General features: G+C 44.8%; 4 protein-coding genes and 1 pseudogene across 5 annotated transcripts in view; all 5 read right to left on the reverse strand.

Moving 5' to 3' along the window:
• Positions 1–231: 231 nt before the first annotated feature.
• arfrp1 (ADP-ribosylation factor related protein 1) lies at positions 232–52642 on the reverse strand. 2 transcript variants are annotated; one of them, XM_056273619.1, is made up of 11 exons: positions 52273–52642; positions 51914–52001; positions 49822–49904; positions 40220–40301; positions 40045–40115; positions 39538–39638; positions 25873–25922; positions 10666–10761; positions 9325–9506; positions 1271–1462; positions 232–559 (listed from the first exon to the last, which is right to left on the reverse strand). In XM_056273619.1, exons 1-11 carry the CDS (start codon positions 52363–52365, stop codon positions 500–502), a joined length of 1098 nt encoding a protein of 365 aa, XP_056129594.1. In that variant the 5' UTR covers positions 52366–52642; the 3' UTR covers positions 232–499. The 2 variants fall into 2 exon arrangements, with proteins under 2 accessions (XP_056129594.1, XP_056129595.1); XM_056273620.1 differs by lacking the exons at positions 232–559; positions 1271–1462; positions 9325–9506; positions 10666–10761; positions 25873–25922 and adding an exon at positions 35525–36551.
• Positions 52643–54402: 1760 nt separating this feature from the next.
• LOC130131649 (acidic mammalian chitinase-like) lies at positions 54403–62462 on the reverse strand (annotated as a pseudogene).
• A 26500-nt stretch (positions 62463–88962) lies between these two features.
• LOC130108461 (acidic mammalian chitinase-like) lies at positions 88963–98596 on the reverse strand. Its single transcript, XM_056275394.1, has 12 exons — positions 98540–98596; positions 98336–98390; positions 98147–98173; positions 97810–98014; positions 92470–92526; positions 92192–92357; positions 91956–92080; positions 91647–91770; positions 91151–91333; positions 90808–90924; positions 90582–90714; positions 88963–90434 (listed from the first exon to the last, which is right to left on the reverse strand). The coding sequence occupies exons 2-12, from the start codon at positions 98358–98360 to the stop codon at positions 90181–90183; spliced, it is 1416 nt and encodes a 471-aa protein (XP_056131369.1). The 5' UTR covers positions 98361–98390; positions 98540–98596; the 3' UTR covers positions 88963–90180.
• An 813-nt stretch (positions 98597–99409) lies between these two features.
• Positions 99410–103835, reverse strand: LOC130106682 (acidic mammalian chitinase-like). Its single transcript, XM_056272887.1, has 12 exons — positions 103811–103835; positions 103638–103664; positions 103287–103491; positions 102954–103010; positions 102525–102690; positions 102316–102440; positions 102090–102213; positions 101717–101899; positions 101509–101625; positions 100995–101127; positions 99653–99738; positions 99410–99589 (listed from the first exon to the last, which is right to left on the reverse strand). The coding sequence occupies exons 1-12, from the start codon at positions 103833–103835 to the stop codon at positions 99410–99412; spliced, it is 1428 nt and encodes a 475-aa protein (XP_056128862.1).
• Positions 103836–140152: 36317 nt separating this feature from the next.
• The window catches only part of LOC130106688 (acidic mammalian chitinase-like), a 6153-nt gene continuing 2126 nt past the window's right edge, over positions 140153–144179 (reverse strand). Inside the window, exons 6-12 of the mRNA XM_056272892.1 lie at positions 144045–144179; positions 143452–143576; positions 143008–143131; positions 142719–142901; positions 142422–142538; positions 142119–142245; positions 140153–140992 (exon numbers count right to left, since the gene is read on the reverse strand). The exon at positions 144045–144179 is cut by the window's right edge and continues 31 nt beyond it. Of these exons, the coding sequence (XP_056128867.1) occupies positions 140784–140992; positions 142119–142245; positions 142422–142538; positions 142719–142901; positions 143008–143131; positions 143452–143576; positions 144045–144179 (1020 nt within the window). The 3' untranslated portion in view covers positions 140153–140783. The remainder of the gene's footprint in view (positions 140993–142118; positions 142246–142421; positions 142539–142718; positions 142902–143007; positions 143132–143451; positions 143577–144044) is intronic.

Genomic DNA, 144179 nt, shown 5'->3' on the forward strand with positions numbered 1-144179 from the left:
GATACAATGCCAGGAAGTGGTTATGCATTCTTCAAAGGTTTGTAAAACAAGACCAACAATTTCATTCAGCCATGCAAAATGAGTTACAGTGTTCCGTTGATGAGCATTATTTGATATTGGCTCACTAATATTTTGGGCTATCACACCACATCATGATACCTTTACTACAAGCTAAGAGTTTTCACCCACAAGACTGAACAAATAAAAGAACAGAGGCTCTCATGTTTGGCTCAGAATTGAACTTTATTTCAATCAGGTGCATCTCTGATAGATGAATATGTCGGTGACTACATATTCAAATGTTGGTGGTTTTCACAAATTAAAACTGATTGTTGAGTACTGGTTTGTGCATTGGGTCGATTTGAAGACTATGTTGGTGTGTATGCTGATTCAACAGGACAACTTTGACATATGGAAGGTGTTCAGAACAAGCGCTGAAAAGAGCTCCCAGCCCAAGTCTATCAGGCAACAATGACTTATAAAAAGTATGAAAATGTCTTCAGCCAGAAAATTTGGCTTGAAGTTCCTTGCTCCTGCGCACCTCTGCTGCATGGTATTCCTGTTGCAAAGCAGACAAACTCTTTTAGACAAAAAGAAACCAAAACTGGGGAAGGAGACGCTTCTGAAGAAATGTGAAAATGAAACCCAAATAGGTTTATATTAGGCATTTTCGGAAATCCTATCATTCAAGCTGTGTTGATAATGGAATTGACAGCCCTGCCTACAGAGTAGCCTGTTTTTCACAGATACCATACTTTTTCCATAAACTCCATTTTCACCAACTGTACTCTATAATTTCAGTTTAAGGTTGTATGCAAATCAAGCTTTGGAGTTTTTTCACCTTAAAAGTGTCTTCAATTTTCAAAATAACTCAGTAATCCAAGATAATACATAGATTTCCACTCATAAATGGATGGCATAGATGGACTAGTGTCTTGTTCATAGTAAGGTTTACATTATTTATTTATTTATTCAGTCAAATTTACCTTTGTTTGTGTATTTCCCCGACAATCTGCAGTTTTCAGATCACTCATAAAATTAAATGTTGATTAAATTCTTTTTTATAGACATCTAAATTATCTATACCAGAGCCAAACAACTGTTCCTTCTCTTAGTTTACACTGCCGAGCAGAAGAAAAGCCAAATGTATCACCAGAAATAAGATGAACAAAACAACAACCACTATGCAACTCCATGCATTAGGATATTATTAAGGTAAACAATACCAGTTTTGTGAACACAGTGCACCATCAAAATGTTATAAACTTGCCTTCTCACGGAGCCGCTCCTTGAGGGAGTTGAAATGGGCCTCTCGGTTCTCCTTGTTGACCTCCATCTTTTGGCTGAGCTGCTCCATGGCCCTCTTGCTGAAATTGTTGTTTTCCTCTTGGACCTTGTGGATCACCTCCCGCTCATGCTCCCTCTTCTCCGCTAGTTGTTTCAGCACAACTGCCTCCTGAGACTACAGCACAAAGGGCAGAGATTTGGTGTGGTTAACAAAAGTGTGTGTGTGTGTGTGTGTGTGTGTGTGTGTGTGTGTCAGGTTTTTCTAAAAAAAAAAAAAAAAAACCTGAAACTACCTACCGTGTGGGGACATTTTATGGGTTCCCATGTGGAAAAGGGTCTATTTTAGGGTTAGGGCTTGGTTTTAGAGTAAGTTCATCATCATCATCATCATCATCATCATCATCATCATCATCATCAGTTCCGTAACCTATGGAGGTCATAGGAACACAGCTGATGCCTCAACCAGTCTCTTCCACCGTTCCTATCCATCACAGCTCGCCCCGCGTCCACTATGCTCATCTGTAGTCATTCTCCGGGTTTGTTTACTCAAGTTTTTCTCGGTCTACCTCTCTTCCTAGTCCCTTCTACCAGGCCTTGCAGGATGTCCTTTGCAGGTGTCCTTTCTGTTCAGCAAACATGCCCAAACCAGTTTAATTTCCTTTTTTTGTTCCTTTTTTTTTTTACCATTGTTCGTAAACTATCATGGTGACCAGTAACTTCCTTAACTCTGTTCAGCACTTCAGTGTTGGTGACGTGAGCTGTGTATGGGATTTGCAGTAATCTTCTATATGCTCTAAATTCAAAGGCTTGTATTTTTTTCTCCATGGCTTTTGTTAGGGTCCAGGATTCTGCACTGTATAGAAGAGTTACTATTATGATGGTGTGGAGCAGTTGCATTTTTGACTTCATTCCAAGGTTTTTATCTTTCCAGATCGTGTTGAGCTTGGTCATTGCACTTGTTGCGATGACGACTCTGCTCCTAATTTCTTTTTCCGATCTTCCGTCTTTGTTAGTCACAGATCCGAGATATTTGAAAGACGTGACTTCCTCAAGTTTTTCGCTGCCAACAATGATTTCCGTGTTCTGCTCTTCAATCTCACCAGTCTCCCTCCTCAGGTGATCTTTTGTTGTCATGATTTTGCTTTTTTTTTAGTACTGATCGATATACCCATGTCCTTAGTTGCCTTGTCCAGTCTTCTGGTTATTTCAACTAATTCGTCCCTGTTGCTGGTGATTAGATCTATGTCATCCGCAAAGCAAAGGTTGGTGATTTTTCTTCCGCCGATTGTGAGAGTTGGTTCAAAACCCTCCATAGCGTTGGTGACGATCTCTTCAAGGAATACATTGAAAAGGCACGGTGACAGTAAACAACCTTGTCTCACTCCTACTGTTGTAGCGAACCAGTCGCTGAGTGTGCTGTCCACTAGCACTGTTCTTTTCGAATCTTTATAAAGAGCTTCGATAACTTGGACAAGATGTTTGTTGACGTTGTGGGAGTGCAGGAATGAGGAGACGGAGAGATCGAGTCGAGTCAATTCCGTTTACTCGCAACACAAAACGACACCGATACAGCACAATCTCTCGTGGCAACCAGCTAACCGCTAGGCTGCTGCAAACATGGCTCCACCCCGGAAACTCCAAGCAGTGCCAACGTCAGCACTCCGAACATCTGCGTTAAAGGAGCAGCAGCCCCTGGTGAATCTACCCTCAATTGTGTGTCACCACAATGTTATGTTTTCTCATGATTTTCAATAGAGCTTGTTGCCACCCTCTGTCGAAGGCTTTCTTAAAATCAATAAAGTTGTGATGGGCTTCTCGTTGATGTTCTATAAATTTCTCACAAAGAACCCTCAGCTTGAACATTTGCTTGGTTGTGCTTCTTCTAGACCTGAAACCAACTTGTTCTTCAGCAAGAGTCTGCTCAACTTGTGGTGTGTTTCTCCTGAGAATGATCCTGAGCATTACCTTGCTCCCATGGGTGATTAAACTAATAGTTCTGTGGTTGCTGCATAATTTCAAGTTTCCTTTCTTTGGAAGTGGAATCAGTACTGAAGTAGCCCACTGCGTAGGCCATTTCTTCAGGCTATAAGTTTTGTTGCAGATGCTAAGTAAGTAAGATGTCTATAACTTCGTTGCTGCCATCTTTGATTAGTTCCGCTGGTATATTATCTGCTCCTGGTGCTTTGTCATTTTTCAGATGTTTGATGGCTTCTTCAACTTCGCATCTTAAGATGTGATCTTTGTCTTCTGTGCCTTTGTTCTCATCAACTATCAGTTGGTTGTATACTACCTGATTTTCATTGCGGTCACAATTGTAAGGATCACTGCAGTATTCTGCCCACCTCTTCGCAATCGCTTTTTTGTCTGAGATCAGTTCTCCATTTGCGTCATTAATAGCATATGTCTTGACGTTTTGTTCCGTAGTTAATTTTTCACTGTTTGAAAAGCCATTTAGTGTTGTTGTGCCTCAGGTTATCAATACTTCAGCATTCTTTTTCAATCCATTCCTCCTTATCTTTCTTCATCGCAGCTTTCACTTTGTTACATTTTCTGTATTCCTTCTTGCATTCTTCAGAGCTGTACTTCAGAGCTTTGGCTTCTTGTCTTCTGTTGCATCACTTCAATGTTCTATCTTGAATCCATTGATGTTTCTTTGACTTCTTTTTACCTAGTATTTCTATTGCAGCTTTGTTAATTTCTTTCGAGAACATTTCGGTCACTTCTTCAATATTGTCTAAGTTCCGGAGAGTAGCAAAATGTCCTCCAATTCTGGCTTGGAATTCATCTCTAACATTTTCATCTTTTACTTTTTCAAGGTCATATTTTATTCTACCATTCTTTTCTCTTTTCTGCTTTTTCAGCTTTATATTGATGGTCATCATCACCAAATCGTGGTTGCTTCCTATATCAGCTCCAGGAAATGATCTTGTTTTATTTTTTATAATGCTTGATTGAAACCTTTTCGACATTAGTATGTAGACTATTTGGCTGTGGTTTATGCTGTCCAGTGAGTGCCATGTTGGCACTAGTTGGTGAACCCTTTACGGTACAATGAATTATTTTTATTCATTTATGGTATTATTCATTTTATCCTTTATGGTATAATGAATAATTATTATCTTTTGGAGAAGTGATGACAAAGGTCACAGTCCAGTTTTAAAAACAAGCGTTGTGTGATCATTATTTTCTTACTTGGTGATTAGCGGGACAAGACATGCCAAGACTTTAGCCTCGCAAATTGGCAAGATAATGACGTATACAAATCGGGGACACTAAGAGTTGCAGAACAGTAGGCTACATGATGAAAGCACTAAACTTTACTGAGTTGGTGTATAGTTTAACCTGCCACCTGCTGAGAGAAATAGTTCCAACGTAATCTGATGCCTGACAGTGATCTCAGGGCCTCCCCATGTTACACTTAAGCCACCATCTTGTTGAAAACGCTGTGAGTTTTATTGAAGGATATTTGAGGAAAATTGTCAGAGGCAGCAACTTTAGAGCTCACAATGACTTATTCAATATGGATGGGAGATGGTTGGCATCTCAAACAACTGCTACCATAATTGAGAGCAAAGAGGGTATCTACAGGCAAAACTAGATGCTGGGGTGTCCGGGTGGTTTGGCAGTCTATTCCGTTGCCTACCAACATGGGGATCGCCGGTTCAAATCCCCGTGTTACTTCTGGCTTGGTCAGGCGTCCCTACAGAAACAATTGGCCATGTCTACGGGTGGGAAGCCGAATGTGGGTTTGTGTCCTGGTCACTGCAATAGTGCTTCCTCTGGTAAGTTGGGGCGCCTGTTCCGGGGGGGAGGGGGAACTGGGGAGAATAGTGTGATCCTCCCATGCACAGCGTCCCCCTGGCAAAACTCCTCACTGTAAGGTGAAAGGAAGCAGCTGGCGACTCCACATGTATCAGAGGAGGCATGTGGTAGCCTGCAGCTCTCCCCGGACCGGCAGAGGTGGTGGAGCAGCGACCAGGACAGCTCGGAAGAGTGGGCTAATTGGCCAGATACAATTGGGGAGAAAAAGGGAGAAAAAAAATCCCCCCCACACCAAAAAAAAAAGCTAGATGACATATGCTGATGTGTAGATGCAGATAATGGTTGACAGAATTGTCAGAATGCTTCTGATGCATAACTCCTGGCATTGGGAGGCCTGCAGCGCCGGCCCTCCAGGGACAGCTGGCAAAAGGCAGCATACACAGCCCTGGATAAATATTTTCCTCAACAGTTTTCATACCCAAATACCAACAATGTGAAACTTATTTTTCATTAACGGCTACTCTTCAATGGAACAATTTACAGATGACATCGTGTCTGCACATGCTGTACTCACAAAATGAGACCTTATGCCACTGTGATGTACTTAGTTGACATGGCAGCAGTTTTATGTCAGTTGTGACCTCGTTTGTAACCAAACCAGCTCAGTAACTATCGATTATTATATAATGCTGCATGAGAACTGGTTACAACACACAATAGTTTCTAGGTCATTCTGGTGTACTTGGTCCAACCTGTGGAAATTTGTTTGATATTGACATCCAAATTTATTCACCCACTGCAACTTTGCACCTTGACCTCTGATAGGTAAATATTTGACAAAAGTTAAGTTCTATTAAGATTGGTCTCCATCAAAAAACACTTGCAGTCAGCCTGTCATGTTGTTGCAGTTAACTTTGGGGTCTTTGAGTTTATAAGGCAATCATATCTGAATTATTCAGTAACGCTTATTTAAGGAGAGAGATTGACAGAGTAATTAAAATGGATTGGATGGGAGACACAGACCAGGAAGAGGTTGAACTCTGACTATAACCAGATTGGATGCGGTGAAATATTTCTATTGCAAATAAAACTATCAAAACGCATTTGTACTCTGCTCGTAAAAATTAGCATATTTCAAAAACTAATACATGTACACAGTTCAAATAACTTACGCAGCGTTAAGAACTATTTTGTTGAATTTTCTACGTTCAGAAATCGTTTTGGATCAATGTGATTTGTATGTTTATTTAGTAAAAATTGATTGAAAACATGCTCGATTTTTTTTAACTTTATGAAATAATTTCAATACTTTTAGCAGTTATTATGGTTTATTGTCTTACATAACCTTTTAGATTAGGTTGTACATATTTTTGGGATATGAAGCATTTGAAGATACTCCCCGAAATGACATCACAGTAAGCAGAAATACCAACGTAGGGCGTCCGGGTAGCGTAGCGGTCTATTCCGATGCCTACCAACTGGTTCGAATCCCCGTGTTGCCTCCGGCTTGGCGGGAAGCCGGGTATGTGTCCTGATCGCTGCACTAGCGACTCCTCTGGTCAGTCGGGGTGTCTGTTCGTGGGGGAGGGGGAACTGGGGGAATAGCGTGATCCTCCCATGCGCTCGTCCCCCTGGTGAAACTCCTCACTGCCAGGTGAAAAGAAGCGGCTGGCGACTCCACATGTATCGTAGGAGACATCTGGTAGTCTGCAGCCCTCCCTGGATCAGCAGAGGGGGTGGAGCAGAGCAGTGGCGTAACGAGGAATATTTTTGTAGGTGGGCCTGAGTGAAAATGGGTGGGCCAAAATTTTCCAGCAATAATCCTTCAAACAAGACGCAAATTCGAACACATTACAGCAGTAAACACATAACACAGGTTTTTAATACGTGACCAAGAAACATACTAAAACTTTAATAAAAACCCACTTAAACAAATACCACGCCAGTCATTGTCGCCAGGCTCTGCACAACCATTTAAACATCACTGAGGAAAACAGCCCGACTCGGTCTAAAAGATCATGATACAACATGTAAGCTATAGGCCTATAGTACACGTTTTACAGCACAATGTGTAGACGCCGAGGGCGAGCGTTGAAGATCGAGATTATTTCATTATAGTCCAAAGAGTCAGTAAGTTCCCTTTCAAAGGACAACAGGGATAGATTGTTGAGGCGTGCAGTTAGCATGGAAGATCTTAGACATGTTTCGATATGGCCTGTAGTGGAGAAGAGTCTTTCAACAGTACATGAAGTCAGGGGAATGGTGATCTTTGCCCTTAACAGTCTGTTAATGTTTGGGAAAACGTCAAGAGTTGCAGCTGTCCAGCACTTCAATGAGGGATGGGTAACACTGACCCCTCTCCACTTTACGACGCAGTGCCTGAATGAAAACGGTCCATTCCGAACCCTCAAATTTACCAAGTGCAATACAATGGGGTTTGCTAGCCTGATGTTTCGAGCATGCCTGGCGGAGGTGCTTCCAATCTACAAACCCGCTTCGAAAAAAACGTGTTTTCCATATGGGGCTCGGGCCTACACATTTTACAGAAAACAGCGTTCCTTGCTGAGCTGTATTCAAGCCACTTAAATTCTTCATACCACTTATGGGAAAAAGAACGTAATTTTCCTGAAATGTTGGTTGCGGGGAACACTAATTTAGGCTGCGAGGGTGGCTCATCCACAGCGGACAAATCTGGCGGTGGCATGGTCAAGGGAATCGTCTCACTGTCGTCAGAGGGGGGAGGAGAAGCTGCCTGCAACGGAGAAGCTGTAGCCTCCTCTGTCGTTCTCTCCGGCGGTATCTCACTCTCATTGGGCGGCTCAGTCGGTGCTGGAGCAGGTGTGCTTTCCTCCTCTCCATCCGTGGCTTTTTAAAAAAGCGGAAGATTGAACTTTGTTTCACCATTCCATAAGTTATGGCTAACTGTTGGCTATTGGATAGTTAGCAGCAGTGAAAAATACAGAGCGTGATGGTATGCGCGCTCAGATTTTGCAGTTCTATGTACGTAAAAGGGGCCGGCCTACGTGCTTGTAAGCCAGCGTGATTGGGTGGGCCTGGGCTTGAAATGGTTGGGCCTGTGACAGGCCAGGCCCACCCGTGGTTACGCCCCTGGAGCAGAGATCGGGACGGCTCGGAGGGCTGGTATTGGCTAAGTACAATTGGGGAGAAAAGGGGGGGGGGCAGAAAAAGAGAAAGAAAGAAATACCAGCGTAGGCACTGGCGCAAATGAGGCGCAAACGCCAACCCGGCAAAAGCTTTTTTTTTTCTTCTTTGTCATGTGAAAGAAGTTGATTGAGGAATAAAACAGCCCATTCAGCCATGACTGTTAATAAGGATCACCCGCTACCTTGGCTAAACAGTTTAAATGACAAGATGCACGTGATGGACAGAAGCATACGATGGAGACAGAATAGCAGGAGCCATAGGAGTGGCCCAGCCATGTCTTCACCTTGCAGGACAGTAGTACTGACTGCAACATGGTGGACAGTTTACATGCCAAAATCACCATTATATTTTCCTAAATAAGATCTGTGTTTCACACAGGGTTAGGTCTCCCACTGGTTTTGTTCACCTCTCACAAATCTTGTGAATTTTGAAGCTATGGAAAGAAAGCATTTCACACAGGAAAAAAAACCCCAAAAAGGTCAATGACTTTTCCCCGTGTCAATCACAGACCTTATTTGAAGTGACTTGGTTTTTTTTCCAATTGAAAAATAGATAAGGGTTTGGGACAGCGAATCATCTGCCACATTGTGACTCCCATATATGAGAAAGTGAGATCTGACCAGGCCACTCCATAATCACTCGATGACGTTTAGGCTAACATCCTGCTTATTCCCCGACCAGCCCACTGGTACATTAAAAGAAGGAAGAGAAAAAAAGCCACTTTAATTGACATTGTATTTTTTACAACAAATTTTATTCACACAGTGAAATTTGTTTTATGCATTTAACCCATCCTATTGTATAGGAGCAGTGGGCAGCTGCAGCGCCTGGGGACCAACTCCAGTTCTGCTTTCCATTGCCTTGCTCAGGAACATAGACAGGAGTATTAACCCTAGCATGCATGTCTTGATGGTGGGAGGAAACCGGAGCACCCGGAGAAAACCCACACAGACAAGGGGAGAACATGCAAACTCCACACAGAAAGGACCTGGGATGGCCTGGGGTTCGAACCCAGAACCTTCTTGCTGTGATGCAACAGTGCTAACCACTGGGCCACCGTGCAGCCCTATAGCTATATCACTTATCCGGAAAAAAAAGAAGAAAACCTACCTTCCTCCTCTCCTCAGCTGCCTCTAGCCTCTTCTGTACCTCCTCCAGGGACACCTGCCTCTTGGGGGGAGAAGCCAAATGCTGCGACTGGAGCTTATTTGGGAACTGGTCAGCCGGGGCCTTAAGAATCACCTCAAACGACTGGCCGGATGCACGCTTGTTCAAGCTCTTGACCTCCATGTCTGACCAGGGCAGGGTCAATGTTATGTGCAGGACAACAAACGAAATTACTAACTTGTCATAATTAGTTTTAAGTGTTGTTTCAATACGTGTTATTGACAACCTGAACAATTTGAAACCTGCTGGAAAAACTGTTGACTCAAGTGCGAAGGAAATCAGAAACATCAGGCATGCCGGCGAAGTCATTGAATATCAAGCAACATGGCAGATTTTATGCCAATGTTTTCATTGCAATAATACAAACATATGAATGTTCTATATGAAAGGATGCAAACCAGACACTATTGAACTTCAGGCACTTTACTCTGCATTAGCCATCATGAAATGACAAACGTGACATCAAAAGCTTTGTTATGAAAACAGCGAAAATGTCTGCGATGCTTTCATATTTTCTATGTCTATTTCTGCCCCCCCCCCCCCCCAATTGTATCCGGCCAATTCACCCACTCTTCCGAGCCGTCCCGGTCGCTGCTCCAGCCCCTCTGCCAATCTGGGGAGGGGCTGCAGACTACCACATGCCTCCTCCGATCATGTGGAGTTGCCAGCCGCTTCTTTTCACCTGACAGTGAGGAGTTTCATCACGGGGATGTAACGCGTGGGAGGATCATGCTATCCCCCCCAGCCCCCGAACAGGCGCCCCAACCGACCAGAAGAGGCGCCAGTGCAGCGACCAGGACATACCCACATCTGGCTTCCCACCTGCAGACACGGCCAATTGTGTCTGCAGGAATGCCCGACCAAACCGGAGGTAACAACGGGGATTTGAACCGCTGATCCTCATGTTGGTAGGCAACGGAATAGACTTCCACACTACCTGGATACCTGTTTTGATTTTTTTCTCGAGCAGGACTCCTGTATGTCTTAACCAGGGTACATAGAGTTCATTCAGCCTGAGTTGTGACTCCAGCCTTTTTGATGTGTGACGCCTATTTTCCAGTTTTTAACTTTTTTTGATTCATGGTGGCCCTAACATTGTCATGTGTACAACTCTTACATAGACGGATGGGCAGACTAAGGTGTTGGCAGGAGGTCTGATAGGCAGACAGCTGCTTTTTAGACTCCAGAGATATACGGTGGACTGACAGACAGACACACACACACACACACACACACACACACACACACACACACACACACACACACACACACACACACACATACCTCCATGCTGATCGAGTTTGATGAGGTGTGGCTGTTTGTTGAAACAGGAGCAGAGCAGAGAGATCATGGACATCTCCTTTATCTTGTCCATGTAGGCTGTGACAGGGAAGTGAAAAAGAGCAATCTCAATCCATGCAGCAAATTAGCGAGACATTGTTAAATTGTGAAACCCTATACGTCTCGCTTGGCCAGTGTCGCTTCCTCTATGGCTCAGTCATAAGCCACTGTTATGGTCTTATGTAGGAAGCAATCCAAAAGCAAATATTGTGGAAAAATGTTGTCGCTCCTTTTTCAGTACATAATTGAAATCAATCTTCAAGGGTGTCATGCCATGTGTTCCACGTGTGAGCGCGTATCACCTCTCAAAATGTATATGTTATCACATGGATGATTCATTTGTATTACCTGTGTTTGGATGGGCCGAGTTAAAACAGAAGCGATTGTGAATAAGGTCAAAGACAGGGCGAAATTTATTTAATAAAGAAGGGTATTGCCTTTATCAGGCAGTGATAAAAGTTTTATTGATGCTTTTATTGTATAATTGTTCATTTGGTTGAACACTTCTCAGGTAAAGTTGGACTTTAAAACGTATCTTCCATTAACCTTTTGAAGATTATAATTATATGTAGGTACTCTGGGAGGGATGTGTGGTGGTTTGGTGTGTGTGTGTGTGTGTGTGTATGTGTGTGTGGGTGTGTGCAAAGTGAAATGGTTTCATAAGGTGGGTAGAGTTTCCTCCTTTCCAAATGGATATTGATGCAGCTACCCAAAACCTCCAAAGTCAATGAAGCAATTAGGCTTTGAAGGAGGCTGCTTCTCCCTTGTAATGGCAACTGTATGAACATGAATTCATAGCTTATATTGCTTTGGATAATCACCCACTGGAAACTGTGGACCTCTGTAAAGCGATTTGTTCCTTTGCACAGATACAGATTCAGATGCAGAGAATGGTATGATCAGCTCCTCTAGCGGCATTTACAGCATTAGCATTAGCATTTACCACAGAATTCATAGGTTTAAATTTAAGTGGGCATGATATGCACATATCCCCACAAACTGTTACGCTATCATGTCCAAACCGATTCATTCATGAATTGCAACAAATTGTCTTTGTCAATATTACAGTATGTTTGCATAGGGCATACAAAAAAATATATATTTACATAATGTTGCCATTATTTGGATAGCATATTATTGGATATTCTTTCCACCAGTCCCTCCTGAAAAAAAAAATCGAATGGATTTGACTTGTTATCAACTGTTTGTTTTGTGTAGGCTAGACTGGAGTTTAAGAAGTAGTCAAGGCAACTGAGAGACAAATCAGCTGGTCTGTTCCTCAAGGCAGAAAGAACCAAACATGCAAAACGGTATGCAAATGTAAATTAGTTACAAAGAAAGAAACTGCACTGCACTGTGAATGTGAAAATCCATTGCTTGGTTACTACTATGACATTTTCTTTAAAAATTGTGGAAATATGCATTTACAAAAAAACAAACAAAAAAAACATGCACATGTGCTCTGTTCGCATGTGATATGATTACTTGATAAGAGAAATTAGGAAATGTCCACATCAACTTCCCAACCAAACCTATGACCATGACAGAATGGGCTATAGTTACATATTATAGTCATTCTATTATAACCTACTGAATCCACTGTTGCCTACATGCTGGTGGAGAGAGTAGCTCTGAAACTGCCAGATCATAAAGGAAAAGCAACTTCTTTTGTTGTGTCACTGAGATACCAATGACAATGAAGTTGCTCGGCTACTTTTAAACCGTCTGCAATTCCTGTGGACATGTGACCAACTGTGTTTTGAAACATTCATCATACGCAATTCAATTTCCTGTAAATGTTGCTAAGATTGAAGAGGTTAGGGCTATGGTTGACAAGAAGATTGGTTGCTAAGGAAAGATTGTTGAATAAATGCAAACGTAAAAGAAAGCATGTCTTGATGCATGCTCAATAATCCAGGTAAGGAAATCAAAGAAGGTTGATTCAGTTCATCTGGAGTTGAGCGATGAAACGTATCTGTCAATAAACATTGTATCCAGATGAACTGATTCAACCTTCTTTGATTAAAAGAAAGAACATCTTGAATATTAAAAGATGTATCAGTAAATGTGTAAGAATGTTTTCAAACCACATACAATGCATCTTGTGTTTAGTGAAGGATATTAGAGTAGAAGGGGGTATTAACAAATGTTACAGTGATCCAGGAAGTGAAAGTATACCTGATAGAAATCATGAATTCGTTGCTCTTTTGACTTCATATCTAAGAGTATGATCATTTTTAAAATCCGACTAAAAAGAAATCTTTCCAAGTGATTTCAGAATATGTTCTGTATGCAATATCCCTTGTTCAACTACACAAACAGGTATCACACCCAACAGTGTTTCACTTCCTTAAAAAGGATTCTTCCTTCATTAGATAATGATTTCACTGACATGGGTGGCAGGGCTCAGGTTAGATCTGGATTATCCACATTTCAAAGTGGGATAACACAGTCGAAAAATTTGACAGTAACCTGTTGTTTAAAAACTGATGAAACACATAAGAGAAGGGCAGCTTTTACATATTTCTCTCTGTTTACAGCTGTTACATACCAATCTGTTTTGTGTCCCTATTCATGTGCCAGGGGACGGTTAGCAAGGGAACAATCACCTTGGTTTCATACCTCAAATCTGCATAACCAGCTGAGAGCAGATTAAGTAAGGAATTCAGTAAGTAATACTCATAAACAATCATATGATTATAACATATACTTTATTATCAAATAAAAAATGCATGGCTAATAGATTAACATATGCTCACCCAATAATTTTATTCAATGCAATGCAAATCATGACTCAAGTGAGTTTTAGGTCCGCCTTTTAAAGATCTGTCCACTATATTTTTCATATCTTCTTCACCTTTGTTGCACTTCTCCCAAAATCAACAGCTTTCGGCTGGAGGACTGCATCCATGGGTGATTGACGGGGCAGTGTGTTGTAACAGTGCCAGTGCAACATATGTGCCTGATATTACGGTGTGCATTAAATAAGTAATCTTGTGCATAGGCAATAAAGCGGAGAGCATACAATCACAATCCTACAACACCTGAGTATTGAAGGGTTGTGATGCACTGTGAACCATCTCTTTTCTCTTTACATTGTTCCGGCTTTGGTGACATTGGCACTTGCTTCAACGTGTACAAAGGATTGTTATTGATGATGAAACCCGCCCTCTGCTGCTCAAAATGGCATCTAGTGCAGTCAGTGTGCTGCTTCACTGGCACTGTTGCAACACACTGGCTGTCAAACAGCAAGCAGTATGTTTTGTCCTGACTCAAAGGGCTTCAGCTATTACCAAGTAATGGAAGCAATGTTTTGAAAACATATCAAGTGCAAAAATTACTGAACTTTAATTTATTACAATCTAAATTGAGGTTGTAATAAAATGCACCAAACATATGCTATGATATTTGTTTAGCTGCTGCTTTCTTAAAAGAGGAAGTTAGCTTAATGGCCTTGGCCTTGCTGACCTCTCAGGGAAGCAGAGACATCATAACGCATCATAATGCGGTATGATGTCGGCCATTACGGGGATGTCCATTAGGACTCATTAAACACCAGACACACGGATTCGTGGATTCAAATACGTCATCAGCGGAGTCTTGTGATTGGTTTGCTTGCTCCACGTGAAAGCGTCTTTCGTTAGATGGATGTAACCCTTCACGCGCACTTCCCTGCAATGTTACTAGTTCTTTCATTCACATCACAGCCTTACCGGCATTTCCCCTGACATGAATCAGGTGCAGGGCTCTCAAGTTTTGAACTGAGTTCAGAGTGAGATTTTGGCGGCGGCGGTGGTGGGGGTTTGGTTGGGGTGGGGACGGGGGTCTGATCTGATAAATTACATAAATTCATACAAATAAAATGTTTATTTAATTCATCATTTTTCAGTGCAGGTAGAACTGGTGATCTGAACAAGAACAGGAGAATGTCACTTAATATGCGCAGTAAGCCCATATGTAGCCGGGTGGTAAATCTGTTAAATGATTTTCCACTTAAATTTTGTATAGTTTAACTGTTAATATATGTAATTGTTACACTGTCAAGCCATGTAAAATGTTATTTGATGTATCTAAATTGTGAAGCAGATTGTGAGTGTATTTTTATAGTTTTGGTTGTCATTGCATGTTTTGACCAGTAAGTGGCAGTGTTGCGGACTTTTATTGTAACTCCGTGCAAGTCATCCAAGTGCATCTTGGGTACTCTTTCTGCAAGTTATCCAAGTGCATCTTGGGTATTCTTTCTTTTTTTCTTGTGTGAAGCACCTGAAGATTGCGGTGTGACGGTGCTCTGACTCCGTAGTAAGTAGGGGTAAATATCTTGTGAAATATACCTGTAACATTATTCCAAACAATATTGTGTGTCGGTAATTTGACAAGATGGTTTGATTTAGACGCTACTGGAGTTGATGTTCGGTGATTTTGGGCGCGAGCCGTCGACCACTGTTCGCCATTGCAGGCATGACAAGGTAATGTTGGCGTGCATAAAGCCACACCATGCCATTGTATTTGGGTAGTAAGGGAAATGTAAAGGTTTTATATGCATTTTAATTCTGTTTAAAGGTAACTGACAGAGTGAGAAGTTGCGCGATCTTCAGGAAGTTCCACATGTCTTTGTTAAACCCTGTTTAACATACATAGTCCACTGCCGTATTTTGCACCGTATGTTGTATTTTGTATTTATTATTTTCCTTTTAAAATCTTTTCTCTTAAACTTGCCAAATCTGTTAACATTTATGAGCTGTTTGCTCGAAAGACACAGGAATTTATGCACTCAGTAAAACGATCTGCATTCGAAGGTTCAAACAATAAAATTAAAGCTACAAGAACCCCGGAAGTAATTGTGTCCTGTGTGGTATCTAATTCCATGGGCTACATAATTTTGGTACCAGGAGTGGGGTGTAGCTAAAAAATTTTTTTTTAAATTGGCAACAGAGTGGCTTATTTTTACTAAAAAAAATAAAATAAATACGGCAGTGGTGAAGATTGCTGGTGACGTCCGTTGGTGTTGAGTCCGAAGCCATCCTGCTGTGGAGGTGGTGACCAGCGAGAGACGACGTGAGGGGCTCTACGAGGTTCTGGTGCTTCCTGTTTCACACGACTCCGTACCAGCGCAGAGGACTCTAGCGCTAACTTCAGCTACAAAGACCAAGATCCAGCAAGGCTCCAAGTTAAAGACTGTCCTTGTAGTATCCTTGAACCAGGTTTTGAACTAAATATCCTCATTTATACTGGACTGAGTAAAGATTAATATATCATTATGTCTAGTGATTCTGGTGATGAAGGGAGTTCACGTAATGATAATGGCCACACCTCAGGTGGCATAACGGGTATAGGTGAAGGTGCTACAAAAGAAATGCAGACCACCATGCAAGAGCTCGCCAGACTGCGAGATGAGCTCACCAGGTTAAATGGTGAAGCAAGGGCTCAGAGAGCAAGTGATAACAGTGCACCCACACGTTCATACATCTACGTTCCAAGAGAACGCCAGATCCAAGCATTTAGTGGGGGGTGTGGTACAGACAGGAGATCTATCGAAGAGTTTATTGAAGAGGTTGAAAGGGTTTTAAGATACAGAGAGCAAACAACAGAAGAACAATGTGACTATATACTATCTCTATTGCGTGGCCCTGCATTAGAAGAGGTGAGACTATGCATGAGGGGGTCAATCAGTGGGGCCCAGTGATTTATACTCTTACCTGAGCAATGCATTTGGGGAAAAGCGCAGTTACACACAGCTTTTGCAGACCTTTTACAACCGTAACCAAACTGATGGAGAAGACCTCCGTGACTACTCCCATGCACTATCCCAGATTTTGAGCTCTGTAGTGAAACAGTCCACAGATGTAATACCTAATGAGAAAACTGTGCTCTGAGACCGGTTTATTGAGGGTTTAAGAGAAGCAGCACTCAGGCGTGAACTCAGGAAAATGGTTGGGGAAAAACCAGCGAGCAGTCTTCTAGATGTGAGGAACGAGGCCCTCCTGTGGGAGATGGAGGACAGCAGGTCTCATCGTCCCAGGGTCATAAAGAGCAACCAAGTTACATCAGAGGTTCCAGAAACCCAGTGCTCTACTATTAAAACAAACAATGACCAAGGTACTGCATTAAATGATGTTCGGAGAGCAGTAGCCCATCAGGAAAAACAGCTAGCAGAGTTAGGGAAAACACTCGCTGATCTAGCCTTTGCTGTAGGTGAACTGAGTAAGCGCAGCACTCAACAGACATTCCTAGAGCCCAAGCCACGACCTAGACCCCAGCCAAAGTTCACACCAGATGGTCAGCCTATCTGTTTCAAGTGTAGAGGCATAGGTCACATTGCAAGAAAATGCTCACAGGCCAGAGGGGGTCATGGGGACGCAACACCTAGTTCTTATGTAGTGCAGGAAAACTCGCACCCTCAGTTGTCATGAGCCACACAACTCGAGGGGAGGAAGCTGGCTCACCAAAAGAGACTCCAGACAGAAGCAGGATCTTAGAGCGTGCAGTCGGAGAATGTAAAACTGTTGAGGTGAAACGACGAGGTGTTACAGTGTCCTGCTTACTTGACACTGGTAGCCAGGTCAGTACAATTTCTGAGAGTTTTTTCAGGGAACACCTGTCAGTGAAAGGCGAAGACATTCACCCGGCATTTGAGTGGTTAAAGATCACTGCAGCTAATGGATTAGACATACCCTATATGGGCTATGTGGAGCTTGATGTAGAAGCCATGGGTCTGACTATCCCAGAGCGAGGTTTTCTGATAGTTAAAGATTCTGAACACTCTTCCTCTGTTCCAGGTCTAATAGGGATGAACATTGTCAAAAAATGCAGAGAGCTAGTACACACTGAGTTTGACACCACACTGCAGGAGAGGTTTGACTCAAACTGGAGAGAGGCTTTTAATCATCTTCATGCAGTACATGCAACAGACAGACTCTCTTTCGCTAGGGTAGCTGGTAAGGATGTAGTCCATATGCCTGCTTCATCTGCTGCTACAGTTATGGCTAGGGGACTCAGGACCGTGAGTGAGGATGGTTCTTTTTTGTTGCTGGAGTCTGTGGGTGTCCCCGTTCCTGGAGGTTTGGTTGTTGTGCCTACTTTGGTTTCATCGGGCAATCACATTTTTCCAGTCGGAGTCATGAACATGTCTGATGAAGATATCTGGCTAAGGCCACGGACTAGGCTAGGGGTTTTGACTCAGGTAGACTGTGTGAAAAGTGATGAGCTTTGTGAGGTACAGTTCCAGAGAATCTCAGCAGACACTGAACAAGTGAGTATCAGTGAACACCCCGAAACACCGACAGATGTGCAGGAAATTCTCGGCAAGCTCAATTTTTGTGGTAGCCCAGAACAGCAAGCACAGCTGACTTTGTTACTGGAGAAGTACTCTTTTGTGTTTGCAACAGAAGATGAAGATTTAGGCCACACTGACAAAGTACAACATGAGATCCATCTGACAGATGACATACCTGTAACACAGCCATACAGACGAATCCCACCCACACAGTACAGTGAAGTCAGGGAACATATTGGCAAGCTGCTTAAAAAAGGGGTCATTCAAGAAAGCTCCAGTGCTTATGCTTCGCCCATAGTGCTAGTGAGAAAGGCAGATGGTAGTCTGAGGCTATGTGTCGATTACAGGAAACTCAACTCAAAGACAAGACGTGATGCATTCCCGCTCCCGAGAATTGATGAGAGTTTTGATGCGCTGAGAGGGGCAAAGTTCTTTTCGACCATAGATCTGGCGAGCGGATACCACCAGGTAGCTATGCATGAGAGAGATCGGACTAAGACTGCATTTACTACACCGTTTGGTCTGTATGAGTACGTGAGAATGCCTTTTGGTGTTTGTAACGGTCCAGCTACATTTCAGAGACTTATGCAAGTTACTATGAATGATCTCATTTTTCAGATACTCCTGGTCTACCTAGATGACATCTTGGTTTTTTCAGAGACATTTGAGCAGCATTTGGAGAGACTTGAGACTGTGTTTAAGAGACTGGCAGAGACGGGCCTTAAGGTGAAGTTGCAGAAGTGTGCTTTTCTACAACAGTCAGTAAAGTTTTTGGGTCATCAGGTGTCAGCAAAAGGTATAGGAACTGACCCCTCCAAGGTCTCTGCTGTTAAGAACTGGAAGGTCCCAACCACTGCCAAAGAGCTGGAGTCGTTCTTGGGTTTCTGTAGTTACTACAGGAGATTCATTCGAGGCTTCTCACAGATTGCCGGGCCACTGCATGACCTAGTCAACAAATGTTCAGGTGTGAAAAAAACAGGGAAAGTAGGTCACCAGTTTTGTAATATGTGGACACCAGAGTGTGACTCTTCCTTTGAGCAGTTAAAGGAAAAACTTACCTCTGCTCCCATTTTGGGTTTTGCCGACTTCACACAACCATTTGTAGTTGAGACAGATGCTAGTCAGCATGGATTAGGCGCTGTATTGTGTCAGCAGCAAGGTGACACCAGACGTGTCCTAGCATATGCTAGCTACAGACTACGCCAGGCTGAGAAGAATGACCGAAATTATAGTAGCATGAAGTTGGAGTTGCTTGCCTTAAAATGGGCAGTTGCTGAAAAATTTAGGGGTTACTTGCTTGGTTCAAAGTTTGTTGTCCTGACTGATAACAATCCCCTCTGCCACCTCAAGACAGCCAAGTTAGGTGCTATAGAGCAGAGGTGGGTAGCGCAACTGTCTGTTTTTGATTTTGAGGTTAAGTACCGTCCTGGTTGCAGTAATGCCGCCGCAGATGCTCTCTCTAGGCAGGAGTTTGCAGGGGAGCCTGAAACAGACCCTGACTCGGATTTTGACGACTGTATCACTGTGTGTAACCTGATTGAGCGAGGAACAGTTCTGGATCCTGGTCTTGTCTCTAGAGGTCTGGAGTGTTACAAAGTGAGACAGATCCGTGCTGGGGAGTCGAGGTCTGGTGAGACAGGTACTAAACAGGGCAACACCCCCACACTGCCAGGTTATACCAGAGAGGAGCTGGTAGGTTTTCAGGCCGGTGACCCCACCCTAAAAGAGTTTAGGGCATTTTGGGATCGGGGGAGGAGGCCATGTCCCAGAGAGAGAGCAGCCCTGTCTAGTCAAGTGAAAAGATTGTTGAAACAATGGAGATGCATACAACAACGAGAAGGGTTGTTGTACAGGGTTATCACAGACCCACGTCATGGAGAAGTGTGGCAGTTACTCGTGCGTAGTTGTTTGAGGGGCCAAGTTCTAGAAAATGTACATAACAACATGGGACATCAGGGCATAGAGCGCACTGTAAACTTGCTAAGAGGGAGGTGTTTTTGGGTAGGGCTATGCGAGGATGTTGAAAGCTGGGTTAAAAACTGCGAGCGGTGCATTATGACCAAGATGCCTCAGCCAAAAATCCATGCTCCAGTTCAGGCATTCCTGGCCTCCCGACCTCTAGAAGTGGTGGCTGTTGATTTTACAGTGTTGGAGGCAGCTTCAGATGGCCGTGAAAATGTCCTTGTTGTGACCGATGTGTTTACAAAGTTCACACAAGCGTATTCTACCAAAGACCAGAAGGCTGACACGACAGCTAAAGTTTTGCTAAGGGAGTGGTTCATGAAATATGGGATCCCAGAGAGACTGCACTCAGACCAAGGTCGAAATTTCGAGAGTGAAATTATAGCAGAGCTGTGCAAACTCTATGGGGTTATAAAGACACGGACAACTCCCTACAGGCCACAGGGAAACGGTCAGTGTGAAAGATACAATCGCACACTCCATGACTTGTTAAGGATACTCCCACCAGAGAAAAAAAAGCGTTGGCCAGAGCATCTGTCTGAAGTAGTATATGCCTATAATGTCACTCCTCATTCCACCACAGGGTACTCGCCTTATTATTTGCTTTTCGGGGTACAGCCACATCTCCCAGTAGATGCTTTATTAGGGCATGAGTGTGTGTCAGACAGGAAACAGGATTGGTTGTCTGTTCATCAGGAGAGACTCAGACAGGCACACAAGAGAGCCAGAGAGTACTCAGAGCAGAAGGCAGCTGAGAGGATCTCACTGCAAAATGAGAAGGTGTATTGTCCTCCTGTGGACATTGGTCAGTTGGTTTCCCTACGTCACAGACCCCCCGGTAGACATAAGATTCAGGACACATGGACCTCAACAGTCTACAAGGTAGTTGACATCCAGGGTACCACACACACTGTTGAACCTTTTGAGGGAGGTCCAATTAAAAGAGTTCATAGGTCAGAGTTGCGACCTTGTGCAAAACCAGTTCCCAAACCAAGAACTAGAACTAGGTTACAGACCACTACACAGCCTGTAGCTGAGGATGAGCCTGAGTCACCTGAGGCTGATTTTGTTATTGTTGAGGAAGTCATCCCTTGCCGGCTTGTGCAAGTACCTAACCTGCCTCTTGCAGCAGAAAGTGTTAGTTTACATGTGACAGCACCCACAGATGAGAGTGACGGTGAAGGACCTGAGGAAGGTTATTCAGATATGAGAAATTGTGGCACAGAAACAGAATGTGTTAATGATGTGCATCCAGATGTTAGCGACAGTGACTTGCCCATTATTGAAAACAGGGATAGGCCCGCACTAACAGATGATGCTGGTGGAGCAGGACGTAGAACCTATGCACCTAAACCTGCCATTAGGAAAAGCAAGCAGGAAATGGCTGGATCTCATTCAAACCCATTTCATCTGCCAAAGTCAGCCAGTAATGCAGTCTCAGTCAGCACAGACATGGTCTCTAAGGTTTTGACAAGCCTGGGTGCTGCTCTCTTTGAAAAGGCCTTGCAGGGAGTATTTGAGTCAGTTCATGTTTCGTAGTCACCGAGGACGTTGACTATATTTGCAGGGGAGTATGTAGCCGGGTGGTAAATCTGTTAAACATGTTAAATGATTTTCCACTTAAATTTAGTATAGTTTAACTGTTAATATATGTAATTGTTACACTGTCAAGCCATGTAAAATGTCATTTGATGTATTTAAATTGTGAAGCAGATTGTGAGTGTATTTTTATAGTTTTGGTTGTCATTGCATGTTTTGACCAGTAAGTGGCAGTGTTGCGGACTTTTATTGTAACTCCGTGCAAGTCATCCAAGTGCATCTTGGGTACTCTTTCTGCAAGTTATCCAAGTGCATCTTGGGTATTCTTTCTTTTTTTCTTGTGTGAAGCACCTGAAGATTGCGGTGTGACGGTGCTCTGACTCCGCAGTAAGTAGGGGTAAATATCTTGTGAAATATACCTGTAACATTATTCCAAACAATATTGTATGTCGGTAATTTGACAAGATGGTTTGATTTAGACGCTACTGGAGTTGATATTCGGTGATTTTGGGCGCGAGCCGTCGACCACTGTTCGCCATTGCAGGCATGACAAGGTAATGTTGGCGTGCATAAAGCCACACCATGCCATTGTATTTGGGTAGTAAGGGAAATGTAAAGGTTTTATATGCATTTTAATTCTGTTTAAAGGTAACTGACAGAGTGAGAAGTTGCGCGATCTTCAGGAAGTTCCACATGTCTTTGTTAAACCCTGTTTAACATACATAGTCCACTGCCGTATTTTGCACCGTATGTTGTATTTTGTATTTATTATTTTCCGTTTAAAATCTTTTCTGTTAAACTTGCCACATCTGTGAACATTTATGAGCTGTTTGCTCGAAAGACACAGGAATTTATGCACTCAGTAAAACGATCTGCATTCGAAGGTTCAAACAATAAAATTAAAACTACAAGAACCCCGGAAGTAATTGTGTCCTGTGTGGTATCTAAATCCACGGGCTACACATATACATGTTCATTATGAATACAAACGACAGGGTTGATGTCAGGTTACAATCTGTCTTACAGTAAAACAGTAAGTACAGTAACTTACTGTACACATAGGATATGGTCTTCTCCCACGTCGTTGTCGTCCTACTTCGGATTTGTGACTAAGTTAGAAGATAGCTGTCCTCTTCTGTCAAGTTGTTGTAGCGGGAATATCTAAATCTTACCCGAATACAGCAATGCTATTATTTGATTGGCTGTTCGGCAGCTATATTCTTAAATTTGATTGGCTGGTGCGTGGCAGGCCCTTCTCAACGCTATGGGGAATCCACTTGATTCCTACCTGTTCCACTGTTATAAAAATAGCGGCGCAACTTGGTGGGCGTTACCCTGATTCTCTGCGTGAGAAATACAAGGTGTGGCGTGTGAGCGTGTTGAGATGCGTGTGTCTCACGCCCAATGCGTGAGACTTGAGAGCCCTGCAGGTGCATTCACGCGTTGCAGTCTTTCCCTGAAATGTTCAGCAACGCTTCCTGCATGGGGTCATGTGTGAATGGGAGCAGGGATCGATATTCAGGGAAATCTGTACCGCCAATTTCCCACCTCAAGACCGTGCAGCATTTCAGGGGAAATGCCGGTAAGGCTGTGTTGTGAATGAAAGCAATAATAATGCAGGGAAGCGTGCATAAAGGGTTACGTCCATCTGAGGAAAGGTGCTTTCGCGTGGAGCGAGCGAACCAATCACAATACTCCGCTGATGACGTATTTGAATCCACGAATCCGTGTGTCTGGTGTTTAATGAGTCCTAATGGACATCTCTGTAATGACCGACATCATACCGCATTATGATGCGTCATGATGTCTCTGCTTCCCTGAGAGGTCAGCAAGGCCAAGGACATTGTGATTTATTTGAAAACTCAGATGCGTGTTAGCTCACGAAAAAAATACAATTATTGTCTCGCGTTAAATATTAAATACGTTACGAGAACAATGGCGCCCGCCATGTTGCTGGAAATAAGACACACCTTCAGACGCGTTGATCACATGTACATCTGGCCTTGGCCCCTTCTTCTTCGTCTGTTGAGTTGAGCGGTTGGTATCCATAAGTGTTGCATTACCGCCATCTGCTGGACGGCCCCTTGCTCCATCTAGTCCGGCATGTGTGAAAAGGCGCAGGGTGGAACTGTTCCTGAATGTAGCTGCATGTGTGAATAATGTAAATCACTAGCGGTGCCTGAAAGGTTTTCCCAATAATTTACTGGGAACTATGCGTGAAAGGCACTTTACATGGTCTTGCGTTTAGAGATTGGCGGTACAGATTTTCCCGAATCCATCCCTAAACTCCTCCATTCACGCACGACCCCATGCACGAAGTGTTCCTGACCATTTCAGGGAAACTGCGTGTGTGATGCAGTATGGATAGATTGGACTCTCCTTCTAACTTTCAAACATTTCATTCATAGCCACTTACTCTCACTTTAAAATTGTTATTGACAGTCAAAAAAAGAAAAATGGAGGGAAGATGAGTAAGGGGCTAAACTGACTACAAACTATAATCTGTTTAAAAAAATCCATTGGAAAATGCATCTACCAAAATACAGGGCAGGATGTTAGCTTTTAAATACTGCAGAAATAATTACAAAACTAATTCGATGTATCCATATGTGTCCTTGGTATTATTCTCACAAAGGGTAGCTAAAATATTGAGTAGTAAACCGTTGTAATGGCAGCATATAATATGTGGCCAACCGTTTGCATCACAGTAGGCGGACAGAAAAAAAGGGGAGTCTATCAGAATACTCTGCTTCATTTTGTCAGTACCATCTTCAAGCAGGACAAGGCGACTGCTTGCCAAACATGACAGGAAATATAGCAACAACACTACCACTTCAGCTTACTTGTAGAAATCCCATCCCTGTTTCTTCGATTGAGATGCCTCAAAATGGCTGCCTGTGTCTGCCACGCCAATATTAAGAAGGAAATAAAAGTGTCTTATTTCAAATATGTTTGGAAGATGAAGCAAATGAGTAAATTATTCATGCTGAGACTCCAAACTGTGAGCTGCTGGCATAACATGGCATCGATTGTGAATTCCTGTTTCCTTCTCAAAGGAAATAATTTCATGAAGAAGCTTCCTGGGGAGGTTAAATAGCATTAGATGAACCGTGTATGCATATCTGAAAAGAACCGGGAGGATTCATTCAAATGCACTCATCATTAGCGCAAGAACAGGGAAATATTGGGGCATAGGCCATGCAATGCTTAATAAATTATTCAAAAGCTTTGTGCAAGGAAATATATTACTTTGATAAAATGATATTATATGGTTAAATAATCTTGTAAAGGTGATTTTCTAATAACAAATTTACAATGTTTCAGTTTATTTTTATGGAAAAGGCTGCTGCCCCTTTCCTCTGAGGTGTGGTATTATTGTCAACAAGCAACAGAATCCAGGAAGAGACAAAAAGAATCAAAGCCACCAAATACAAAACCGAATTGTATACAGCATCTGCCTGTGACCATACATATCTGCATGTACTCTTATCTTAGATCTGTATGCATCAGCGTTTCAAAAACTGACAGTCTCATCATGGCACCGCTGTGACACATATGATGCAGACTCATAACAGCCTGGTGACGCCATAGGCCTCATTCCCTCATAGCGTCCTTGGTCCTACTTAACTACTCTCATAATCACTACTTAGATACACATAGGCACATACACATCTAAACACACTCACACACACTCTCAAATGAACATTCTTGAGCTATTCGCACACATACACACACACAAACACTTAAAACACTCACAAGGGAAAAAACGCTATTCCATTACACTGATAGGTCTCTCAAGAATGTGATTACTCAGCATTATGATCTCAGCCAAGGTGAAAATACAAGTTACATCAAAATTTGTCCTCAGACACTGCTGCACCAGGGTGTCATCTGCATGCGGGACAAATGGAAAATTTTAGTTTGCCGCATTGCAAGACTCGTTGGGAGCCCTTTTTTTTCTTTTTCTTTTTTTTTTGGTTAGTGGTTAGCTTCATACTGTCATGACCAGTCTGGTGTTGAATCAGAGGTAGCTGCTTTGTTTGACTGGTGATTGGTACAGTGGGATGTCTGTAGACAATTCAATAAATTCAATGATTACTTCGTTGTACGATGTTATTTAGTATTCATGTCTCAGCATTGTCTGAGAGAAGAAAATTTCAGTTGCCATGACAATGTTGCACAATCTGCATATAGAAACCACCCATAGCATGAGGGTGGAGAAATGCTTGCTACTTCACTACCCAAATTTTGCAAATATTCCCCCTAAACCAATGCAACAAGACATCCGCATCCCCTTCAAACAGCTAGCTGCATTTGAACGGACCAGATGATGGGAGAGAGATGTCGCCTAGTGAGGGAGTTTTATGATGTCTTACCTGATACTGTGCTGGTCATGGCTGCTGTAGGTGGAGTGTGAAAGAGGATGCTGCTGGATGGAGAAGAGGAGAGCATGTGAGAAAGCAGGAGGGAGAGGAGGAGAGGACACAGTGCTGGGTGTGTATTTGTGCCCCTGAGTGGTACGGGGCAAAAGCCTGAGCGCATGTCTACGTCAAACAATCGGCAGCCAATGGTGTACATGTGATGGTGAGGGGGAGTACAACATACCCCTGGGAAGGAGAGGGGTGGGGCAAGGGGATGAGTGGGAGTAATGCACCCATATAAACGTAAATAACAACATACGCACGCACGCACGCACACACACACACACAGTCTATTCTCCCTGATATGGAAGCTTAAAAGCTGTCCCTTTTTTTAATTTGGTTTTCAGATAGAGAGATAATAATGGGGGGGGGGTGAAGAGGGCCTGCATCTCTCCTCTGTCTCCTTGGATCAGACTACTGCCTCACCCATCTGCACCTCAAATATAGATTTTTTTTTATAAAAGAAGCTGTGAAAATGGGCTGCAATGCTAGAAATTAATATCTAAATGCACCTGACATAGATGTATGACACATCTTTTGTTTTTCTGATCTAATTATGTAAAGAAATGGACTTAGTTCTATCTTAGGCGAGCTTTCATCTCCGCATCTCGACTCCGTATCCGCATTTCTGTCATGTAACAAAACTGAGAAACTCAAAATATGTCTGAGGTGGAGTCCTACCCAGGAGGAACAATGCTGGGAGAGGAGATAATGTCCTCGGTGAGGAGTTGTCTTTGGAGCTGGGTCTGGGAAGTCTCTCAGAGGCATGCTGACAGTAAGAGGGTCCATAGGGACAGGCAGAGACATTATAAGTCTCGGACTGAGGGGACACGAAATGACTTGAGGATATATCACTTCTTGTAAGTGAGTCAGTGCTATAGATTGGTGTGGTCATGCAGTGAGACTGAGAGCATGTGCCTTTTCTTGGGCATTTTTCCCAACATCCATCTTTAACACCTGGATTCAAAACAAAATACTGTGATGAGGCATATTTTTCTAATCAAATATCAGTTTACACTAGATATATAAAGGACAGCAGTAGTGCATTTCCCTATTGATGTGAAAACTGGGTGTAGTGCTGATTACATTACAAGTCACTCAGGGAATGGCATCGATGCAATGCATTCATGTGAAATGCATTGTGGGACAAATGGTCCAGTGACTCCTGGTGACTGTAATAATTACGTAGCCTGGAAATAAATAAACCAATAAAGGTTGGCCCTGAACAACAGCCATAATTCAGATGCTGCAAATCTGGTATTTTAGTTGTTATATTAAGATGTCATTTTTTGATTTCGAGCAAACCTGTAAAATATGTTTGTTCACCCAATCTTTTTTGATTGACTTAAATTCAACTGAAATATTCTTGCTAAGCAACCTACCTCTCTACACGTTCTGCAGGTTACACTCTGACCTTCATTAGTTCCACAGTCATTCTAATACATTCATCCATTCATTCATTCATTCATCTTCAGCCGCTTCTCCGGGGTCGGGTCATGGTGGCAGCAAACTAAGTAGGGCACTCCAGACGTCCCTCTCCCCAGCAATGCCCTCCAGCTCCTCCTGGGGGATCCCAAGGCGTTCCCAGGCCAGATTGGACATGTAGTCCCTCCAGCGAGTTCTGGGTCTACCCTGGGGTCTCCTCCCAGTTGGCCGTGCCCAGTAAACCTCCAAAGGAAGGCGCCCAGGAGGCATCCTAATCAGATGCCCGAACCACCTCAACTGGCTCCTTTCGACACGAAGGAGCAGCGGCTCTACTCTGAGCTCCTTCTGGATGTCCGAGCTCCTCACCCTATCTCTAAGGCTGAGCCCAGACACCCTATGGAGGAAACTCATTTCAGCCGCTTGTATCCGCAATCTCACCCTTTCGGTCATTACCCAAAGCTCATACATAATTCATTGATAAATAATGGTGGGAACTTTGCCTATTTGGCCATTAGCTAACCATGTATAATGTTTGCAATATAAAAAATTGATGTAGGAACATGATTTTTTTGTTACATAATTTCATGTGGTATTAGTGAGACCTAAGGAATTAATTTCAAACTGACTTTCAAATATATTTAAGTTTCCCATATCGAACATAACACATGTAAAAGAAAACTTCACAAAAAAATCAGTGTATTTTTGTGCATCTCTCCTTTTATATTCATATTTTATTTATATTATCAATATATATCTTTATATTCATATTCTATATCTGATGAATCTTTAAAAATTTGAGGCCCATCTAAAATTGAAATTTTTAATAAACAAGAAAGACTATAATTTTCACATTAAAACGTTTCATTTTTTGCAGACTATATGATGTTGGTATGTACACTGGAAAGTATGGGCTTGAGATTTAATGTGTCATGCATTAGAGTTGTCTGCGGTGATATCCTGTCCAATCAGCATTGAACAGGAAACTCATTAAGGACAGGAACTGCAGTAGCGACTTGTGAGAGAAAATATACTTAATTGCTGATACAACAGATGTGCCCAAATCCTTGCTCCAGCTCATAAATATGGATCGACAAACCCATTTCTTCATCTAACCAGACACAAATGGCTTCAAACCCAGTACCATTTTGAATACATAATTTTGAAATATATTTTTGAAACAAAACTGACCATACGTATGTCTATTCATCTTTCTCAAGAAGAGAGACTAGAATCAAAATCTCAATTATTTATTGACAAGTAAAGATTATGACCAACTTCAGCTGTGTTTATCACCGAGTTGAAGAAAAACCAGGACAAACAGTGTCAAAGATGCAAAGTACTACTGTGAAGATGTGTAGCATAACCTTTCAAATGCAGTACAAAAAATAACCCAGACTGGAATGTATTGGTCTTAATAATAACTGATAATGATAACTCTTTGCACCAGGAAACCTTTCTGGGATTTTTCTTTTTCCACATGAAACTGAAATCTTATCTCAGTGAAAAAATGCTGCTTGGTTCCTAATTGGGGGGGGGGGGGCACGGTGGCACAGTGATTAGCATGGTCATCTCACAGCAAGAAGGTCCTGGGTTCGAGCCCTGGGGTTGTCCAACCTTGAGGGGTCGTCCCAGGTCGTCCTCTGTGTGGAGTTTGCACGTTCTCCCCGTGTCTGCATGGGTTTCCTCCGGGTGTTCCGGTTTCCTCCCACAGTCCAAAGACATGTAGGTCAGCTGAATCGGCCATATTAAATTGTCCCTAGGTGTGAGTGTGTGTGTGTGTGTGTGTGTCGGCCCTGTGATGGCCTGGCGGCCTGTCCAGGGTGTCTCCCCGCCTGCCTCCCAATGACTGCTGGGATAGGCTCCAGCATCCCCGCGACCCTGAGAGCAGGATAAGCGGTTTGGATAATGGATGGATAGATGGATGGTTCCTAATGCAAAATAGTTATTTAATTTGTAATAATCATGAAAATCCCACCTTTGGCTAAGAGGCATAAACTAATAAATAATAATAATAAATTAAACTTAAATAGCACTTTTCTAACACTCAAAGTCACTTTACAATAAACAGGGTGAAACAAGACAACAGACAAATATAACAGACATACAGGGGTGGATGGGAAGGGGGGCTACGAGAGGGAGAAGCGGCAGCCACACACAACACCAGCAGTACTCTCTGACTTAAGACAGATACAAAAGGGGAAGAAAAACAAACATCATAAACCACATAAATCACAGATGAAAGCAAGTCTGAAAAGGTGAGTCCTGATTAATTACTAAAACTAAAACTAAAAACTAGAGAAAACACTTGTTAGTTCCAGACAAACATAAAATTCATCTATTGTGAAAGCCACTGTCCATGTGCACCGACACAGACACCTTGATAGTAGACCAGGGATGGTGGTTACAAGAGGGTGTAAGGACAGGATGCTGTGTTGCTGTAAAGCCCCTTGAGGCAAATTTGTAATTTGTGATATTTGACTATACAAATAAAATTGACTTGACTTGACTTTCACCAAGAAGGGATGACCTAAGAATCATGTGATTAATTTCATATATAACCACTTCCTTCCTGACCTTGCATGTGAAATTGCATAGCTGTGTGAAGAAGTATGGAGATTTTACAGCCAAAATATTGATTTTCAGGTAAATATTTTTTTGGACCAAGTCTATATTTTGATTAGTACTGATACTGTTTAAATTAGAATTATGTAACTTGTATTAGAGAGTAGTCTCTTCAGTAAAATGTGAGGCATCTCATCTATGCTAATTTCAAACCACCATGCTGCTACAGCTAGCTAAACAATGTCTGACAGGGGTGGGGATGGTTGTAGCACCTTTTGAAAATGTGTTACAACTAACCCCGCAATGACAACTAAACACATTTTCTCTATCTTACTCCTTTTTTCAGCATGCCAAGACAGTGGGTGAGAAAACCGATAGGGGTGTGCCTGCACATGTACTAAAATCTGCATCAGATGAGGTGAGGCAGGGAAAGACAGTATGGACCGTTGCCAAAGAATACTCTATCTGCCATGTGACATTGAGCAGATACTGCAAGAAATCACAAAACCTCAGAGAACAAGGATCAAGACAACTGCCCAGTGTGGGCTATCACAGCAGTCAAAAAGTCTTCAATGTGCAGCAAGAGGATATGCTAACTGGTTACTTAACTGAGGCAGCAGACTTGTATCTTGGACTCACTCCACATGAGAAAGGCCTTCTGAGCGCGTTATACCTAAGTAGGAATCGGTTACTAGTGTATGTATCAGTTCTTTATGTGTATGTATTTTTTACTTTCCTTTAGGTTAGGAAGTTTGCATATCAATTTACAGTGGAGTACAACATCAAACACCCCCAGTTATGGGATGAGAACATGGCAGGCCCTGATTGGTTATCAGGCTTCATGAAAAGGCATCCTAACTTGTCCATGAGAAGTGCGAAGGCAACTAGCTGTTAAGTTTCCCGGAGGAAACTGACAGCTGAAGACCCAAATGCATGACTCACTGACAGGGAGGTTCAATAACACTGTTTAATGAACAATAACAGTATTTTACTTGTCACAAGATTCGGAACACAGGTCAGACAGACAAGGCAAACAAAACCCAGCAAGGAGTAAGGTCAGGAAAAACAAAAATGTGATCAAAACTGAGCAAGACACTCGAAAAAACAGGCTGGATCGTTTGACACAGGTTACATAGCATTTACATATACTCCCTTTCCACTGACGTGAACCTAGTCTTAGCTCTGAACTGGTGCTGGGGAGAGGTGGCGTTTGCAAGTGGCTGCCATCTTTTCGTGCTCTGGTACTTTTAGTTGTTTCCATGTTTATTTGTTATGTGTCACGATGCGGATTGCCTACACAAGGGAAGAGCTGCTGAACATTACACTGACAGGACTGCTCTAGAGGCCGGCAACATGGGCGGGACCGCTCTGGAGGCCGGCGATGTAGGTAGGACCACTCTGGGGGCTGGCAATATGGGCAAGACTGCTCAGGAGATCACCCAGAAGGCAGGTAACCAGGAATGCGGCACTTGGGTGGCCAGCCAGAGGACATGAAACTAGGAAGGCAGCGCTTGAGTGGCTGGCCAGAGAGCAGGAAACCAGGAATGCAGAGTCGGGGTGGCTGGGCAGAGCGCAAGCGGATCTGGTCAGAGGGCGCAGGACCGAGGGAACAGGAATTGGGTAAACAGGAAGCTGAGGGTTGGACCTCTGGAGTCATAGGAACCCACAGGAGCTGGGCCACAGGAGACACGGGAAACTGGGCCGCAGGAGACACAGGAAACTGGGCCACTGGAGATACAGGAAGCTGGGCCACTGGAGACACAGAAAGCTGGGCCACTGGAGACACAGAAAGCTGGGCCACTGGAGAAATAGGAAGCTGGGCGACTAGAAATGCTGCAGACTCTGGAGGCGGGGCTGCAGGGGATACAGGAAGTGGGGAGCTGGCCTTCTTGGGAGGGCTGGAACCAGGCAACCTCAAAAGACGACCGTCTGTTCACCTTGGCGGTTTGGCTGTGGGTCAGCGCAGATGGCTGACTGCTGGAGATCTGGCAGGGTGTAAATAAAGACGGCTGACTGCTGGGGGTCAGGCAGGGCATCAGCAGGTGCTGCCTATGACTGGAGGTCTGGTTGGACGTTGGTAGGTACAGCCAATGGCTGGGGGTCTGGCAGGATGTTGGCGGGTGTGGCTGATGGCTTGGAATCAAGCTGGGTGTCGGCAGGGATGGCCGATGACTCGGGACCAGGCTGAGTGTCAGCAAGGGTGGTGTATGGCTTGGGATCAGGCTGGGCATCGGCAAGGGTGGTTGATGCCTCGGGATCAGGCTGTGCATCAGGAGAGATGGCCAATGACACAGGACCAAGCTTGGGCTTGGTGTTGCCAAAGGCGGCAGGCGGCTTGAGAACAGGCCAGGCATCAGCAAGGTCAGCAAATGGCTTGGGAACAGGCTGGGCATTGGCTGGGATGGCCAACGGCTTGGGAACAGGAACAGGCTGGGCGTCGGCAGGGACGGCAGACAGCTTGGGAACAGGTACAGGCTGGGAATTGACAGAGATGGCCAACGACTCAGGTCCAGGAACAGGCTGGGCATCGGCAGAGGCGACATGGCTCAGGAAAGGGCTGGACCTCAGTAGTGGTGCTGGGCAGCGGAGACCTTTTAGCACTCAGCAGCAGCGACTCTGTAGCGCTGAGCAGCAGAGATTTTCGTGGCGCAGGGCTGGGGGCTGGCAAGTGCAGACAGACCGGGCTGTGGAACGGACTGGTCTGGCTAATGCTACGGGGACCTCCCAGGGCCAGGCGGGTTCCCCAAAATGGGTTTGGGGTAGGAACCAGCTCTGGGCAGGCAGACTGCATCCTGCCATGAAGCATGCCTGTCTAGATGATGCTACAAGGGCTTACCAGGGCTAGGCAGATTCCCAGGAACAGGTTTGGGCTAGAAGCGGCTCGGGACAAGTAGACGGAAGTGCCTCCGTTATGGAAGCAAATGGATGGTAAAGGTGTGAAAGGGCTCTTGTATGCACCAGCAGCCTATTCAGACAGGAATCTGAGTCGGCTGTTCATGTTTGGCCAGTTCGTACTGTTACATTTCCTGGAGGAAACTGACAGGAGAGAACCCAAACACACGACTCACAGATGGGGAGGTTCAATAACCCTCAGTTTAATGAACAAAAACAGACTTTTACTTGCCACGAGGTTTTGAATACAGGTCAGATAGATGAGGCAAACAAAATCTGACAAGGAGTACAAAGGTGAGGTCAGGGAAAGCAAAACTAAGATCAAAACACTAGAAAGCAGAATGAGAAAATGACCGAGTGAACTAAACTAGGAGACATTGTAAAATGACTGACTGGACTGAAACGGGAAACATCATGACACTAGCTTGGGGAGAGCTACAAGCTTTAACCATACAAATGTGGAGGCATTTTTCAAGAAGCTTGGGGATGTTATTGAGAGGTATAGCTTTGATGGATGCGATATATGGACTATGGATCAGACTGGTGTTACCAATGTCCAGACAACTGACTGGGTAGTTGCATGCTGTGAATTGAAGTGGATTGGATCAATAACTTCTGCTGAGAGATATGCCTTGGTTTCAATAGAATATGCAGTGCAACTACTGGGAAATTTCATCCCACCCTTTTTGGTTTCCCACGTAACAAGGATTTCTTCTTTTACCTTGGACCACCTGGTAGTGCTGGGAGTGGTAATGGCTCAGGCTGGAGGCAAAATTATTTTTTCTTGTTCCTGGAGCACTTTGCCAAGCATACTAAGTTCAGCCCAGAGAAAAAGGTGTTACTCCTGCTTGACAACCACAGCTCACACATTTCAGTGAAAGCAGTTAACTACTGCAAGGCAAACAGGATCATGCTATTTTCTCTACCCCCACATTGCTCACACAAACTTGAACTGCTAGATCAAAGTGCCTATGGTCAATTGAAGATGTTGAACTCAGCTGGGGATGCCTGGATGAGGATGAATGCCGCCAAGATGATGACCATTTTAAATTTATGACCATTTATGTATCTGGCCTGTTTGTTGTATTATCTGTTGATGTACGTATACTGTACTTCTCATGTTCTTTTATATGTATTATAATCAGGGCGTTCTTGTAAAAGAACATCTGTGATGTATGTGATTTTTGATGTTTGTTTTTCTTTCCCTTTTGTATCTGTCCAAGTCGGAGAGTACTGCTGGCGTCATATGTGGCTGCTGCTTCTCCCTCTCATAGCCCCCCTTCCCATCCACCCCTGTATGTCTGTGTTATGTTTATCTGTCGTCTTGTTTCACCCCGTTTATTGTAAAGCGACTTTGAGTATTAGAAAAGCGCTATATAAGATTGATTTATTATTATTATTAAAAGACAGCTTGCTCTCAATGGCCCTCCCTGTTTAATATAAAGGTTATAGTAATAATAAAACAATAATAATAATAATAATAATGTGCCATGTCTTGTGAGGACAGCTCTGTCCACAGCTGCATCACCCAGCAACATCAGATCTGGTTCAGATCCAAAGACATTTGGTCAATTAACCCAGATGTATTTCAGAAGCATGACTTTGCATCTTCCCAAGTCACTAACCATCCAGAACCAGCTTCAGTGGCTTCTGCAGCTTCCCAGCAACTGCCACCACTGTCTCAGATGTTCTCTGCAGACACAGCAGTCTCCACCCTGCTTCAGACATCCTCTGTGGACACAGATGCCTCCACCCTACCTCAGATATCCTCTGCAATCACTGCAGCCTCAGACATCCTCTGCGGACAAAGCAGCCTCTACCCTGCCTCAGACGTCCTCTGCGGCCTCCTCCTCTTCTCCTGCTGAGTCCTCAACTAAAGTGTTCAGTCCCTCTACTGTAAGACCATTTCCCAAAGCAGGACCAAGAAAGACCACAGGTACCACAAGGAGGAGATAGTCAGACATCTATACAGATACACTGGTTAAGCAAGCCTTGGAGGGAAAAAAAAGAAAGAAAAAAAAGAGGAATAGTAAAAAAGAATGTTTTGACATTCTTTTTACTATTCCTCTTTTCTTCCCCAAAAAAATTGGCTTAAAAAAATCTTTCCAAAAATTGCCTTAAAAAAAGAAAAAGCCTTTTTGAAGGCAATTTTTGGAAAGAGGCAAAACAAACAAAATCATGCAGAGAAAAGGCCAGCCAAAAAAGACCCAAGAAGGACAAGGATTAACATTCGGACACCTCAGATGAAGAAGATTTCTGCTTTGTGTGCATGGTCCTTTGGAAATTCCAAACCCAAAGAAGAGTGGATCAGATGTGTAAATTGCAATTTCTGGATCCATGAAAATGCACCCTTGGCAGACTTGTCACCACTGCGACTGATTAAATGGATAACATGCCTGCAGGCACACGCACACACTTTTTTGTTCACTGCATAGCTGATGTTCTTTAAGAAAGCACTTCTAAAGTTAAAGATCAGCACCACTTCCAGGGCAAATACAAACACAATGACACTGTTCTTCATTTAGCCTAGTACATATGTTTTAGAAGAAAGTTCCTCTAAAGTTTTAAAAGCATCAGCAACAGCTCAATATTGTGGATCACAATCATTCTTAAAGTGATTTAAAAGTCAGTGGCAAATTCATTTTGTTCTTGGTGAATCCCAGGCAGATGCTGAAGTGTTGGCACGTGCACAATAAATACATTTAGATGCATATTTTGTGGTGTGGTCTCAATTTTTAATTCTTGTTTCTTATTTTTACAACTTACCATATGTCGTGTTACAACCCAGTACTGGGGGTTGTAGCAATGGAACTCCTTGTATTTGACATCAGTTAATTAATTCTGTGATATAGTTTTGTAAACATTCGTTTTTGTAGCACTCTTTGTGTCAAAATTTGAGAGCTCTAACACTGCGCGTTATAACAAACAGACAAAAAGTGTTACAACCATCCCCAGTCTCCCTATAAATGATTACTGACAGGTTGCTTTTCTAAAATTCCAGGTTTATTACAATGACGTATTATTTGTCTGTGACAGAGGACATTGCTGTTGAGATTTGACATCACTCCATATATAAAATTTAAGTGAAAATGTTAAATGGTCCACCATAAGTTAGGCCAATTTTTTCATTACGAGAAGTAGACTATGGGTTGTTGGGAGTTGAGGGCGGTCAGCTGTACAACTAGTTACAACGGATGGTTTCACCAGTTAGTCAATATTCATTTTATGCACAGAGAAAAAGAAACAGGTTTGAAAAAAACAAAAAACAAATCGTATTTGTGTAAATCAATGATAGAACTAAAAATAATGTCAGTTTTACACAAAACAGTGACAGGATGAGAAATCGACTTATCAGTAAACCTCAGAAACAGAGGTTTAGTGGCGGGTCAGATAATAAACCATCCCTACACCGAGCAGAAGAGACAACACTGCTTCAAAACTGTATAGTCAATACACATCTCATATGATGTATAATAATACAAATACTCTCACACACAATCTGTAATAAGTCTGTAAACTAAAAACCCAAACTGATGGCTCATATTCACAGCAGTCACTCAAACACAGGGAAAGAGGAGCGCTATTGGGTTTTATACTGCAGGTCTTCATGGAGAGCAAAATGAGTGTTAAGTCCAGGTGTTTCTGAGCAGTTTCTGTAGCTCGCTTCTTAAGTAATATCCTTCTGCCTTGGTGGCCGGTGGATGTTCCTGATCACACATTTCACCATCCACTCAATACCTTCATGAACCCCATCCCTGTGGGAAAATGACTTTTAATTGCACATATCTTTCTTGTGTGCAAGTTAAGACCATACAGTATGGCAAGCCATTTTATCATTTATTCATTGTAAGGCAGTTGTCACTAAAATTTAAACACTACTATTTATTTTTCATACATTAGTCCCTACTCTGTCACTAGCTGCTATTGTAAAGCTACTAGTTGCTAAAATTAGATACTCGTTCTATTAGAACAAGCATTAGTTACTCATTTCCTTGTGACTAGTTACTTTTATCTTTTACTAATAATTCAATAAACACTAGTTCTTCTATGTTAGTTACCAGTATGTAATTGTTTTAGTAAATAAAATAAATGAACACTAGTTCATTTACCAGTAACTAACTTAAAAAGCAATATTCAGTACTCTGATAGTATCTCTTTTAGCAACTAGAAACTTGACAGTGACCATCTTGATGCGTGCTCAGTAATCCAGGTAAGGAAATCCCAGATCTACATGACTTCTTAAATCTCAACTGACGGCAGGTATCCCCACCTTTATAAATATTACAGTTGCATAACGACCCCAACTAACGATCAGTCTCATATGCAAATTGCCGTGACTATTAACTAGAGTTACAATGGTCATGTGTACTATTCACAGAGGATTGGGGAATAGTTGCAATCACAGCATTGTAAGATGGCGACAGATATACTCTTAGACCGTGTCTGTGGGTGAGAAGCCGGATGTGGGTATGTGTCCTGGTCGCTGCACTAGCGCCTCCTCTGGTCGGTTGGGGCGCCTGTTCAGGGGGGAGGGGGAACTGGGGAGAATAGCGTGATCTCCCACATGCTACGTCCCCCTGGTGAAACTCCTCAATGTCAGGTGAAAAGAAGTGGCTGGCGACTCCACATGTATCGGAGGAAACATGACAGTCTGCAGCCCTCCCCGGATCGGCAGAGGGGGTAGAGCAGCGACTGGGACGGCTCAGAAGAGTGGGGTAACTGGCCAAGTACAATCGGGGAGAAAAAGGGGAAAAAAATAAAAAAGCTATTTGTTAATACTGAATAGCAACTAGTAACAATGTAATTGTGACAAGTGAAAATCAGAATAGCAACCAGTCATCGATGAACAGTTACTAGTGACTAAAATATAATGACTAGTAGAATTAGATTAACAACTAGTGCTATTTAAATAGTGACTGGCAGTTAATGAAAAATTGACATTTAATATAGTATGATGCCACATAAGGTTCAGTTCAAAGCAGCTTGGTATTTTCCTAGTAAGAATATGATAGCGATTACTGCCTTTATATTAGGTACTAGTAACTAAAATAGAAGAACTAGTGTTTATTGAATTGTTACTAGTAAAACGGGAGGTGTTGAGTATTGGGCCAGATGTCCTAATTGCCAAAAGGAATGTGAAGCGGTGTGGTGGCCTCTCGCTTCCTGGTGTAGTGATTGCCGCGGGTCCATCAGGACCTTAGCATATGGCCACTCCTACACAAATGTGTCCACAGCAGCACCTTCTCGTGGTACCTCCTGTTTTCACAAAGTCTGCTGCGGGGGCGACCGGGTTCCTTGTGGTATAGCTGAGTGGGTCAATTGGACTCGTTGGCCTTGGTTGGCAACCAATCTAGGAGAAGGACAACTCTAACTTCAAACCTGGGTAGATGAAGCTCGTTAGCCTATCGGGCAGTTCATCTAGAAGAAGGCAAACTCTGAGTTAAAACCTCCGCTGCCTTGCGGGTATACTCGTCTACGGGAAAGACTTCGGGTAGAAACCCTGAGGAAAAATCTGCATCCGTCTCCATTGCCAGTCGTCTCGCTAGCCTTGCCACTGGTAGTAGGTGGTCTCGGACGTGAGAGTGGGGTTGATGATGCACAACTCTTCCTCACTTTAATCATTGCGCAAGTCATCAGTCATCCATCACAGGATGACTAGATGGTTCTTGTCGCTGCGACGGACAAATAACATAAATAACAACTAGTAAAACAGAGAACTGACTAGTCATAATCAAATTAGTAACTAGTGCTTATTCTAATAGAACTAGTATCTAATTTTTAGGAACTAGTATCTAATTTCTAGCAACTAATGACTTTACAATAGCAACTAGTGACAGTCATAAGAGCAACTAGTGTTTAAGAAATAAGTGCTAGGGTCTAATGTTTAGTGACTAGTGCCTTAAAACAAATAAATGATAAACCGCCTGCCATACATAAAGCTTTCATTACAATATGTTACATCCTGCATTGCACCATTTTTCTTTTTTTTTCATTTTTCCCCTTTTCTCCCAATTATACCTGGCCAATTACCCCACTCTTCCGAGGAGTCCCGGTCGCTGCGCCACCCCCTCTGCTGATCCAGGGAGGGCTGCAGACTACCTCATGCCTCCTCCGATAATTGGAGTCGCCAGCCGCTTCTTTTCACCTGACAGTGAGGAGTTTTGCCAGGGGAACATAGTGCGTGAGAGGATCACGCTATTCCCCCCAATTCCCCCTCCCCCCTGAACAGGTGCCCCGACCGACCAGAGGAGGCGCTAGTGCAATGACTAGAACACATACCCACATCCAGCTTCCCACCCGCAGACATAGCCAATTGTGTCTGTAGAGATTACCGAACAAGCTGGAGGTAATACGGGGATTCGAACCGGCAATCCCCATGTCAGTAGGCAATGGAATAGACTGCTACGCTACCTGGATGCCCTCACCACACATCTTTGTTTTAATGGAGAAGTGATAAGTGATAACTAAATTGTTGCAGCTTACACAACAAAGAAAACAACAACAAATCTTTATGGTTAAGCTTAGGTGCTTGCGAAGAGGCCTTGATTACACCACACCTTTAATATTTTGTTTTTTTTAATTTGTGACAGTGGCAATGAGAAGCCACTATGAAGCACACTCATCTGAGTTATTCATTAATGTACCTGCTTTAGCCACAGTTTATCCAGTCAACTTGTAATTAATCTGAAGTACTATTTATGTTCATGCCGGGATCCATGACAGAAAATACAACAAACTTACCCTGTGAGGGCAGTACAAGGCTGCACCAGACAATCTCGCTTTCCGATCTTTGGAGCACAGTCACTAAAAGCTGTTTTGATGTCCGGCACAGACAAACAGTTCTGAGGAGGTAACAGACTTGATTAATGGGTGGAATGATAAGTTGAAGCAACCAATAAGATAAAGACGTGTGATGGGCTCAGTTTAATCAGGGTGAATTTGTAACCAAAAAGTAATTGCAGTATACTGTCGTTTATTCTCATCCAAAATAATAAGAAACCCGCAAAATAAAATTCTTAACAACATTTATTCTTGCACGTTTAACAGCAAGTATGGCATCGACATACTTTATTAATCCTGACACACCTTACCCTGACTGTTGGCCATTAACTGAGTGACAAGTTTCACACACCCTTTAGTAGTTACACTTTTTTCATAAACCAATCAAGTGTGTTTTTATCACAGTGACTGTAATTGCAACAACAAAATGTCAGTTACGCTAACTGTGTAACTATACACATTACATACCTCTACATCCTGCTTGTTTGCCAGTACAAGGAGTGGGACACCTTCTAAAGTCTCGCTGCTAATCATTTTCTCTGGACAGGATGATAAAGGACCTGTCAATCTAACAACTAACAAGTGCAGATGCAACAACACAGCACTCACATAATGTAGGGTAAATGCATAGGATGATACATACCAAATGCCTCCTTCGACTGTGATAGACGCTCCTCATCTGTGGAATCTATTACATAGATAACTCCATGGGACTCAGCATAGTACTTTAAGGATGAAAACAGGAAAACAGGATATTAGATTAAGTACTTAGGCTCAAAGAGAATCAGTGAACTTTGGAGATGATTAAAACATTGCATGAGAAGGGCTGGGTACTGATCTTTTATTAATATGTTGACTTTTGGTAAAAGTACTTATTTATAGTCATCAATAAGTTTAAACTGTCATTTTCTGACAGGAAATCATGAAATGCAACACAAAAAAATTATTGCTATTCAATGTGGAAAGGTTTGAGAATTGTGAGACATCAAAATATTTGAGCCATATAAGCAAGAAAAAAAAAAACTAAGGAGAGTAACCGAAAAATACTAACTGAACCTTTGTCAGTTTGCTATTAAGTCTGGAAAGTCTGTCAAGTAAAAAAAATTTAAGTTAGCTGGTATGGCCAGCAGCCGTACCAACATATACCCTGGCTCTGCCGAATGACAGAAGCTAAGCAGGTATGGGCTTGGCTAGAACTTGGATGGGAGACCTGCGGGGGAAATGACTTGCTACTGGAAGTGGTGTTGGTGGGCCAGTAGGGGGCAATCTTTTCTCTGGTCCTATATAAAAATCCCAATGCCCCACTGCAGTGACAGGGACACTGTGCTGTAGGAGATGCCATCCTTCAGATGAGACGTTAAGCCAAGATCCTGACTCACTGTGGTAATTAAAGATCCGATGGCACTTATCGCAAGGAGTAGGGGGTACCCCAGTGTTTGGCAAAATTCCCAACTGGCTCTCTCCATCTGGCCACCTAATCATCCCCCTGTTTAATTGGTTCAACGATTCCTCCCACTCCACGTCAAGCTGATGTGTGGTCTTGCATCACCCAGGTGGGTGCTGCACATTGGTGGTGGTTGAGGTGATTTCCCTCCTTCACTGTGAAGCCTTTTGGATGTCTAGATAAAGCACTATAAAAATGTAATCTATTATGTAATCCATTACTCATATAAATGTACACATAATTTATGGGGTGACAGTGGCTCAGAAGGTAGAGCAAGTTGTCTGGTAACAGGAGGGTTGCCAGTTGATCTTCGGTTCCTCCTTGCAAAAATGTCAAGGTGTCCTAGAGCAAGACACCTAACCCCTAACTGCTCCCGATGAGCTGGTTGGCGCCTTGCATGGCTGACAACACCATCAGTGTGTGTGTGTGTGTGTGTGTGTGTGTGTGTGTGTGTGTGTGTGTGTGTGTGTGTGTGGGCAACTCACAGGGTGTTGTGATGCGTCTAGTGCAGCAGCGTGTAGTTGGAGGGAAGGTGCATGTGTTCTTCCAACCCACTTGCATCCCTCCTGCCTTTAGCTTGATGCCGCTGGCTAGCCTTTGTGGTGAATAGGGAAGCATCCTAGCGTGAAAGCCTTCCCTTGCCAGTACATAGCCTCTTCTTCACCAAGACTCCTGCCAGGCCTCCCCGTGGCCACACATGGTAACTGGGGTCTTGCGGCCCCAGGCTAACTTGGCAGGGGATCTCGGAGCAGCAGTGGGCCCCACAGATATGGTGTGTAGGCCCACTCTGGTGGACATGCCCTGGTACCTATCAACCACTGCCCCGCTGCCTTGTGGGTGAGTCTGGGAAGACATAAGGCTAAGGGAGCTTACCCCAACAGAAAAGCAAGCTGTGGCGGCATGCTTCGAGGCAGTTTCCGAAAAACTGGATTTCCGGCAGCCTCCTGCAGTTGTGTGGTGGCGGTCGTCTAGGGATCCCCCTTGCCATCGGAACCATCTCCTCTACAGTCAAGTCATGTGGCGTTGGGAGAAGTGCACCCCCCATGCCACTCTAAAAACCATCTCTGCACAGGTATCTTCTTCTGCCCGATGAGATTCAGCACCACCTCAAACAAGCCTCAACATCTTTTGGTCGTCTAAGTAGAAAGGTTTTCCAGAACAGCAACCTCAGTCTCCACACCAAAGTGCTTGTTTACAGAGCAGTATGCATCTCTACACTACTCTATGGATGTGAGGCATGGACCATCTACAGCCACCATCTCAGAAGCCTGGAGGCCTTCCATGTGAAATGTCTCTGGAGGATCTCGGCTTTACTTGGGAGGACAGAGTGCCACACACACAGAGGTGTTGGAGCAGGCAGGCAGCTGCAGCGTGGAGTCTACCCTAAACCACCATCAACTCAGGTGGCTTGGGCATGTTATTTGCATGCCCAGCGAACGACTCCCACGTAAAGTCCTCTACGGCCAACTACGCCTTGGTCAATGCACTGCTGGTGGGCAGAAGAAGACCAAATGAAGACCACACTGAAAAGATGCCAGATCAACCCCTCTTCTTTGGAGGAACTTGCTTCCTGCCGCACCACCTGGTGCTCTCATGTCTCAGAGGGAGTGAAGTATATGGAAAACCAGCGCACACAATATCGTGTAGCAAAGCATGTGAAGAGGCATGCTCGCAAAGCTACCCCTGCCCCCTCCAGCACCACTTTTTTTATTTATTTATAATTTTCCCCTTTTTCTCACAATTTAGTGGCCAATCGCTCCCTATTCTAATTCAAATACCCACCCTCATACTGTATGCGTTCGCCAACTGCATCTCTCCAGCCGGCAGTCTCGAAGGAGATGCCTCGCCACTTTCGCGACAAGGCGAATCCAGGCCGAATCACTGCTTTTTCCGACACACCCAGAGATGCATTCATGTGACGAACACAAGCCGACTCCGCCCCCCTCCTGAAGACAGCATTGCCAATTATTGCTCCTTCATCGAATCCGGCCATAGTCGGATCTGACGAGACCGGGGCGCGAACCCCGGTCCCCAGTGGGCAACTGCATAAACACAAAGCCGATGCTTAGACCGCTACACCACCGCGGACTCCAACACCCCTTTTACATGCCCGGTCTGCAACCGCAACTGTGCATCCAGGATCGGACTATTCAGCCACCAAAGGACTCACAAATAGGAGAAGATGGTCATCATCGGACACGATGGACAACCAGCAAGCAAGCAAGCATGTCTGTGTGTGTGTGTGCATGGGTGAATGTGAGGCATTCATTGATTGTAAAGCACTTTCAGTGGCTGTTGTAGCTAGAAAAGCACTATATAAATGCAATCCATTTACCATTTATAATGATCAGGAATCAGGAACACTTGTTTGTCATTTCATTCCATGCACCTGCGCACATGAAATGAAATGAAATATTGTTACCCCAGCCCACAGCAGTGCAACACAAAAACAAAAACACATATCCAAACTACAAGAACACATATATTCAAACTACAAAAAACTACAAAACACATATATCCAACAGCACAAAAAAAAAAAAATCATTGTCCAAGAGAGTGAATGCCAGGATGACAGTCAGAACTGCCGGTCTGCGTGGGCTAGCAGTTAGCATAGCCTGCCCTGCTAAGAAAATAACCATACTGCGTGCAGAAATCTTATGCTGTTTCTTAGTTAGGAAAACTTCTTGCTTTGTAGGTTAACTGCACGAATATTTGCAAAAAAAACCTTTCAAAAGTATTTATAGTGGCTTTCAGGTGCAAAACAAATGAACAAATTAGAAAACGAATCACAGAGAAAAATGACAAGTCACAAAAAAGAATTAAAGAAAAATTATATTAACATTACATTAATAACATTAATTTAAGTCAAACTAGAAATGATAGGCATATATCAGTACGTGACAATTTTCTTTGACTGAATACTGAATCTGTCAATCAGTGTAAAACAGATGTAGGTCAAGATTACGCTTGTTTCCAACAGAGTGGGCAACTTTAAACAAGTATTTTAGTTTGAGGGGGGTGTCTGGGTAGCGTAGTGGTCTATTTCGTTGCTTACCAACACGGGGATCACCAGTTCAAATCCCCGTGTTACATCCGGCTTGATCGGGCATCCCTACAGACACAATTGGCTGTGTATGCGGTTGGGAAGCCGGATGTGGGTATATGTCATGGTCACTGCACTGGCGCCTCCTCTGGTCGGTTGGGGCGCCTGTTCAGAGGGGAGGGAGAACTGGGGGGAATAGTGTGACCCTCCCACGTGCTACATCCGCCTGGCGAAACTCCTCACTGTCAGGTGAAAAGAAGCGGCTGGCGACACCACATATATTGGAGGAGGCATGTGGTAGTCTGCAGCCCTCCCCAGATCGGCAGAGGGGGTGGAGCAGCGACCGGGATGGCTCAGAAGAGTGGGGTAATTGGCTGGATACAATTGGGGAGAAAAAGGAAGAGGCATGTGGTAGTCTGCAGCCCTCCCCGGATCGGCAGAGGGGGTGGAGCAGCGACTGGGATGGCTCAGAAGAGTGGGGTAATTGGCTGGATACAATTGGGGAGAAAAAGGGACAAAAAAAATCCAAAAAAGAAAAGTATTTTAGTTTGTGGAGACAAGCTGGCAGGTGTCGTCAGTCAACTTCTTCTATGGTAGACATATTTTTCCTCCATTCTGTGGAAACATTTTCAGTGCATTTCCACATCTGAACAGAATTCTTGGCCCTACAGTGTGTATGTGCCTCTGACAAATCTGAAATGTATTTTTAACTGTTTGTTGTGGATTACATCCTTGTAGTATTAACCTCACCATATCGCAACATTTTAGGCACAAATTGTGCTTTTGCTAGAGTACTTGCCACGTTGCGCAATATCCAAATGGTTTCCCATATGGCTGTCTCATAAAACTTTACGCTGGCAACCACAGATTTAGTTCTCAAAACGATGGTTATAAGCTCAATCTGTCAGCTCGAGTCTTTTCATCAAACTTTGAGTTCCGTTGACAGAAAAGGGTCTGTGTTCGGTTTGAACAAATTGCCATACAAATCATATGCAACATACATAGAGCTGGTGCCATGTATCTCACACAAGAGAAAATCACTATAATAAATACATGTGAGAAACAAAAAATAGCACTATAACAGCAAAAGGTAACGCTGATGGTCAAACAGGCTCGAGAGGGTTGAAGGGGGAAATTGTGGGTAGGATAAATGCCTATTAAAATACTTTAGTCAATATTCCATTACTAAAACACAGTGAACACATGGCTGCATGAGATGCATCAACAATAAAAGGCCCTACAAGCTTGCAAAGGCTGGTTGTAGCCTATGCATAGAATCTATATTGTATCTCTGAAAGCAAACCATCAAGAAACGCAAAGGGTTTTTTTCTGTGATCAGACCTCCATATTAACTGGGCACTCAAGTTTTTGTTTCCTGTTTATGAATTTATCTAGGTAAAAATGTTTTGGTTTTTTTCCGAAGATTTTACAGAGCTTTCTTAGTACTGAGTTGTTATTACTTTCTAAAGATGACCATGCACTGGAGGGGTGGTCTACATTTATATTTAATTCATACATATGTTTTTGATGGTGGGAGGAAACGGACGTAAACATGGGGAAAACATGGAAAACTCCACACAGAAGGGACCAGGAACGGCCTAGGGTTCAAACCCAGGACCTTCTTGCTGTGAGGCAACAGTGCTAACCACTGGGCCACCATGCCACCTTATTAATCCACCATCTCCAACCCCATCAGAGATGCTGTCCACAGAAAAATGTGAGCAATACGCTACATTCTTCAATAATAAAATTGCCATTAGATTGCCTCAAGATCCAGAAATGAACCTACTGTCCGGTTCTCCATAAATACCACTGGAGCCATGTCTCACTTTGACCCTCAAGACCTTAAAAAACTAGACAATATTGCTGGGCAGCTCATGTCCTCCACCTGCTGTTTGGATCTTCTCCCTACCATATTTTTCAAAACAGTTTTTAATTGCTTAGCACCTGAGGTATTAGAAATCATTAACTGCTCTCTTCAGTCAGGTATGTTTCCTGCAGCATTTAAACCAGCTGTCATTAAACCACTTCTGATAAAGAGCAACCTTGATGTGACAGTTACTGCCAACTATAGGCCCATCTCCAATTTACCATTCCTCGGCAAAATACTTGAAAAAACAATTTATTCTTAGCTTAACAACTATTTAACATCAAGCAACCTTCTAGCCATTTATCAATCAGGTTTTCGATCTCAACATAGCACAGAAACAGCACTTATAAAAGTTGTGAATGATCTGCATATGAACATAAATTCTAATAAATGATCTGTTCTTGTGCCCCTGGATGTCAGTGTCGCCTTCAACACTGTTGACCATATTTTACTAGAGAGATTAGAAAAATGGGTCAGCCTATCTGGCCCAGTTCTCAACTGGTTTAGAGCTTACCTACAGGACAAGCAGTTCTTTGTGACCATTACTCAAAATCTGTAGGAGTAGCAAAAAAAAACAAAAACAGATTTGGACAAAATTCAAAAAGGCAGAAACTATTTCTAGGCTCGAATGGACACGGCTTCGATTTTAAATTCATCTGGACCCACAGAATGAAGGGGGGAAAAAGAATTTCGTTTTTGAGACTTAAGGTTCAAAAGATAAATGGCAAAAATGTAAAGTTTGATGTTATAGAGCCAGAGTCTGTAGGTGAGAGTTCCAAACTATCTGCCAAGTTTGGGAACTGTAGCTGTTACGGTTTCTGAGACCCAAATACTTTTAGGGCCGAAGACAAATGATAATAATCCTAACAGATACGATAGGGTTCCAGCAGCTTTGCTGCTTAGACCCCTAACAAACAGCAATGTCTCAAGACATCATAAAATTAAACAAAGATAACAATAATAAGATAATACAATAAATAGGTATAAAATCATCATCAATGCAAAACTCTATGTGGGTGTAACCATTGAAGTCAGGATCAGAACGAATATGCTAGTTTGAAAAGGTGTATCTTGGGATGGGATTTGAAGGTGGAAAGAGTCAATATTGCGAATGTCTTGGAGAGAGTTCAAGAGGCAGGGGGCAGAACGACTGACCCCATGGTAGTCAAGTGGGCAGATGGTGTAGTGAGTTGGACCAAAGACCAAAACCCCAGGCTTAAACCCAAACTTCGCTGACAAACCCATTTAGTCTCACTTTGTGAGAGAGGATACTTACAAGCATTGGTCCCTGCAGTGCTATTAGTATGACACCTTTCAGTGTCCGGGTGGCGTAGCAGTCTATTTCGTTGCCTACCAACAAGGGGATCGCTGGTTCGAATCCCAGTGTTACCTCCAGCTTGGTTGGGCATCCCTACAGACACAATTGGCCGTGTCTGCGGGTGGGAAGCCAGATGTGGGTATGTGTCCTAGTCGCTACACTAGCTCCTCCTCTGGTCGGTCGGGACACCTGTTCAGGGAGGAGGGGGAACTGGGGGGAATAGTGTGATCCTCCCACGTGCTATGTCCCCCTGGTGAAACTTCTCACTGTCAGGTGAAAAGAAATGGCTGGTGACTCCAAATGTATCGGAGGAGGCATGTGGTAGTCTACAGCCCTCCCCAGATCGGCAGAGGGGGTGGAGCAGCGAGCGGGACAGCTCGGAAGAGCAGGATAATTGGCCAAGTACAATTGGGGAGAAAAAGGGGGAACCCCCCCCCCAAAAAAAGTATGGCACCTTTCATATCAATTAATAGGGAGAGGTTGTTTCTTCTGAATAATCCTGCTACCTTTAGATGGGTTTTTAGCGTGCATATTCTTGTATTTGTACCGTGCAAGATCACAAAGGTGAATGCACTGTGCACTTATGTTGGTACTTGTGCAGGGTAATCCAGGATTGATGTCCTTATATTTGAATTGGTAACTGTTCAAGGTAACCAAAGTTGAATGTCCTGTATACTTTTAGTGGTAACTGTACAAAGTGAACAGAGGTGAATGTCCTTGTTGAAAATACACATGAATGTGTGCAGTTAAAAAGGGATTCACAAATAATCATTAGGCGGGTTTCCACTGCAGTTTTGCAAAAAATGGGAGCAATTTAAAAAAAAAGCTGACAAAACACAACAGCATATGGTATGACTTTCCATTGAGTGATGTCATGTGATTAAAGCTGGGTTTTCTCCTCTCCCGATAGTCTCCAAGACCTGATAAGTGTTGGCACGGTGATTTCGATTGCATGCTCCACAATAGACGTGGTAGTGTTTAATCAAAGCTGACGAGGACATGTGATGCATGCAATGATGGAAAGCCAAACCCTTTATACCCGGCAGTGGCCACGTATCTGGGATTTATGGGGGGGGTCATTGTCCGCAATGATTTTAAAGAGGTCCTGTGGATCCAAAACTTCAGAATGACCCGCATAACATTTGATGAGTTACACAACACAACATGATCCCTTGTGGTGCCTGCCGTATCATGCCCAAGGGAGCCAGTTCCAACCGAGAAGCGCATAGCCATCACTCTTTATAAGGTGCCATGCCACATCTGACGGCCCATTATTCCGAAACCCCAACAGTCTGAAAAATGTCCCATTTGACTAAGAGGCCATTCATCCAACAACCTGTTATCCTGAGCACAAAAGCCCACTGCTCTGAAAATACACACTTGCCCCCGAGTTTTTTGCCCTTAATTTCTTAGTTGCGAAGATACCATTAATTGCAAGAATAGGAGGTGTAAGGTTAAAAGCACTTGTGAAAATTTAATCTCTACTTCACCAGAAATATCAACTCTTGTATTTATCTCTGGACAGTTCAGATCAATGATTCACAATGGAGAGTGTGTATTTTCGGAGCATTGGGTTTTTCTTTTTGGGATAACGGGCTTTTGGCCCTATGGGACATTTTTCGGAATATTGATGTTTCAGAATAATGGTCTGTCGGAACGATGGGCAGTCCCCCTTTAGGTGTGGCTACCTTCACTTAAATGTGAAAAATGTGTTTCCATTTCAATTTTATGAAAAATCATCAACCATCTCATGCAAGCGTATAAGCTTTTTTGCAATATTTATTTTTTCGAAATTCACGTGTTTCCATTACTCGTTTTTTAGTTTGCCATTTCAAATTGCGCATTAAGCAAGTTAATGGAAACCCATAAGAATAATTTTGATTCTAAGCAAGTACTCATAAAAACTATGCATATGTATACAGAACTGGTTTGTTTCCTCTTTGAATTCACTGACTTATTCGGGATCTAATGAGCATCGAGTACCACTGAACATACCTTTTGCGATTTGGTTTAAGTTGTTTTGTTGTTTTTTCATTTGTCATTTTCATTCTTGATTCATTGTTTAATTCTTTCAACTGTTATTTTCTGTTTTATAAGTTGTTGTATTGTTTGGCACCTAAGGCCACTTCAAAAAAAAGTTTCTTTTCAACTGTTTCTTGTTTGTTTATCGATTGTTTATTTCTCTATTCTGTCTCAAAAACATGGACATTCTGACTAAAACATTTCTAATGGGAGCAGAAAAAGTTAACAGTGACTGGGGAAAAAAAAGTGTACTTGACAGACTCTTTGTAATCTTATAAAATGTAAAACATGCACTTAATGTCACTCTTCTTAGTCACATGAAAATTAAAGCTTTATTCTACGAGTGAAAAATGCTAAAATTGAACAGATGGCATGTTTATTTCACTAAATACATTAGTTAAAAGTTAAAATAAGATCGATAATTGCATTACTCCACTACTGTGCCAAAAACAAACTAAACTGGCAATACAGGGAAATGTGAATTGAGATGAACTATGTTGGATTCTCCTCCTCTAATGAGGACAGTACATTGTGTCTTGTTTACTTACTTTGTCCCACAATGACTGAAGTTCTTCCTGACCTCCAAGATCCCAGAACATTAGACGGGCCTTGCTTACATCGATTGTGCCAACTGTGGAGGAAAACGAGATATGATTAAATATGACTTTGCCTGACAATAACAGCACCATAACAACTCTTCAGCTCTGCCTTCAACATAATCCAACAGCATCAGAGGATCAGCAAATTCAGAGAATTTCAAGTCCCATCCCCACTTATTTACTGGATCTATTACCTTTATTGTAATAGACCTCAAACTGTATGGGTTGACAACACAATATTAGCCACTATCACTACCAGTACTTGTGCAACCCAGGGATGCGTACTGAGCCCAATTCTCTACATTCTCTACTAAACTGACGGTTAGAAATGATCCTGTAACCTTGTATTTCAAATGTACAGCACCCCACACCCCCTGCATAGCACACAAGCCTGCTTGGGGAGTTTTATCCACTCTACCGTAGCAGGGAACAAAATACCTCACTGAAAGTCTCTGTCCATATCTGTGTAACCACATCCCATTGAATGTCATTGTGTGTTAATCTATGAGTGTATTCAAATATGTATGGAAGTATACTGGTATTTCAATGTACAGACTGTGGCAAAAAAAATAAATTAAAAAAAAATCCTCAAGCAAATTTCCTCTAGCTATCTATCCATCTATCTATCAATCACCCAGTTATAATGTAATTCTACGAGAGATTGAGTAAAGGTGGTTTATGCTGTCAAATACCTTGGTATTACACTGGTCACCATAGACATTCAATCATATTGCCAACAGAGCCTCTCGGTTATCTGCACACTAAAAAAACTGTCTGTCCTGTTGTGGAAATTTACCTGTAAACACTCTGGACTCAGATATAATAACATAAAACAATGATAGATGATAATAAAAGACAATTAGTACTGTACAATATAGGGCAAGACAAGACAAATAGTATTATACAATATGAGAATACCTCCTTGCATTCGCACTGAACAAAGGAGTCTTCTCCCTTATATTCCTTTTTCCTTAGACAAAGAAACATTTATTGATTTGTCAACTTAAACCATGCATTTTCCCTATGTTGTATCATAGTTTGGTTAAACATGTGGTCATCGCCAATTAGATAAGAGTACAAGACACTGCAAAACGCTTCCATATATGGACCCAGATAGAGACTTTCAGAGCGCTTTCTATATGATTTACCCCATGTCAGGTCCCAGTACAATAGTAACAGGACAATCCTTACTGCTCTCTTCTCTAGGGGGTTCAGAGCCTAACACCAGATGAAACAGACCTCTTTTAAGCAGATTTGACCAACATGGTATAGAGAATCAAATACATTATGAATAAATAACTCCTAATGCTTCATGCCAATTTTCCTTCAGAGTCCCATCCTACCTCCTCCAATGTTGTAGCATTGTTGAATCATTCCCATTTTTTTCAGTATGCTTAGTCACCATCAGAACATACGCAACCACAAAAATAATTGATCTTGAACCCTCCAATCTATCAGACTACTTCGCCGCTGCTAGAATACCACCTATGATTGCATAAGACTCAGAACACCATCAAATGATGGTTTGCTTCAGCAAACTTCAGCTTTGTTCCCACGCCACATATGCCCTAAAACACTCTTCTTACATTGTGATTCCTGCTCGAGTACAGGAAAATGTTCGTTACGTTAATTTTTTTTTTTGTTGTGTCTTGTATGTCTCTTATTGTATCATGTTTTTGCTGATCTAGCCCTGTGATGGCCTGGCAGCCTGTCCAAGGTGTCTCCCTGCCTGCTGCCCAATGACTGCTGGGATAGGCTCCAGCATTCCCGTGACCCCAGTTGGGATAAGCGGCTTGGATAATGTATGGATAGATTTTGATGACTTGTTTGTGTTGCAAATCTGTACTGACTGTAAAAAAGAATTTATTCTCCGAGGACAATAGTCCATCTATCTATCTATCTATCTATCTATCTATCTATCTATCTATCTATCTATCTATCTATCTATCTATCTATCTAAACAAATTATAACCTTACACAAACTGCAAGTGTTGAAGACTTCATGAGCAGCATAGTTAAAAATGGATTTGATAACCCTTACTATTCAGGCCAACTGTCGTGGTGATCTTCGACAAACTCATTCCCTTGTAGTTCTTACTGAACTTTGTTTTAGTCTGCTCCAGAAAGGTCTGTTGGGAAAGATAACATTACGTTTGATAAAGCAGTAACTTTGTGAACAAGTTCAGCAAGGTGAATTCATTTCAGAATGGTAATAAATTATGCTAGACAGAAACACAACACTAATTTTTTTGTCTCCATATGCCTGGAATCATTAAACAGCAGACTAAGCACATGATTACAAGGGTCAACAAAGCTTTTCCCACAAGACAGGACTAATAAGACTGTCATTACTTTGCTGGCAAATTCATCAGGGAAAAAAAAAGAAAGATTGTTACCAACCGTTTTTCCTGCATTATCCAGTCCAAGGATCAAGATACAGTATTCGTCTTTTTGGAACATATATTTATACAACCCAGATAGCAGCGTATACATCCTTATCGAAATTGTAAACTAATTGCCAACCATTTGCTAACTCTGGCTAATGTTGATTAGCTAGCGAGGCTTGGCTTAGCTTAGCTTAGCTTAGTTTAGCTTACTTTAGGTTGGTTTACAAACGAGACTAAAAATTGCACCTGTGCATACATCTGTAGTGGCATAATAAACTAAGCTGGGGCATTTAACTTTGGATGGTTCTATAAAACAGCTTTATATTTTGCATGTAGACTACTTCAACATTTTGGCTTCTCTCTTCCTTTGGTAAACATGGCAGTGACGTTGATGCAACGTAAACAGACTGGGATTTTCAGAACTATGGGAGTTGAAGTAAATATAATCTAATGTGGCATTTCAATCTATTGAGTTTGAGTTCAATAAAAACTACATTTCCCAGATAACATTTCGTTGTTTCTCGAGGGTCATGTGCAAATACCTATGACGCATTCGAGCGCTCCTCACCAAACTGAGTCCAACATACTAACACACAGGTTATTGTAATGATACCCGACTTAACGAGTTGTGCGTTTGACCATATGAAACTATGGAGGACAAACATCAAAATGATTCGTCTCTGCTTATTACCTATATTTATTTCACATTTATTTATTTATTCATTTATTTCTGTAAATATTTCTTAAAGGATTTCCATATTTTCCATGCAGTTAAATTCATTTATTTCCATATGAATTTATCTTTTTTTTATTTTTAAAGATACATTTTCAATTTCATTGACAAATTTATTTCTCTGTTCACAATTGGTTTCCGACGACTGTAAGACCGACGACTGTTTTCAAGTCCTCTGGAATATTACTGCTATGAGTTCATAGTGTTCAAATGGTTTAGGTTGGAAACAGCGAGATGGATGTTGAAAAGAACTAACTTTTTGTTTTGTTTTATATAAGACGTGAAAAAGCCCAATTTACACAAGTGCAAAATTGAGAAATTATAAAATCACTAGAGCTGAGTGAAAAGTAAGCAGTTACTAATAATCATTTGTTTGTACACATTAATCCTCATTGATACTCTTGAAGTTATCTTAGTGCAAGCATCCAGGTTTTTTTTTATTATTATTATTTATTTTAAGCTTATATTATATTTTACACAGTTAAGTCACCTTTCTGCATGAATTCTGTTCGGTTATTCATGTCACTATTGGTGACCTGCCCGTTGGGCATTTACATTAATTACACTGGACATAATATGGTCCTGTGATGGCCTGACTGCCTGTCCAGGGTGTCTCCCCACCTGCCGCCCAATGAATGCTGGGATAGGCTCCGGCATCCTCACGACCCTGAGAACAGGATAAGCGGTTTGGATAATGGGTGGATGGATAATATGCGCTATGATATTACTACTCGGGTTCCTATGGTGTAGTCTTGACACATGAATATATCTGCCAGTTGCTGACTCTTGTAAGCTGCTTTAGATGAGAGTCTTTGCTTAATTAGAAAGTGTAAATGTAAGAGACTTTCCCCACAACCCTGTTGGACTATTTCTTTCCTCTTTTTTTGTACATTGTACATTTTTGTACATTAAACAATATAAATATCGAGAAAAAAAGGAATTACCTCCTGTACAACACGTTCATATAGTTGAGTTGCCATAATAGAATTCACGGGTGGTTTGGCAGTCAAGCAAAATATTTATTTAGTTCCAAGAAACATACCAAGGTAAGTCGAAATTACATAAATGTTTGGCAAAAAAAATGTGCAAAAGAAATAGCAATGAATAAAAATATTACTATTAGTAATGCAAGTTAATGATATAGACACTGCACTATGTGCTCTTGTTAGATGGGTCTTACACTTACTCCTTTCAGTAAAGAATAAGGGAGTGGTGTGCATCCTTCTCGTCACATAACAAAATCCCATGTTACTCCACCTACAACCAGTGGAAGAACACGCTAGAAGTAAGCCTCCCGGTGACATCGCTTGACCTTTGGCCATTGTGCTCTGTTTCGGAAGTGTGGCACCTTGTTACATTTGTATTGCTCTGCACACATTCGTAAAAGGTCTGTGGATTTTCTGATCTCCGTTACAGTCCATCAGCTTTGTGCATGCAGAAGTCATCACTAGGATGCATAACAGTGATATTCTGGAAGCAGGTGCTGCCTGGTGTTGCTGTGGTCTTGGTGATCAGGGAGTAGTTTTGTGTGTCAGGAGGCAAGGAGGAGGTTGTGGGGGACAGCACTGCTGGACTGATTGTGGAGATGTCAGTGGAATCCAATCTTATATGCACATAAAAATATACACAAGAAAATACATTAAATGTACTTTTTATTATGTTTTATTGTGTTTTTCACCAGTTAGTAGTCTCAGTGTAATTTTGTTGCCTTTATATGGCTGACATATGGTATTGCTATTGCACATAAATATTGCTGCATAATTATCCTAAATGCTTGTCTCCAGGTTGGATTCCCTGCAAAATCTGATGAAACAATTTACAGCGAACAGATGGGGTACATAGCCACAATTACAGATTCATTACTTCATCGCTCACAAACACCTGTTTTCCCAAAACACCACAACATCTCCCAATTTTATATTCAAAACAAATACATGAGCAACCAGAGGGGGAATGTAGATCTTATGTCATTATTCAGTGAAACACTACTGCTTTTGTCCACAGGGTTATGCAAAGTCAACAAAAATCTAAAACTCCTCTTAGCAGCTTTAACCAATGAAGGAATGATAGAACAAGGCTGACCTTGTTCCACTGAACTCTGCAGAAATTATTGCTATTTACTGTGTGATCTACAGTGTGTTGTCTATAACCGCAGTGAATGACACTATACTTGTTTTACCTATACTGAGCTTAGTTTTCAGATGTGATATCAGGGGATATCTATCCTGTCTACAGAACTGCCCAGAGAAATCATCCATGTCCACTGTCCATACAGCCACCCCACCAAACTCCTTGTGTTTCAGATAGTCGACCTACAGGAGGAACAGGGGAGAGTAACACATCTGAATTTTATTTTAAATCGATTGGAAAGAAACTCAAATCTGGAGGGAACTATGAATATAGCTTCATACTTCTCTGTGAGGGTCATGTACTTTGGCATCATAGCGTTTCTGGTTGTCATAGCCCAGCCACTCATTTCCTTTAACAGCATAGGGAATATTCTGACCATCGATCCACTGGACTGTGGTCCCTTTGAGAAATGAGCAGGTCTGAGGAAGGAGCAGCATATGGCACACACCCATGACACTTTGCAAAAGTTTAAAAGTGCTTTTATTGTCATTATTGTTGGTGATGATGTAGCATCTACATGAGGGTGCAAACCACCCCGCAGCCTTTGGGGAAGCTTCCTTTTTGTGTTTTGGGACATGTCTATGCCTCAGAGAGAACTTACAATGAGGATTTATAATGACAATGAAACATCCATGACACAAGCATATATACTTACTCTATATCAAAAGATGTGAGTTTCATAGAAAAAATAGCAAAACAAACAACACAGAATAGAGCACAACAATTGTCTGGCAGCTAAGAAATGGATAGGTCACCTGCAAAGGCCATACAGCAATACAATGGACTATATAATAAATAGATGCATGAACATGGTAAATATAAACTAAAATAAATAAATAAATAGGAATAAATTAAGAAGAATGAATAAATTCTTCTCTTATGGTCAGTTTGCTTTTGTGACCCCCCCCCATAAATAAATGAAAATAATCCCAAATCATGTTTTCAGGAGAGCTCTCCATTACTCCCCCGTAATTCGCACCTTTATCAATATTGCGTATAAAGATAGATAGACAGATCGATAGAGGGAGAGAGAGAGACTCGCTGATCCTGTTACCTCATAGTAGGACCAGAGGCCAGTCTGTTGGGTATATGGTCCAGGTTTGGCAAGGCCGCTGACAGGTGCACCTGGGCCTCTCTCTGCTGTGGAGAGGGTAAAAGAACGTCCATAGGTGGAAAATCCCATTAACAGCGTCCCTGCCAGGGCTCCTTCGTTAAGCCAGTATTGCATAACAGAATCCTAGCGGGGATGAGACAGGTCATTACTGAGGATATACCTATATTAATATCTATAGCTGTGTTTCTATATTTATGTCTATAGTATCTATGTCTAAATCTATGTATTGAGCCAGTGAGCTAAAACTTGGCTCACTGGCTCAATTGCCTTCACCCCCAGTTCCCAATGCATTATCCAGGCATTATTAAAGTTCTCTTTAGAAATTATAATAATGAGTGTCCGGGTGGCGTGGCGTGGCAGTCTATTCCGTTGCCTACCAACACAGGGATCATCGGTTCGAATGCCTGTGTTACCTCTGGTTTGGTCGGGTATCCCTACAGACACAATTGGCTGTATACACGGGTGGGAAGCCGGATTTGGGTATGTGTCCTGGTTGCTGCACTAGCGCCTTTTCTGGTCAGCCAGGGTGCCTGTTCGGGTGGGAGGGGAACTGGGGGGAATAGTGTGATCCTCCCGCATGCTACGTTCCCTTGGTGAAACTCCTCACTGTCAGGTGAGAAGAAGTGGCTGGCGACTCCACATGTATCGGAGGAGGCATGTGGTAGTCTGCAGCAGCCCTCCCCAGATCGGCAGAGGGGGTGGAGCAACGACCGGGACGGCTGGAAGAGTGGGGTAACTGGCCGGATACAACTGGGGGAAAAAAAGTGTGTGTGGGGGGGTGATAATAATGATATCATGGATATTTGTTACTTTAAAATGTTTTCCTACTATGCTGGTTGTGTTTTCAGCTGTGAGTTTCCCATGGTGCAGCAGGCTTTGGTGAGCTGCCAATCCATCCTCACCCAAGTGGAGGTCAAAGGTAACACTGATGAATTTGGGTTACCTTGACCCACACACATGCAGACAAAAACACACACATAGACATGCACACATACCCCCACAAAGGTAAACAAAGAGGTGCCAGTAGAACAACATTCTATCAGCTAATGGCAAAACCAGTTAAAGATGAGCCGACGCCAGAGCTGCCCTTACTTTGAAATCTGCTGATTTCATATCCTGTATCGATCACATTTGTTTCTGGTGTCACTGTTGTGGAGAGAATCAGCTGTCTGTTCCCACTGCTCTTGCGTTCAGCCTCAAAAGCCTCCGAAAGCTCAGGGAAATTCAAAGAGAAAATGGAGCCCACTCTAATATCAGATAGAATTACTAATCAACAGTAATTGTGATGTACAGTGGTGGACAGTCATAGTGAAGGCAATTGGACATTCGTGTGTTTTTAATGATATCCACTTTTGTCTGGTTTCTATAAAATACAATCCAGAGTTAAGTATGTTAAACTGAGACAGGCCATTTTTACTTTTTAGTCTTGAGCGCTGCCACCTCTGTCTCCTGTACCACGATGAAGAGAAAGCCTACATTGAACTATTGAATCACATCTTCATGGCCGTTTTTAGCCCGAATGAGAGAATAACTGAATGAAAGACAGTCTATCAGCTAGACACCATGTCTCTGCATAGCTGATTCACCATGGTCCATGGTGACTGTGGGTCCATAGAAAGTCTCAATTTGTCTTAAGTCAAAAAAAAGACATGCATGTTAAGGTTAATACTCCTGTCTGTGCCCCTGACCAAGGCAATGAAAAGAAGAACTGGAGTTGGTCCCCGGGTGCTGCAGCTGCCCACTGCTCCTATACAATAGGATGAGTTGAATGTAGAAGACAAATTCGTTACAAGAATACAACGACAAAATAAAGTGGCTTTCTTCTTCTTTCTTCTTAAATTCAATTATGCAGATAAAAGTCATTAATAAGCATTATAATGTCTAAAATCAGATTTGGCACAGTCTCAAATATGAAAGCCAATTAATATCACTTTAAATAAAAAAGGATTGATTTGAATTTGGATGTGACGGAATTACTGATAATTTGGAAAACTTTTGAGGAAAGGGGACAGTGCTTTTGCAAACGTACCTTACAAAGCAGAGTAAACCTCTACTTGTCTTCTGGGGGACCTCTGTGTGATCTTAAGTACACCCAGTCCAAATCCAGACCGTCAAAGCCATGAATCCTTAGGAATTTGTTAGCTGACTGGATGAATGTCCGATGGTTGTCTGCATCAGACATCATGCTTGAGAACCTAGGATGGATGAGCAGGTGGCTATACACTATAGAAAACTCTCCCATTTCAAATAATTATGGATCACTAATAAATAGCAAAAGACAGAAATTAAAAAAGTAATACAATTCTATTAATAGGTCATTTGTTTAGGTTCCCCCCCTCCCCTTTTTCTCCCCAATTGTATGCAGCCAATCACCCTACTCTTCCGAGCCTTCCCGGTCGCTGCTCCACCCCCTCTGCCGAGCTGGGGAGGGCTGCAGACTACCACATGCCTCCTCTGATACACGTGGAGTCGCCAGCTGCTTCTTTTCACCTGACAACGAGGAGTTTCACCAGGGGGATGTAGCACATGGGAAGATCATGCTATTCCCCCCAATCCCCCCCCCTCAAAACAGGCGTCCCGGCCAACCAGAGGAGGCACTAGTGCGGCGACCAGGACACATACCCACATCCGGCTTCCCACCCGCAGACATGGCCAATTGTGTTTGTAAGGATGCCCAACCAAGCCAGAGGTAACATGGGAATTCGAACCGGCGATCCCTGTGTTGGTAAGCAACGGAATAGACCGCTACGCTACCTGGACGCCCCCTAATAGATCACTTGTAGCTGTTCCTCCATGCCAGCACTAGATGGAAGACAGTCACATAAAGATAAGAACAAAGATCCAACTCACTGAGACCTGCTATAGCCTGCTTCTCTAACTGACAACAAAGTCCTCAGCCTTGATCTCCTGAGCTCATTGTGGAACAATATAAAAATATGGATTATGAAAGAAAGAGAGACAGAAAATGACTTGATTGAATATTTTGTCTAACTTGTATTGGCAACTATTTTTAAACATGAAAATCTGAACATTGAAATCTTGCCTCCTCTTCAGTATATTGAATTATTTGTAGAGTGTTTTCTTGTTCCATTCATGTTCAGTGATTTCACTGGCATGATGGCGAAGGTGTAGACTAGGTGGATACACAGGGAAGGATCCATATTCTCTGGCAGGTATCTACCCACACTGCTTTTGTACTGTGACCAGTTCATGAGATAACACACTAGTTTGCTTGTGGCTTCTGGACTGAGGAAAGAAGAAAAAGAGGTTGTTTTTTCATTATAAAAATTGCTGAATAAAACTTGCTGAATAAAATAAACCTGCAATTATTGTGCGGTGCATAGGAACAAAACTACTTACCAGTCTGAATCAATAGATGCAGACCCACTGTAGGAGGCACCATAAAGTATCAGTTCAACAATGCAACATAATAAAAGTGGCTGTATATATACTGGAACATATAACAGTTTTAAATATACACACCAACATAGCTACAGGAGTTGTTTTTTTAACACTTCCACAAAAGCGGTATTACAGACTGACAACTCAGGGAAATTCTTACCAATTGTAGACGTTATTCCTGCATTCATCCTAGACTTGGCTTACTTCTCAGTTTGAGCTCTAAAGTGGAGAAAGAGAAATAATGGGAGTGACGTGTATTAAGATCACCTGAAGCATTACCTCAGATTACTGTCTAGTCACATGGAACAGTGACAGGAAAGTTCACAACATTTACCCCAGCATGTCCCAAAGTAGCCTTGTTCTCTGGAGGAAGATGATGACAGATGTGTTATGTGTTGGATAGTGTTGTGGCGTGAGTTATAGTCAGGAGTCTTTTGTTAGCCTTTGTGTATCGGATGTATAAGTGCAATGAACAACCACAAGCTGTCAAAAGAGTGATATTTGAGTGTAACGTGTCCTCCAATGGATTCAGCACTCTTTTCCGATTACCGTTTCATTTTTCTTTTCTTCTTTTTAAATTAAAACGTATACGCAAGGTCAGAAAAGTTGAGTGGTGCAATCAAAATTAGATTACATTTTATACTTTAGATATCAATGAACAATCAAGCAGCTTAGTTACAAATATATAACATAACTAAGTCTCAACATCCATCCATCCATTATCCAAGCTGCTTATCCGAATTCGGGTCACGGGGACGCTGGAGCCTATCCAAGCAGTCATTGGGCGGCAGGCGGGGAGACACCCTGGACAGGCCGCCAGTCTATCATTTTTTTGTTTTTTTGTTTAGTTTTTTTGCAACCTTCACATTTGGTATTTATGTAACAATATTCAAATACATCTCCAATACAATGCTAAACATATTTTACACTTGTCTCAACAAGAAAGACAAGGATGCCCATTGTGTCCTCAGAGTTTAAAATGTCCCACTTTTACACAGAGTACTGGTGACGTTATAATCATATCTGGAACTCAACGCCTGTTCCATACCTGTATCTTTTCATACCCTTCAGTGTGATGATGATACCTCGATTTAATGGTGACATGCAGGCTTAACAATGAGCATGCCATACTAAACTGTCTTCTTTCTACCCCTAGGGTGAAACTGAGGGCTACGAGCAAAAACAGGTTAGATACCGATGCAGAATGACTGGTTTCATCATATGTTGCATTTTTGATAACATACAATCAAAACACATTCTTTCAGAAACGATGAAAGTACCATTTGAACCTTGTTTGGTCATAAGTTTTTTTTCATGAACAAGCTCAATTTTTCATTAAGGCATATTAACGAAATTTAATTCAACAAACACTCTCAAACTCATATCACGAGCGGGTCAGTTAATATCTGGTAGCCTCGGGGAAATTCTTCAGTTTGGACATGAGCTAAGTATGTTTTTTGAAACTCAGCAATCAACTAAGCTGTATATGTTTTATGCCTATTTTTACGCCTTGTTTTCATAGATCAGCAGTAAGTTGTTCTTATGTTGCCAGGAGGAGAAGATTTGGTGTTAACTACTGCTTTGTTTATACGTCATTAAAAGACTTGTGCAGTCTGGGTGGTGTGGCGGTCTATTCCGTTGCCTACCAACGCGGGGATCGCTGGTTCGAATCCCCGCGTTACCTCCGGCTTGGTCGGGTATCCCTACAGACAAAATTGGCCATGTCTGTAGGTGGGAAGCCGGGTGTGGGTATGTGTCCTGGTCGCTGCACTAGCACCTCCTTTGGTCGGTCGGTGCGCCTGTACTGGGGGGAATAGCGTGATCCTCCCACGCGCTACATTCCCCTGGCGAAACTCCTCACTGTCAGGTGAAAAAAAGCAGCTGGCGACTCCACATGTATCGGAGGAGGCATGTGGTAGTCTGCAGCCTTCCCCGGATTGGCAGAGGGTTGGAGCAGCGACTGAGATGGCTCGGGAGGGGGGTAATTGGCCAAGTGTAGTTGGGGAGAAAATACTACTACTACTACTACTACTACTACTACTACTACTACTTTCGGCTGCTCCTGTTAGGGGTCACCACAGTGGGTCATCCGTTTCCATTTCTTCCTGTCCTCTGCATCTTCTTCTGTCACACCAGCCACCCGCATGTCTTCCCTCACCACATCCATAAACCTCCTCTCTGGCCTTCCTCTTTTCCTCTTCCCTGGCAGCTCCATATTCAGCATCCTTCTCCCAATATATCCAGCATCTCTCCCCCACACATGTCCAAACCGTCTCAAATTGGGGAAAAAAGACTTAATAGACTTGTAAAGACTTCATCATTCCACTCGTAGGTGACCAGCTTATAATTTGCTGTTGATGATGGAGAAGGCATAGATCAGGTTGGTGCAGAGGAAGGGGTCCACGTTTTGTGGAGTGTATTTCCCTTGACCAGGTCTGTACTGGGACCAGTTGGTGAAGTAGCACACCATCTGAGAGGCGGCTCCTTTGTTTTGAAGAGAAAGAACACGGTCAGTCATCTACATGGTGGAAATATGTGAAGAGGCTGCGTGGCTTGCAGGCTCATAAAACATTTGCTACCTATGATCAAGACAAAAACCTAGTATTAGCTAGTATTCTTATGTCATCCCATGTTTGAAAAATAATCTATGTGAGGCATTACTTACCCAGCTGGCATAGTATCAGACACAGCCCTAGGGAGAAAGGAAGAGAATTGAGAGTCAATAGAATATTTACTTTACAGATCCTTTAGATTAAAGGTATTTAGATGATGAGTAAAATCCAAGTTATAATGAGTTACCCGCAAGGATAGTGAGCTTGGTCATCCCGATTTCAAAGTGCACAGGTTCCTTTTTTTTTTTTACTGTAAAAAGGTTAATGGTAATATCATAATGTGTTATCGTGTAAGAGGCAAGATTTGATTTGATTTTTGTTCTGAATGTTTGCATTTAAGAATCCAGACATGCCTTTCTGTTACCATGTTTCTAATTTCTCAACATCCACAAGACTGCATGTTAATAAACAAGCCTAACACTTACCATGTAGAGTACATTGTCTAACACAACCCATAGGTAAATTCATCATAATAAATCTTTGCATTAACAAATGTACACTACTGTGTCCATCAAAAAACTAAAACAAAACAGTGGATTTTAAGTGTGATGTTTCATAAGTGACATATATAAAAAATGTAATTTATTTCATATATTAAGACACTCTGTTTACCCCCTTGAAGAATGGTGTGATGTGAGTCTCCCCTGTGTGCATGTGTAGTCTGTCCTCCTGTCAGAATCAGAATCAGAATCAGAATCAGAAATACTTTATTTACCCCCGAGGGGCAAATGGGTCCTATTACAGACACTTACACTCTAGTAAAGAAAAACTAAAAACTAACAAGATAACAAGAAAATAGTAAAAAAATAGAAAGAAGAAAAACAGAAATACATTCAAATACAAGATAAAATAAGAAATAGTGATAAGAATAAAATATATAAACATATGTGCACCATGCTCCAGCATATAACACCCTATCTATACTGTATTACTGCAGCATAAAACAAACAGCACAAACAAACACCCGACAGGGTAAAATAAGTCGAAGGGCCAGTCTAATGACTATTGACTGACACTCTGAGGGAGGAGTTGTAAAGTTTGATGGCCACAGGCAGGAATGACCTCCTGTGGTGCTCTGTAGTGCATTTTAGCAGAATAAGTCTATTACTAAAAGTACTCCTGTGCCCGACCAGCACGTCATGGAGTGGGTGGGAGACATTGTCCATGATGGCACATAATTTCAACAACATCCTCCTCTCAGAAACCACCGCCAGAGAGTCCAGCTCCACCCACCCCCACAACGTCACTGGCCTTGCGGATCAGTTTATTGGGCCTGTTTGCATCCACTACCCTCAACCTGCTGCCCCAACACACAACATCAAACAGGAGAGCATTGGCCACCAAAGACTCATGCCACATCCCAGGCATTGTCTGGCAGATTTTGAAGGACCTCAGTCTCCTCAAAAAGTAGAGACAGCTCTGTCCCTTGTTGTAGAGGGCATCAGTGTTCTTAGCCCAGTCCAGTTTATTGTCTATATACACCCCCAGGTACTTGTAGTATTCCACAGTGTCCACTCTGACCTCCTGGATGGAAAAAGGGGTCACTGGTGTCATGTCTCTTCTCAGATCAACAACCAGCTCCTTTGTGTTAATCACGTTGAGCTGCAGATGGTTCCGCTCACACCATGTGACAAAGTTTCCCACCACAGCCCTGTACTCAGCCTCCTCACCATTACTGATGCATCCGACTATAGCAAAGTCATCAGAGAACTTCTGAAGATGGCAGGACTCTGTGTGGTAGTTGAAGTCCATGGTGTAGAGGGTGAAAAGGAAGGGAGACAGGACTGTCCCCTGCAGAGCCCAGCTGTTGCTGACCACTCTGTCTGACACACAATGCTGCAAGCGCACATACTGTGATCTACCAGTAAGGTAATCAACAATCCAGGGGCCTCATGTATCAATCGTTACTATGGGCAAATCTGTGAGTATACACCCATGGGATGTTTTAGCCCTGAAGATTGTCTCAGAGACCAGCATAGAACCTGGGTAAGCCCTGAATTTAGACACCGATTGGCTAACACTGATGTCTTTGCAGGCCTGAGTGATTGCTTGTTGCAAGAGGTAGACAATAGATGTTAGGTGGAAGGAATTACAAATAACCATCATGCTTTGCTGCTGCTGTCAGACAATCTTGAGGGCTAAAAAATTCCATGGATGTGTATGCACAAATTTGCCCATAGTAACGATTGATACATGAGGCCCCAGGACACAAGGGGGACATCTACCTGTATTGCTGTCAGCCTCTCACCCATTAGAGCCGGCCGGATGGTGTTGAAGGCACTAGAGAAGTCAAAGAACATGACCCTCCCAGTTCTCGCTGGCTTATCCAGGTGGGCATAGACATAAGCAGGTAAATGATGGCATCCTCCACTCCAAGCCGGGGCTGGTAGGCAAACTGGAGGGGGTCTAAGTGTGGCTTGACCATGGGCCGAAGCTGATCCAGGATAAGTCTTTCCAGGGTATTCGTAATGTGTGAAGTCAATGCTACCGGTCTGTAGTCCTTAGAGTCTTTGGGATGCAACATTTTAGGCACAGGAATGAAGCAGGATGTCTTCCACAGCACGGGGACCCTTTTAAGTCTAAGGCTCTTGTTGAAGACATGGTGAAGCACGCCACATAACTGGAGGACACAGGCTTTTAACACCCTGGGGCTAACACCATCCGGGCCTGCCGCCTTGTTTGCATGAAATGTCATCAACTGTCTTCTGACATGGACAACTGTGAAGCACACTGTAGGTGTTACGGGGGGCATCAGGTTGGAGAGGGCCATTAGTCTGGGAACTCGGGGGGGGGGGGGAGTAGGGCCCCAACTGGAGGATAGGGGTTGTAAGGAGGAGGAGGGGGAGGGGAGGGGAGGGGGAAGGGGAGGGTGGGGCAGTGAAGTTGACGGTTGATGTAGGCAGGCAACAGATGAGACCGGGGGGGGGGGGGCATTATGTCAAATCTATTAAAAAACACTTTAAGTTCATTGGCCCTGTCCAAGCTGCCATGAACTCCTCCACTGCCAGTCAGCCTGAAACCAGTGATGGTCTTCATACCACTGTAGACCTCTCTCATGTTGTTTTGTTGGAGTTTCTGCTCCAACTTCCTCCTGTAATTATCTTTAGCCTCCCTGGTTCTGACTTTAAGGTCCTCTTGGATTTTTCTCACCTCCTCCTTATTGCCAGCTCTAAAGGCCCTCTTCTTTGCATTCAGGATGGCTTCTCTGATGTCCTTCATTACCCAAGGTTTGTTATTTGAATAACAATGGACAGTCTTTTCAGGGACAATGCGGACACAGTAGTTTATATAGTCGGTTACACACTCTATGACCCCATCCAGGTCATCCCCATGCGGCTCACAGAGAGCCTGTCAGGTCTCCATGGTGATGGTGGTCACGTGGCTCAGGTCCTGGGCTGTTCTGGTGGCATCTGGACACTGCTTGGCATTCTTCTAATCATGTTCTTCATATATCTTATATTTCCATTATAATTCTGTATTCTCTTTCAATGCTGTATTCTGTAAATTGTGTCAACACAACATCCATTGGACATTGTCCATCTTGGGGGAGAGATCCCTTCTCTGTTGCTCTCCCTGACACTTCTTCCTATTTTTTCTCCCTGTTAAAGGTTTTTTTTTTAGGGAGTTGTTCCTTATCTGATGCAGGGGTCTAAGAACAGGATGCTGTGTTGCTGTAAAGCCTCCTGAGGCAAATTTGTGATTTGTGATAATGGGCTACACAAATAAAATCGAATAGACTTGACGTGACCTACTTTTAGAATATGAACCTTCCGGACCTCTCAGGTCATCTCAGGCTGCTGTGCTTGTAGTTCCCAGTGTAGAAACCAAACATGGTGAGGCAGCATTCCGTTATTATACAGCTCACTACCAGAACAAACTACCTGAAGAGATAAGATTTGCCCCAAGTGTGAACTCATTTAAATCCAGGTTAAAAATGTTCATGTTCACCTTGCATTTCCCTAAATAATCACTTTAACTCTGTTTAATTGTTTTATTTTCATTATTCTCCAATTTCTTTTTTGAATTCTTTATCTTATTTTATTATTATTATTATTATTAATCTTTTTATCTTGTTCTGTGTCTCTTTTTTATTGTCTTTTTATGCCCTTATTTAAAGCACTTTGAACTGCCTTTGTGTATGAAATGTGCTATATAACTGAAACTTGCCTTGCCTTATGTAAGTCATAGCTTAGTGTATTGGGATGTGTGCAGATGTATGCCCTCTTAATAGTGTTGCACTTGGTAACTTTGTCAGTACTTTTAATTGCACTTATACATTTGCATAAAATTTATACAAGCTGGTGTCTTCAAGTGTGGTATGCGACATTGTTATAAGAAAGGATTAAACACTTGACAAATTGAATCAATTATTTGTAAGTGGCTGTTACCTAATAGATAATGTTGGTCCAATCTATATCAAAAACAAAAAACAAAAAAAAACCCTCTGGTACATCTCAGTGCAAAGGTACATGTATGCTTATCTGTATTCACAAACCTTGTTGAAGTTTCAAACTTCTGTGTTCTTTTCCACTCACTTTGCAAACTGCTAACATGGACTTTGGTCTACCAAAGATTAAAATATTGTCAGCTACATAAAAAAAAATCAGCTGAATATCAGTTGGATTCAAATATTATCTACTACTGTATTTTCACAATGTGTGTCTGGTGTGTGGTGTGTGTCTGTGTGAGAGTCTATAAACGGCCAAACTAAAGCACTTGGGGCCTTGATTCTTTTTGGAGGTTATTGGGGATGATCAGGGGCACCTATAAAAATAGCAGAACATTAAATTAAAATTATGCATAATTATGCATAAATATGCAAAATATGCATTTTTCTAAAAATGGCTAAAAACCACTTTTCTCTGCCTTTCAGATGATTCTGAGCATCTTTGATTTTTTCAGCTATATAAAAAAAAATTTCTGGGACTTAAATGTTTTGGCATTATGCAAAATATACGCATTTTTGCAAAAATGCACTTATGATCCTAATTTTTTTGGGAGGTGGTAGGTATTGTTCCAGAGAGGACCAGAAAAATAGCAGAAAATTAAGAAAAATAGCAGAAAATTAAAATGATAATCTACTACTACTTTCGGCTGCTCCCGTTAGGGGTCGCCACAGCGGATCATCCGTTTCCATTTCTTCCTGTCTTCTGCGTCTTCCTCTGTCACACCAGCCACCTGCATGTCTTCCCTCACCACATCCATAAACCTCCTCTTTGGCCTTCCTCTTCTCCTCTTCCCTGGCAGCTCCATATTCAGCATCCTTCTCCCAATATACTCAGCATCTCTCCTCCACACATGTCCAAGCCATCTCAATCTTGCCTCTCTTGCTTTGTCTCCAAACCGTCCAACCTGAGCGGTCCCTCTAATATAATCGTTCCTAATCCTGTCCTTCTTCGTTACTCCCAGTGAAAATCTTAGCATCTTCAACTCTGCCACCTCCAGCTCCGCCTCCTGTCTTTTCGTCAGTGCCAATGTCTCCAAACCATATAACATAGCTGGTCTCACAACCATCTTGTAAACTTTCCCTTTAACTCTTGCTGGTACCCTTCTGTCGCAAATCACTCCTGACACTCTTCTCCACCCACTCCAACCTGCCTGCACTCTCTTTTTCACCTCTCTACTGCACTCCCCGTTACTTTGGACAGTTGACCCCAAGTATTTAAACTCAGATGTCTTTGTCACCTCCACTCCTTGCATCCTGACCATTCCACTGTCCTCTCTCTCATTCACGCATAGGTATTCCGTCTTGCTCCTACTGACTTTCATTCCTCTTCTCTCCAGTGCATACCTCCACCTCTCCAGGCTCTCCTCAACCTGCACCCTACTCTCACTACAGATCACAATGTCATCCGCGAACATCATCGTCCATGGAGACTCCTGCCTGATCTTGTCCGTCAACCTGTCCATCACCATTGCAAACAAGAAAGGGCTAAGAGCCGATCCTTGATGTAATCCCACCTCCACCTTGAACCCATCCGTCATTCCAACCGCACACCTCACCATTGTCACACTTCCCTCATACGTATCCTGCACCACTCCTACATACTTCTCTGCAACTCCTGACTTCCTCATACAATACCACACCTCCTCTCTCGGTACTCTGTCATAAGCTTTCTCTAAATCTACAAAGACACAGTGCAACTCTTTCTGGCCTTCTCTATACTTCTCAATCAACATTCTCAAAGCAAACATCGCATCTGTGGTGCTCTTTCGTGGCATGAAACCATACTGCTGCTCGCTGATCGTCACCTCTCCTCTTAACCTAGCTTCTATTACTCTTTCCCAAATCTTCATGCTGTGGCTGATCAACTTTATACCTCTGTAGTTGTTACAGTTCTGCACATCGCCCTTGTTCTTGAAAATCGGTACCAGTATGCTTCTTCTCCACTCCTCAGGCATCCTCTCACTTTCCAGGATTGTGTTAAACAATCTAGTTAGAAACTCCACTGCCATCTCTCCTAAACATCTCCATGCCTCCACAGGTATGTCATCAGGACCAACTGCCTTTCCATCCTTCATCCTCTTCATAGCTGCCCTCACTTCCTCCTTGCTAATCCGCTGAACTTCCTGATTCACTATCCCTACATCATCCAACCTTCTCTCTCTCTCATTTTCTTCATTCATCAGCCCCTCAAAGTATTCCTTCCACCTTCTTAGCACACTCTCCTCGCTTGTCAGCACATTTCCATCTCTATCCTTGATCGCCCTAACTTGCTGCACATCCTTTGCAGCTTGGTCCCTCTGTCTAGCCAATCGGTACAAGTCCTTTTCTCCTTCCTTAGTGTCTAATCTGTCATACAACTCACCATACGCCTTTTCCTTTGCCTTTGCCACCTCTCTCTTTGCTTTACGCTGCATCTCCTTGTACTCCTGTCTACTTTCTTCATCTCTCTGACTATCCCACTTCTTCTTTGCCAACCTTTTCCTCTGTATAATTTGCTGTACTTCCTCATTCCACCACCAAGTCTCCTTGTCTTCCTTCCTCTGTCCTGATGACACACCAAGTACCTTCCTAGCTGTCTCCCTCACTATTTCTGCAGTGGTTTTCCAGCCATCTGGCAACTCTTCACTACCACCCAGTGCCTGTCTTAACTCCTGCCTGAACTGCACACAACAGTCTTCCTTCTTCAACTTCCACCATTTGATCTTCGGCTGTGTCTTCACTCGCTTCCTCTTCTTGGTCTCCAAAGTCATCCTACAGACCACCATCCGATGCTGCCTGGCTACGCTCTCCCCTGTCACCACCTTGCAGTCTCCAATCCCTTTTAGATGGTGCCTTCTACATAAGATATAGTCCACCTGTGTGCACTTTCCTCCACTCTTGTACGTCACCCTGTGTTCCTCCCTCTTCTTGAAATATGTATTCACCACAGCCATTTCCATACTTTCCCATCACCTCCTCATCACCTCTGTTCCCTTCACCAACATGTCCATTGAAGTCCGCTCCAATCACCACTCTCTCCTCCTTGGGTACCCTCTCCACCATGTCGTCCAACTCATTCCAGAATTCTTCTTTTTCATCCATCTCACACCCAACTTGCGGGGCATATGCGCTGATAACATTCAGCAATAAACCTTCAATTTCCAGCTTCATACTCATCACTCTGTCTGACACTCTCTTCACCTCCAGCACGCTCTTGACATACTCTTCCTTCAGAATTACCCCTACCCCATTTCTCCTCCCATTCACACCATGGTAGAAGAGTTTGAACCCACCTCCGATACTCCTGGCCTTACTCCCCTTCCACCTGGTCTCTTGCACACACAGTATGCCTACCTTTCTTCTTTCCATCATGTCAGCCAGCTCTCTCCCTTTACCAGTCATAGTGCCAACATTCAAAGTTCCAACTCTCACCTCCACATGCCTACCCTTCCTCCTCTCTAGCTGCCTCTGGACATGCTTTCCTCCTCTCCTTCTCCTTCGCCCAACAGTAGCATAGTTTCCACCGACACCCTGCTGGTTAACAGTACCGGTGGCGGTCGTTGGTAACCCGGGCCTCGACCGATCCGGTATGTAAGTCTTATTTATGATCCGCATATTTCATTTGGCAAAGATTTTACGCCGGATGCCCTTCCTGACGCAACCCTCCCCATTTGTCCGGGCTTGGGACCGGCACTAAGGATGCACTGGCTTGTGCATCCTCAGTGGCTGGGTTAGAAAATTAAAATGATAATAATTATGCATAATTATGCAAAATATGCATTTTCTAAAAATGGCTAAAAACCACTTTTCTCGGCATTTCAGATGATTCTGAGCATTTGGGGGGAGGGAGTTGGAGTGGGGGGGTTAAGGGCAGTGGGAAGGTGGTGAGCTGGCAGGATGAAGAGGAGGGAGATTTAGACGGGTGGATAGCTAATAAACATCATGATCACCGCAACTTGGTTGCGAGTCACTTGCTAGTAAGCTGGATAAAGTTGCAATGAGCAGAACAATATATAATGGCTCTTAGATGAATGCAAGAATGAACGAATGAATGAACGTGTTGAACACCGATGAACACTGTCTGTCTTGAATGCCCTTATGCTGACGTCACTGTGCAGAGGGGGGCGGGTGATTACTCAATAAATAAACGGCCAGTTGCCTTTGCTTGGCATTCCGGTGAGACCAGAAATCCGATGTCTACCGTGTATCAGTTTGTCCCCGTTAATAGTGCTTTCTGCTAGCTATGTGTTACCTACACAGTCCTGATGGCAGCTGCACCAGGTTATGGGCCCAGGAGGGACGTGGGAACGCGTTGGAGCAGATTGTTTTTTGACGGGGACGAAAAGAAATATGAGTTGTGGGAAACGAAGTTTCTGGGACATTTGCGCCTTCAAGGCTTGAAGGACTGCATCTTTTACGAGCCCGACACAACTCACGCGGATTATGACGGGAGAGCGAACGTTACCTGTTTTTCCTGCGGGGAGAGGGGTCACATTGCCCGGGCCTGTCAGCAAAACGACCAGGGGGGCCAGCGGCCCAGGCAGTGGTGCACTCTGCAGGAGCACAACACACAGCGACGCCGCATGCAGACGGAGGAGGAGGGATGACGTTGAGGGGAGCGCTGCACATTCCCTCCTACCCACAGGACATCTTCTCCGTGAAGACAGCGACTGCAAACGGTGCCTCAGTGACCTTTCAACAAGGCAGAGACCAGCTCGTCCATACGGACGGTACCAGGTTCGACATCAGCGAGCGCAACAGGCTCTACTACCTGAACACCTACGACAATGTGTCACTAAGGCAATGAGTGCTGGGACCAATGAGTGCTGGGACCAATGACTGCTGGGACCAATGAATGCTGGGATAGGCTCCAGCATCGCCAAACCCTGAAACAAGCCCTAGGCTCACCAGAGTCCTCACTATGGGCTAAAGCTATGCAGGATGAGATGAGTTCCCTGAGGGAAAATGACACTTTTACCCTAACAACATTGCCAGAAGGTAAACATGCAGTGGGGGGGGGGGGGGGGGCAGATGGGTTTACAGCGTTAAGGAAAACAGTCGAAACCACATATAAAGCAAGATATGTAGCTAAAGGCTATAGTCAAATTGAAGGGATAGACTATAGTGAGACCTTTTCCCCAACCGCTGATATGACCTCTGTACACAGTTTAATGCAAGTTGCTGCACAATATGGTTTGGAGCTGCACCAAATGGAATAAAATGCTGCATGATTTCCTTTGCCAAAATGGTTTTGTTCAGAATCCAGCTGACCACTGTGTTTACAGCAAACAAACTGGGAGTGAGAGAATCATTTTGATTATCTGGGTCGATGATCTTCTTATTGCAGTGAGTGACAGTCAAACCCTCAGGAATGTGAAAGAGCTATTGGGAGACCAATTCAAGATGAAAGATCTTGGTAAACTAAAACATTTCCTTGGTATTGACTTTACACAGGGAGATGGTGAAATAAAGATGAACCAAAAGAGGTACATCACAAAAATCCTGGAGAGGTTTGACATGACTCACTGCAGACCAAGATCGACCCCATGTGAGAACAAACAAATTGGATGATGGATGATGTACTGCCCTGATGGATGATGTTCTGCCCTGATGGATGATGGTGATGTTCTGCCCTGATGGATGATGTTCTCCCCTGATGGAAGGATAACTATTGAGTATTGCCCCACATCAGACATGGTTGCAGATATTTTGACTAAACCTGTAACTAAAGCTCTGCTTGACAAGTTTGTTTCTTTTGTTTTTGGTATATAAGATTTTTTTATTTTCTTTGCTAGATGTACCTGACAACTGCATACTGTAATCAGCCTAAGAGCAAGTGGGGGTGTTGAACACCGATGAACACTGTCTGTCTTGAATGCCCTTATGCTGACGTCATTGTGCAGCGGGGGGCGGGTGATTACTCAATAAATAAACGGCCTGTTGCCCTTGCTTGGCATTCCGGTGAGACCAGAGATCCGATGACTACCGTGTATCAGTTTGTCCCCGTTAATAGTGCTTTCTGCTAGCTATGTGTTACCTACACAGTCCTGATGGCAGCTGCAACAGAACGAATGAATGAATTAATGTATCTATATTCGTTTGTATTTTTTCTCAACACTAAAGTGAAAACTATATTTTATGACCGGGGGTAGAGTAGCAAAGAATATGTCATCCTTTATTTTGTGTTGACTCTCACTGCCCAATTGTATTCGTTTATACTTTGCAGACGCATTCTAAACTTCCAATTGTGGAGTTAGAAAACAACGAGACAGGAGACGTGAGAGTAGACGTAGTCGAGGTAGTTTACTAGCTCCAACTTTGCATGTCATACATTCGACAACGACACTGAACTGTGAACCGGAAGCGGAAGTGCATTATCTGACCCCTCGCCTCTTCCCTTAAAGGTACACCGTCCTCTTAGGTGAATGTCTCTAGTTATATAGATGTGGGTCACCACACAGGCCCCTCCAGAATTCACCTACACAAAACAATGCAAAACAGCAAAAATGCAAGTCATGAACATAAAAATAGACTCTACAACAGAACAGTCAATGACAGAGTGCAAAGTCACGGGGAAAACAGGTGACGAGTCGGGGGGCGGACCCTGCGGCCATAACGGCTGCGCTTCACAGGAGGGGAAACAGATGGGGCCGAAACCCGGGCCATAGGCGGGGCCGAAGCAGGAACAGAGGCAGGTGCCGGGGCCGACCTAGGAGGGTGTCCCCGCCACGGGGGTAGGGCCAATTGCATTGGCTCCCCAATGTCCAAGTGAGCGGGCTTGAGACGGTCTATAGTGACCCGCTCCGGCCTGCCCTGGCCCATGTCCACCACAAAGTTCTTATCCCCCGCCTCCAGGACGCGGAAGGGCCCGTCGTATGGGGGCTGCAGCGGGGACCGATGGCTGTCGTGCCTAATGAAGACGTACCTCGCCGATGGCAGATCCTTGGGGACGTAGGACCGGGGGAGGCAGTGTTGAGACATCGGAACGGGAGCGAAGGCACCGGCAGCGCTCCGGGACGCACTGAGGTGAGAGGCGGCCGACCAGGGAGCTGTAGCATCCGGAAGAAACTCCCCCGGAACCCGCAGGGGCTGGCCATACACCAGCTCAGCGGAGGAGGTCTGGAGGTCTTCCTTCGGGGCCGAACGCAGGCCGAGCATGACCCACAGGAGCCGGTCCATCCAGTCGCAGCCAGTGAGGCTTGCCCGCAGAGCGGCTTTCATGTCCCGATGGAACCGCTCACAAAGTCCGTTGCTCTGCGGGTTGTACGCCGTAGTGCGGTGGATCTTCACCCCCAGGTGCTCAGCGACCGCCGTCCAGAGCTCCGAGGTAAACTGGGAGCCCCGGTCGCTCGTGATGTCACCCGGCGTGCCGAAACGGGCCACCCAGCAGCCGATGAACGCCCGTGCTACCTCTGCTGCCGTCGTGGAGGACAAGGGAATAGCCTCTGGCCACCTGGTGGCCCTGTCCACAATAGTGAGGAGGAACGTATAACCACGGGAGGGGGGCAGGGGACCCACCAGGTCAACATTGACGTGGTCAAACCGCCTCTCTGGAACCACAAACGGTGCCAAAGGGGTCTTGGTATGGCGGTGCACCTTGGCGCGTTGGCACGCCACACACGAGCCGGCCCAGGCTCTAACATCCTTACGGAGCCCAGGCCAAACGAACTTGACGCTCACCAGCTTGGTCGAGGCCTTCACTCCCGGGTGGGAAAGGCCGTGGACGGTGTCGAAAACTCGGCGCCGCCAGGAAGTAGGCACCAGGGGGCGCGGTTGACCGGTGGAGATGTCACAGAGGAGGGTGGTGTTGGCCGCGTCGAACGTCACGTCCTCCAGCCGTAGCGCCGTAGGGGTCGACCGGTAGTCTTGAACGGTCGCGTCCTTGGCTTGGTCCGCTGCCATAGCGGCGTAGTCGAGTCCCAAGTGAACGGCGTTAACAACCGCCCGTGAAAGGCAGTCGGCGACGAAGTTATCCTTGCCCGACACGTGTTGTATGTCCGTGGTAAACTCGGAAACCGCCGCGAGATGGCGCTGCTGACGCCCAGACCACGGTTCTGAGGTTTTGGCCATACAGAACGTCAGCGGTTTGTGGTCCACGAAAGCGGTGAACTGTCGGCCCTCCAATAGGAACCTAAAGTGTCTGGTTGCGAGGAAGAGACCCAGTAGTTCCCTATCAAAGGTGCTGTATTTGCGCTCGCTCTCACGGAGTTGTTTACTGAAGAACGCCAACGGCTGCCAGCCCCCCCCCCCCACCCACTGCTCACACACGGCCCCCACGGCGTAGTCGGAGGCATCCGTTGTAAGGGCTATGGGGGCGGCAGGCGACGGGTGAGCTAGCAGCGCAGCGTTGGCCAGCGCGGTCTTGACGGCCACAAAAGCCTCGTCCATCCCTGAAGACCAGTCCAGCTCGTCCTTAGACTTCTTTCCCCGCAGGGCCTCATACAGGGGACGCATGATGTGGGCGGCACGGGGCAGGAAACGGTTATAAAAGTTCACCCTGCCCAGGAATTCCTGCAGCGACTGTACAGTGCGGGGGCGGGGGAACATGGTGACAGCCTCAACCCTGGCAGGGAGGGGAACGGCCCCCTGTGGAGTGATGTGGTGCCCGAGGAAGGTGATGGACGACTCCCCGAACTGACACTTAGCTGGGTTGATGATGAGATCGTGTTCGCTGAGCCTGTCGAGCAGTTGTCTGAGGTGCGTCATGTGTTCCTCCGCCGACGCGCTGGCCACGAGGATGTCGTCTAAGTACACAAACAAAAATGGCATGTCGCGGAGCACAGAATCCATAAGGCGCTGAAACGTCTGCGCGGCCCCTTTAAGGCCGAAAGGCATACGTAAAAACTCAAAGAGCCCAAAGGGTGTGATGACAGCCGTTTTTGGGACATCCAGTGGGTGGACCGGCACTTGGTGATACCCCCGCACTAAGTCGATTTTGGAATAGATGGCAGCGCCCGCCCGGTGGGTAGAGAAATCTTGTATGTGCGGTATGGGGTACCGGTCGGGGGTCGTGGCATTGTTTAGGCGACGGTAGTCCCCGCACGGGCGCCAACCCCCGTCGGCCTTATAGTCCATGGGCCAGACGATATTTCGGTACACTCAAGGTGGCAAAACTTACTTATAATTTTTGAAAGGATCCATGTCTGTAGATGATATTTTGGTATGATAACCATTCCTGAGTGGCAGCTGTATCACAGTTATCAGCTCATGAAGTTAACCACCCGCTAAAGTAAATTGCATTTTAGACGCTGGTGCATATCCTGGTTTAGCCTCATGGTCAGGACATTTTTCAATGTTCTATAATATTGTCTTTGGTATCATTTTAAAGGGGACCTTCTTAGCTTTCATTCAAGCCCTGTTGTGGATATTTCTCACAAATATAGAGGTCACTTGAGCTCTTCAACCCGTCAATAACACACATCTTTCTGCAATGTTCGCCTAAACTATATACTTTCTTTTAGCCCTGTGGCATCTAGGAATATCAGGGACACAAAACACAAAAACTGGAATACTCACAGGACTGTAAAGATTCAGGAAATGTATAATATACCCATACTATTTCATTGTGTGAGGTGATTGTGAGCCTTAAATGAGAACTAGACCAAAGCCAGTTAGGTCACAAACTGGTCTCTATACATTTGTTTAAATACACAATCAAAATACATGATAAAAAGGAATACCATAGTGAGGTAATGAACTATTTTAATATTTTAAACAACATTGACATTTACATATACTTAGTCAATGATACATGTAATCCCATATCATTAGTGGGTATATGTAATGGTAATGGGTAGGGTAATGGGTATGTGTGAATATGGTTACATTATTGTTATCAAGCTCTGGGTAACCAAGTCCAGAATCAACATCCTGTGCATCAATAGACTACTACCACAGTAATACCATCAGAATCATCACACTGTCATTCATCAAACTGCTCGTTTCTCTCATCATCTGACTCCCCAAGTTCAAAGTCCAGTTCTGGACCATCCTGCTGTTTTTGGTTACTGCAGGTCTGTAACCTGCACATGTCTGTGCATGGAAGTCCATTTGACAGGCACATGCAGCTTGGCATTTTGCATGAATGCACACACTTGCATGTTAGCATTTCCAAGACCACATCTGGTGCAGGTGGGGAGCGCATCCAGTAAATGGCCAGCTTGCCTTCATCGTCTGTCCATCCATACTCAGTAGGGCTTGGCACCACAGGGTTAGCCTGCAGACAGCACTTCCATATTGCTGCCTGATAGTTGGCTCGTTGAACATGCATAAAGAGACAGTCTCTACATGGTGGCAGCTGGCTGGACTCAACCTCTCCCCTTTTGGTGCAGAAGAGCTGGTAACGCAGTTTGTTCACCTCAGCAGTGCTGCTATTAGCGACATACATCCGACAGGTGAACTGCTAAATTTTCTGGAACAGCTCATCACTCACATTCCATGTCTGTCCCAGTTGACTAAAAGTCTCTTGGCAGGAAGTGTGCTTTCTCACTATCTTCAGGGCATTCAGCTTCCCTCGACCAGCGAATGCACTGACAGTGTCGCAGCCTGTGAAGGCATGTAAGCCAATTAGGCTGTCACAGATGCTGTCTCCAAGTGAACTTGCCAGTTTGGTGATGTCGACAAACCGTGTGCAGTTCTGAGTCCCACACTTCTGGTAGATGGGACAGGTGATGTCCTTCTGGAAGCCAAGACAAAGCACCATGACATCAGTGTCCTCAGCTGTGATGATAACTGACTTTGAGCCCGCATTTGCTGCATGCAATGCATGCAGGAGCAGACGGGTGTCAGCTTCTTCATGTGTGGAGTGCAGTTCTGCTGCTTCCTCACACCCATCTTCTGTCAACTTGTAGCAGGTTTCCTCACAGGTCATGTCCAACACCTTGCCATGCAGCATAGCTCTGTATCGTGGGAGTTTCCACTCTTCCACCAGAAACTTGATGAGACTGGTCTTGTTGGAGGAACTGCACAAAAATTTTCTCCACTGCTGGACGTGGTGTCCCCCTGCAAGATTCTTGTACTGGAGAGTGATGTCTCCACCCCGGTTCAGTTGTTGAGCATCTTTGATCGAAGTCTGGTGATAGACATCAAAAACAACATCAATCCTCCCACTCTGTGCTCCCTCATGGAGGACCTGGGTCAAGGCTGACTCTGCCACCTGTGCAAAGGTTTTGTTGTTGCCATTCATTTCTTGGACCAGGCTCATCCCATCAATGATGGAAGTAGATGGGATTGGGATGTCTTCTGCAGGAGATACATTCTTTTCAAGCTCTCTGGCAAGTGCAGCCTTGTTTGTTTTTCGTAAGGACCCATCAGCATTTGCCAGTGCCCATGGTAGTGGGCCCAATGGGTAGGCAAGGACATCCTTCAGATTCACCTTCCTGCTTTCAGCCACCAGGATCATGTGACTGAAAAGGTTTCTATCTGCCTTCAGAACCACATCCTGTGCTTTCTTTCCATGAGCTTGTTTTGTGCTGACATTGGAGAATGTTTTCAGACTTTGCTTGGTCATCTTGTCGTGGAATTTCACAGGTGGTGGGTCTGCATCTAACCTTGTTTGCTGGAATGCTTGGTAGGCCTCTTCTCCTTTCTCAAGAGCTCTCAAGAGATCTATGGTCACATCAGGTGGAGCCATGTTGCCAGTGGAGAGGCTAACCAAATCAATCTCATCAGGGGACATAGGATTGAGCCAGTTATTCTCCATAAGGTCCATGAGAGACTGGACATCTGCTTCATCTCTCTTGATCCTTGGACTCTGTAGATCTGGATGAGACCATTTGCACCTGCCTTGACCTGTCAGGTCTCTCAACTGTCTGAGGTACATGCTTCTATACTCAGCTGTGAGATAATATTTGGTCACAGCTCCTGGCTTCAAGCTGAATCCCTTTGTCCCTCCAGCTGTTTGGGTGTCTTTGTTCACCGTTTCTTCTATAGCTTGGTCAACAGGGATTCGGCCAAAGGGATTGGTGGAGCCCAGTTGGACTGAGAAGCCTCCTTCCATGAATTCTGTGTACACATCTGGGTGTGTGATGGGCAGCTCAGACATCTGGGCGTAGTAGTAGGGGAGGTAGCGTGCATAATTCATCCTGTCATAAGCAAAGCACCATGGGATCATTGCTCGAATGCTAGCCAAGTGTAGCATCCAGTCTCCCTCTCTGGATGCTCGGATGAGCCCCAACAAGATTTCAACCATGTCCAAATAGGACATCCAGAAGTTCGAGGGGCTGCCGTTTCCACCTCTAAGGAACTCACGGTAGACTTCAAATAGATCCATGATGCGTGTACAAGAGCTGTTCTCGAGGACCTCCTTCAAAGCATGTTGTGAGACTTCTTTCCCAAGGCTGTCAATGGTCTTCAGTGTCTCATTCAGGTGAACCATGTCATTCCTGTGAGTTTCTTCCAACCAGGACAGGAAACCATTCAAGGTCAGTCGCATGAGAGCCTCATACAGGAGCTTGTGTAGTCGCACTGCCCTGTTGTACTTGCGGCCATCCATAACACCAGCAACTGAGCCTTCTGCAATCATGCCAGACTCAATGCAGAGGTCTTTGAGTCCAGCATCTTGGAAACGCTTTCCTATTATTGCCAGCAGTGTGCAGATGGTGTGGAATACCCCAAGCCTAACGATGATATCATGGAACTTGTCATGGTGTTTCCATGTGATCTCGACAGCCTTCGCATACAGGGCATGGTCAAAGACACAGACAATCTTCCTCAGGCCTAAGCACTGCATGATGCTCAGTGACTGGTTAAGCACCTCGTTGACAGTAGACATTTGTGTCGCTGGAGCATTGATGGTAGGCAGATAGCCTATATTGTCGGGGATGACCGTCATCTCTCCTCGAGTCAGGATGTTGAAGCCTGTCCAGCTGCTGACTGACTGTTCTTCTTGTTGTGACATGCGTGCTAGGACCCAAAGAAGGTTTTTCTCTCTGGCAAGCTTAGTATTGGCTGCAGTATCGGCATCTGACTTTTTGCTTTGTGGTGGCCCTACCCGTTGTCCAGCATTGTAAGTTGGTTGCTTCTCTTCTTTGTTTTGGGAACAGTGGGCATGGGTTGGACAGGAAGTGGGTTGACTGGCTTTGCTTGCATAGCAATCCCATTGACTCTGTGAGATGTTCCCTCACCACTGACAGTTTCTTCAAGACGGTCGATATTGTCCCAGGCTAAAGTTGTGAATATGCCAGGATGGATGTTAGCTGGAAGGGCAATGCCACTCCCTGATGATGAGAGTTTCTGGAGACACAGGGCAGTGTTGATCTCTTCCATCTGTGAATAGGACACACTGTGACCAAGTCGGTTGAGGATGTTTATCAACTCTACATTTCCTGTCAACGATTTGACACTGAATGGCAGAACAATGTGCTTGGAAGGCTTGGTATTTCCACATGTCACTGCATATACTATGTCATGGCCAAATGACTGCAGAAGACACTGCACTCTCTGGGATGCATGATCAGGATCATTTGAGCCTGTGAGTAGAGAGTACAGGAAGATAATGAGCGACTCTGGAATGGTAGAACATTCTGCTTCTGGTTTGACTTCAGGCGGCCAGGTTTGAGGAACATCTTGACTTTTAATGTCTGCTCTCAATTTGATGGCTGCTTTGGCTATAACATCTTGTGCACTGACACTTTTCAGGGTCTGCAGCTCCCTTTTGAGAGACTGATTTTCTTTGGCAAGTTCCCTCATGGACAAGTTATCGGGATAGAGGAGGAATTTTCCTTTCTCATCAGGGAATATCTGCAAGGCTCCAGCAAACTCACTCTCCAGGTTTCGCCTTATGTGCTTCTTGGTTGATTCCTTGACTTGGGCAATGCCTTGGGAGTTCATTGAAGCTACCAGTCTAGAAGAGAGATCAGTCATTGTCATCACTTGAGGATTGCCAAAAAGCTCCATCCTGATGAAGAGGAACAGCTCATTGTATGCCTTATTCACAGCAGCTTCATACTGGGCTGCAGCATCATCATCTTCATTGCTGGCAACCTCTCCTTTGGAAACCTCTTCTTTGGTGTAAAGTCTATAGCATGACCTGTGGTAGTGCCCTTCAGCTGCTACAAGGTCTCTACTCACAATGGCAAGGATTCTGCTGTCCCTTTTCTTTGTGGCTGCACTCCTGATCTTTGCATCAGCTCGCAGTTCTCGACACTGCACCAGTACTTCTCTCGTATTCTGTCTCTTGGAATATTTGCTGTTTTTCTGACAAAATATGCACTCTGCATCATAAGTCCTAGATGTACTTGGAGCATGTCGAGCTACTCTCTTAGATTGTTTCTCTTCAGCAGAGACACAACTTTTCTTTTCTTTTGCAAGGAGGCCATCAAGAATTTGCTTCATAGTGAAGATACTGCGACACTTTCTGTGGTAGTAGATTGCTGGAATCTGTCCCTCAGGAATGTCTTTTGCCAGTTTCAAAACTGGTGCATGATTTCGTATCTGAGCTGCCCTGAGCAGAGTTCTCCATGAGTAGACACTTTGTAGTGAAACCAGCTTATCTGTATCATCAGAACAGTGGATAATGCACTCCACCCGTGGGCGCTTTGGTATTGGGTAAAAACTTGCTTGTTCACCAGTGGCCATATTCAGTCAGTTTTCACCTGCCACATACAAACAAATACATGTAACTTAGGTGTATGAACACTACTAAAACAAAGTTTACTTTGCTTCACCAGCGTCATATTACCATTATTTATCTTACATAGCCACAAATAGATACATTACCTAGTTGCTATGCAACAGCTGTATTTTGTCCACATGAGGCCGCTAAAATCAACACAAGATGAAAGTTCCTCGTAGCCACTTTAACTAATCATATTAACATATACATTAAAAGAACATGCTAACATTATGGGAAATAGCTTACAATCTTCTCCAGAGTGAGACAAGAAGATAGATACCAGTTTCCTCTATATGTGTTTAGTAGAAAGCTATCTGGCTGCACGTTAGCCTAGCTTAGCACAATGAATGGAAGTACACAGTACTGGTTATCCTTGGTTGTTGGCCAACTAAGAACTGTCCCAGAGTTTAAGCTAGGCTAATCAGTACCAGGGGTGTTGAAATGCTATATTTGTAAAAATCTGGGCGAATACACAATCGTGAGAGGCACAGAAACAGGTTTCCTGAAAGAAAAATGAAATAGCTGCTCATTTGGAAAGGTTATCATGTATTATTTTACTTCTGTTAGTGTACCAAATAAAATGGCACCAGTGAAGTTGTGTCACCTTGGGTGATATCGATATCTGGTCTGACCCATGGACTAACTGGCTTTGGTCTAGTTAGTTTCTTAGTAATAATGCCCTTCTAATTTAAGGTTCACAATCACCTCACACAATGAAATAGTATGGGTATATTATACATTTCCTGAATCTTTACAGTCCTGTGAGTATTCCAGTTTTTGTGTTTTGTGTCCCTGATATTCCTAGATGCCACAGGGCTAAAAGAAAGTATATAGTTTAGGCGAACATTGCAGAAAGATGTGTGTTATTGACGGGTTGAAGAGCTCAAGTGACCTCTATATTTGTGAGAAATATCCACAACAGGGCTTGAATGAAAGCTAAGAAGGTCCCCTTTAAAATGATACCAAAGACAATATTATAGAACATTGAAAAATGTCCTGACCATGAGGCTAAACCAGGATATGCACCAGCGTCTAAAATGCAATTTACTTTAGCGGGTGGTTAACTTCATGAGCTGATAACTGTGATACAGCTGCCACTCAGGAATGGTTATCATACCAAAATATCATCTACAGACATGGATCCTTTCAAAAATTATAAGTAAGTTTTGCCACCTTGAGTGTACCGAAATAGGAAATTTTGGGCTCTGGCCCATGGACTATTAGTAACCATGTGAAGAGGGGAAGCCCACGGGCTGTCAGAACGGCGGACAATGCCGAGGCGCTCCATAGTCGAAAACTCCTCCCTGGCTATTGCGAGCTTGGCCGAGTCGAGGCGTCGGACCCGGGCGTAAACTGGGGGGCCCACTGTGGTGATATGATGTTCCACGCCGTGCTTGGCCACCGCCGAGGAGAAGGTGGGTGTGGTGAGCTCGGGGAAATTTGCGAGCAGGCGTTGGTATGGATCCCCGGTGGAGAGTGTGTTAGCGAGGCACAGCGCTCCAGCCCCCCCATGCGTGCAGGGGTATGACGCAAAAGAGACGGCATCAATCACGCGACAGTTTTTAACATCCACCAGCAGGTTGAAAGCACAGAGGAAATCCGCACCTAGGAGCGGGGTGGATACAGCAGCCATCACAAAGTCCCAACCGAAACGTCCGACGCCAAAACACACGTCCACATGTCTGATACCGTACGTCCGAATGGACGTGCCGTTGGCGGCGTCCATCTGGGGGCCGTGACTGTCGGTCATCGTGTCCACAGCTTGTGCTGGTAGTATGCTGCGTTGAGCGCCAGAGTCAACCAGCAGCCGCCGGCCCGACAAGGAGTCTCTGATGAACAACAGCTTGCAGTCACGGCCGGCGCCCATAGCCGTTAACGAGCGCCGACCTTGGCGTTTCCCTGAACTCTGTAACTGCAGGGTTTGCGACACTGTTTTGCTTTTGCCCCAAACCTGGCATGGTAATAACAGAGCCCGTCGTCAGGTTGGCGGCGGGCTGTCACCGCAGCCGCGGTGACCATATAGTCGCACACAGGTGGTGGTGGGGCGGTCTTGTGGGGTAGCAGGGCATGCACAAACTGTTGCCGGTTGGCCAGGAAAACCCTGTCTGCTTCAGCAGCCAGAGAACGGTAGTCCTTGGAGGCGGCGAGAGGAGAACTGGCCAGTGCTGTGCGTACAGGTGCGGGGAGCTGCCTCAGAAAAATGTGTGTGAAAAGAAAGGCCGGATCAGCCGATCCCAGCACAGACAGCATTTTTTCCATTAACTCAGACGGTTTGTCGTCGCCGAGGCCATTCAGGGACAGTAACGGTCTGCCTTCTCCAGCTCCGACAGTTCAAATAGTTTCAGGAGGAATGTCTTTATAGCATCGTACTTGCCAGCAGCTGGCGGAGCTTCCAACAGTGTCAGTGCTCGCGCCGTTGTCGATGCGTCTAACGCCGCCACTACATGGAAGTACTGCGTTGCATCCTACGTTATCCCTCTCAGCTGGAACTGGGCTTCCACATGTTGTAACCACGGCCGTGGATTATGCTGCCAAAAGTCGGGTAGCTTCACAGTAGCGGTGTAAATGCTAGCGTTAGCAATAGCCATGTTGTTAGCACCGGCGTCGTCGTTGTCAGACATACTCGTATTAGTAGTTCGATCACGTCGTGTTAAGTGATATTAAATATAACCCGAGTGTATTTGTATTACTCTGTAACCAATGTATGCAACCAGAACAGAGGGTGAAGAAAGACACATTCATGTAGATGAAATATATTGCATGCCTCGCACTGAATGTGGGTTGCCCTCCCCTGGGGCCTTGGGAGAGATACCGTGTCTGGTGCAAGGAGGGCCCCCGATAAGAGTTACAGGTCCAGACAGGATGAGCACTCCGTAAAAGCTCAACCATGAAAGGGAGCATTGACCAAACATAGTGGACAGGAAAATAAGGGTCATGTGTGATGAATGAACAAGGGAGGTTTAGCATATAAAGAAGCTCACACACAAAGAAAGTCAGACACACACGACGGATTGGCAGAGTGTGTCTCCAGATCTGTACTCAATAAAATCATTTTAATCTCCTAAGACGTGGTGGCTGTTTTCTTCACATCAATGGACCCGGGTGTTATGTATGCACACATCGACAGTGCTGCATTTGATTTGGTGCTGTTCTATTGTGCTGGGATCGATTGGTGATGCCTGCGGGCTCTGGGTTGTTTGATCGGGTCTGCCTTTGATGCTGTGTCAGTCTAAATAAAGAATGCCGCGGAGAGGTTGTGTCGAGCGACAGCGCTGTGTCCTGACGTGATTTCTAAATACAATATTGGCGACGAGGATGGCTGATATCTCTCTCCCACCACCTGCCCCCTTCCTGGCATTACCTGGCGAGCCTCCGGTACCATGGACTCGCTGGCTACATAGTTTTGAAAATTACATCATCGCCTCAGGGCTCGACGACGTGAGCCAGGCTAGGAAGACGGCTCTGTTGCTTCACTGCTTGGGAGCAGAGGGTCATCGTGTGCTCGGGACTCTGGGGAACGTCACAAGCTTTGCCGATGCTGTGGGACTTATGAGCACCCATTTCGCTGCTCCACAGAGTGCCCTCCTTCGGCGATTTATATTCCGTCAGCGACACCAACTGCCTGGTGAGTCTGTGCGGCAGTACGTAGCTAATTTGCGAGGGCTAGCTAGCTCATGCAAGTTTGGCGCGCTTCAGGACGAGATGGTTCGCGACCAGCTAATCGAACACACCAACAACGCAAAGGTGCGTGAGACTCTCCTGCTGGAAAAAGATGATCTGCTGCTGTCCAGAGCAATTACCATCGCACTACAGGTTGAGGGAGCAGCTGAGTATGCTGCTATGCTAAATACACAGCAAGTGGCTACCTCCAGTCAAGCTGCCAACGACTCCTCCCTCTACTCACGGCTGCCCCTCGGGACGCAACCCAGCCAGAGCGAGGCGGGCGCCGACTCCACTGGGGACGTCTTGCAACTGCAACGACGGCGTTCTCGGCCCCGCCCTCAACAGTCCTGTGGTAACTGTGGGTCTCGGTCTCATGTTTCAAGGGCTCAGAACTGCCCTGCCCGTGGCCAGACATGCCGTAGCTGCGGTAAGCACAATCACTTTGCCAACGTCTGTCGATCTTCCCCGGCTGGGTCAGAGGGCCACACCCCCCAGTCTTCAACCGCCGTCATTCACAAGGTGAGCTCTGGGCCAGTGTCATTCAAATCATGCACAGTCAACATTAATGATGTGTGCATCCCCCTGCTGTTGGACACCGGTGCAAGTGTGTCTCTCCTGAATGTTGATACCTACAGTCAATTTTTCGGTTCACTGCCGCTGTCCGCACCCTCAGCTGTCCTCTGTGGGTATGGTGACTCCAAAATCGATCTGGTTGGCTCTCTCCAACTGACTGTCCGCTATGGAACCAAGCTGGTGCCCAATGCAGTTTTTCATGTGGCACGCCGTGGGGCCAACCTGATGGGCCTGGACCTGTTCTCCGCTCTGGGGTTTTCCCTCTTAGACACAAGGGGGGCAGCAATCCTGACTGTCGCCACACCTTGGCAGCAGAAGTGGCCATCGCTGTTTATGGGGCTGGGCTGCCTCTCTGCCTTCACCCATCAACCTCTCCTCAACCCTGCTGTGAAATCTGTCATCCAACCACTGCGCCGCATCCCGTTGGCTCTCCGTGATGGGGTCTCCGCCGAGCTGCAACAACTGCTGGAAGCTGGCATCATTGAACCGGTGGACGCGTCACCTTGGGTCTCAAACCTCGTGGTGGCTAAGAAGAAGTCGGGGGGCCTGCGTGTCTGCGTCGATCTACGTGCAGTAAATAAGGCAGTGGTCCCTGATAAGTATCCACTGCCCACCTCAGAAGAACTCACTGCTCAGTTCTATGGCTCTGAGGTGTTCTCCAAGCTCGACCTCAGACAGGGGTACTTACAGGTGCCCCTCCACCCCAGCAGCCGAAACCTCACAGCCTTTGTGACACATGCAGGAGTGTTTCGCTACACCAGGATGCCTTTCGGTCTCAGCTCCGCCCCTAGCTGCTTCCAGAAAATCATGGTCTCCGTGCTGGCTGGCATACTGGGCGTGGCCATTTATCTGGACGATATAGTGGTACACGGGCCCACCAGTGAAATCCACGACAAGCGCCTTCACATGGTCTTCGCAGCCCTGTCCAAGCACAAGCTAACTCTCAGTGCTGAGAAATGTGTCCTCTCTGTACCAGCCATCGACTTCGTTGGGTTCCGGCTGTCAGCGAGCGGTGTAACTCCACTACAATCCAACGTGGACGCCATTCAGGCCATCCCTGAGCCCAGCTCGGCCGCCCAGGTCGCCTCCTTCCTGGGTATGACAAGTTACTACCTGAGGTTTCTTCCCCAGTACTCTGCGACCACAGCCCCCCTGCGCCAGCTGCTGCGTAAGGACGAGCCATGGGTGTGGTCAAAGGCATGCAGTGACGCTGTGCGTGATCTTAAGACTCAACTGACTTCACCACCAGTGTTGGCTCACTTCGACATCTCCAGCTCCACCTTTGTGACCTGTGACGCATCAGCCACAGCGATAGGGGCCGTGCTGTCTCAAACCCAGAACGGTGTGGAGAAGCCCATTGCCTTCGCCTCCCGTGCCCTCAACCTGACCGAGCAGCGGTACTCCGTGGGTGAGCGTGAGGCGTTAGCCTGTATCTGGGCTTGTGAAAGGTGGCACCTCTACCTCTATGGCCGCTCCTTCACCCTCAGGACAGATCACCAGGCCCTGACAGCGCTGCTGTCCACATCTGGGACAGGCCACAAACCCCTGAGGCTGCACCGCTGGTGTGACCGCCTCCGCCAGTACAACTTCAGCCTGCAGTTCACCCCAGGCAGAGACAATGTTGTCGCCGACCTGCTCTCTCGCTCTGTCTCCACCCCAGCTCCACAGACGGACACTGACTGTGTGGAAAAGGACATTGTCCAAATGCTACACACACCCCTCCAGGCCACTGTCTCTCTGCAGGAGCTGAGGGCAGCCTCCGAACAGGACCCTGTCCTCTCCCAGCTCCGCACCTACATCCAGAACGGCTGGCCTCACAAGGTCCCAGAGGAGCTGGCTGCGTTCGCCCGAGTCAGACAGGAGCTCTCCTGCTGGAACGACACCTGCGTGGCACGTGGGTTTTGCACAGTGGTCCCAGCTGCTCTCCGTGCACGTGTTTTGAATACGGCGCATGAAGGCCACCTGGGCATTGTGAAACTGAAACAGCGCTGCCGAGACCTGGTGTGGTGGCCGGGGATAGACAGAGATATTGAGGCTCTGGTGAAGGACTGTTCTGCCTGCCTTGTGAGTGGCAAGACTGGCCACCAGGCTCCCCCACCCCTGCAACCTCTCGCCTGGCCCTCTCAGCCCTGGGAACACCTGCAGTTGGACATTTGTGGTGAGATCCATGGAGTTCCCCACCACCAACGCTTCATGGTGGTCGCCTACGATCTACACTCAAAATGGCCTGAACTCACCACTTCCGGCACTGTGACCTCACAGATCATCATCGACTTCCTGGACTCTCTTTTCTCTCGCTGGGGCCTCCCAAAGGCCATCACCACTGACAACGGCCCTCAGCTGGTCTCTGCTGAGTTCACTGCTTATCTCGACAGCAAGGGCATCCGTCATATACGCACTGCGTACTACCACCCCCAGGCCAATGGCGGCGTTGAACGTTTTCACCAGTCACTGAAGAACGGCCTCAGAGCACACATGGCCCAAGGGTGCTCTTTCACGCAGGCCATCCGTCACACTCTGCTGCACTATCGGGCCACACAGCACTCGACCACAGGCGTCTCCCCAGCCTCTCTCATGCTAGGCCGGGAACTGTGCATGCCCCTTGACAGGCTCCGCCCCTCCACACCTCAGGCACCTCCCTCTGGGGTCAGAGCCTCAGTCACTCGTCAGCAGACGCGGATGAAGCAACGGTTTGACCAGTCAAAACGAACCAGGGTGCCAGACATCAATGTGTCAGACTGGGTCAGGGTCCGCAGGCCCCACAGGGACAATAAAATGGCTTCATACTGGTCCTCTCCTCTCCAAGTCACCCGTCAGCTGGGCCCAGCCACTTACCTCCTCAGCGATGGCACTCGGTGGCACTCCAGTCGTCTACGGAAGGTGTCAGCTCCGCCACACACAGCTGGTGACACAACCATAGCCATTCCCTCAGCATGGCGAGACGCCCCGGGGCTTCATGCAGCTCCTACACGGGCCCCAGACATTTCTGGGCCTCAGCTTCCCCTGCCATCTCCCTCCCCACCTCGGCCTGACCAGCCTCAGGCCGCCCCGCGACCTGTTCGCACACGTTTACGCCCTGGCCACCTAGAGGACTTTGTGTCAACCTTTCATGTTTGAAATCCTGCCGGGGGGGGGGAAATGTTATGTATGCACACATCGACAGTGCTGCATTTGATTTGGTGCTGTTCTATTGTGCTGGGATCGATTGGTGATGCCTGCGGGCTCTGGGTTGTTTGATCGGGTCTGCCTTTGATGCTGTGTCAGTCTAAATAAAGAATGCCACGGAGAGGTTGTGTCGAGCGACAGCGCTGTGTCCTGACGTGATTTCTAAATACAATACCGGGGACGAGGAACACGAAGGTGATTTTCCCAACAGTCGGGGTCACCAATGTGGAGTTAGAAAATAACGAGACAGGAGACGTGAGAGTAGACGTAGTCGAGGTAGTTTACTAGCTCCAACTTTGCATGTCATACATTCGACAACGACACTGAACTGTGAACCGGAAGCGGAAGTGCATTATCTGACCCCTCGCCTCTTCCCTTAAAGGTACACCGTCCTCTCAGGTGAATGTCTCTAGTTATATAGATGTGGGTTACCACACAATAGAAAAACATTCTAGGGATGTCCGGGTAGCGTAGTGGTCTTTGCCATTGCCTGCCAACACGAGAATCGCTGGTTCGAATCAGTGATACCTTTGGCTTGATCGGGCGTCCCTACAGACACAACTGGCCGTGTCTGCGGGTGGGAGAGAAGCCGGTGGGTATGTGTCCTGGTCGCTGCACATAGTACCATTTGACGCTGCCATTGTAAGGGTAGGAGTACTGGTAAATCACATACATTTCACGGAGGAATAAACACATATGCTCATCACTGATTGTTACTTGAACCATAAGAAGCAAAACTGTATTTGCGCATGCTCATTTAAACATCACTTGTCAATGCTGTAACGACATTAGTATAGGCACATACCTGAATAAGATATTGACCCAGCCAATATGTTAACACTCAACATATACATATGTGACCCTGCTGTAGAAAATAGCACCATGATTGCAAAGCTGAACTGGATTTGTAGCACTATATGGTAAATCTCACAGTTAAAGTGACAATAATTGTTGCAGACTTAAGAGACATTCGCAAATGGAACACAGACAAGTCTCATCCAATTCCTCTTTGGAGAATGCAGGCATCGATCCTGCTGCGTCTCGCGTGCAAAGCGAGTGCCCTACCATTTGAGCTAATTCTGCTTACACGATTATGAAGAACCGCATGCGGTAAGGTGTATTTCACCTCATAGTTGTGTGGCGAAATGACATTAAACTGGTTTTTGGCATCCCTTGTCTATTAGCATTCATTAAAATAGCATACTCAGAGCATCCGGGTGGCATGGCAGTCTATTCCGTTTCCTACGAAAAACCTCGTTAAACACATTTGTAAAGCCAAGTACAATTGGGGAGAAAAAGGGAAAAATACACACTGTATTTCACAACTAAACAGTAATTATATATAAAAAATTTTTTTACAATATTTTGGTACATGATTTTTTTAAACGGCAGACAAAAGTGCACTTTGATATTTTCACTTATCAGCATTGTATCGGATATTTTCAAACTATTTGTAGCAGTTGTTATACACATTTCCTTGAGTTGTTGCTCAGGGCCAGACGCAGTGCTTGGAGCTGTCATCAAAGATGGTGCCAGCTGCACAGGTGTTCACATGGGTGATGCCACCAGCACATATGTAGAAGCTTTTCTTGTCATCTGGGTTGGGGTACAATCCATCAGGTTTACCATTACAGAAACCAGACCCTGGATAATGGGTGGTGGTGGTGGTAGTAGTAGCAGAGGGTTGACTGATGGCGGTTGCACTGGGATCAGGGGTGGTGGTAGGGGGTAGCGGGGGCAGCTCTGAATTACAGAAGAAAAATAAATGTTTGTTACTGAATGAGTGTGGAGCTGCTTGTTTGAGACTCAGTGCTATTTGTGAAATCAAATACCACCTGTGATGTTAAATATAAAACTTAAATAAAAATGGAAACAGTTGCTCAGACTTACCAATATCAAGGAGTTTATGGAGATGTGCCATTAGAGGGTGGCTGCCCTCTCCACAAAACTGTCCAGAAAAATCATCCAGATCCAGGGCCCACACAAAGGCGCCACCAAACTTCTGCTCTTGCAGGTAACGAACCTATACAGAGGAAACAAAGAAAAAATTGTACACTAGATTGTTGAGAAGCAAAATGTTTTGGCGCGACAAATATAGTGTTGATGCGCAGCTCACCTTGATCTCATAGCTTTCCCTGGTATCAAATCCTACCCACTCATTATTCTTAGTGGCATAGGGCACTTTCTGGTCTTCAATCCACTGTAGGGTGGTACCATTTACAAAGTCGCAGATCTGAATCACAGACAAAATCCACCAAGTTGATATACTGTGCAATGTAATGTAAGACTAAAAATATAGTTTCAGTGTTTCGCTACTGGACCAAAGAGACCTCAGGAATGCAGAAGGGGTTGCAGAGTAGGATTTATGCTCTTGTATGGATCAAATATTTGATGTTATTAGTTACAATGTGTCATGTAATGGGTAGAGTCCAGTCACTAGCCATTATATGAACTTTCACCTCATAATAGGACCAGAATCCGGCTTCACGTGTGTAAGGTCCAGCTGATGCAGGGCCACTAGCGGGGGCTCCAACACTACTGTTTGATGATGTCAGACGGAAGGTTCGGCCATAAGTTGCAAAGCCCATCCTCAGCTTCTCCACTGGGGTGCCATTGTCCCTCCAGTACCTCATAGCGTAGTCCTATGGTAGAAATGGATGGATAAAATATTTACATGGAAGGTGTGAACACATGTTTAAGCAGCAGAAGAGAGTATGAGTCTTGAGTGAAAGCTCAACCACTATCACTATTGTGATATAATGCAATAAGTTTGCAATCTATCAAAGGTCGGGGCTCTGTTCAGCTTCACTGTGCCAAAAGTCCTGAAAAAATGAAGGAGGCAAGTGAAAGAAAGAGAGAACATCAGTAAGTACATCTTGGCAAATTTATAGGTTGTTCTCACTCCTAAATCCTTCAAAAGTTTCTTTCTGTCATTTGTCCATCATATCTCCTCACCGTGTTAAAGTAGATGAGGTCCCCTTCGTCATGAGAGCCACGGTACAGTGGGCTGTTGTGTCCGGTGAATTCATCCCAGGTTCCATGGAAGTCGTAGGTCATCACGTTGATGAAGTTTAGTTCCCTGGAGGCATAAAACTAAATAATGAAAATACTGTGCCCTCACAGGGTACCCATGGAAACTATCAAATCCGCTGTGGCGACCCCTGGGAAACAGGGGACAAACCGAAAGAAGAGGAAGAGTACAAAAAATGCACAAAAGATGCAAAAAGAGAGAAAATATTTTTTCTCTTGCTCCAGAGAGCATACTTAGCAATCTCTGCAATCTCATATGCGGCATCAATGGTTCCCTTTCCTGCTGCCACTGCAGCTGTCAGCATGAGCTGTGGGTTACCAGTTGCACTGGCCTCAGCAGCATAGGCAGCAACAAGTTCCTGCAAAGGCATATAACAATCACATTATAGATGAGTTTATTGTAAATTTCCGTCGAATATAAAACTATGTTGTGAACCTCAGTTCAAAACTGAAACAAGATGCCTGCTCACCCTGCAGAGCAAAGTAAACCTCTGCTTGTCTTCAGGGGGACTTCCACGAGCTCCTGGGTACTCCCAGTCCAGGTCCAGACCATCAAAACCATGAGTCCTTAAGAATGTGATTGATGACTGGATGAATTTCTGGCGGTTAGTGGCATTGGACACCATGATGGAGAACCTGGGGAAAAGATTTTTGTCATTATGATTTACCTCAAAAACAGGTCTAATTCCTCGTGTACACATTTTAAAGTTGGTAGATTTTAGCTTTCATGACATTAGATAATACTCACTGCCTTGAACCAAAGTTCCATCCACCAACAGCCAACAGAGTTTTCAGATAAGGATTCCTAAAGAGCGAAGAGGGGGTTGAGTAGGTCTCATACATAATTTGTTTTTGTTTTATTTCTGTCATTTTAGGACACATTTGTAATTTGGGCTCTTGTTGCCCAAATATGTATGCGAGGGAAGGTAAGTCGGAATAAGGTCACAAAGTCTATCACTGAGCATTTAAACACCATTATGCAATAGACAAGCATTGTCAAAGGGCTTCAGAAGACTGTAGCTGTGGAAAAGAGGGTCAGTACCTTCGGCCATGATATGACATGTATAACTTCCTACTGCAAAATCTGTAGTTTCTCAAGATAACTAGGAAAAGTATTGTACCATATAACATTACAGCGATTTATATGAGGCTAAAATAAGGACTGGTATAAAGTTAAAAGTGTTTCAAGTGGAAGAAAAAGCCTCAACTTGAAAAATAAATCAACATATTTGGACATTTTTTTTATCAACTCATCAATATGGCCCTTAAAGTTTGAAAATGTATCAATATGAATGCCAAAGAATTTAGTGGACTTCACTCTCCCAATAAGCTGACCGTTTATTTTGATACAAACATCTACTACTACTACTACTACTACCACTACTTCTGGCTGCTCCCGTTAGGGGTAACCGAAATGTTATTTATTTTTTTATTTTGTATTTTATTATTATTATCATTAATTTGTTATGTAATTTGATACAAACATATTCAACATTATTTCAATTTCTATTGGAGCAAAAAACAATGAGGTTTGTCTTGCTTTTATTTAAGGATAATTTATTGCATTTAAACCATGTAGCCACCTTAACCAGTCCCTCATTTAGATTATTTTGCGGGTCATTTAGATTTTTATGTGATAAAAATAAATGTTTATCATCAGCAAATAATACTTTATGTAGAATGCTAGAGGAGTTCTGGAGGAGTCCTGGGGACCCTATGTTTGATGGTTTTACTTTGAGATTTGTGACCATCCACACTTACGGTTTTGACCTACAAAGTTAGCTCCTTGGCGATTTTTATGGTTTTGCCACTCTGTGCATGCTGAAAAGCCTCCCCAGGCCTGTCCATGAACAAGATTCAGTGCTTAAAGTGTGATACATTGAATTAGTGAATGACATTGAATTAGTGAATGACATTTAATGCACTCACTGTACTCATAATGTTGTAGTTTGCTTTGAAGAATTTCAAGGTCGACAGTGTCAAACGCTTTTGATAAATCAAGGTAAGTTCTAATGCCCCAGTCGAATTTATCAGTAGTGTCATTGATTTTTTTTGATGAGATCAAGAATCGTCATGAAAGTGGTGCTCTTTTTTCTAAAGCCATACTGTGATGGGACAAGAACATTTGATTTATTTAAGAAATCACTAAGTCGGGGCGGTCTATTCCGTTGCCTACCAACACGGAGATCGCTGGTCCGAATCCTCATGTTCCCTCCGGCTTGGTCGGGCGTCCCTACAGACACAAATGGCCGTGACTGCGAGTGGGAGGCCGGATGTGGGTATGTGTCCTGGTCCCTGCACTAGCGCCTCCTCTGGTCAGTCGGGTCGCCTGTTCGGGGGGGGGGGGACTGGAGGGAATAGCGTGATTCTCCCACGCGCTACGTCCTCCTGGCAAAACTCCTCAATGTCCGGTGAAAAGAACCAACAGGCGAATCCACATGTATCGGAGGAGACGTGGTAGTCTGCAACCTTCCCCGGATCAGCATAGGGGGTGGAGCAACGACCGGGGCGGCTTGGAAGAGTGGGGTAATTGGCCAAGAACATTTGGGAGAAAAACGGGGAAAAAAATGCGAAAAAATAAAAAATAAATAAATCACTAAGTCTACTATACCCAATTCTCTCCAATACTTTGGGGAGTAGGCAATATAGATATAGGTCGGTAGTTGTGCATATCATTTTTAACACCAGACTTAAACACTGGCATTTTTTTCGTGACATATTTGCATACAATTATCAATTTCATACTCACTCCACCCCTATTTCTTCTCTCCTTATACCCCTCCATTCCCGTACTTCCCAATCTCAGTTTAGTATATTCTACCGAGGGTCCAAAATATGGAATTCTCTGCCTTTATATTTTCTGAATTTGTCTTCAGAGTAGTTTAAAAGAGCCCTGAACTCACTTCTCCTTACCAACCAATATTTTCCATATGGTCTGCCTGTATAAGCAGGGTCCAACCAATATTTCCCTTTGTCATATAAGTCTAAATGCCTATTATGAATATCGCTTGTTTTTCTTATATATATACATACATACACACACACGTGTATATATATATGTAATCCATTGAGTCAAGTAAATTCTTTAAGAGACAGTACAAGCCTGTTTCATGGCTAGTACTGTCTCATAAAGAATTTACCTGACTCAATGGATTACTTTGCTCCTTATTTCTTGAGCACTTTCCCCACCGTTGAGTGTTTCTTTTAACAAAGTTATATACAGAGTGGGTGGAGAAGAGTGTCAGGGGTGATTTGCGACAGAAGGGTACCAGCAAGAGTTAAAGGGAAGGTTTAACAGATGGTTATGAGACCTATGTTATATGGTTTGGAGACAGTGGCACTGACGAAAAGACAGGAGGCAGAGCTGGAGGTGGCAGAGTTGAAGATGCTAAGATTTTCATTGGGAGTGAGGAAGAAGGACAGGATTAGGAACGAGTATATTAGAGGGACAGCTCAGGTTGGACGGTTTGGAGACAAAGCAAGAGATGCGAGATTGAGATGGCTTGGAAATGTGTGGAGGAGAGATGCTGGATATATTGGGAGAAGGACGCTGAATATGGAGCTGCCAGGGAAGAGGGAAAGAGAAAGGGGAGAGGGAAAGAGAAAGGCCAAAGAGGAGGTTTATGGATGTGGTGAGGGAAGACATGCAGGTGGCTGGTGTGACAGAGGAAGATGCAGAGGGCAGGAAGAGATGGAAACGAATGATCCGCTGTGGCGCCCCCTAACAGGAGCAGCTGAAAGTAGTAATAGTAGTAGTAGTATATTGTAATGATCACGGATGAATAGGCTCGGTAGCCCTCGACTAACGGGTCTGACCCTTCAGTCGACTGGTTAACGTTGTCGCCCGCGGTGTGGAACGCACGAGTTCGCGCCTCGGCTGTGACGGTCCGGCCGGGGACGCCCTTCCCGAAGGAGGAGGGCAGTGTGACACTCACGGATGAATAGGCTCGGTAGCCCTTGGCTAACGGGTCGGACCCCTTCGTCGACTGGTTAACGTTGTCGCCCGTGGTGCGGGAGATCCGAGAGTTCGTGTGACGGTCCGGCCGAGCTGCCCCCCCGAATTCGCTACAATATGCAGTGTGCAACAGGAAAATATCTGTAATGTCTGAAAGTATTACACCTGAATCAGTATAAGCATTGTGAATATTCGTAATGATGTTATCAATAATTGACCTGCTGGATTCCATTACTCAAGTAAATGTATGAATGGTGGGGGAAAAATGAAGAATAAGGAATGGTAATAAAATCGTTTTTAGCATTATCCTCTTTAGAAATAGCGATGTTAAAATCCCCAAGAACAAAACCATTTCCCCCCCTTTTTTCTCCCCAATTGTATCTGGCCAATTACCCCACTCTTCTGAGCGGCCCTGTTCACTGCTGCAACTCCTCTGCCGATCCGGGGAGGGCTGCAGACCACATGCCTCCTCCGATACATGTGGAGTCGCCCGCTGCTTCTTTTCACCTGACAGTGAGGAGTTTCGCCAGGGGGGCGTAGTGCATAGGAGGATCACGCTATTCCCCCAAGTTCCCCCTCCCGAAGAGACACCCCGACCGACCAGAGGAGGCGCTAGTGCAGCGACCAGGACACATACCCACATCCGGCTTCCCACCTGCAAACATGGCCATATGTGTCTGTAGGGTCACCCGCCCAAGCCGGAGGTAACACAGGGATTCGAACCGGCGATCCCCGTGGTGGTAGGCAGCGGAATAGACCGCCACGCCATCTAGACACCCAAATAAAACAAGTTTTATTATTTTTATTTATGCAATATAATATATTGCAGAAGTAGTAGTAGTAGCAAATTTATGCAATATAAAATTTATCCAGTTTAATCTTGGAAGATTCAGTCTGGGGGCTAATAAATCACTCCAACAATGAGGTTTTTACCACTGTTTACATTTATCTCAATGAATGGAGAATGTGAGTGACCATCTTCAATAATGGGGTCATCACAAATATTCATGGAGTGTCCTGAATTTACATATAGACATATTCCACCACCTGGTCTGCTAAGTTTATTTCTGTTGTATAATTTTTTAACCATCAAGTTTAAGAATGTCCACATATGATCTATCATTAAGCCAGGTTTTATTGCAGCCAATAACATCAAAACTACAGCCGATACTGTCCAAAAGGGAGACCAGATTATCGTGATGTTTATTTGGACTTGTGGTAAGATGTAGCAATGAATATGAATAGCTATTGAATAGTTATTTTTGTTATTTATATGTTTCAGCTGGTGAAGCGTAAAATGCTTACAATGTAGCTTTCCATCAATGTTAAAGCAATGCTGTTCAAATACCTCATAATTTCCATTATAGTTTATATCATCAAGGCGGATACAAAGGGTGATGGTGATATGGAGAGCATCAACTGGCTGATGTAAAAATTACTTAAGACCATTCTAAAAAACCTCATATCTAAAGATCCTAACATCTGAAAACAAAGACAAAAGAAAAAATTCAATTCAATGTCCAATCCAAACAAAGCAGTCCATAAAACAACTGCATCAAGATCGAAGCCAACAAGCAGTAAATATAAAGACATGTAATCAAGCGATCCAAACTTTAGGAGAAGCACAACCTACTCACATCAGACAGTTTACTGACAACATGTCATCGATTTGAGTTAGTAAGCAGGTAGATGTGTCCATCCGGAGTCCAACTGGCCTCAAGCTTATCCTTGTGCCCCCCCCCCCCCCCCAATTGTACTTTGCCACACCACCTGGATGGCCATCCTTGTGTTTTTTACGTATGTCATCAAGCAGTTTCACTCTCTTGGCCATTAGATTCTCCTGAATCTGCATCTTTGATGTAGATCCCTTAAGCTTTTTATTTGTTTTGAAAACCATGACGCTGATGTTGTATTGAGCAAACTTGACAATAATTCCCCATGGTTTGACTTTCTTACTTGTTGGGTTTTGGTCCAAGGTGATGGCTCCTGTCAATTTCAGAGAGCTTCACCTCTATATTGAGATTTTTTTTAAAGTTACTAATAACCTTATTTGTGTTTTCACGATCTTTTTCTGGTACACCAGAAACAACAACACGGTTCCGTTTAGAGTAATGCTCTTGTTCATTTACTTACTTGGTTTTCAGGGCATTGAAGGATTTGTAGAGAGCCTCATCATTCCATTCAAAGGTTACAAGCTCGTTTGCATAGTTGATAATGGAGAAGGCATATGTCAGGGTGGTGCACAGGAACGGGTCCACATTTTGTGGCAAGTATTTGCCCTGACCGTTTCTGTACTGGGACCAGTTGGTGAAGTAGCACACCATCTGAGTGGCAGATGCTGTGATGGTATTGGAAGATAGAGAGCAGTTCAAAGTCAGGCAGATTTACTTCCACATATCAACTTTGTCTAGATTCATGAAATATAAAGAAAAAACCCCAAATGCATTGATGTTTGTCAATGTTAACTTACCCACTTGGCATAATACCAGGCATATGCCTATGGAATACATGACAGAAACATTCAGGTGGATTGCAATATTATTTCTCTAAATAGGAAACTGCCAATAAAGTGACAGTATTTTCTGACATTTTAAAGCTGTGTATCATATGAAAAAAAAATCACATGGTGAAATAACAGATGATCAATTCTTTGAAATACCTGCAAGGACTGTCAGTCTTGTCATCTTTATCTCAGAGCTTACAAAATCAGTGTACTGTACGACAAAATATAAAATGGAAATATTATATGATGAAATGCCCTCTGCCCAACCGTACTGCGATGATCACCTTAATTCTGTAAATCAAAACATTTTGCTCATTTCAACTTCTGAATATGAAAATAAAATATGGCAATGATACTTACATAACACAAATTAAAATATTTTAAATTCCTTCCTGTGGGTTTCACCTTGAAGCTCACTGTGGGATAGTCACTAGACGAAAGACTAAAGAACAGCAGTGACGTTTGGCTTTTTATATTTATTCGGTGTAGGCGGAGGAGGTGTCATTACCCTGATAACTTGGGGAAGTATGTTGTTATAAATCATGATATTTCAAAGTTTGACTTTGAGTACAGGTCAATAAATTACTCAAGAGAGCATGCACCATAACCATGAAACATTAGCTTGTAATCAAAGAAGGATGGATCAGTTCATCTGGATGTTGTATTGCTGTATTGTTTATAAGGGTGGGGATACCTAGTCAGTTTAGACTCAAGATGTCACCCAGCTGACTGATGAAACGTATCTGCCAACAAACGTTGTATCCAGATGAACTGATTCATCCTTCTTTGATTTTCTTACCTGGATTATTGAGCATGCATCGACATTAGCTTGTAATATGGATCAATGGCCACATCAGATATGGATAAACGAGACCAAGGTTGACAATATAAAACAACATATCACTGTTTTTACTTTCTAATTTTTTAATGTTGTATTGTATTTGACAAATTACCATTTCAAATAAAATCGAATTAATTGCCAACATGGTACCTTTTCATGAGTAAAAAAAAAAGGAATTAAAAAAACACTTAAAACAGTATGTATGGTCCAAATAACCTTTATTCAGAGGCTTTTGATGAACAAATTTCACAGAAGAAAATGTTCAATTTCACAATTCTTAAAACTGCAAGTCAGTGGTATCATTAAAGATCTGGAGAAGCAGAATTGGTCTCTTCATTTACTTCACGTAGCTCTAGAGCAGTATCACGATATCATTTAACGACTACCTCCTAATTTCTGGGCCAGATGCAGCACTTGCAACTCTCATCAAAGACTGTGCCAGCTCCACACTTCTGTGGGTAGGTTCTGCCTCCTGCACAGATGTAAAACCTGGTCTTGTCTTCCGGGTGGGAGTACGTCCCATCAGGTTTGTCTTTACAGAAGCCACGCCCTGGGATGGGGATGGTGGGCTTAGTGGATGATGTGCCACTTGGTTTGGAGGTTGTGGTCGTGGCTGGAGTCTTGGTAACCACAGGTTTGGAGGTTGTTGTTGTTGTGGTGGAAACAGTTGTGGTGGAACCAGGTTTGGCAGTTGTGGTTGTTGGAAGTGGAGGCAGTTCTGAAAGATGCGAGAGGAAAAGAAAAAAAGTTTTACTGATCTTTTACTGAGACATCGAATTATTGTGCTACTCACAGGTCCACTTAAAGAAATGTGCAGTGTTTATGCTGTTTATGAAAATATTACTACCTCTTTAATGACAACAGCCATTCATATTAAATAAAATAGACATAAACTCTCATTCTCTCTCTCTCTCTCTCTATACATACATACGTATATATATATATATATATATATAATCCAGTGAGTCAAGTAAATTATTTATGAGACAGTACAGGCCTGTTTAATGCCATAAGCAATCATCAGTTGTATTTTGCTTCTTATTTGTTGAGCACTTTCCCTACCGTTGAGTGTTTCTTTTAACAAAGTTATACACACACACACACACACACACACACACACACACACACACACATATATATTAGGGTGGTGTTGGGGCACAGTTGGGAGGGTAGGTGGATAAAGAAAAAACATATTTAAAAAAACCCATATCTAAAAAAAAAGCATATTTAAAAAAACCTAATAAATGTCATATGTGTAGCATCTAATGGGGGGGGGAATAATAAACATGTTTTACTTATAGTTACAAAGGAGATATTTTTTCAGTGTCTACAACTGGTGGCAAATTCGTTTCTTTTATTCAAGGTGGACATATCAGGTCTGCAAATAATAAAATACCTTTCTGCCAAGCACAGGTTACACCTCTTACCCCTAACTGAATATGCACTACTCTTTGCAAGGATTTTCCATGAGACAGAGTAACTGCTACTCTTGTCTACCAATGACCAAATGTGGCGGCTTAAGGCCGTTGCATTTTTCGCATGCTCATTTCTGAAGCTACTCATATGGGCGTTAAACCTAATTTTAAAAGGGCCCTCTGTTAATCCCACGTAAGTGTCTACATTGTAGTTATATTTTCTTGTCACTGATGCCTGGTAGATGACTCCCTCTATCTGGCCTTTCTTTCTAGAGGACACGATGTCTTAACATGGCATTTGCAGTTGGAGGTGTTTGGTTGTGGTGAGGGGGTCTGTGCTATGCATTAAAATCTTTTTTCCTGTATCCGTGTTGATATTCCGCTCCTCATTAGTCGAGCACTCAACACCATTGACGGTTTCGGAATAAAACGCTACATATCTATATCCATATCTATATATCTATATGTATGTATATATATATGTATGTATATATGTATATAAGTGTGTGTATTTATATGTGTGTGTGTGTGTGTATATATAGGAAGGAGTAAGACTGACCACTGTTAATGAGTTTACGAAGATGTCCCAGCAGAGGGTAGGATCCCTGGCCACAGAAATCTCCAGCAAAGTCATCTAGATCCAGGGCCCACACAAAGGCACCACCAAACTTCATCTTTTTCATGTACTGGACCTGGAGGAGGAATCAAAAATGGCACTTGTGAATGCAGGGTGAAGTGTAAATGGAGATAACTTAGATGCATGTATTAATGGCCATGAAGGCCCCTTCCAAACTTTATCAATCAATCAATCAATCAATCAATCAATCAATCAATCAATCAAGTTGCATTTCTAGCTGCAACAGCCACTCAAAGTGCTTTACAATTAATTAATTCACACATACACACATCGATGGCATATCAACTATGCAAGGTAACAACTGTTCATCGATTAATATGATAAAAAGTAATTTATACAAACACATTCTCTTCTCTGTAACTTCCTGTTTTTGAGAATCCAAATTATCTGAAGGACAAAATACTACAAATATGGGCTTTGATGATGTGTCACGCACCTTGATCTCATAGCTCTCCCTGTTATCAAATCCTACCCACTCATTGTTCTTAGTGGCAAAGGGAACTTTCTGGTCTTCAATCCACCTAGTGGTAGCACCCTTCAGAAAGGTGCAGATCTGAATAGCGAAAAGAAAAGAAATGCCATTGGCTATGTTTATTGTTTGCCCCCTTTACTTGGAGATATGCATTTAATTACATAAACATCACCTCATAATAGGACCAGAATCCGGCTTCACGTGTGTAAGGTCCAGCTGTTGCAGCACCGCTAGCAGGGGCTCCAACACCAATGTTTGATGATGTCAGACGGTAAGTGCGACCATAAGCCGCAAAGCCCATCCTCAGCTTCTCCACTGGAGTACCATTGTCTCTCCAGTACCTCATGGCATAGTCCTGAGGTAGACATGGATGGATAAATATTTAGATGGAAGGCATGGACACTTGTTTAAGAAGCAGAAGAGAGTATTAGTCTTGAGTAAAAGCTCAACCAAGCATTATTTAACTTTTCTTATGATATAATGTAATCAATCAAAGGTCAGGGCTCTGTTCTGCTCCCCTGTGCCCAAAGGTTTTCTGTTCTTACAGTGTTGAAGTAAATTAAGTCCCCTTTATCCTGAGAGCCACGGTACAGTGGGCTGTTGTGTCCCGTAAATTGCTCCCAGGTTCCATGGAAGTCGTAGGTCATCACATTGATGAAGTTTAGGTACCTGGAGATGCATAAGAAAATTTTTTTTCAGATCATCTACTGACCTACCCCATTATTATTTTTTTGAAATAAACAAAAGTTGAGTGGCTTAAAAAAAAAACACTTGGCAAGCTCGGCAATCTCATATCCGGCATCAATGGTTCCCTTTCCTGCAGACACTGCAGCTGTCAGCATGAGTTGTGGGTTACCAGTGGCTGCAGCCTCGGCTTCATAGGCAGCAACAAGCTCCTGTAAGTATAATATTGTTTGGTTAGAGATGTCATTTATCATATTGCACTGCACAGTAGTTGAAAATGGGGTAGATCAGCCAACCTTGCACAAAAGAGTGAATCTCTTCTTGTCCTCTGGGGGGCTACCACGAGATCCGGGGTACTCCCAGTCCAAATCCAGACCATCAAAACCATGAGTCCTTAGGAATTTGATAGTTGACTGGATGAACGTCTGACGGTTGGCTGCATTTGACACCATAATGGAGAACCTGGAAGAAAGATTGGACTCATCTTTAGAAGCACTTGACAAAAATATTCAAAGGAGGCATCTAAGATGATAAAAAAAAATATTGCTTGGGAGTGCAGCTTACACTGGTGATTTTTCTCTCATTTTTTTTCCTCAATCTATTCCTTGTCATCATTCTTTGGCCTGAATTTAACTTCCATTTTATTCTGCGCTGTCCTTCACCACTGATATATTCAGGTGTTAAAGGCTTGAATTCTACATAAATGTTGGAAAAATAATACTTACTGGGTTGAACCAAAGTTCCATCCACCAACAGCCAGTAGAGTCTTCAGAAGAGGGTTCCTTAAAAGCAGCAGATAAAATTATAAATAATCTGCATAATTTAGACCATTAAATGGCATTTATCTAGCTAAGAATAAAATGCTTGTCTTTCTATAAAGTATGTGCTTACAATTAACTTGGAAAAATATTACTGGCTTCAGAACCTTATACTTAATTTTTGTCCCTTTAAATGAAGAATTTACTTCATGCAGTAGAAATTCAAGCCAAAATAATACTCCAGTGACAGCACCTAAGAAAAATTTTAGTGTATTGCTTCGACTAAAAGTTAGCTCTTACTTGGCCTTCAGGCCATTGAAGGGCTTGTAGAGAACCTCATCGTTCCACTCGTAGGTCACCAGCTCATTCTTGTTGTTGATGACGGAGAAAGCATAAATCAGATGCGTGCACAAGTATGGGTCTACATTTTGTGGCGTGTATTTCCCAACCCCAGGTCGGTACTGAGACCAGTTTGTGAAATAGCACGCCATCTGGTTGGCAGTTGCTGTAGATTTGAGAGAGCAGATGTAGGGTCAGTGGTACGTGCAAAGCTCTTATCAAAATATTTTTTTTACTATTTTATTTAAATTGGGGCCGATGGTCTTGCAAGTTTCTTTGGACCATTTGCATAATCATTGTATTGCAACTTACCCAGCTGGCACATCACCAGGCACAAACCTATGGGAAAAGAAAAGCAACAGAGATGAGTACTTACTGGTTAAATCTTGGACATGGCAGAAGAAACTAACATACTGTATTATGTTTTTAGAGTACCCTTGATACAACATGGTAATGTGAAGTCCACATTCCTGATGAAATATTACCTGCTAGAATAGTGAGCTTGGTCATCTCGATTTCAAAGCTTCACAACTTAATTTTTTTCACTTTCTAAACACACAGAAAGACAAATTACATTTAGAAACAAACAGCAGTTTCACACATTTCATTTGGTTTGAAATGGATATTTCTTAATAAAGTCCACTGCATTTGTGCTAGCTGTAAAAGAGAAAATGATTGAAATGATTCTAATACAAAACTTAACTCAGTTAAGATAAAGCACGATCAACTTAAACAATATAAAATGTTTCCATTTACAGTAATGTGAACCATTAGTGTTTCCTTGAGAACGAGATTATCATTTTGATCCTCTGACTTGCTGTCTATCATTGGGCTGCTTATGTCCCCTGTGTTTCTAGTTACCTGCGCAGTCAAATGTATGCCATTGCTGGACTCGGATTGAATTGTGGCAGAAAAAAAACTCACTCAGTTTCACTTTGAGATTAGTCTTACTTTTTTTTTCTTTTGAAATTTTTCCCCTTTTTTCTCCCCAATTGTATCCGGCCAATTATCCCACTCTTCCGAGCCCTCCCGGTCACTGCTCCACCCCCTCTACCAATCCGGGGAGGGCTGCAGACTACCACATGCCTCCTCCGATACATGTGGAGTCGCTAGCCGCTTCTTTTCACCTGGCAGTGAGGAGGAGTTTCGCCAGGGGAACATAGCGCATTGGAGGATCACGCTATCCCCCCCCCCGGACAAACAGAGGAGGCGCTAGTGTAGCGACCAGGACACATACCCACATCCGGCTTCCCTCCAGCAGACATGGCCAATGGTGTCTGTAGGGATGCCCGACCGAGCCGGAGTTAACGCGGAGATTCGATCCGACGATCCCCGTGTTGGTAAGCAACGGAATAGACCACTACGCCACCCGGACGCCCTTAGTCTTACTTTTATTTACTTTTCATTTCCCAATAGTGAGTCAGCTGACTATGCATCTGTTTAAATGTACAGAGGGAGTTTTAAAAACACATTTAAGGAACTCTTTGTCCATGACATCCAAACTGTTACATTCATTTTCAATAACTGTAACAAACTCCTGATGTGATAAACAACAGTCTATACAGGTACTGTATTTTACCATATGATTATAGGTGTCTTATACAAATACTGGATGAGTTTTGTTCTTGTAGATTTCCTCTATTTTAGCTTGATTTTGCATTGTTTACGTTCAATCAAGCTTTCACTTTCCGAGCAGTTCAACCCCCAATTTGGAGACACAATCTGGGAACTTCTGGCTACATTGGAAATGTCTAAAATGTTTACTTTAAAACCTTTAATTAAGAAACAAGTCCCAAACTGTAATCCTCGCAGTAAAGGTTCTTCCAATTCAACATGGTGAATAAGTCTGACCTGATTAATTTTCCCATGGAAGTGGAAAGGCACATTTCCCAAAGGTAAGGAGGTCTCTGTACAAACTGCATCACACTACATTCACTTCGTTTTACGACTTTACCCTAGTTTAGACAAATGCCAAAATCTACTTTTCCCAAATGATAGCCACGAGCTCAAAGTGTAATTGTGTGAATCTCCCATCTGGCAAGTATGAAAAAAATAAAACATCCATGTAACTGGTTCTGCAAGTGTCAAAGACAAGAAAAGAAGGATTAATACCCTTCTTTTCGAATAATATTGGCAATACCCATTTAGTTACGGCCATGCCAATAAAGCAATTTGAATTTGACTATCGCCAGTACCTGCACCAAGCTTACCTTGGGACCTGTGGCTGATGAAGGAACCGATGTATGACAGTGATGCCTGACTTTTATACAGTGTGTTGAGGTCTGGGACAGATAGGGGAGGGGGGAAACAGTGACATATCATCAAAGGGAGGGTGGTGTATGGTAAAGAAACGTATAGGAACAGAGGGGGATAAGATAAGTGCATTGAAATCTGACCTTGAATGACAGGTGATAAGGCATATGATATAGCAGAAAGTCTACAAAGAGCATTAAAGCACATCGCAATGCACAGTTTGGAGAGAAATGGGAGATATTATGGGGTTGACACCTATAAGACTAGTATTCTGTCCCTCATATTATATATTTATATTCGTTTGTTCATTTATTGATAGAGTTAAAATAGATTTAGCAAACAATTGCTTTAATGCTCTACCGGTGTCAGAAAGCTGAGGTTATTCCCAGTTCTGTGGTCAATACACCCACCCAGTGGTAGAAAAACTTACGTTACAAGTAATTTGTGTTTTATAGCCATTTTGATTCGAGTATTCAGAGTGGATGGATACGTGCGTCTGTCTTTTCCTTCGTCTACTGCCCTTGACACGGGATAATCTTTTTGCAAAATATGGTTTCTCAGTAAAAGCTCTGAAGAACTCAACACGGTCTCCTGAGTATTTACTGGAGCCAGTTGTTTAGCTCGCTGTCTAGGATGTAGAGGCATATAGCTGAGGGCAGAAGAATAAAAAAGATTTGTCAACATGTCAAGTGCATCACCTAGGACTTGAGACACGTCACCTCCAACGCCAGCAAAGATGTCCCAGGAAGAAGGCACTCACCCCCTCTCCCAGATGGATGTCAGGTCAGAGTGCAATTCATCCGCTTCACACCGATCAAGCAGCTCAACTGCAAGCTAGGCTGCAGCACAAGCAGAGCAAATGCCAAAGCTGCCCGCGCCAGAGCTCAGTTTGCCAAAAGCCAAATAGACCTGGAGGTCGAGAAGGCACGCATTGAGGCAAAGCTAAACGCTCTGAAGCAGGAGGGTGAGGCCGAAGCGGAGCTTGCCGCAGCTAGGGTCCTGGAGACTGCGGCTGAAGACCCACCTGATCCTATTGAGCTGTCCAGTGCAGGCATCCCTGTTGCAACACCTGCTTCGATCAGGCGCACTGAAGAATATGTAAATACCCACTTCTACAATGACCATGATATAAACGAAGTGAGAAAGGATGACGTGGAACGACAGTCTGACCATGGCGACACTCACAACCTGGATCAGAGTGCGCCGCACCCAGTCACTGTGTATGCACATTGGTGTTGTACAGACTCTTCAACCAGGTGGCAGCCTAACCATTCCCCACCTAATCCACCTAACCACGTCAGAAAAGGCAATGCCCACTTTCAAAGTAGATCACTGCCCAGACAGACTGAAATATCAGATCTTGTTGCCTACCTTGCACATCGTGATCTGACGGCAGGGTTAAAGGTTTTTGACAATAGGCCAGAGACCTATGTATCCTGGAGATCCATGTTTTGCAACGCTATCGAAGGCCTAAACCTCAAAGCCAGTGAAGAGCTTGATTTACTTAGCAAGTGGCTTGGCGGGGAGTCTCCTCAATATGCCCTGAGGATTAGAGCTGTCCATGTGAATAATCCAGAAGTGGGTCTTCAGTGTGCATGGCAATGGCTAGACAAGAATTATGGCTCATCAGAGGCAAATGAAGCATCTAACCCAGCCACTGAGGATGCACAAGCCAGTGCATCCTTAGTGTCGGTCCCAAGCCCGGACAAATGGGGAGGGTTGCGTCAGGAAGGGCATCCGCCACCGGTACTGTTAACCAGCAGGGTGTCGGTGGAAACTATGCTACTGTTGGGCGAAGGAGAGGGGGAAAGCATGTCCAGAGGCAGCTAGAGAGGAGGAAGGGTAGGCATGTGGAGGTGAGAGTTGGAACTTTGAATGTTGGCACTATGACTGGTAAAGGGAGAGAGCTGGCTGACATGATGGAAAGAAGAAATGTAGGCATACTGTGTGTGCAAGAGACCAGGTGGAAGGGGAGTAAGGCCAGGAGTATCGGAGGTGGATTCAAACTCTTCTACCATGGTGTGAATGGGAGGAGTAATGGGGTAGGGGTAATTCTGAAGGAAGAGTTCAGGCAGGAGTTAAGACAGGCACTGGGTGGTAGTGAAGAGTTGCCAGATGGCTGGACAACCACTGCAGAAATAGTGAGAGAGACAGCTAGGAAGGTACTTAGTGTGTCATCAGGACAGAGGAAGGAAGACAAGGAGACTTGGTGGTGGAATGAGGAAGTACAGCAAATTATACAGAGGAAAAGGTTGGCAAAGAAGAAGTGGGATAGTCAGAGAGATGAAGAAAGTAGACAGGAGTACAAGGAGATGCAGCGTAAAGCAAAGAGAGAGGTGGCAAAGGCAAAGGAAAAGGCGTATGGTGAGTTGTATGACAGATTAGACACTAAGGAAGGAGAAAAGGACTTGTACCGATTGGCTAGACAGAGGGACCAAGCTGCAAAGGATGTGCAGCAAGTTAGGGTGATCAAGGATAGAGATGGAAATGTGCTGACAAACGAGGAGAGTGTGCTAAGAAGGTGGATGGAATACTTTGAGGGGCTGATGAATGAAGAAAATGAGAGAGAGAGAAGGTTGGATGATGTAGGGATAGTGAATCAGGAAGTTCAGCGGATTAGCAAGGAGGAAGTGAGGGCAGCTATGAAGAGGATGAAGAGTGAAAAGGCAGTTGGTCCTGATGACATACCTGTGGAGGCATGGAGATGTTTAGGAGAGATGGCAGTGGAGTTTTTAACTAGATTGTTTAACACAATCCTGGAAAGTGAGAGGATGCCTGAGGAGTGGAGAAGAAGCATACTGGTACCGATTTTCAAGAACAAGGGCGATGTGCAGAACTGTAACAACTACAGAGGTATAAAGTTGATCAGCCACAGCATGAAGATTTGGGAAAGAGTAATAGAAGCTAGGTTAAGAGGAGAGGTGACGATCAGCGAGCAGCAGTATGGTTTCATGCCACGAAAGAGCACCACAGATGTGATGTTTGCTTTGAGAATGTTGATTGAGAAGTATAGAGAAGGCCAGAAAGAGTTGCATTGTGTCTTTGTAGATTTAGAGAAAGCTTATGACAGAGTGCCGAGAGAGGAGGTGTGGTATTGTATGAGGAAGTCAGGAGTTGCAGAGAAGTATGTAGGAGTGGTGCAGGATATGTATGAGGGAAGCGTGACAATGGTGAGGTGTGCGGTTGGAATGACAGATGGGTTCAAGGTGGAGGTGGGATTACATCAAGGATCGGCTCTGAGCCCTTTCTTGTTTGCAATGGTGATGGACAGGTTGACGGACAAGATCAGGCAGGAGTCTCCATGGATGATGATGTTCGCGGATGACATTGTGATCTGTAGTGAGAGTAGGGTGCAGGTTGAGGAGAGCCTGGAGAGGTGGAGGTATGCACTGGAGAGAAGAGGAATGAAAGTCAGTAGGAGCAAGACGGAATACCTATGCGTGAATGAGAGAGAGGACAGTGGAATGGTCAGGATGCAAGGAGTGGAGGTGACAAAGGCATTTGAGTTTAAATACTTGGGGTCAACTGTCCAAAGTAACGGGGAGTGCAGTAGAGAGGTGAAGAAGAGAGTGCAGGCAGGTAGGAGTGGGTGGAGAAGTGTGTCAGGAGTGATTTGCGACAGAAGGGTATCAGCAAGAGTTAAAGGGAAAGTTTACAAGATGGTTGTGAGACCAGCTATGTTATATGGTTTGGAGACAGTGGCACTGACGAAAAGACAGGAGGCGGAGCTGGAGGTGGCAGAGTTGAAGATGCTAAGATTTTCACTGGGAGTAACGAAGAAGGACAGGATTAGGAACGATTATATTAGAGGGACTGCTCAGGTTGGACGGTTTGGAGACAAAGCAAGAGAGGCAAGATTGAGATGGCTTGGACATGTGTGGAGGAGAGATGCTGAGTATATTGGGAGAAGGATGCTGAATATGGAGCTGCCAGGGAAGAGGAGAAGAGGAAGGCCAAAGAGGAGGTTTATGGATGTGGTGAGGGAAGACATGCAGGTGGCTGGTGTGACAGAGGAAGACGCAAAAGACAGGAAGAAATGGAAACGGATGATCCGCTGTGGCGACCCCTAACAGGAGCAGCTGAAAGTAGTAGTAGTAGTAGTAGAGGCAAATGAAGCATCCCTGTTCAAACGTCTGTAGAGTTTTCCCAGGGTTTTTCATAAGGACAACCACCTTTTGCGAAAGCTTGCAGATCTTCTTCTTGAGCTTGAAACTGCAAAAAACGAAGGTTATCTGACGGGCCTCAGTTTTCTTGACACCTCAAGAGGAATAAATCCAATAATGGAAAAGCACCCACACAACCTCCAAGAGTCGTGGGTCAAACAAGGGTCAAGATATAAGAAAAACCATAATGCTCTTTATCCACCTTTTTCTTACTTTGTCCAGTTTGTGAATAGCCATGCTGAAATGAGAACAGACCCCAGCTTTGCATTACAAGGCTACAGCACACTGCCTGTCAAAGCAGAAAAGACACCAGTAAAGCAAACAAAATGCAGGGTTCCTGTCACAGCGAACACAACAGAGGTTGGTGCTCCTGATAATGATGTTAACACACGCTGTCTTGGTTCAGACAAACAGTGTCCAATTCACAGGAAGCCACATTCACTTGCCAAATGTAGGGGATTTAGAATGAAGACACTGGATGAGAGGAACATTTTTCTCAAAGAACACTCAATCTGCTTCAAGGGTTGTTTATCCACAGACCACAGGGCCAAGGACTGTAAGGCAGCAATTCACTGTTCAGAGTGCAACAGCCATGGCCATGTCGCAGCTATGCATGCTGGCCCACCCCCATGCTCACTTAAAGAGTCTGACACATCACCAGGAGGCCATGGCGGGGAGAATGACAGCCCAAACTTCACAGTGACCACATCCAGCTGCACAGAGGTATGTGGAAAGGGGCTTCAAGGAAAGTCATGTTCTAAAATTTGCCTGGTCAAGGTGTACCCCACTGCATTTCCTGAAAAGAAGAAGAAAATGTATGCGATGTCAGATGACCAAATCAATGTGTTGCTGGCAAGGTCTTCCTTTTTTGATATATTTGGTGTACAAGGTGAAGCCCTCCCATACACAATAAAGACATGCTCTGGCATAACAGACACCAGTGGACGAAGAGCCCACGGCTTTGTCATTGAGGGTGTGCATGGAAAAGTATCCTTGTTGTTGCCTACACTCACCGAATGTAACCAGATCCCAGACAACAGAAGGGAGATACCTACCCCAGAGGTTGCTGCTGCTCACCCTCATCTTCAGCCCATCGCATCACAGATACCTCCACTGGATCCATCAGCAGACATTTTTCTCCCCCTGGGCAGGGATATCATTCGGGCTCACAAGGCTCACAGTCAGGTAAATGGCCCACATGATGCACCTTACACTCAATGCCTTGATCTAGGATGGGTAATTATAGGAGATGTTTGCCTCACAGGAGCCCATAAACCCACTGTGAACTCTTTTAAGACTAGTATACTTGGCAATGGGCGACCCAGCTTTCTCTCTTTTTGAAAACAGAATCCATACCAAAGAGAGGTTCACAGAGAAATGCCCCTTCTTTGAAAACACACAGGCTCATCAGTGGCATTATGTGCCCACTCATCTAAATCCAGCTGATCAAGCCACTCGAGCATTACCTGCCGAGCATCTGTCTCTCTCTACATGGCTGAATGGACCTGCTTGCCTCACTGACTCAAAGCAAAGTCAAATACAGGAGGAACCCTTTGACCTTGTTGACCCCGAGATTGATTCTGAACTGCGTCCAGAGGTTGTGGCCTGTGCCACCGCCCTGTCAAAAGGTAAACTTGGAAGTGCTAGATTTGAAAGATTCTCAAGATGGAGTCTTCTGTTGAAAGCTGTTGCTAGGCTGCAATACATTGCCAAGTCCTTCAAATGTGGACCAGAGCGCCTGTCATGGATGGCATGAGTGTAGTAAGCACCTTGATGAAGAACAGCTTCACCAGGCCAAAGCCACTATTATTCGCACTGTGCAGAGACAGGGATACACATATGATGTCAGACGCATGGAATGAGGTGAGCCCGTCACAAAATCAAGCCCACTTGGCAAGCTGAGCCCATTTATTGATGCAAGTGGAGTTCTTAGAATCGGTGGTCGGCTGACAAGAGCCCAGTTAACATCAGGTGAAATGCATCCTATGCTCATTCCCAGAAGACACCACATAGCCCAGCTAATAATCAGGCACTTTCATGAAAAGGTATGCCACCAGGGTAGACACTTCACTGAAGGGGCCGTCAGACTGCAGGTTTTTGGATTGTTGGAGGAAAAAGAGCTGTAAGCAGTACAATCTTCAACTGCATCACATGCTGCAGACTGAGAGGCAAACCACAACAACAACAAATTATGGCAGACTTACCTGAGGACAGGATATTTGCAGTCCCTCCTTTCACATGCGTGGGCCTGGAAGTTTTCGGTCCATGGCCTGTCACAGTCAGGAAGACACAGGGAGGTCAAGCAGAGGCCAAGAGATGGGCAGTCATCTTCAAATATATGAGCACACGCACCATACATATTGAAGTCATAGAATCAATGGACACATCATCTTTCATCAACTCACTGCATTGTTTCTTTGCCATGAGAGGTGCTGCTAAACTGCTCAGGTCTGATTGTGGGACCAATTTCATGAGTGCCAGCAAAGAACTACAAATTCTCAAGAAAGGCTGTCACAACAAGAAAATGTATGCATACCTGGAAGACAGTGGATGTCAGTGGCAGTTTAATCCCCCACACGCTTCACACATGGCTGGATCTTGGGAGTGGATGATAGGAGTCACACAATGAATCCTGGAGACGATGCTACTACAACATGGCACTGCAAAGCTCACACATGAGGTGCTGGTGACATTCATGGCTGAGGTAACTGCAATAGTAAATGCACGGCCTCTGACAAAACTTTCCACAGATCCAGAACTTCTCACCCCTGCCATGCTGCTCACCAAAAAGCTTGTCACACCACCAGGCCAGTTTGAAAGCAGTGACCTATTCAGTGGAGAGTGGCGATGCGTGCAGTATCTGGCCAATGTCTTCTGAGGGCAATGGCAGAAAGAATACATCAGTGGGCTCCAAGATCATCACAAATGGAGGACAAGGGAGGCCTAATCTAAAAGTAGGAGTCAGGCTTGTCACTAAGACCTTTCCCAGCAAGGATGGCAGAGTCAGGAAGATAGAGGTCAGGGTTGTCCGAAAGGGCGAGCAAAGACTTTACCTGCGACCTATAAATGAAGTCATTCTTATGGTGCCGAGGGGCAATTCTTAAGAGACTGTAGACTCTTCGTTTTTATGTCCTGTAATATGGTGTGCTTAAGTTAGTTTGGCTTGACATCCTTAAGATGTCAGGCGGGGAGTATTCTGTCTATTCCATTATATTTTCATATTCGTTAGTTCATTTATTGATAGAGTTAAAATAGATTTAGCAAATGAATCAGTACACAAATCAGTATACAAATATACAGCTCTTCATTCTGTTGTATTTCACAGGCACCAAGTACTCCAGATTAGTCTAGTTCTTTATGTTTTGCATATTCCAAATAATTTCAATTCAATCAATTCAATGTATTGTCATTAAAAACAATGTGCAGGCACATGTTAAAAATTAAATAAGGGCTGCAGCTTGACCAAACAGTGCAAGACAGACATAGAAAAACACAGCAAACACAGTATAAGATATACATAGATGGAAACCAAAAGCTAAAATATGTTAAAAAAGAGCATGAGTACAAAAATATTAGAAATATCCACAGACATTTAGTCGGTAGTCAGGTTCAGGTGGGTAACAGCTTGGGGAAAGAAGCCGTTTTTGAGCCTGGTAGTGCAGGCTCTGAGGCTCCTGTAGCGCCTCCCAGAGAGCAGGGGGGGGGGCAGTCCATGGTTGGGGTGGGTGGGATCTCTGCTGATGCTGAGACCCCTTCGAAGGCAATAAATGGTGATAAATGTCTTTTATGGCTGGGAGCTGGGTACCGGTGATATGCTGGGCAGCCTTGACAACCCACTGCAGAGCTTTCTGGTCTACTGATGTGCAGTTGTCATACCGCACTGAAATGCAGCTGGTCAGGATGCTCTTTATGGTGCAGTGGTAGAAGTTGGTGAGAATTTGGGGCGCTAGACGGGCGCTCCTCAGGCTCCTCAGGAAATGCAGGCATTGTTGGGCCTTTTTCACAAGGGCCTGTGTGTTTGATATTGAGGAGAGTTCCTTGTTGATGTGGACTCCAAGGAATTTAAAGCTGGAGACACGCTTCACTTCCACCTCATTGATGTGTATGGAGGAGTGACTGCAGCCTCTAGACCTCCTGAAGTCCACAATAAGCTCCTTTGTCTTCTGCACATTGAGAACCAGATTGTTGGTAGTGCACCATGATGTGAGATGCTGAATCTCGTCCCTGTAGGCCATCTCATCATTGCTGAAGATACGGCCAATGACTGTGGTGTCATCTGCAAACTATTACATTTGAAGGATGAGTTGGCAGGCAGTCGTGGGTAAAGAGGGAGAAAAGGAGGGGGCTCAGAACACAGCCTTGAGGAGCATCTGTGCTGAGGATCAGGGTGGAGGAGGTGTGGTCACCTAACCTAACAGACTGAGGTCTGTCGGTCAGGAAGTCCAGGGTCCAGTTATAGAGGGAGGAGTTTGAGGCCAAGGGAGAGGAGTTTGGTGGTTAGTTTGGCGGGGATGATAGTGTTGAAGGTAGAGCTGTAATCTATGGCCAGCATGAGTTTTGCTTTATATTCTTGCTATTGTATGTATTTTTGATATTGTGTATATTATGTACATTTGTGATATTATGCCTGTGGATTATGCGAGCTGTAATGACACTTTAATTTCCCTTGGGATCAATAAAGTATCTATATCTGTCTGTCTGACACACAGACAGACAATCTATCTATCTATCTATCTATCTATCTATCTATCTATCTAACTAACTAATCCAGTCCTAAATGAGTACATTTCCTTGTCAAGACATAACAGCCCATTTCAACTTTATTTTTGATATAACCCCCCCTTTTTTTTCTCCCCAATTGTACCTGGCCAATCACCCTGCTCTCCGAGCTGTCCTGGTCGCTGCTCCACCCCCTCTGCCTATCCAGGGAGGGCTGCAGACTACCACATGCCCGAGGCTCAGCGTTTTTGGTTTTTATTTTTCAAAGCCATCCAGCATGCTGAATTTCGCCACAAGACACTGTTACATAACCTCACATGAAAAGGAACAATTTTTGGATCCGTGGAAACATAAAATCCGGGTGAAAATCAGTTTAAAAATCTGGGTATTTTTCGGTGAAAATCGTTGAAAACCGAAAACGCTGAGCCATGCCTCCTCCGATACATGTGGAGTCACCAGCCGCGTCTTTTCACCTAACAGTGAGGAGTTTCGCCAGGGGGACGTAGCGCGCGCGGGAGGATCACGCCCCCCCTCCCGAACAGGCGCTCCGACCAACCAGAGGAGGCGCTAGTGCAGCAACCAGGACACATACCCACATCTGGCTTCCCACCGCAGACACCGGCAATTGGGTCTGTAGCAACGCCCGACCGAGCCGGAGGTAACACGGGGATTCAAACCGGCGATCCCCATGTTAGTAGGCAACGGAATAGACCACTGTGCTACCCGGACACCCTTTTTGATATCTCTTGAATCAACATTGTATTGTTTGTCAGGTTAGTGGAACCTCAACAATGTCAAAATTGTAAATCAAATTTATAAATTCAACAAAACCAAGACTTGATGCATGCTCATTAATCCACGTAAAAAAATCAACGAAGGTTGAATCAATTCATCTGGCAATAAACGTATCCAGATGAACTGATTCAACCTTCTTTTGTGCTTATCAAGCCCCACATGGTCGTACGCTTTGACCGCTGTTTGAGAATATGCGTTTACAGTTTCCTGCTCTGAACTTCAGGTTTTCACCTTATCCCAAAACAACCTGCCAAATTCTTCTTTTTCAGTCAGTTTGTCGACGACACTGGTGATCGGAGACAGCATGTGCACTCATACAAACCAAACCAACCTAGACATGCAGATTGGATTATTTCAGTTCAGCGATTCTCTCCTTCATTGTTCTTCATATATGTATGCACAGTGCACAGCAATAAAGTTCACAAGCCATATATTAATGATTAGTGACAAAATGTTTGCCAAGATCTATGTAATACAGGATGATGAATAACTTATCTCCCCATGTAGTTGTACTGCCCATAGAGATAAGCAGCATTCTTAATTATTTATTACTTCATATCTGATGACTCGCGCTCAAAGAACGAACAAATAATTCATCTATCAATTTATAACATTTAAATTATGTAACCTGCACTTATGTGCATTTCAATTGTTACAACGACAAGTTTTGTAAATTCGATAACATAGTAAATGTATTTTGATCTTTGGCTTTTTTGATTATTCGTCTTTTATGCTCATTTGTATTTCTCAGTTGCAAATGTGCTATATTTTTCTGAGGTATCACTATGCAACACATATTGGTTGAAATTAATGTCTGCTTCATTCATTCTGTGTCAGAAAGGATAAAAGCAAGACTAAAATCCCATTTTATTAATAATGACTAATACAGAGACAGTTGCGTAATAGATAATCTCTTTGCATTACATAACAGTAATAATCTGGATTCCTGTCTAATAAAACCCTTATTTATGGCCCTGCACTTTTCTTGTTTTGTCATTGCATGTGTTTTACTCAATAGTCATTGAACTACATGTCTTGTGGTGCCACATACAGTAGCTGTTAACCAGCTGTGTTATTTTATATCGTAGCGAATTCGGGGGGCAGCCGCGGGAGCTGCCACAGCCGGGACGCGAACCCTTATCTCCTGCATCGCAAGCGTCAACGTTAACCAGTCGACTAAAGGGTCAACGTGTCTACTTACCCATGCACGTTACACTAGCCCCCCCGCCCTTAAGCGTATCAGCTCCTTCACGCCTCTGGGCGCATACGCTTCCGATGACCTCACGGTCTCACCATCCCACTTCTGACACCAATGTAGCGAATTCGGGGGGGCAGTTCCTGTGGTTGCCCCCCCGAATTCGCTAGATTGGTGACAGAAATGGGATGTGCGTGGACGCGCTTCCCGAAGGAGAAGGAGGGGGTGGGGTGTAACGTGCATGGATAAGTTGACACGTTGGCCCTTGGCTAATGGGTCGGACCCTTCAGTCGACTGGTTAACGTTGACGCCCGTGATGCGGGAAACCCGTGTTCGCGTGGCGATTCCCGTACCGCCCCCGAATTCGCTACAAAATGTTTTCTCTTGATGAGGTTGAAGGTCAAGTGCATTGTAGAAAATGTGACATTCCTGGTGTCATGAGTCCATCTCTTAAAGATTGCTGCCTTATTTATTGAACAGCCATCAGCATATGTTTTTAGCCAGCCAATTATCCTTATGAAGCAGTGTAAATGTCAAACATTTGAATGTGGGTTTTTTTGTTTTTTGCTTTCTGTACTACACTGTTTGACAATTATAACCTCCGTTTTTATGTGCAAAAACCATTTTAATACAACGTCACTTAAGTTTCAGAAACTAACAAGATATGCATGCATAGCTTCTATGAAGACTTTTAATAGTTGTCCATTATCTAAATTCAGGATACTAGACAACCGGAACCCATGACACACCGCATGGTGTATATCTACACATTAACCAAATTAAGTTGCACAAAGGAATGACTACAGTACGATGAATGGTTAATGGCTGAAGAATGGTTGCCCCATATGGAAACCTTTGAGGAAAAAAATAGATTTTATTCATTATTTCATTTCACAAACAGGTTATATTTCCTCTTCAGTCTAGAATTGGACCAGCTGCAGCCTGCACTTAATTGAGGGTGTAACATACATCAATGTACCAACAGGGTATCTGCACAGTGGAGATAGTGTGTAATAAGAATGGTTCCAAACTGCAAGGTCTTACAACAATGACAATAATAATTTGTCACTGTGTCACAGACAATCTCCTGAGATAAGCCTCAATACAAAAATTTTGACAATGGCATGAACACTATCAGCATATAAATATGCTATCTAGAGGTCAGGAAGCCCTAAACCAATCTGCTATGGTGCAACACTAATAATGCAACCTTTGGTATCATTGTTCTAAGTGATTATACATTAATGGCATCAGGTAGAGGGGCATAAAACTTTCATAAGGACATTGTTCTGGTGTTCAAAAGCGTCCCGATAATAAAAATGACAATTGTCTCGATAGTTATTCATGTTAGACGCTTTGCACAGTCTAGGAGATGTGGATTGGGGATGATTGTGGACAGTTTAGGTTGTTATATGAGTTGTGATGAACAGATTTAGCGCAACACACATTTACCAACATTCACCAGGGTGTGTTATAATAATGACAAGCCCTGGTTCACAGCCAAACGCAGACGGCTTCATTTGGAAAAGGAAGAGGCATTTAGGAGCGTGGAAAAGAGAGGGTTTAAAGTGACAAAATACATGTTTGGCCAGGTGGTGAAGGAGGCCAAACTGAAGAATTCAGAGAAGATGGAACAGCTCTTCTCAGCCAACGACTCTGTCTCAGTCTGGAAAGGACTGAAAAAGATCACCAACTACAAAGCCAAACCTTCCCCCATGCCAAATGACTCCGGACTTGCTAGGTTGTGTTCTGACAGAATCAGGCAATACGTCAAAAATGCAAGTCCTCCCATTCATTTTGAATAGGGGTAGTGCGTTTCCGCTGCAACGTTGCAGCAGTGTGTGCCGTAGGGGGTTCAGCAAAAAAGTCTAACCAGATTCAACATACACAGACACACATTATATATATATATATATATATATATATAATGTTTTTATGATTTTGGGCAGTGTAAAAACAACAAAATAACAATGTCAGGAGCATGGACTTTACAATAAACCGTGCCCCTTACGATCCCCAACCCAGCTCCCCATCCCACCCTTCCTTGCGCGGCAGTACATAGAGACAAAAATAAATAAATAAGAAAATAAACAATTCAAAAAAATAAACAAAAAAAATTACAATTGTAATAATAACAATAATATTATTAAAATAAATAAATTGAAAATACAAGTAGTATCAAGTCCATGGGCAGGAATTTTAGGAAGAATAACTGGAGTAATAAGTAAAAATAATGGTAACAGCCTGCTAAGCAAAAATAGTAGTAACAGAAGTGTATAGGTATTAGAAGATTTAAAGCCAAAATCTGATGTACACCAGGATCTATAGCAATGACAAGGGGATGTCAATTGAACTGGACAATTGTGGTCAAATGGTGGCAAAAAGAGGAAACGTGGTGAGGACTGAAGGGGTTGAGTTACCAGATGGCAGGATAACAGACAAACAGGACAGTTACAAGTACCTGAGTATTCCACAGACAAATGGAAACCACGAGGAGGCAGCAAAGAGGTCAGCTACAGCCAAATACCTCCAGAGAGTGAGGCAGGTCCTGAGGAGCCAGCCTAATGGGAAGAATAAGATCCAAGTCATCAACACATATGCCCTATCAGTCATCAGATAACCAGCTGGAATAATAAGCTGGTCAAAGGAAGAGGTAAATGCCACAGATATCAGATCAGAACATGAAAACTCCTCACAATGCACACAGGATCTGATGTGGAAGGTGAAATCCACAGTAGTCCCGGTGGTAATAGGAGCACTAGAGGCTCTGACCCCCAAAGGCTCCAGCAGATACCAGGAACAACATCTGAGGTCTCTGTCCATGAGGGCAGTCCTAGGAACAGCTAAGATACTGCGCAGAACCGTCAAACTCCCAGGCCTCTGGTAGAGGATCCGACCTTGAGGAAGACACACACACCACCAGAAAAAGGGTGAAAGGGATATATATATACACACACACACACACACACACACACACACACATATATATATATATATATATATATATATATATATATATATATCTTTGTTAAAAGAGACACTCAACGGTAGGAAAAGTGCTCAACAAATGAACAAAATAATCCAGTGAGTCAAGTAAATTCTTTATGAGACAGTACAAGCCTGTTTCATGCCATAAGCAATCATCAGCAATTGACTCACTGGATTATACACTCACCGGCCACTTTATTAGGCACACCTGTCCAACTGCTCGTTAACGCAAATTTCTAATCAGCCAATCACATGGCAGCAACTCAATGCATTTAGGCATGTAGACATGGTCAAGACGATCTGCTGCAGTTCAAACCGAGCATCAGAATGGGGAAGAAAGGTGATTTAAGTGACTTTGAACGTGGCATGGTTGTTGGTGCCAGACGGGCTGGTCTGAGTATTTCAGAAACTGCTGATCTACTGGGATTTTCACGCACAACCATCTCTAGGGTTTACAGAGAATGGTCCGAAAAAGAGAAAATATCCAGTGAGCGGCAGTTCTGTGGGCGAAAATGCCTTGTTGATGCCAGAGGTCAGAGGAGAATGGCCAGACTGGTTCGAGCTGACAGAAAGGCAACAGTAACTCAAATAACCACTCATTACAACCGAGGTATGCAGAAGAGCATCTCTGAACGCACAACACGTCGAACCTTGAGGCAGATGGGCTACAGCAGCAGAAGACCACACCGGGTGCCACTCCTGTCAGCTAAGAACAGGAAACTGAGGCTACAATTCGCACAGGCTCGCCAAAATTGGACAATAGAAGATTGGAAAAACGTTGTCTGGTCTGATGAGTCTCGATTTCTGCTGCAACATTCGGATGGTAGGGTCAGAATTTGGCGTCAACAACATGAAAGCATGGATCCATCCTGCCTTGTATCAACGGTTCAGGCTGGTGGTGGTGGTGTAATGGTGTGGGGGATATTTTCGTGGCACACTTTGGGCCCCTTAGTACCAATTGAGCATTGTGTCAATGCCACAGCCTACCTGAGTATTGTTGCTGACCATGTCCATCCCTTTATTACCACAGTGTTCCCATCTTCTGATGGCTACTTCCAGCAGGATAACGTGCCATGTCATAAAGCTCGAATCATCTCAGACTGGTTTCTTGAACATGACAATGAGTTCTCTGTACTCAAATGGCCTCCACAGTCACCAGATCTCAATCCAATAGAGCACCTTTGGGATGTGGTGGACCGGGAGATTCGCATCATGGATGTGCAGCTGACAAATCTGCAGCAACTGCGTGATGCTATCATGTCAATATGGACCAAACTCTCTGAGGAATGTTTCCAGTACCTTGTTGAATCTATGCCACGAAGGATTAAGGCAGTTCTGAAGGCAAAAGGGGGTCCAACCCGGTACTAGCAAGGTGTACCTAATAAAGTGGCCAGTGAGTGTATATATATAGTGGAGGATGAAAGAAAGGAGACCACTTCTCCTTTTGACCACATAGCCCTGGGGTCGTTTATTTCCTTCAAGTTCAAACTAAGTCAGTAGTTTGTTCTGCTAAACCTCAGCCTCGTATCTACCCACAATACCCTTTGCTAACCCCTGCCCACTGTCTTAAACGGGCTGTCTCTGGCCCGCATGGTGAATAAGTAAGCTGCAAGTAGGTCACTACACACCCCCCCCCCAGAATTCACCATGACAAAAAGAAAAAAATAAATAAATCAACGTGGCGGGGGACGAATAATGCGGCCAAATCGGCTCCTTTTGACGGGTGTAGGAGCAGGGGGGCGTCCATGCCGAGGGAGCTGGGCCAGGTGAGCCACCTTGAGGCGGTCCACCGAAACCCACTCCTGCTTACCACTGACATCCACAACAAAGTTCTTAGCCCCCGCTGCCAGAACACGGAAGGGACCATCGTAGGGGAGGCCGCAGGGGGGTACGGTGGGCGTCATGCCGGATGAGGACGTACCCAGCCGACTTCAGGTCCTTGGGGAAGACAGACTGAAGGAGGCCGTGCCGCAAAGTTGGGACTGGAGTGAAAACGCCGGCAGCATCCTGGAACACAGCCTGTTGGCGACAGCAGACCAGGGTGCCACGCCGTCTGGGAGAAATTCCCCCGGGACCTGCAGTGGCTGGCTGTAAACCAGCTTGGCCAACGAGGACTGGAGATCTTCCTTAGGGGTGGTCCGCAGGCCAAGCATGACCCATGGGAGCCGGTCGACCCAACTACTATCTGTGAGGTTGGCCCGAAGAGCAGCCTTCATGGAATGATGAAACCGCTCACATAAACCGTTGCCCTGCGGGTTGTACGCTGTGGTGCGGTGCAGCTTCACCCCTAGGCTTTCAGCAACTGCAGTCCAGAGCTCGCATGTGAACTGCGGGTCCCGGTCAGAAGGTGTGCCAAATCGGGCTACCCAGGACCCGATGAACGCCCGGGCCACCTCAGCAGATGTGGTGGTTGACAACGAATAGCCTCTGGCCACCTAGTGGTCCTGTCCACCATGGTAAGGAGACGAGTGAAACCACGAGAGGGGGGAAGGGGTCCTACTAGGTCCACATTGACATGGTTGAAATGCCTCCCAGGCACTGGGAACAGCGCCAGGGGTGCCTTGGTGTGGCAGTGAACCTTGGAACGCTGACACGCCACGCAGGTGTCTGCCCAGTCCTTGTGTCCTTCCTGAGGCCATGCCAAATGAACTTGGCCCCCACCAACTTCGTTGACGCCTCCACGCCTGGGTGTGAAAGGCCATGGATGGCGTCAAAAACCCATCATCGCCAGCCAGTGTGCACCATTGGCCAGGGCTGACCCGTGGAGATGTCACAGAGAAGCGTGGCCCCTGTGTCGTTGAACACCACATCCTTCAACTGCAGCCCAGTGTCAGTAGTCCGGTAGGCCTGCACTTCTGTGTCAGCAGCCTGGTCTGCAGCCATGGCTGCGTAGTCGAGTCCCAAGTGGACGGCCCCCAACATCGCCCGGGAGAGGCAGTCGGCAACGAAGTTGTCCTTGCCGGCAACGTGCCGGATGTCAGTGGTGAACTCGGAGATGTAAGAGAGCTGGCGCTGTTGGCGCCCAGACCATGGCTCGGTGGCTTTGGCCATGGCGAATGTCAGCAGCTTGTGGTCCACAAACACAGAGAACCGGTGGTCTGCCAGTAGGAACCGGAAGCGGCGGATGGCGAGAAACAGGCCAAGAAGCTCCCGGTCAAAGGTACTGTATTTCCTTGCAGCTGGCGGCTGAAAAAAGCAAATGGCTGCCAGGCTACACCCACCCACTGCTCATACACTGCCCCCACGGCGTAATCTGTGGCATCCGTGGTGAGTGCTACTGGGGCAGTTGGTGATGGGTGCGCCAACAAGGTGGCATCAGCCAGAGCAGCCTTAGCATCCTCAAACGCCCGGTTTCCCTCTTCCGACCAGTCGAGCAGGCCCTTGGCGTCCTTACCCTTCACAGCCTCATACTGGGGGCGCATGAGATGAGCTGCCCGGGGAATTAACCGGTTGTAAAAGTTCACCATGCCCAGGAACTCCTGCAGGGACGGCGTCCACCTCGTCGGGGAGGGGGGTTGCTCCGTCCTTTGTAACCTGGTGCCTGAGGAAATCAATGGTTGGCAGGCCCATCTGGCACTTTGCCGGGTTGACAATGACCCCATGCTGGCTGAGCCGCTCAAACAACTAGCGGTGGTGGACTAGGTGCTCCGCCGCAGACGTACTGGCCACGAGAATGTCATCCAGGTAAACAAACAGGAACGGCATATCTCGCAGCACTGAGTCCATGAGCAGCTGAAAGGTCTGTGCAGCCCCCTTGAGCCCAAACGGTCCTCAGGAACTCGAACAGGCTGAACGGTGCGATTACTGCCATCTTCGGCACATCCTGCGGGCGAACCGGCACCTGGTGGTATCTGCGCACGAGGTCCACCTTGGAGAAGATGACCGCCCCGCCAAGTGCACGGAGAAGTCCTGGATTTGCGAGAAGGGGTAGCGGTCTGGCGTCGTGGCGTTGTTGAGGCGGCGGTAATCACCACATGGGCGCCAGCCGCCGTTAGCCTTCGTGACCATATGCAGGGGGGAGGCCCACGGGCTGTCGGAGCGGCGCACGATGCCGAGGCGCTCCATGTTGGCAAACTCCTCCTTGGCGATGGCGAGCTTGGCTGGGTCGAGGCGCCGTGCACGGGTGTAGACTGGGGGGCCCGTGGTGGTGATGTAGTGTTCCACTCCATGCTTGGCGACTGCTGATGAGAAGATGGGCGTTGTGAGGTCCGGAAACTAGCGAGCAGACGCTGAAATTCATCCCCGGTGGCAACCATGTTGGACAAGCCGATGGGACCCGCCTCCCCCCGCGTATATGGGTAGGAGCAGAAGGAGACGGCGTCAATCAAGCGGCGGTTTTTAACATCTACCAACAGCCCATAAACGCGCAGGAAATCCGCACCCAGGAGGGCAATGGACACCTTCGCCATTACAAAGTCCCAGCCGAACCGCCGACCTCCATAAACCACCTCCACATACCTCGTGCCATAGGCGCGTACGGGGGTGCCGTTAGCAGCATCCGTAGTAGAGGGGCCGAATCCGCCGGCCATCACGTCCACTGGTGTCGCAGGCAGTATGCTCCACTGTGCGCCCGAATCAACTAGCAACCGCCTGCCGGAGATGGTGTCCTGAATAAACAGCAGCCTGCCTTCCTAGCCAACGCTCAGCGCTACTACTGAGCGCCGGCCCTGGCTTTTACCGCCCTGCTGAAAGTGCATGGTGCACGGCCTTGCTTGGCTTTGGCTCCAACCCTAGCATGGTAGAAGCACAGTCCCCCTGAGTCCTGCTGCCGACGAGAAACTGCTGTCGCGGCGACGCCCGCAGCCTCAACCGGCGGTGGTGGAAGAGCGCGGGCAGGCAGCAGAGCGGCCGCACACCGCTGTCGGCTGGCCAGAAAAATCCCGTCAGCCTCCTCGGCCAACTCCCAAAAGTTGTTGGATGGACAACTTGGAGCTGGCCAAGGCAGCACGGACGTGCGAGGGGAGATGACGGAGAAACAGCTCGCCGAAAAGGAAGACGGGGTCGCACGAACCCAGCATACTCAGCATCTTGTCCATTAGCTCCGATGGCTTGCCGTCTCCCCAGCCTCGCGGCGAAAACAACCAGTCCGCCCGCTCCACCTCTGCTAGCTCCAAAGCCTGCAGCAAGTGTCTTTTAATCATACCGTACTTATCCACGGGCGGCGGGGCTTGCAGCAGGCCCAATATCCATGACGCCGTAGATGTTCCGAGTGCCGCCACGACGTAGTAGTACTTGGTCTCATCCATGGTGGTATTCCTAATAGCGAATTGGGCTGCGATGTGAGCGAACCATGCTGCCGCAGCCGTTTCCCAGAAGTCGAGCAGTTTGAGCGAGACGGCGTTAAACTATGTCAATAATTCACTCTGCTACACCTCAGCCTCGTGTCTACCCACAATACCCTTTGCTAACCCCCGCCCACTGATTTAAAGGGGCCGTCTCTGGCCCGCATGGTGAATACGTAACCTGCAAGTAGATCACTACTATATATATATATATATATATATATATAGAGAGAGAGAGAGAGAGGAGTAAATTTCACTTGAACATTGGGGGAGGGACATATTTAGCGGGGGGTCAGGGGGTCCTTCCCCCTGGAAATTTTGAGCATCACACATTTAATTTCCTGCATTCTGGTGACTTTGTATGCACCAATTTGCTCTTTTTCTACATCAATTTATTGTGGAAATGTCTTATTTATGTAAAAGAAAAACAACTTTCAGATAGGCTAGCCTATAGTGACACAAAAAGGAAGATAATAAAGTAGACTGTCATTATGTATTTCAAATATTTATTCTCCTTCACCTATAGTTCACAAACAGTTGATTCTGTGAATGAAAGTAGTAGATGCATTTGAACTAATACAATACCCTTGGCACAAATTGGTTTGTAGATGTACCTATTATGTTATCTCATGTGCCCGAAATTATCAGTTCAAGTTCATTTAAGCTAACATAAACGTCTAGGGGCTACTGTTAGCAAGCGCTAGCTAGTTCGTAAGGGGGTCTGAACTGATAACCCCAAACACAAGTTATAAACTAGATAAGGCTATAATTCATCCGGAAATACGTAAGAAAATCTAACTCAGAAACCCCAAAGGTAAGAAAGGGTGGTGTACTGGGCTAGACAAGCAAGCTGGCTAGCTATGTTACTTACACTTGCTTACGCGATCATTCATGCTCCGGTCTCCTGGTTGTCAGGAACAACTGCGAGACAGCAACGAGGTCGGCAATCCCAGTGGCAAGGTTAAAATGGTATGGTCCAAGCATAGGGGTGTATGAAATCGTTGGAAAACAAGTATGAATGACATTTTAAGTAGTTCGACTGTCTGTGTTGTTATTTTACCTTTTTTGGCAAGGAAGTTAACATTATCATTCATGTTATATTTTTTGGGGGGGACAAATTCACCTCTTCTAAATATTGAGGGGGACATGTCCCCCCTGACCCCCCCCATAAATTACGCCTGTGTATATATATATACACACACACACACACCATTAAATGAAACACTCAACAGTAGGGAAAGTGCTCAACAAGCAAAGAGTAAAATAATCTAGTGATTCAAGTTAAAGAATTACTTGAATCACTGGCTTATATATATAGACGTGCACTCGCGCGCACACACCCACACATTACATATATTCATTCATCTTCAGCCGCTTCTCCAGGGTTGGGTCGCGGTGGCAGCAAGCTAAGCAGAGCACTCCAGATGCCCTTTTCCCCAGCAACGCCCTTCATCTCCTCCTCCTGAGGGATCCCAATGTCTTACCAGGCCAGATTGGACATGTAGTCCCTCCAGCGACTTCTGGGTCTACCCCAGGGTCTCCTCTCAGTTGGTCGTGCCCTGAAACCCTCCAAAGAAAGGCGCCCAGGAAGCATCCTAATCAGATGCCCGAACCACCTCAACTGGCAACTTTCGACACGAAGGAGCAGTGGCTCTACTCCAAGCTCCCTCCGGATGTCTGAGCTCCTCACCCTATCTCTAAGGCTGAGCCCAGACACCCTACGGAGGAAACTCATTTCAGCCATTTGTATCCGCGAGCTCACCTTTTCGGTCACTACCGAATTTATATATACATAATCCAGTTGGTCAAGTAAATTTGAAGTTAATCTGAAGGTGAAATTAGAGTCAGGTGTTTTCAATCAGTGGTATGACAATCAGGTGTTGTGAAGCTCAGACTTTGATAGATCCCTGTTCTTTAAATAAAACAGGGTGCCCACTCACACCTGATTGTCATCCCATTGATTGAAAGCAGTTTACTTTGATTTCACCTTCAAATTAACTGCTGATCCTAGAGGTTCACATACTTTCACAGATATGTAATGTTGGATCATTTTCCTCAATAAATAAATGACCAAGTATGATATTTTTGTCTCATTTTGTCACAGCCTCTCGCCCTTGACATCAAAGCGATCGCCCCTGACACCTGCTGACCCCCCCCCCCTTTTCACCCCGGTACACCAGCGGGTCACGCCCTCTCTCCCTTGACTTCAAAGCAATCAGCCTCTCGCCCTTGACATCAAAGCGATCGCCCTTGACACCTGCTGACCCCCCCCCTTCACCCTGGTACACCAGCTGGCCATCAAAGCAGTCAGCCGCTCTCCCTTGACATCAGAGCGATCATCACCCTTAAAAAAGCCTCCACTGTGGACCAGTCTTCGCTGGAACGTCACCTTTCATGGACTTCTGCCTGCCTGCCTACCTGCCACTGAGCCAATTCCTGCTCTACCCCTGAGATCGGTTACTTCAATAAAGACTTGATTCTTCCCTTACCTGGTTGTCCCGTCTGCTTTTGGGTTCTTTCCTGATACTTGACAGTACGTTCCAGCCACTATGGACCCAGCAGACCATTCCACCACAGACCTGGCCACAGTCTGCCAGGCTGTAGCCAACCAGGAATCGGTCCTCGGCCAGCACAGCCAGGTGCTACAGGAGATGGCTGACGCCCTCCGTGAGCTCGGCTCAAAGATCTCAGGAATCCAGATCCAACTTGGTGCCTCTGCTAGCCCGGGACCCGCCCCTCCAGCTCCGCCACCCTCAGCGCCATCAACTTCGGCCAAGGAACCATGGGTTGCCCCGCCCGATAAGTATGATGGAGATTTTGGACTTTGTCGCCCCTTTTTGATGCAGTGTGAGATTGTGTTTAACCAGCAGCCCCAGTCATATTCCACGGATGGAGCCAAAGTCGCTTACATCATGGGTCTTCTCCGGGGAAGCGACCTGGATTGGGCTACAGTGGTGTGGGAGATGCGGGCCTCCACTTCCACATCCTACGCTGAGTTCACCACTGCTTTTCGCCAGGTTTTTGATCATCCCGTGTGGGGAAAGGATGCGTCAAAAAGACTGATCTCTCTCCGCCAGGGTTCCCGCAGCGTCGCTGACTACTCAGTTGAGTTCCGTACGCTATCAGCGGAGAGCGGATGGAACAACGAGTCCCTCCAGGCCGGCTTTTCCAACGGTCTCAGCGAATCCATAAAGGACGAATTGGTTTCCTACCCCGAGCCTGGAGGGTTGGAGGAATTGGTTACCTGGCCATTCGTGTGGACAACCGTCTCCAGGAGCGGAGGAGAGAGAGGACGCGCCGCTTTCCTGGTCACAACAACTTTCCACGGGCCACACCTCCAAACTCTGGGGGCCGACCTCGCTCGACTGAGGCTGACGTCCTCCGAGAAAGCCCGAGGCGTGACTCTTCCCCAGCTTCGGAGCCGATGCAGCTCGGCCGCTTCCGGCTCAACCCGGAGGAGCGTCAACGCCGCATCACCGAGAACAGCTGCTTGTATTGTGGTCAGCCTGGCCACTTTCTCGCCTCCTGCCCTCACCGTCCGTCAAGACTAGCAGGCTCACGAGGAAGGGGGAGGATCCTCGTGAGCCCAACTGTCTGCCCTCTGTGTCCTCGTCCACGTACCCAGTTGCAAACCACCATCAGTTTTAAAGGTCAGTCCACTAAACTTTTGGCTTTAATTGACTCTGGAGCTGATGAAAGCTTTTTGGATGCAAGTGTTGTGAAGCAGTTAGGTCTTGCCACTGTGAGTCTGGACCAGCCTCTTGAAGCTAATGCCCTGGATGGACGTCTCCTGGCCCGGATAACCTCTAAGACCGAGCCTGTGCGCCTCCCGTTGTCGGGAAACCATCAAAAGGAGTTAAGTTTTTTTGTTATCAATTCTCCATTTGCTCCCATTATACTTGGTCATCCCTGGCTGGTTAAGCATAGTCCCCATATTGGTTGGTCATCGGCCAGAATTTCAAGTTGGAGTCCCGTCTGTCATGCCACATGCCTCCAGTCTGCTCTGCCTCAGTCTGTCCCCTGTCGGATGTCAAGCCCTGGCTCCAGGAATGCCAAGCCCGATGCTCTGTCTCGTGTGCATGGGAAGGAGTCGGAGCCCAAGCTCCAACCTGACACCATCGTTCCCTCTACCTGTGTGGTTGCGGCTGTCACCTGGAACATTGAAAGGGAGGTCATGGCAGCACAACAGACTCAGCCTGACCCAGGTAACGGTCCCCCTGGGCGCTTGTTTGTTCCAGATGCTGTTAAATCTAGTGTGTTGCAGTGGGCTCACTCTTCCAAACTCACCTGCCATCCTGGAGTAACCCATACCCTAGCCTTCCTCCGTAGGCGGTTCTGGTGGCCTTCCATGACGGAGGATACTGGGTCTTTTGTTTCTGCCTGTCCTGTTTGTGCCCAGAATAAGCCCTCCACTCGGGCCAGTGCCGGTCTGCTGCGCCCCCTGCCTGTTCCACACCGTCCCTGGTCGCATCTGTCCTTGGATTTCGTCTCTGGTCTGCCCGCCTCCGATGGTAACACCGTTGTACTGACTGTTGTTGATCGCTTCAGTAAATTTGTTCATTTTTTGCCCTTGTCTAAACTGCCTTCGGCTCGAGAGACTGCGGATCTGCTGGTTAGGGAGGTTTTCCGGGTCCACGGTCTTCCCCGTGATATAGTGTCTGACCGTGGCCCCCAGTTCACTTCTGCTGTCTGGAAGGCTTTCTGCTCTGCCATTGGTGCCACCGTCAGCCTGTCATCGGGGTTCCATCCTCAGACCAATGGCCAGGCCGAGAGGGCCAACCAGGCATTGGAGCTGGTTCTCCGCTGTCTGGTGTCTGCCAACCCATCCTCTTGGTCCTCACAACTTCCCTGGGTAGAATATGCCCATAACACCCTGCCATCGTCTGCTACTGGGTTGTCCCCTTTTCAATGCCTTTACGGCTGTCAGCCTCCCCTTGTTCCTTCTCAAGAGGTAGACATTCCGGTTCCGTCTGTCCAGGCCCATGTCCGTCGGTGCCATCGGACCTGGCGGCGAGCCCGCGCTGCACTGCTCAGGACCTCCGGCCGTTACCAGCGCTTGGCGGATCGTCATCGCACCCCTGCTCCGGACTACTCCCCCGGTGACCAGGTATGGCTCTCTACCAAGGATCTACCCTTGAAATCGGATGCTAAGAAACTGTGCCCCAGGTATATTGGTCCCTTTTCCCATTGTCAAAGTCATTAACCCCTCTGTGGTCCGTCTGAAGCTGCCCCGCACTCTCCGGGTTCACCCTTCCTTCCATGTGTCCTGCCGCAAACCTGTCTCTACCAGCCCTCTAGTTCCTCCGGCCCCCCGCCCCCACCTCCTCGTATGATCAACGATCATCCGGTTTACACCGTTCGTCGTCTCCTGGACTCTCGTCGCTGCGGTCGCGGCCTGCAGTATCTCGTGGACTGGGAGGGATATGGCCCGGAGGAGAGGTGTCGGGTCCCTCGTCACCTGGTCCTGGACGCGAACCTCATCCGGGACTTCCACAGGACGCACCCTGACGGGTCTGGTAAGTCGCCCCTCAGAGGGGGGGTACTGTCACAGCCTCTCGCCCTTGACATCAAAGCGATCGCACCTGACACCTGCTGACACCCCCCCCCTGTCACAGCCTCTTGCCCTTGACATCAAAGCGATCGCCCCTGACACCTGCTGACCCCCCCCCTTTTCACCCTGGTACACCAGCTGGTCACGCCCTCTCTCCCTTGACTTCAAAGCAATCAGCCTCTCGCCCTTGACATCAAAGCGATCGCCCTTGACACCTGCTGACCCCCCCCCTTCACCCTGGTACACCAGCTGGCCATCAAAGCAGTCAGCCGCTCTCCCTTGACATCAGAGCGATCATCACCCTTAAAAAAGCCTCCACTGTGGACCAGTCTTCACTGGAACGTCGCCTTTCATGGACTTCTGCCTGCCTGCCTACCTGCCACTGAGCCAATTCCTGCTCTACCCCTGAGATCGGTTACTTCAATAAAGACTTGATTCTTCCCTTACCTGGTTGTCCCGTCTGCTTTTGGGTTCTTTCCTGATACTTGACACATTTGTTTAATTGGGTTCTCTTTGTCTACTTTTAGGACTTGTGTGAAACTCTGATGATGTTTTAGGTCATATTTATGCAGAAATATAGAAAATTATAAAGGTTTCACAAACCTTCAAACACCGCTGTATAAGATTAGACTGGACTTTGAAAAAAACAGAACAGAAAAATGTCAACAATGAATGAGGAGCACTCCTCATGGAGTGAACGTGAGGCAGAAGAAATTAATGTACAAGCACAGGTTAGAGAACTGATTCGAAAACAGGAACAAATGCAGTTGCCTCAATGAATGAGGCACCCATTAGATCCCATGTTTATGTTCCGAGAGAACATCACATTTTGCCATTTAGTGGTGATTTTGATAAAGATGGCAGATCTGTTGATGATTTTATCGAGGAGGTTGGACGTGTTTTACATGCAAGAAATCAACTGGCCCCTGAACAGTTTGATTTTGCCATGTCCCTCCTGAAAGGACTGGCCTTAGAGGAGGTGCGTTTGAGAAATGATGCTAGAACTGATGAGATAAGTGATCTCTTTAACTATATCAAGGAAACTTTTGGGAACAAATGTAGTGCTTCTCAGTTACTGCAGGTTGTTTATGGCTGTAAAAAGAGGGAAGGTGAGGACATACGCGACTTTTCACATGCTTTGTCACAAGCCCTAACCTTAGTGCAGAAACAAAGTCCCGGTTCTGTGGCTAATGAAAAAGTGATACTCGGGAATCAGTTCATCGAGGGAGTCAGAGACCATTCATTGAAATGAGAACTCCGTAAATATGTGAGAACTCACCCGAATGCTGCTATGATAGAAGTGCGTGAAGAAGCTTACTTGTGGACTATGGAGGAGTCAGGAGAAAATGTTAAGATGACTAAAAGTAAAAACAATGGCTCTAGTCATCTGACTACCGATGTGCAATGTATAAAACAGTTACAGCTAGTGAGAAGATAGTCTCTCTAGAGGATGTGATGAAAATCATTGCAGAGCCACTTCATGACGTTGTGAATTTGTGTCTTAAGGCTGGCAGTCCAACTAAAGTCAACCAAATGATTTGTGCAATATGGCACACAGAATGTTAAAATGCTTTTGACACCTTGAAAAAAAAAACTTACCAGTGCACCCATACTTGGTTTCGCTAATTTTCCTGCACATTCATAGACGATACTTGCTCTTAGCACTTATTGTTTTCACTCATTAAAAAAAAACCTTTCTTGTGCTTTTACTTTAGCACTGGTTTTGCTCTTAGATGCTTGTTTAGAGAGAAGATGCACTTATGACCTCTGATAACTAGTAGTTCTCCTGGTTTCCTATGTTAAATTATGCACTTATTGTAAGTCGTTTTGGATAAAAACGTCGGCTAAATGACTGCAATGTAATGTAATGAATTCAATGCAAGTATGAATGGGTTAGGAGCGGTCCTATATCAGCAACAGGATGACAGAAAAAAAGGTAATTGCATATGCATTTTAACTTCTGGAGTGATTCTGAATTGCTGGTTCATCTATAGAGTAAGTATCATCTTTCTTGCTTAACAAGTTGCTATTAGTCTTATTCCAGCTGCTTGAGTATTGGTCCTTTTCTCTATACATCTGCTGCTGGTTCCTAGTGGGATCTTATTCTAGCTGTAGCTGTCTTATTCTATTTACTTACTTGTCTTATTTACTTATTCTAGCTGTAGCTGTTTTTTCACCTAGTCTGCCCTTAAATATTTCTTGTTGGCTAGCTGTTTTGACTTAATTATCCTTTTAGCTTATAAATATATTCCTTGGTAACTAACTGTTTGCAGTTTTAATAGTATTGTGTGAGGTTTGATAGAGTTTTATGTAAGTGTCCAGTTTCTGGGCAATAAGCCTATTTTCAGTACAGCTCTTTGGCCAATTGGGTGCTAATTGGCCAGGGTGTGGCCTGCACTCATGGCAGACAATTAGCAATCAGTCTTCTTTAAATCACTGCTGCTACTTGGAAGCGTTCCAAGCGTCAGGCAAACAAGCCTAGGTTGAACAAAGGCTTGAGTGAACAAAGGCAAGTGCAACTTTTTCAAGCCAAGATGTAATCAAGCACGGACTGCTCTTTTTAGATCGGGTCAGTCATCTGTATTTTTTGTACCTAGTATAGACTATGTGTTTCCTTCGCATTCCTGTCTTTTCCTCTTCCCCTTTTTCAAGCCAAGACGTAATCAAGCACGGACTGCTCTTTTTAGATCGGGTCAATCATCTGTATTTGTGTACCTAGTATAGACGATGTGTTTCCTTCGCATTCCTGTCCTTTCCTCTTCCCGGGGCTGGCATAGACGTTGGGTCACTCCTAGGTGCTGTGACCCTACCAATCTCATCTATCCCACTCTCTCCACTCACGTTAAGCAAGTGGTGACGGAAGGGCTCTGGAATTGCCAGTCTGCGGTGCTGAAAGCTGAGTTTATCTCAGGCTATGCATCCTTGCTCTCCCTCAACTTTCTCTCTCTAACTGAGACCTAGATCATGCCAGAAAACACTACCACACCCGCAGCTCTGTCTGATGTGTACTCTTTTTCTCACACTCCCAGAGCTGGGAGGTGGGGTGGTGGTACTGGCCTGCTAATCTCCCTGAAATGGAAATACTCTCTTGTTTCCATTCCACAGTTTTCTCAGCCCTCTTGAATTTCATGCTGTTACTGTCTCTTATCCAGTCAAACTCTCCATCATGGCTGTGTACCGCCCACCAGGCCCCCTTGGTGAGTTTCTGGAGGAGCTTGACACACTTGTCTCGCACTTCCCTCTTGATGACTCTGCACTTATCCTTCTCGGTGACTTCAACATCCACACTAACAAGCTAGATCCTCTTCTCTCTTTCCTCTCCTCTTTTGACCTTCACCTCTCACCCTCTCCTCCTACCCACAAGGCCGGCAACCAGCTGGACCTTATCTTTACTAGACACTGTCCTATTTCCAATCTCTCAGTTACTCCCCTCCAGCTCTCTGACCACTATTTCATGTCTAATTCTCTCTTCCTCTCTTCACCCCCCTCAGCCCCTTCCCCTACCCACATGGTTTCCACCCGTAGACACCTCCGCTCTCTCTCCGCCACTGAGCTTTCTTCCTCTGTTACCTCTATCCTCCCTACACCAGAATCTTTCTCTCTCCTACCCCTGGACACTGCTACTGAGCTTCTTCTCTCTACCCTCTCCTCTTCTCTGGACAACCTCTGTCCCCTCACCTCCAGGCCTGAATACCCAACTCCACCTGCCCCTTGGCTGACCGACTCAGTACGTACTAATAGATGGAGTCTGAGAATGGCAGAGCGCAACTGGAGAAAAGGCAGACTCCCAGAGGACCTTCTCAACTTCCAATCTCTTCTTTCCACTTTCTCCTCCTCCCTTTCTGCTGCTAAGGCTGCCTTCTATTGCTCTAAAATCCTATCCTTTGCCTCTAATCCTAAGAAACTCTTTGAAACCTTCTCTACACTTCTCCAACCCCCACCTCCTCCTCCTCCTTCCTCCCTTCTCCCTGATGACTTCGCTAACTTCTTTGACAAGAAGGTAAACGACATTAGATCCTCCTTTTCTCACCACCCAGTTAGTGCTGCTTGCACTATCCCACCCTCTGAACCCTCCCTCACCTCTCCATGTCCTGCCTATCCCACCTCGCTCCCCTCTCCCCTAACGAGGTCCTCAATCTCATCACATCCAGTCGCCCCACCACATGTGCCCTTGACCCAGTCCCCTCCCCTCTTCTTCAGTTTATAGCACCTGAACTCCTGCCCTATCTAACCCACCTCATCAACACCTCCCTCCAGGCAGGATGCTTTCCATCTGCCTTCAAGACTGCTAGAGTCACCCCCTTCTCAAGAAACCATCACTTAACCCCTCTGACGTCAAAAACTACAGACCAGTTTCCCTTCTACCCTTTCTATCCAAAACTTTTGAACGTGCTGTCTTTAACCAACTTTCTTTGTACCTCCACCAGAACAACCTCCTGGACCCCAACCAGTCTGGGTTCAGGGTGGGTCACTCGACAGAGATGGCCCTCCTTGCAGTGACAGAATCGCTGCACTCTGCAAGAGCAAACTCTCTCTCCTCTGTCCTGATACTCCTGGACCTGTCAGCTGCGTTCAACACAGTGAACCACCAGATCCTCCTCTCTACACTCGAGGGGCTGGGTGTCACAGGCTCTGCACTCTCAATGTTTGCATCCTACCTGACGGGTCACTCCTAACAGGTGACATGGAGGGGATCTGTGTCGGAGCCTCACAGACTGACTACAGGCGTTCCACAGGGTTTGGTTCTGGGTCCTCTCCTGTTCTCCTTGTACATGACATCCCTGGGTTCTATTATTCGCTCGCATGGCTTCTCTTACCATTGTTATGCTGATGACACCCAGCTGATCTTGTCCTTTCCTCCCTCTGACACACAAGTAGAGACACGCATTGTTGCGTGCTTGACTGACATCTCGGAGTGGATGGCGACACACCACCTGAAGCTCAATCTGGACAAGACAGAGCTGATGTTCCTCCAGGGGATAGGTTGCCCGCACCGAGACCTGGTCATCACCACTGACAACACTGTGGTGACGCCAAATCGGACTGTGAGGAATCTGGGTGGGATACTGGATTACAAACTGTCGTTTGCTGAAAACGTTGCATCGGTTGCTCACTCCTGCAGATTTCGCCTCTATAACATCAGGAGGATTTGCCCATTCCTCACTGACGAGATGGCACAGGTGCTCATCCAGGCTCTGGCCATCTCCCGGCTGGACTACGGCAACTCCTTCCTTGCTGGTGCCTCGGCGTAGGCCATCAGACCTCTGGAGCTTGTTCAGAAAGCTGCAGCTCATCTGGTGTTCAACCGCCCCAAGTTCTCCCACACAACTCCCCTTCTCATGTCCCTACACTGCCTCCCAGTAGCTGCTCGCATCCAGTTTAAGACTCTGGTTCTAGCCTACAGGGCAGTGAAAGGAACAGCTCCTTCCTATCTCCAGGCCATGGTCCAGCCCTACACCCCCGCCCTACCACTTCACTCTGCTGCCTTGGGACGCCTGGTTGCCCCGTCGCTCAGAGGCCCTTGCTGCCGATCGACCCGGTCACGGCTCTTTTCTGTCCTGGCCCCACAGTGGTGGAATGAACTCCCCACTGATGTCAGGACAGCGGAGTCACTGCCCATCTTTCGGCGCAGGTTGAAAACTCACCTTTTTAAGAACTACTACCCTGTTACTTGTTCTTAGCACTTATTGTATTCACTCATTTAAAAAAAATGTCTTTCTTGCACTTTTACTTTAGCACTGGTTTTGCTCTTAGATGCTTGTTTAGATGCACTTGTGACCTCTGATGACTAGTAGTTCTCCTGATTTACTACATTAAATGATGTCTGTGGATGTTCTAATTCATCCAGGTCATGGTTATCCAAAGGAGTTGAATCAAGTGCAACTGGACTTGGTATATATCCGTGAAGACGTTTCGCCTCTCATCCAAGAGGCTTCCTCTGTTCGTGCCTTTCTGACTCGACCAAGCTATTCTGACTGGCTGGTGATGAGATTCAGAATTTATCCTCTAAGAGTCGTTGTCAGAACTATTGATATGCGTGGCTCTTTGTGATCCGATGTTTACCAACGCCCATCGCTAACAGAGCCATAGATATGAGTGGCTCTTTTGTGTACCGATGTTATGGCCGCGCCTGTCGTTATTGGAGCTATTGATATGCATGGCTCTCCTGTGCTCCGATGTCCAGCCGGGCCCGTCACCATCGGAGCTATTGATTTGCATTTGTTTAGCAGCGACGGTCGTTGGGCGTGTTAGTTTCGACTTCATTGTTCAGTGGTCATGAGAGTCGTTGGAGCCATTAGTGACCGACTGTTGTTCTGTTGAGGGATGGTTTTTCCAGTTTCGCATAGATGGCTTCCTTCACCCCTCTTTCAAACCATCTATCTTCTCTGTCCAAAATGCGTATGTTGCTGTCCTCGAAGGAGTGTGTCTTCTCCTTTAGGTGTAGATAGACTGCTGAGTCTTGTCCTGAGGAGTTTGGCCTTCGGTGTTGGGCCATCCGTTTGTGTAGTGGTTGTTTGGTTTCTCCTATGTATAGGTCAGTGCAATCCTCATTGCATTGTACGGCATACACCAGATTGCTTTTCCAGATGTGTGGTACACGGTCATTGGGATGAACCAGTCTTTGTCGGAGTGTGTTGCTGGGTTTGAAGTATACCGGGATGCGGTGTTTGTTGAAAATTCTCCTGAGTTTCTCAGAGACCCCAGAAACATACGGGATGACTGTGCTATTCCTTCTGTTCCTTTTCTCCTCGTCGCTCACCTGGTTGGTCTTTTTGGAACGTGTTGCAGTTTTCACAAAGTTCCAACTGGGGTAGCCGCAGGTTTTTAAAGCTCCCCTCAGGTGTTTGTGTTCTTCTCGTTGGGCCTGAGTACTGCTGGGCACAATGTCAGGTCTGTGTTGCAAAGTTCTGATGATGCTCAGTTTGTGTTCCAGCGGGTGGTGTGAGTCGAAAAGTAGATATTGGTCTGTGTGTGTAGGTTTCCAGTAAACCCCAATGTGGAGGCTCCAGTGTAGGTTTCCTGTCTTCTTACAGGAAACCTACACACACAGACCAATATCTACATGGAGCAAAGGTGGGTAGCGCAGTTGGTCGCATTTGATTTTGAAGTCCAGTATTGTCCAGGGTGGTGCAACGCAGCAGTTGATGCCCTGTCACGGCAGTCGTTAGCAGGGGAGCCTGACACTAACAGGGAAGATGCTGAGTTTGATGACTTTGTTACCATTTGTAAGATAATATGCAGTGGAATTGCACTAGAGTCTGAACTAGTCACAGCAGGGCTTGAATGCTAGAGTAAACTACATCCGGGCTCTGGGAGCTGGTATGTGCCCAGTAGGCACTCAGGAGGCTACACCTACCCTGCCTGTGTATTTCAACGATGAGTTGTGTACATTTCAGAGTCAGGATCCAGTGCTTAGTGTGCTACGGTCTTTTTAGGATCAAAAGTGTAAGCCAAATATTCAGGAATGGAAGAGTCTCAGTAGAGCTGTTAAGTCCATGCTAAAGCATTGGAGCCATGTGAAGGAACGAGGTGGGTTACAGGGAGTGCTTTCAACTGCTTTTACCTGCTTGCTTGAAAAATCAGGTTTTGGAAAGTGTGCATGACGCCATGGGTCACCAAGGCATTGAGAGGACCTTACACTTACTGAGACAGAGGTGTTTCTGGGTTGGGATGCATGAGGATGTGGAGCTGTGAGTCAAAACGTGTCAGTGCTGTTTTCTCACTAAAATGCTGCATCCAAAATTTCACCTCCCTATGAGATCATTCCTTGCATCGATGCCTTTGGAGGTTCACAGTGCTTGAGCCAGCTACAGATAACAGAGATAATGTTCTTGTGATTACAGATGTGTTTACAAAGTTCACACAAGCTTTTTTCACATGTGACCAAAAGACAGACACCACAGCTAAGGTGCTGTTGAGGGAATGGTTCATGAAGTATGGCGAGCCTGAACAGTTGCATTCAGATCAGGGCCGAAATTTTGAGAGCCAGGTAATAGCGGAACTTTGCAAGTTGTATGGGATAAAGAAAACGTGAACTACTCCCCATCATCCTACAGGAAATGCATGATGTGAACTTTTTACTAGAACGTTACATGAGCTTTTGTGCACACTGCCCACTGACGATAAGAGGTGTTGTCCTGAGCATTTACCAGAATTTGTGTATACATACAACATGACTCCACACTCAACGACAGGTTATTCCCCTCATTACCTACTGTATGGTGTGGATCCTCATCTCCCCATCGATGCCCTGCTTGGACAAGAGCGTTCTGAGCATAAGAATCTTGACTGATTGGCTGTTCATCAGCAAAGACTAAGAGACGCACATGCACGTGCAAAATAATTCTCAGAGCAGGAAACTGCTGAACAGATTACTGTTCACAATGACAAGGTGTATTGTCCCCCGGTAGAGGAAAGTCAGCATGTGTACTTACGACATAGACCTTTGGGGAGAAACAAAATACAGGATGCATGGGGTGCAATTGTGTATCAGGTTGTGGAGATACAGGGAACTATGTACACAATTCAACCTGTTGAGGGGGGGCCTGTTAAGAGAGTGAACAGGGTAGACATTAGGCCATGTGTAAATCCAACTCTCCCTAGCCCTATACCTACAAACATGGTTACCAGACCAATCCGTGAGCCTATTCATCAGAGAGGTCAGATGGAGAACATGATGATGGAATTGTGATTGAAGAGGTTTCTCTTAGGGTAAAGAATAATCCAGAAACCAATCCCCTACCTGTTTCTGACCATCAGTCTATCAAGTCAATAATACCTGATGTAGAGCCCAGTGTTATGGAGACTGAGACTTTGGATGCTGAACTGGGACAGTCAGTAACTGTTGATTCAGAGCCTGTACCCGACCCTGTACCTGTAGTACAGGTTCCCATCCCTGCTCCTCACAGGAGTAAGAGAATCAATGTTGGTGTGCCTACAAACCTGCATACTGAGCCAAAATCAGCTTTAGAGTCTCTGTCCCTAAGTTCAGCAGTTGTATCTCAGATCCTAGCGAATTTAGGTTCATTGTTCTTTAGAGAAGCTTTGAAAGAGGTGAAGAGTACTTATGCAGTCATCGAGGATGTTGATAGTTAAGCAGGGGAGAGGGTAATCCGGTGGTAAAGGAGTATTAGTGTAGAATGTAAAGAAACTCATTTAAATCATTTTAAATACTCAGAAACCACGATTTAAGTCCCTGTTTCTGTTTACTGACATTTATATTAATGTCGTTTTAAGAATGGGATGTGTATCGCTGATGGTATCGCGCTGTCAGGAAGTGAACAATGTTCATTGTGGTCACGTTTTTGTTTTGTTTTTTTGGACCAATGTGAGAGAAGCCGAACAATTGTAGCCCAGATGATGGCGAGGGTTTTGTGTCCGCCATAAGATCTTTCAACCTTTGAGGTTTGCTAAAACGTTTATAAATGTGAATCAGACGATAAGAGTTTTGTTTATTTGTATAACTTTTTTTTAAAAAAAATGTATTACTTCTTTTTTCCCTTTTTTCTCCCAATTTAGTGGCCAATCGATCCTTATTTTTAGTTCAAGCACACACCCTCGTACTGCATGCGTTCGACAACTGCATCTCTCCGGCCGGCAGTCTCCCTCGCCACTTCCGTGACGAGGCGAATCCTCAGAAAGGACAAGATCAGCTGGGTGTCATCAACATAACAATGGTAAGAGAAGCCATGCGAGCGAATAATAGAACCCAGGGATGTCATGTACAAGGAGAACAGGAGAGGACCCAGAACCAAACCCTGTGGAATCCTCATGTGACGAACACAAGCCAACTCCGCCCCCTCCCGAAGATAGCGCTGCCAATTATTGCTGCTTCATCGGGTCCGGCCATAGTCGGATCTAACGAGACCGGGGCGCGAACCTTTACCAAGTCTGTTTTAATTTTAAGCCTCACAATAAAGTTATAAAACAAATGTACAGATTTTTCCAGGACTGCTGTAACAATGTTACATCACATTTCACAATAACATTTCTGAGCTTTCACCTTAAAAAAAGTGAGCCCTTTTTGTCCCTTTAAATAAAGCAATGTTTTAGAAGTTTTAAAAGCATTATCAAAGTACCATAATTAAAACTGTGAGCCTTACTTTGGAGGTCGGGACACTCTCTCAACTCACTGTGAAAACAAAAATGCTTGAAAATAATTTGACAACTGCTGACAAATATGTGATCAGGTGTTATATGGAGTGCTCAAAAGTAAGGACATTCAACCAATAACCTTTGTTTGGAGCTGTGATATTTATGTGAATTATAATGATTATGGGTATGGAAAAACAAGAAGGTTTCAATCAAATGCTGACTTTTATGAAAAGGGTATGAAAAGCAGACTTCATTCTCAAATCTTAAAAAGAAAAGCAACCAAGAGGTACTCTTTTCCTGACTTAGCTTAAGAAAATGGCTACGACTCTACAAAACAAGTTGCCACATCATTGTAGGTATTGTACTCTGAAGTAGTCAGTAAGCTCAATAATCTATGTAAATAGCCATCTATGGCTCTCAGGGCCAGTTGCAGCACTTGCAGGAGTCCCAGTAAATGAGGCCAGGCTGGCATTGCTGCAGGTAAGTATTCCCCTTGAAGCAGTGGAAGTAGGTGGTCTTGTCCGCTGGGTTCTCATAAAGGCCATCAGGACGCCCAGTGCAGAAGGAGGTTACGGGGTTTTTGGTAGTGGTCAGGGCTGGTGGCATGGTAGGCTTAGGGGGGAAACCTTTGGAGTGAAAGAAGGAGAAATAAATATTGCACGTTAAGGTCAGAAAGAACGTGTTTGTTTTGTTTTTTTATGTCGACAATCTCCCCTAAAATTAAAGATTACTAGGCACCTATTGTGTGCTAATATGCACAACCATCCTGTTGCTCAACCACATCTTTCAAAATAGAAGTTCAAAAAAAATATTTGACTACTCATGGAAAAACTAGTTTTAATACCGGAGAACATAAAACTACACTTAATACATTTTAAGTAACTATAAATGTATTGCAAATTCATATTTAGATTATTTCATGATACACTATTTTTAAACAAATATAAAGACACTAGAAGAACCCCGCTACAATGTAGCGGTTTGGTTATCCACCCGTCTAAATCTCCCTCCTCTCCATCCTACCAGCTAACCGCCTTCCCCCTGCCCCTAACCTCCCCACTCCAACTCCCTCCCCCCAAATGCTCAGAATCATCTGAAATGCCGAGAAAAGCGCTTACCCCCCCACTCCAACTCCCTCCCCCAAATGCTCAGAATCATCTGAAATGCCGAGAAAAGTGGTTTTTAGCCATTTTTAGAAAATGCATATTTTGCATATGTATGCATAATTATTATAATTATTTTAATTTTCTGCTATTTTTCTGGTCCTCTCTGGAACAATACCTACCACCTCCCAAAAAAATTAGGATCATAAGTGCATTTTTGCAAAAATGCACATATTTTGCATAATGCCAAAACATTTTTAAGTCCCAGAAAATTTTTTTCATATAGGTGAAAAAATCAAAGATGCTCAGAATCATCTGAAATGCAGAGAAAAGTGGTTTTTAGCCATTTTAGAAAAATGCATATTTTGCATATTTATGCATAATTATGCATAATTTTAATTTTCTGGGATTTTTCCCTTACTCTCTGAGACAATACCTACCACCTCCAAAAAGGATTAGGATCATAAGGGCTTTAGTTTTCTGTCCCGCTATCTACACTAACTAACACACACACACACTAACACCACACACACACATTCCGAAAATATATGAGTAGATTTTTGCATGCTGTGATCTCATAACTGGAACCAAAATAATAAACCAGTCAAGTGATATGTGGAGATGGTTGCGTTAGCCAAGTAAGATTTACCCATTGCGTTCCTGAGGAAGCTGACCAAGGGGTATTGCCCATCTTTACAAAATGAGCCTCCAAAATCGTCCATGTCCAGGGTCCACACATGTGCACCACCCAGATTGTTAGCATTTAGCCATTGGACCTATGGGACAACAAGGGTTGAGAGATCGAGAGACAAAGATGTTCGAATAACTACTAGGAAAAAAGACATGGAGCATCTGCTCTTTATTCATCCGGGGAAGAGACGTAAAGTAGAATCGGAGAAAATAGTGGCCTATTGCATGATTACTATTCACAGGTGTAGCGGTTTCTGCTTACCTTGGCGGCAATACTCTCCAAGCTATCATAGCCCACCCAGGCATTGCCAAACGTGGCATAAGGGACCTGTTGTTCGGAGATCCATGCTACAGTAGCACTGGTGATGAAATTACAGACCTTGCAAAAAATGAACAAAATTTCATCACTTTTTCCATTTCGGATGGATGTTTTATCATAAACATAGGTCCTGATTGTAAGTCCCCTGAGGCATGCTGCCCAATGCAAAAAATAAGCACCTCCAAAAGCTGCGGTGTAGTTGTCACTCTGATTCTATTTAAAGTTAGTTTTACAATATACCTCGTAGTAGGACCAGAAGCCAGCAGTGCGGGTATAGGGGCCAGCATCAGCAGGTCCTTTTGTTGGTGCTCCCAGGCCAGTGGCAGAGCTGGTGAGGCGGAAGGTTCGACCATATGTGGGCAGACCCAGGAGCAGCTTGTCAGCAGGCATTCCATTAGCCAGCCAGTGGGAGATGGAGGCGTTCTGGAAAGGACAGGATGGTACAAACTGGTTGGGTACTGCTATAGAGAACCACAAGGTGTAAAGCATAATTCTGATGTGTGAATGTGTATTACGTGCATTTTCTTACAATGTTGTGATAAGCATTTGAGCCAGAGTCCACATTGCTGCGGTACAAAGGACTGTTGTGTCCTGTGACTAGATCCCAGTGTCCATGGTAGTCATAGGTCATGACATTGATGAAGTCAAAGTGGCTGTTGATTTTAAAAATCTACATGTGATTATTGAGGAATTCTCCGCTGATATACAAAGTAGCACACAGATACTGTACATCAATTTACAGTGATGCAGGACATCATAGAATGTCCTTCTTCTGCAGATCTATGAATTGTGTCCTACTGAATTTTCCGTGAGCAAAATGCTGAGCCCTTGGTGGCTCGCTCTGATAAGAACATCAGCTGAATGTCAAAACGGGTATGGATCTGACTAGTTAGTCATACAACACAAATCATACAAGTCCATTGATTGAATGAAATGAAATTCCCATTTCCGTGTTCTGTCTAACATAACTTACGGTGCAATCTTATTGACCTCGTAGCTCCTGTCAATGGTGGGAGGTAAAGCAGCGACATTAGCTGTCAGCAGCAGCTGGGTCTTCTTGGTGGCTGTGGCCTCATCCAGAAATGCCTTGTCCAACTCCTGTTTGCAGATTATCCAAGGAAAAAAACCCAATATTCCACTGCAACATTAAATGACATAACTGCTATGCTATTTGCAAACAATTCATTCATTTGGATGAACAAAGTGAGGATTGTGATTCCTCTTTGTGGTATGGTTATTATCTTTATTATCTGTGTTCCTGTAAAGCCCCTTGAGTTATATTTGTAATTTGTGATATTGGGCTATACAAATAAAATTGACTTGACTCGACTTTACTAGTATCTCTATCTCTGCATACATTAATGCAGCACTACGCAAGCCACCTCCTGCACAACTGTGGCTGCCGTACAGATTCTCATACCATGCTACTGAGACAAATAAATGAAGTGAGCTAAGAAATTGATCCTTCTCACTGCTTAAGCCCAAAAGCCCAACATTTTAAAAAGAAACAGTGCAACAGTGTTATTAATCACTTGGTGCTATAAAACATGAAAGAGAAGATCTGACCTTGACCAGCTGAGTGAACCTCTCCTTGACTTCAGGTGGGCTCCCATTCTGTCCAGGGAACTCCCAGGCGAGGTTCAGACCATCAAAGTTGTGGGTGCGGAGGTAGCTGATGGCAGACTTGATGAACACCGCACG

The sequence above is a fragment of the Lampris incognitus genome, chromosome 2, assembly GCF_029633865.1.
Source record: "Lampris incognitus isolate fLamInc1 chromosome 2, fLamInc1.hap2, whole genome shotgun sequence".
NCBI lineage: Eukaryota > Metazoa > Chordata > Actinopteri > Lampriformes > Lampridae > Lampris > Lampris incognitus.

Bases quoted from the DNA above. Each gene is read 5' to 3' on its own strand.
- LOC130108461 (XM_056275394.1), bottom strand. From the start codon at position 98,360: ATGACAAGACTGACAGTCCTTGCAG. The intron at 98,015-98,146 runs GTAAGTTAACAT...ATACCATCACAG, and splicing joins CCTGGTATTATGCCAAGTGG to CATCTGCCACTCAGATGGTG. The intron at 91,771-91,955 runs GTATGCTCTCTG...TTATGCCTCCAG, and splicing joins GAGATTGCAGAGATTGCTAA to GGAACTAAACTTCATCAACG.
- LOC130106682 (XM_056272887.1), bottom strand. From the start codon at position 103,835: ATGACCAAGCTCACTATTCTAGCAG. The intron at 102,691-102,953 runs GTAAGTATTATT...TCTTTCTTCCAG, and splicing joins TGGAACTTTGGTTCAACCCA to GTTCTCCATTATGGTGTCAA. The intron at 102,441-102,524 runs GTTGGCTGATCT...TTATACTTACAG, and splicing joins GATTCACTCTTTTGTGCAAG to GAGCTTGTTGCTGCCTATGA.
- arfrp1 (XM_056273619.1), bottom strand. From the start codon at position 52,365: ATGTATACGCTGCTATCTGGGTTGTATAAATATATGTTCCAAAAAGAC. The intron at 40,302-49,821 runs GTAAGTAAACAA...TCATCCTTAAAG, and splicing joins TTCAGTCATTGTGGGACAAA to TACTATGCTGAGTCCCATGG. The intron at 10,762-25,872 runs GTAAGACATCAT...TCCCTGTCACAG, and splicing joins CATGACCAGCACAGTATCAG to CCTACATGGACAAGATAAAG.